The 117,531-nt window shown below is 45.2% G+C and overlaps 1 protein-coding gene across 6 annotated transcripts; it reads left to right on the forward strand.

Annotated features, from left to right (window-relative positions):
- Positions 1-32,671: 32,671 nt before the first annotated feature.
- ZBTB38 (zinc finger and BTB domain containing 38) lies at positions 32,672-99,087 on the forward strand. 6 transcript variants are annotated; one of them, XM_016209861.2, is made up of 6 exons: positions 32,672-32,717; positions 33,230-33,392; positions 34,471-34,545; positions 50,725-50,790; positions 64,672-64,776; positions 95,138-99,087. In XM_016209861.2, exon 6 carries the CDS (start codon positions 95,138-95,140, stop codon positions 98,723-98,725), a length of 3,588 nt encoding a protein of 1,195 aa, XP_016065347.2. In that variant the 5' UTR covers positions 32,672-32,717; positions 33,230-33,392; positions 34,471-34,545; positions 50,725-50,790; positions 64,672-64,776; the 3' UTR covers positions 98,726-99,087. The 6 variants fall into 6 exon arrangements, with proteins under 6 accessions (XP_016065347.2, XP_016065346.2, XP_087681092.1 ...); XM_016209860.2 differs by lacking the exon at positions 32,672-32,717 and having other exon boundaries at positions 33,194-33,392; XM_087824966.1 differs by lacking the exons at positions 32,672-32,717; positions 33,230-33,392; positions 34,471-34,545; positions 50,725-50,790 and adding an exon at positions 63,139-63,209.
- The last annotated feature ends 18,444 nt before the right edge of the window (positions 99,088-117,531 follow it).

A 117,531-nucleotide genomic window follows, 5' to 3' on the forward strand; every position in this document is an offset into this window, starting at 1 on the left:
TTTAGCTAGCCAGTATTCCATTATATTCGTTTAAGAGCGTTTTAAGGAATATTCAGCCTGTCAGCCCAGTTAGTTAGAAGACAAGGGACATCAAGGAGAAAATATTCATGAGATACATAAACAATAAGTCTAATCCAAATATATAAATCAATTTTTTAAAAAGGCAACCCAATTGAAAAATGGACAAAAAAATATGAACAGGCAATTCACAGAATTAGAAATACAGTTGACCAAACAACACATGACAAAATTTTCAACATTACTAGTAATCAAGAGAAATACAAGATAAAACAGCAGTAAGATGTTTACGTTCACAAAATACTATCAGCTAGTTAAAAAGAGTAATAGTGTCGGGAAGGTGTTTCTGAGATCCAGCTCTTTCATATAATTCAATGTTGATGTGAGTGAGATTGGTACAGTGTTTTTGACGGGCATCTGGGCTGTTCTCGCCATTAAAATGCCCGTGTCCCTCTGAGGCAGTGGGAGAGTAGGACTAGCGGGAAGGGCCAGGGGAAAGGACCCAGTGGGAGAGGCTAGAGCACTGAGTGTAAGGGGGGATCTGTGGGACTGGGAGTGATTTAGGACTCGGACTGACAAAGAAGGGGAAAGTGACAGGGGCTTGGAGGAACCAAGAGGTACTTGAAAGGATTGGGGAGAAGTGAAAATAAATGGCACTGGAAGGATTAAGAGGGATTAGAAACAATGCAGAAACTTGTTGAGGACAAGAAGGGAAGGGGGGGACTGGCCCAGACTACACAGGTAAAATGGGGACAACTGGCTTTCAGTGACCTGAGCCGGAGCCTCCGGTTAAAGGCCCTGTTGAGCCGGGGAGGCCGTGGAAGGGTTGCTGGCAAACAGGAAACGGCAGCTTGCGTGGAGCTGCTAACTGTGCCTCGGGAGCGCTGTCACTTCCTCCCCGCTCGCTCTGCTTTCACACTGCGCTTTGCTTATAAAAGCAACCTGAGATCTGTGAGGCCTCCTTCGTCTGAAGCTTCTGATGGCCATTGTTTGCATCTTTCCCATGCGATCCTAAGGCGTAAAACACAGAGACATGTCAGCCACCTCCAGTAGGAACTCCAGGGAGATGCCTCAGATCCTGGAAGGCCATGAAAGGGGGTTCTCCCTGCAAAAGAGTGCAGGTGTGCTTGAGGGGGTGCAGACCCCAAGACTCTTCCGCTTCTCTCTTGGTTGGAGGTAGGCATTCTTTTAGGAAGCTGGCTCTCTCTGTGGTTCGGGCTGCTTTCCAAGCAGCAGGTCACAGGGCAACCAGACAGCAAGAATCTACAGAGGGGCCTGTTATGGGCTGAATGCGTCTTCCCAAATCCACACGTTGAAACCCTAGCACCCAGTACTTTAGAATGTGACTGTATTTGGAGATTGGGCCCTTGAAGAGGTGATTAAGTTAAAATGAGACCATTGGAGTGAGCCCCAATTCAATCTTACCAGTCTCTTTATAAGAAGAGTAAGTTTGGGCACACACAAGATAAACTAGGAATATGTTCACACAGAGAAAAGGCCCTGTTAGGACACGGTAAGAGGGCAGCTATCTGCAAGCTAAAAGAGGACACCAACCCTGCTGACACCTTGATCTTGGACTTCCAGCCTCCAGAACGTGAGAAAATTAATTTCTGTTGTTTAAACCACCCAGTCTGTGGTATTTTGTTATGCCAGCCCCAGCAAACTAATACAGGGCCTTCTGGTATGAAGTCTCAGGGACCTGGGAAAATAAAAACTGATTCGAGTCCTCCTGCTATTACTGAGAACTATTTGGAAGTGTGGAAGAAGCTGTTGCTGCACTCCAATACACATTTTACGTTTTGTTCAGGAAATGTGGAGCTTGCTCTTACACTGACCTGAAAGTTCCCAGGTTGAGCCAGTGACCAGTCATAAATCGGTAAAGAGAAATAAGGCTTCCAGCCAGTCAGACCGGGTCTCTCAGTTTCTATGTCTTCTAACACTGCTTAAGGATTTAGTCCTTGACTCTGTAGATTCAAAAACCTTTTTTCAGTTCCGGCCCAAGTGAGTGATTTCCATACTGGTTCTAAAAATGAATTGGAATTTTAGTTTAACAATGAGAGCTATATTTGCCAAGAAAAATGTACTATTTGTGGTAGACTAGTTCTAAACAATCTTTTCCTATTAAGAAGAGCTAAGTGGAGACAAAAGAAATTTCATCATGGAAAAACCCTTGTTCTTTTGAACTCTACAGAAAGGTCTCTTCCTTAGGAATGCTTTCCTTGACCTTTCTGGAAAGTATGGGATTGCCTACCTTCTGAGGTCCCAAGAAACCTGTATAAGAAACCCTAATATGTCGTATTTTAATTAGTTGTTTATAAGCCTTCATTTCCCATTAGATTGTGGGCTCCAAGAGGGAAGAGATTATCTTGTCTATTGAGTTATCTTCAGTGGTACCTGGACCACAGTATATGCTCAAAAACAAAACAAAACAAAAACTAGGAGAATGAATAAAGGAATTAAATTATGATATCACATGTCTCTTGTATGGGATCTGCCTTCCAAGTGGCCCAGAAGACCAGTCCTCTCCCCACCTGCATGGTATTGACGATGCAATGATAAAACCCTCCTGCTCAGCTTCTTCTCAAGTCTCTTCGGTGCTGGTCACCCTTCCACAGGTAGTTGTCCATCCTATATCCTTTGTTTTATTTGAATTTACAAGTGGTTTCTTTCCTAATTTTATTTACAAAGAGATCCCTTACTCTTACCACTAAACTATCTCCAAACCACAACACAGGATTAATTATTTCTGGGAATGTCTTCTAGAAGCAACATGTCCCTACAAACTATGATTCCTATGGACTGTACCTTCTGGCCTGGTCTCCAGACGTTCAACCCATCTTATGTTTGGGTTTGCAGTCCCCAGGCACCCTGCCCAGGTGATCACACCCCACACTCCAGTTCTTCAGGGCTAGCTTAAGGATCTGAGTGGGATCATGTAGATTGATGGGTATCAGTTAAACAGAGGTTGTTGGATAAATATTGAGTCTGGGATGTCCAGGAATTTGAACTCAATTCATAGAAGCCAAAAAGAGTGAAGAAATTAGAAATTCAAGAAGCTGATTCTCAGCCAAGTCCAGAACAGCCAAGGGCCTCATGTTCACTGCCAGGGCAGGATTGGAGGTCTGATTATAGATGAACCTGAGCCTATAGATGTGACAGGGTCTTGCTAAGCTGAAAGAATAAAAAAGGGACGCAACCTCAGACTACAGAAAGGATGCGGGGATAAGTGACAGCTTGTTCCACTGGAAGGTTTTTTGGGCTCTGGTATTAAAAAAAAAAAAAAAAACTAGCCAAACTCAACAGACTCAAGTGTGAACATTGCCATTTTCCTTGTAGAATCCCTCCCTAAATTCCAGTTGAGTATTCAGTGTTCCTTCTACATATTACTTAATTTTAAGGCCCAAGAGGGAATTCTCACTGCTGAATCCTCAACACGATCATCTAAAACAGTGGAACTCAACAAGTATTTGCTGAAACGATCAATAGATGTATACATGAGTATGCAGAGAGGGATGGCTATCCAGATCAATATTGGTCTACTATACAGTGCCTGCTCCTACTTCTCACAGTAATTTGTGATTCTCTCTGTAATGGGGTCATTTCTCCATCCACCTGCCCCTTGATAGCTCTGAAAGCCCTTAGTCATTTGGTTCAGATGCCCTAGCTTTGAAGACTAGCTATATATTAACTAAACCGTTGCACCACTCACTCTCATAGCCTTAAATGAATTTGGGTTAATTCTTAACTGTTTCCTTTCTGTACATGTGTCATTTAATGGTTTGCCTTTATCTGATTTTCTCCAATTTCCTGTGCATTTGTGGTTTTCTGCGGGAGCTCCCTATCAGAAGCCTCAGGCAGCCACACCAAACCAGTGTGGGCACCTATGTCTTCTAGGAAGGCTCTCCTGCTGCTCTGGGTTTCATCACACTGGTGTCCATCCGAACATGCCCACCCAAGGTTATTCATGCTAGAGGGGGAAGAATGCCCTCCCCAGGGCCAGTATGTGGAGAAATGAAGAAGTGTTGATATAGCCAGAGCCCCAACAGAAGAAAGATTACTCTGCAACAGCTAAAGGTTGGTGACTTATTTTCTCTCCAGCTCAGTGAATGCTGCCCATGTTTGCTTTCTTTCCCCTGAATTTCATTAGTGTATTTTCTCCAAATGACCTTTGGAATAAACAGGAAGGAAAGATTTTAGATCAATAGAATAGCTTCATGGGAGGGGGCGGAGAGTTTATCCACCATTGATTCCCTACATCTATCATAGTGCCAGACATGTAGATTCTCAATAAATGTTTGATGAAGGAAGGAAAGCAAGGAAGGAAGGAAAGAGAGAGAGAGGAAGAGATTAGAGGATGGGCCTGAGTGGAAAGGTGTGAATGTATTATTTCAGGAATAATATGATGATAACAGTTGTGTTTTCAAAGTTAATTAGGTACATTATCACTGACGCCTAGAATCAATAAAACAAATTAGGTCACTTCGTAAAATGAAGGATGTATTTATAAAGATAACAGAATAGTAGACAACCAGAATAGCAACAGATGTACTCTTTGGAACTTAAGCCTAAAGATAAACAGCAGTGGTTATATTTTAAGATAAATTCAAAACTCTGGGATGTGATAGTCATTTGTTCTGTCTATGCCCAATTCTCAAAAGCAAATTAAAACAACCAAGAACTTCATTTATGGATAAATGCAAGGCGATCAGGGAGGTGATAGAATTAATGGCAACCGGTCAGTTTGGTATTTAGAAAAGATTAACTAATCAGAAATGGTGCACTGAGGAAATTTACAAATATCTAGGCTTCCTGCGGTTGAGATGGATTAACCATACAGTAATTCAGCAAACGCTCAAAAGGATGTAATTATGTTTCAAGAAAAACATCTCTGTGCAGAAAAAAAAATTAAGGAAATCAGCATTTTCTTCCTATTAGTCTTTCAGTTATTTCATATCATACAGGCTACCCAATTCAGGTCCAGCAGGCCAACTCTAAATGACACATGCATCACAAAAGAGCACACCACCAAGACGGAGGCAGAGAGGAATAAATAAGACAGATCATTTTTATAAAACCAAGATCTCAAAACTAAGGGATGATTTCTTCAGCAACTCAGCAGCATAACTAATGTTAGGAAGAGTCACTATAATTTTATATTACTTTAATTTGGGGCAAATAAAATGTAGCCCAGGAGAAAATCTAAAAACATATCCAGAGCAAATTCAGAGAAATCTCCCTTTTTGATACCAGTCTTACAAAGATTTTGTTAATGAAACATGTGATTTGTTTTCAAGGGTTTGCCCGAGTGATTTAGACTCTAGTGACCAGGGCAATGGTATTATAAAGGAAAACTGTTGCTCATGTTCGTAGATGATAGCTGATGGCTAGCAAAAATAAATAAACAAATGTCCCATCTTAGCTGATGTTCCCAAAGTTATAATAAGATGATTCAGGCTTTACATGTGCAGTAAATTGCGCCTGTGAAACATTAATGCAAGAGTTCAGTGGGTTCCAAACTTCAGCCAGCGATTATTTCTGCCCTACCTTTGACCATCTGTACTGCTATTTAACATGTTTTTTGCTTTAAATCAAAGTACTTTTTTTTACCTTAAATATATTTAAAAAGCAACTTAGTAGATGTTTCCACCTGAAATCATCTCTGATAGACATTCTTTGAAAACATTTCAGTAACAATAACAATAATAATAGTGATGGTAAGTCAAGACTGTTTTCAGACTAATTCTGTGAGAGAGAGACATACTGGTCGAGAGAATTAGAATCCTTAGCTTTTATGGGAAAGTATTTGGATAAATCATATGCTCAGGTCACTGTTTGCTCTTTGTGGCTTTATTGAAGAGGCTGGTTAATGTTTACATGACATTGAACTTCAAAGTCCAGGCCATACGGAGGAAAACAGAGGGAAAGAGAAAAAGAGCTTATGTTTGTTTCTTCCTTGTTATTTCTTACCCTGTGGAGAGGTCCCAGAGGGCAGCAGGAGACAGGCCTGGGGGGAACCCAAGTAGGGGGGTAGGGCCTTATCTTACCAGAGTACAGTAACTTTTTATTAGGTTATACAAATTTATTGTGCTAAGTTTCCTTACTCACGTGGCAATCATTCTTGTTGGAGTTTCATTATGTTTTTAAATAATAGCCTTCCTACAATCTTGGTGTGAAATTATTCTTTTTTTTTTTTTAAATTCTTACCCAAGGATGTATTTATTGATGTTTAGAGAGAGAGGAAGGAGGGAGAGAAACATTGACGTGAGAGAGAAACATCGATCGGCTGCCTCCCTTATACACCCTGACCGGGGATCAAACCCAAAACCTAGGCATGCGCCCTGACTGGGAATCGAACCCTCAACCTTTTGCTGTAGGAATGACGCTCCAACCAGCTGAGCAGCCAGGCAGGGGCAAAATTCTTTCCCTTACTTTTGTTTTTTTGTAGCGATGAAACCTCTGATCACATCATGTGCCTCTATTGTGATGCGCTTGGATGATAGAAGTGAGTTAATGTAACAAAGCGGGACATTATTTATCTGCACAATACAATGAAACGTCATTATTCTTCCCAAGGACTTCCTTTCTTTTTCCTGACTTTTAAGCTAGGCTGGCCTCATGGGTGACACCAGCAGGGCGGGCGGGGACAGGGCTTGCCAGACGAGCCCTGGACGCGTCCTCCTTCCAGGCCGGCCTCCCAGGGAAGCTCCGAGCCTGAGGCGGCGGCCAGCCAGTGCCTCCTGGAGGGACGTCACCACCTGCATTTCAAAGTCCCCAAGCGGGGCCTGGGGTGCACTCAGCAACGTCAGGCCTCAAAAGGTGCTCAAAAGTCTGGTCCCATAGTTGACAGGCCTGCGTGTTCTTAAAACAGTGTCTGAAAGACAGGAAAGGAAGCTGGAGAGACGGACCCTTCAAATGAGAAGCAGGATGACATTTAACCGCCTGTCCCTGAAGAGGGGAACAAAGCTCTTCTCCCCTCCACAGAGCACGGTGGGGGGCGGGGAGAACCCCAGCAAAGGGGCTCCTCCAGGGGAACAGTGTCAACATCAACGGTGACGGCTCCTGTTCCAGCCTGTTCCTTGACACGATGTGATGAAAACGCCGCCTTTCCTCTGTGGGCTTCCTCTCGAAAACCTACAACCCCCGTCTAGCGATGAGGAAGACATCAGGAAAACCCACACTGAATGAATCCTGTAAAACTCCACCAGGACTCCTTGAAACCGGAAAGATCATCCGAAGCAAAGGAAGTGTGAGAAACTGTCACAGCCCAGAGGCCCTAAGGAGACACAGAGCTAAATGCGGCGTGGAGTCCTGGGTGCTTTCCTAGGGCACCGCCACCCAAAGGCCGCTGCTTAAAACCTGCAGAAATCTGAGCGGGGGTGGCCATTAGTCAGTAACGCACCAAAGTGAGTGCGTGGTTATGACAGGCGCCGCACGAGGGAGGGGTCCACGCTAGGGGAAACTTGGGTGTCGGGTGTGTGGGAATTCTCTGTACTATCTTCTCAACTTGTCTCTATACCTGAAACTATTCTAAAATTTAAAAATGTGGGTTTTCAAAAAAACAGAACAGAACAAAACTAAGTACCAGAGAAACCCCTGGTTGGAGAACTACCGAGACGCCTCATGACGTCTAATATTTCCTGAAAATCCTACAGAAACTGTATAATCACATCCAGATCTAGGTTGTGCCTCTGGTGGCTATTAATCCAGGATGAATGGGGACAGATTCTAGTTTACAGTCTAGTGCTGGAAGCTACTTCAAGGGGAGAAATCCACAAGGAAAGGCAGAGAAATCACTTAATGTACAGGGTGGGGCTGAAGTAGGTTTACAGTTGTTTGTATGGAAAATAATACAATAATTAATAAATAATAATTTGAGAATAAGCTTTGTGGTTTGCGTACTCATAGCCGTGAACCTGCCCTTGCCCCACCCTGTACTCATTCCTTCACCCCACCCCTGCACCCTAACAGTGACACCTTCTCCCAATTCAACTCCCCCGGCCACTTCAACGGATTTTCTGAGTCTGTCCATCCTTAAAGGCAGTGTTTCTCACCCACTTTTACTACTCTACCTACAACTTTCTGCCTGGGGCTTTATCTACCGCTTACTTGCCAATAATTCTCTGATCTGTAAATAGATCCACCTGTCTAAAGACGTCCCGCATACGTAACATACAGGGGTACTTGGTGCTCCTCAAAACGCTGAGCCCACTGCTCTTCTTTCAGTCCCTCTCTTTGTGAATGATGCCACCACCCCATCAGGTCAGGAGCTCCCCCGTCCCCTCCCCGAGTTCTTCTCCCAGCTCCGCTGATTTTATTTCCCTTTGAGCAGTACAACTTTAGTGACTTGTCTGCATGTTTTTCTCTGAGGGTCTCCACTTGCCTCTGGAGAGAGCAACCGACCCAATCAAAATATTATAAATACTGGTTGGTTGTTTTTAATTTTAAGAATCAAGCTCTAGATGAAGCACAAACAACTCTATTTGGAGCACAGAACGTACAAGTTATAAACCTTGGTGCCATGGAGCAGTGATGGTAGAGGGGCCAGCGGTTAGGGCCAGGCCAGGGTGGAGGAGAGCAGATGTGGAAGGACGCGCACGTGCACCAAGACCTAGAAAAGTACACTTAAACTCTTCTCTTTCTATTGGGCTGCCTTTGGTACCGTTTGAATTTTTAAAAATCAGGTACACAATATCGTTTTTATAAATTTTGGAAAACTGGTGGGCACAGGGAACCAGTGAAGGGAGATGGCACGGTCATCATGGAAGAGGTGCTCGGTCAGCACGAAGCTGGTCTGAGAGCTCTCTCCTGGGTGCGCAGACCGGCTCCGGGGGAGTCTGGTGCTGACGGCAACTGGTGACATCAGGGAGCTTCTTCACTTCCCAGCAGCGCTGAGTCACTGGCTGAACAGCAGCTGACACACTCTCCTGACTGTAAGGCCACCACGGGGCTCCCTGCCCTCGGCCGCCCGCAGCCTCAGGAACAGGCTCCTGTGAATTCAGAGGGAGGTGCTGGGAAGTCCAGGGCCACCTCCTGGAAAGCCTCCTGCTGACAGAGGATGCTCGGGTGTCCTTCTGTTGGGTCCCTGTTTCCAATGACGTCATTCCCATCAGGCCTGCGGAACTGTCAGCCGGCACATAGCCTCTGGAGCCGGAGGGCCGGGATGAGAGTGTGGCCCTGCGCCGCCTCGTCCACGAGCCTTGTGTGGGGCATTCAGACTCTGGATGCCTTATTCCCCCCACCACCCACATGTGCCCCCTTGATGTTTCTGGGTCCTTGCTTATGTAGGGGGACGGAGGGAGAGAAAGACAGACAGAAACACACAGAGAGAGACAGAGAGCTGGCCAGCCGAAATGTGTCACCGTCAAGTTGTGTCGGGTGAGGGAACATCTTACACCATGTCCACGGAAGCTCGTAGCCTCAGGCCCTGCCTGTGTGCTCCCCTGTGACGGTGTGGGACAGCTTTCAACATAAGGCCGTTCTTCTTTGAATTCTTTGGCGCTAAGTGTGTCGTCGTCGGCTCAGACTGAGGCTGGGAGAGAGTCTGGGTGTCTCCCTCTCCTGGATCTGAACAGAAGGAGAAAGGCCTGAGAAGCGCGGATCTGGCCGCAGGCTGCCTGCTGACTCGTGGCTGGTGACCAGGTGTTCGTGCTGGGGACGATCCTTCTGGGAAGGCTTGTGAGTCAGGATCCCCGGAGTCCTCTGACGGGCGACTTCCAATGAGTCACAGCGCTCGGCGGTGCCCGATGAGTGAGTGGAAGCTGATGCAGGTCCCTTCACCAGCCCCGGAGGCTTGTGACCCTTCTGGGGAGAGGGTCAGCAGTGGGAAATGTGTCATCGCCGTCGCCTCTGCTTAGCCTTTCAAACACCGCATCTGAGCAGGTCGACGTCTGGTTTTCGCTCTTATCTTGTTTTTCTTTTTCCTAATGGTTTTTCCTCCTAAGTTGAATCATTTGGGGATCTTGCTGGTCCCCCGGATGAGCTGAATTTTCCTAGCCTGTCATTAAAATACGCCGCCTTCTATTTTCCCATCTGGAACGAATGCCCTGTTATCTGGCCAGATTCACTCGCTAACCTTTCCCTGGGCACAGCAACCTTCCCACCCTGACTCTTGCTTCTCTTTCCGTCTGGATGCACCCGCCACCCTCAGCCCTCGGTTTATTTTCTCTTCTTATGTAATCTGTTCAGAGCCTACGGAAGCCCCACTCGCTCTGTGGAGCTGCCTCCTGCTCTAGCCCTGGCCTCTTCTCCCATCTCTGGGAAAGGTGAGCTCTGGCCCACGGGGGACGCAGGGGGGTGAGCTTTAGAGTGACGGAGTCCCGCTCGGGCTGCAGCTCACTGTGTCCTAAGCATCTAAAGTCAAGCAGACCTCGTGCTCAGGAGAGACTTTTCTTTCCCACCCCCTTCTGTCTGCGTTGGAGATTCATGGTGCTTCTGTTAATTCCACTTCGACCTATTTCGTGTGAATCGCTATCCTGGCCTCATTATGCAAGGAGCACATGCTCTCCTCTCCTCCCGGGGTTGCATCTCCGAGCCTCCCTGTGCTGGGACATTGCTTTTGCCTGAACTCAGAAGAGCCCCATAAGGGTGAGGTTGTGGGTGAGAGTGTTGGGGGTGAGGTGGGAGGGCGGGACTCACACCTCTCCCAAGAGCCCATCTTAGTGCCTGACAAACAATAGGTTTCCAATGTTGGTTTCCTTCCCAGGCCCTCCCTCACCCATTCTGACAGCTTAGCGTCTCCCCAGCCCTGGCCCACTAATCATGGTGGCAACTAAAGAACAGCCCCATGAGGAGTGGCCAAGGCCTCCCCGGGGACAGGAGCATTCCTACCAAGCACTTCTGCCGGGGACAGGAGCATCCCTACTAAGCACTTCTGCCGGGGACAGGAGCATTCCTACTAAGCACTTCTGCCAAGAGCGCGAGTGGAAGGCAATGCCAGTCCTCAGAGGGCTGGAGGGCACTTTCTGGCTTCCTGGGGGCGCTGGGTGGGAAGAAATTTCCAAACAACCTGCCATTGCTCTAAGTAGCAACTGTGATTTCTCACCAATTAGTACAGTCACCTCCAAAACTCCGGCTACTGATCTTTGGCCACGTTACGCCCAAGGTGGGGCTCAACCTCAGAGGATCTCTTAAAAAATACTGACACCTGGGCCTCCCCCCAGAGAACCCGATTGAAGTGCCTGGAGCAGCGACTTTTCTGTTCCTTCTGTTCCGGGTGACCAGCTCCCGGGAGGCCTCCTTTGTGAGGAGCCCTGAGGCTGGGGTGAGAGCGAGGGTAGCAGCCCTGAGACAAACGCTTCCCTTTGACTGGCGAAGTTTTCCATCAGCTCCTCCCTTTAATTTATTCCACTCTTTCTCCTGTCTTCCCTTCTACCCATTTTTATTATAATTATTTAGAATTAATTGTACAGGTCCCTTTTGTTCGTCCAAGCTATTATTTCACTGCAACAAAAGGTGAATGAAAAGGCAGGACAATCTACAGCCTCTTTAATGTCTTTGTTTCCTCTTGGCTTAAAGTCTGGCGGAGGGAGCAGAGGGAGAGTTGGGGTGAGACGCCCGGACGCGGGGTAAATAGGAAATGAGTCAGTGGCCAGCCGGGTTCGCCTGGGCCACCCCACGTCGCCAGCCAGCCGACTTTCTAAAAAGCACAGGTTGGAGGCATTTCCCAAACTCTCCGGGTTCCCTTTACGACTTCACGCTCAAATCTGAAGGGGACCAAGACTCAGGCCGCCTCCTGTCCCCTGCGTACCTCCGAGGCTCTGAAAGGAGGCACCGTCCACTGCGAATGAATGGTCTGTTCTGGTCGGCCGGGAGGAACCGAGTGTGGGAAGCAGCCGGCCCAGCACTTCCACTGTAGCGTTTACAAGGAAGGAATCAAAGACTCTACTTATTCGTGACAAGTTTGCAGAACATTGTTCTTTTACAGTCTCGTGGCACTTACCAAAGAATCTTACACTTAAGTGTTGTTGCCTTAAAAAGCCATACAGTCTGCGAGTTCTGTACGGGTGGGCATTTGTGGGAGTCGTACGTAGTTTTGCATCTTAGACTATATGTTCCCAGTGTAGGATTAGAGATAAAATGAAAGGAGGAAAACGGTTTCCACGCCCAAAGGTGGCTGGTTGATGTGTTTCTTGAGTTAAAAAAAAAATAAATTCACATTTAATTGATAGATACATTAGCAATAGTCTATGTGTGGTAGTCAGTTAGATAGATATGAGCAGAGCTAGGACGATGGGCCAGGTAAAGAAAGTCACCAGAGTGGAAAACCCTGGGTGCCTAGCAACAGGCAAACCTGGGAAAACAAGGTCCTCACCCCCAGGGTTACCTTTCTTCCCCTCATGTATCGCTGCTCATGCGATTTAGACTCCCTGACCTTTCAGATCTCTGGTCATGCGGTTCAGACCCTCCCCTAACCTTCCCTCCTTTGGCATGTCATTAGTCATGCGGGTTAGACCCCTCAGAGGGGAACAAATGAGGAAAATAGCCCTTAAGCATTAAGCCCCTAGGACAATGAGGTTCTGACCCCCATCAAATACATCTAGGCCTCAGTTGCGTTTGAGCTCCAGGCCCAGAAGCTCAGCAAAGCCAGACAAGCGATGCCATGGCTGACCTCAGGACCAGCTGCATTGACTAATGACCCCCTGCCCTGGCACTGACCAATCAGGGGAGACCAGGACCCTGAAAGGACACACCTGGAAAGCTAATGAATATTCTATTGGGGTCCTCCCCTGAGACCTCCAGATAAATACCTTAAACCAGAGGACTCAGTGCAGCTCTCCTCCTGGGAGCATGCCTGCACCTTTCCCTACCTCTCTCCTTTCCCCAAGGCACGTTACCTTTACCTTCCTCTCTCCTAAGCTCCAAGGGCCCCTTCATTTGCCTCTGTAACTTGCTTCCTGAGCCCATTTCTTCTACAGCTCACTTCTACCTCTGTGCCATTCTAAATAAACTTTCTCTTCTAGTTTGAGTCTTGGCTCTGAATTCTTTCTTAGCCAGAAGTCAAATACCAAGGTTGCTGAACCGAGGTGTGGGCTGACTCCACTGGTCTAACACCTGGTGCCATTTTCGTTTCGCCAAAATATGGCTCATTTGAACCTGACCTTAATCCATTAAGGTTGTTCTGGCTCAAATGGCCAAGACTATGGCTCCAATTTAATGTGAGTACATACAGAACTGCAAAGGTATATGTACATATATTTATATTATATATAGACACTTGTCATATATTTCATTTACTAGATATTCATACTGTGTAGAATACTACATATATATTGGGCAGGTCATGGACCCATTTGCTTTCAGATCCATTCCTCACCTTCATTTGCTCTGCTCTGTGTCTTCTGGGAGCTGACCACTGCAGACAGTCACTTGAGTTCCACTGAGGCTCAAGCAATGAGAAGCAGTGGAGGAAGGGAAAGGCCAGGGTGTTTCTCAGTCAGCTTCCTGCCCTTGGATGACATCTCTCACAGCAGCTGTAGCAAGGCTCCAGCCCCAGCCAGAAAGACCTGCTATGGCTCCAGCTGCCATCAGTGATGCCAACTCCTAGACTCCTGTAACACCATCTCCTCTGATTGTCCCTCCAGCCCAGGGTTGAGAGTGGCTTCCCCATGTCGCTAAGCTCCTCAGATCATTGTCAACTGTGTAACCAATTCCCTGCATTGGATTCCCTCTTTTATGTTAGTGGTTTCTCTTGTTCTGGTTAGACCCTGACTGTTAACATATGTCAGGCTTAAAACACATTTCCCTTTAACATAGATTAGCTATTAGCAAATTGCTTAATTAGGGTTGTGGTTACCAATCTATTATTGCCTGTAATTATTTGTTTGAAGGGTAGTTTGTAATCGGTTGAAGTTATTACTTGCCAGTAAGATTTTAAAATGCTTAAATTTCGTAAATGCGTGTGAATCCCACTATCTAGAGCTTCAAAGCAGTGGCCTAATTTTACTCAATATGTTCATATGATAAATGTAATGGAAATAGTGAATCATAAGCCATTATTATGTTATTCATAATAGAACTACTATTGTATTTTGCAGAAATAGCCTCCATCCATTCTTGTGCTAATATACATATCTGCTGCCAGCAACAGCATCATGGAGGAATGATTGGGTAGTAGTTACAGTAAAATGCTCATAACTTGCAACTCAGAAGTAATGTGTATCTCCCTCTTTAAGTGATTTATTTTGATCATTACTTGCAAGATCTTTCCTGAACCTTTGCCTAAACCCCTCTCTCCTGCTGACTGCAAATCCAGATTGACTATCATTTCGGGAGGGGAATGCATTAGTAGACTGTCTTCTAAGAGCCCTCAACTAAGGCAAGTCATTTCAGCTACCACTTCCTCTCTCCCCTCCCTTCCTCATCTTGCCCCAGCTTAAAGGACCTTGCAAGGAAATCTTTTGCACAGCAAAACTTGGGACACCAGGCAATTCATAAACATCAGCTGAGTGAGTGATGGGGCTGAAATTATGGTGACTGACAAAATAGCACGAAGGAGCAGTTGGCCTCTCACCCCACTGGGCAGCCAGATGGACTCTGCCCCTGTATCCCCCCTACTCCCAATAAAACACAACCACCTTGTTCTCTTGTCTATAAAATGCAGTGGTCCCAAGGATAAGCCCCCTGATATATATTGGCACTTAGGAGGTCTGCCAAATAATCATAGTAAAAGTAATAGAAGCAGCAAAAAGTTACATAGCACTATAGTAAATATATTGTACCTGTATATTCATTCATTTCATGCTCACAACTGTAGGAAGAAATCGAAGCTCAGAGTGGCTCGATAACTTGCCTAACATCACACAGCAAGGAACTGGCTGAGCTCAAGCACCACAGTTAAAGGCCCAACTAGTAAGCCCACCAAGGTACATGAAACACAAAGTACCAGTTAGCATTTTACAGCCTAATCCTGAAGTAAAGACGACTGAGGATGACCAGATATCTGAAGAAAGATCACGGCATGAAAGAGAGGTGACAGTCAACACAAGAATGACCCAGAGGGAAGAGGAAAGGTAAGAAACAGAAGAGAAGAGGTCAACCTCCAATTAATATTCTCAGAGATATTGGAGACGATATTGCATCATGAGAGAACAGGGTGCAATGAAAAAGGAATCGGTGAACAGCCTCTAGAAATTAAAACACGTTTGTAAAAAAATAAAAAATTCAACAGAAGCATTGCAATATAAATTCAAAGAAATCTCCCGGGGAAAAGACAAAGAGATAGAAATCGTAAGAGAAAAAAGGGAATTGCACAGAGCCAACCCAGGATGTTTCACATCTGACTGATAGAAGTTACAGAAAGAAAAAATGAATAATAGTAAATAGAAGACATTTCCCAGAGGTGAAGGGCATGAGTCTCCTAGACATAGAATTATTAAATTTATACATTGTGGATATAGAAAAGCTTCTCTATGACATGTGTGACCTGTTCTGTGACCAAAACTAAGTCTTTTGTGCTCTCTCAATAGGCTTGATCTCAGAGTTGAAAATAAGTGACAGGGTCTCCATCACTGTGACCAGGAAAATATTGTTTGCTGTAGGGTTAGCAATCGCTCTGATTACGTCTCTTCTCTTGTTGCAAGTGGTAAGATTTCATTCTTTTTTGTGGCCAAGTAATATTCCATTGCATATATGTATCTCACTTTTTCATCCACTTGTGTACTGAGGGGCACTTGGCTTGCTTCCAAATCTTGGCTATTGTAAATAATGCTGCAATCAACACAGGGGTGCATATATTTTTTAGAATGAGTGTTTGGGGTTTCTTTGGATATATCCCCAGAAGTGGAATCGCTGGGTCATCAGGCAGTTCCATTTTTAATTTTTTGAGGAACTTCCATACTGTTTTGCACAGTGGCTGCACCAATCTGCATTCCCACCAGCCGTGCACGAGGATTCCCTTTCCTCCACATCCTCACCAACACTTATTGTTTGTTGATTTATTGATGGTGGCCATTCTGACAGGTGGGAGGTGATATCTCATTGTGGTTTTAATTTGCATCTCTCTGATGATTAGTGATGTTGAGCATCTTTTCGTATGTCTTTTTGGCCTCACTACTATTTGACTTGGGATACAATGAACCAGTTGCTTGCTTTTTATTTACCCTTTATAAATATAAAGTCAGTGCTTTATACTTATATTACATGTTTCATTAATTTTTCTGATTCGCAATTTTTTTAAAAAGGTTTATGACATGCATTCATTCCAAAAACCAATTTAAATATGTAGTTCAAGTCCACATTGCAAAACAAAAATTGTCTTACAAAGAAAAAATTATAAATACTTCTCACTGGGAGTACAAAAATGTCTACCATAGGTTTTTCCTTTTTGCTCCTTTCAGATTCAGTATTATAAATTATTAAAATATTAAGTTGAAGTGTAATCTTCATCTAACAATTAATTATGTATATATGAATTAAGCTTATATTTTTTTAGGGTTTTTTAAATCCCCACGGAAGAGAAAGAGAAGATAGTATTTGAACCTCAGGTTGGTCAAGATTTCAATATAAACAAAGTTAAAGCCTTGTTTTAAGAGGTTATGTTCCTAGAAGTGCACCTCTGATTCCTTAATTCAGTTCAAGTTGACTGAGTACCTGATACCTATCAGGAACCCATTTACTCAATAACAATTTATGCCAGGCAGGGTCTAGGCCTGAGCTACAGACAAGGTCCATAACCTTTTAGAGCTTACATTCTAGGAGAGGGGGGAAGACAGTTATTCATATATAGATCTAGATTAGATATCTCAGGTGATAAAGAAAAATAAAGCAGAAAAATGGAGCTAGGGAGTGGGGAGGAGGGTTGCTGTTTCAGACAAGACCTGAATGAAGCGAGGGGAGGAGCCATGTGGTTATCTTGCAAAAGTACAATCGAGAACCTTGCCTCCTTCTGGGGATGCAAACAAATATGTCCCTGTCCTCCAGGTGTGTATAGACTATGAAAGAACCAGGTGATAATTTAAACTCTCAGAGTCAACATTTTGTAGAATTCTAGGATTTAGAGTATGTTTAGAGTGAAGACATATAGATGAAGAGAAGGTCAATGGAAAAGCTTCAAGTTAAAAGAAAGATGTGGAAGAAGGTAAAAGTGGAAGAAATATTTCATCAAGGGAGGGCTAACCAGACTAAGGGGAACAGCTAAGAAAGTGGCAGAAATGACAGTACACATGGGTGAGGGGGACTGGGGCAGAACTTAAAGCCACAGTGAATTCTGGGCATGACACTGAGGGGCTAGGGACATGAAAAACGGGGTAGGTTAGAGGGTGGAAAGAAAGATGATCTTTATTGCAAACCGGGTCTCTGAGCAGAAGAGAGGGTGTAGCCTGTACTTTCCCAGGTGGAAGGGTGGCCACGCTGAGCTGGGACACGCCATGCTGCAGCCAGAAAAGTCCTATCATCGGCTCTCTGGAAAGTCTGAGGAAATGTGATTGCGAAATTGGAGGCAACACCAACGGCCCCACATAAGAGACGAAGCTGTCTTCAGTCTCAGTACTCTTTTATACTAAAAAAAATATATATGATCATCCACCCCACCCCCCTCCACCCACTCACACCCAAAAAGCCTTGAAAAGCAGCATAGTGCAGGCCATGGTCAGGGGGTTCCTAGTGGAGCTTCCTCCAAGTAGACAACACTCTGTTTCTCCCAAACCCCTCTGCTTACCAGGACTGCTCAGACTCTCCGCCTCTCCTCGCCAACCTCTGTCTCCATCACCTTTACTGTTTCTCTTCCTCCTTCCCCCTCTTTCATAACAAATATTTCAGTTTTCCGGGTTGAGGGGGGTAAGAAGGAAAGAGAACAATGGCTCTGAACTGCCATCATTTGTGTGCATGTCTGTTTGTGCCACTGGATTGTAGAGACCTTGTCCCTGATGGTTGAAGTCTGCACCTTTCCTGGTGCCTTAGCAGATACACACACTTGAATGAACGAGTGAACATGGCAAAATCAGACCCTCAGTGCAGTGAGGTTGCTCCTAGGTGTTGTGTTATTTGCCTCTATCTTACACAGTTTCTTGGGAGCTATCCTGGACTCCAGCAGTTGTCTCTAGGGACACTCCAGTTGTTCCACCTGCAAATGTGGTCTTGCAGAACAACACGGTCGTCAGCCAACTTCGGCAGTTTTTCATAACCTCCCTATGAATCAATACTTGGGCACCTGGTCTTATGCTAGCTTCCAAATTTCTTTAACTCAGCTCCTCCTGATTATACCTGTTGATTTCATAACTCAATAATCCCTTCATTCTCTCTTACTAATAGTGTGGATTAAGTCATATCAAGGTATAAATCTCTGTAGAAGTTCTAAGCATAAATACATATAAAGCTTGCATCTCAAAATCAACTTTTTAAAAATACCACAGGCATTATTACAAAGAAATCACTACCAGCCCAGAGAACCTCTAACACTTGGTATCTTCCACAGAAGCTACCTGCTAATCCGCCTTAAATCCTGCTCTCATGTAATTCCCATGCCGTAAACCCAGCTGCCTTGTGTCTGAACTTCTCTGATCAGTGTTGAAAGCCATCTTAAAACTGGTTTCATTTTCCAGGTCTAATTCCATGTATTCCCCATCACTTCCAACATGCACTGTCTACCTCATAACCGTGACCATTCTCACATCTGTCCCTATGTTCACATCCTTGAAATCTTCTCCTCTCTCCCTTCCACCTCTCTCTTCCAGCCAACTGAAATCAGGAAATTGGATGGGCAAGGGTTTTTCCCCAGTACCCTTCCTCTAGGAAGACTTTCCTGACTCATCCAGTCCTTTTGGCTCTCTGAGCTCCCCATGTCTTACCTGCCAGCTCAGTCCCATTGAGGAATTCATGGTTCACAGTCTTGTATCTCCAGTGAGCTGGTACCTTCCTCCTGGGAAGGCCCACATCTTTTGCTTCTCTATATCTCCAGAGTGCCTAGCACTTTGCCTTCTTTTGCAGTGGTGTTATTTTAAAACTCAGAGTCAAAGTAAATCCATTTGCCTAGGGACTTGCAGTCCACTTAGTTGTTTCCCAATTGATTCCTACTGGGCACTGGGAGAATTGCTAGTGTAACCAAGATCTAGGTGTAGGTCGGTAGCCCCAATTTCAGACCTCATTTTCATGATTCTTCTTGAAGATCTGTTTCTATCTCTTTTTAAATGGGGATTTGAGCTCTTGGGAAGATCCTAAGAACTCATGTTTCTGATAAATGAATATGCATATCGTAAACTAAACTATATATGTTGTTTAGACAAGAGGGAATTTCTAAGAGGTGAAGATTATGAGAGGAAGGAGTGAAGGAAGCTCTGCTCCAAATGCAGGCACCTTTTCCAAGGAGAAATCCCATAGATTACATTATAGAGAGAAATGTGGGTAACAGGTAAGAATTGCTGCACAATACCCAGGTGTGGAGCTGCCACACTGCTATATTTATCTAACATCAAATTAAACTTGACTTCAAGTTGGAGAAGAGTTTAATATCAGGATTAGAGGGTCTTCCTGTCCCTGTCCCCCAGGCTTTCATGGGCCCAGGAAAGCCGGGGTGTCCCGATGTGTAAGTAGACCACAGTGGGTGCCATGGTTACCACTGCTGCTTCGGCTATCTCATGTGCTAGCCTTTCCCGCCAGCCAGGGAAGCCTCTGGGAGGAATGCGCTGCGCTCCTGTCTCCAAAGGTTATCCACCCAGGCTCTCAAGGAGTGTGCAGTATCCAGGGAGCCTCAGGCTTTCAGGGAGCCTCGCACCTGAGTTCCTGCGGGGGTGGGAGTACACAGATCCCTGCCACCCCGGACACCTGCACTCACTACCCCTAAACACCCCCCTCCACACACACACACACACACAGGGACTTCTCCATCTCAGGGAAGCACCATGGGGCTGGGGCACACTTCTTTAACTGCAGCAACTGTCTCCTGCATCCTGAGTAATTCTTAATAAATCTAGCTTCCAAACAAAGATCTGAGTGGAGGAGCTTTGTCCTGAGTGGCGGGGCCTAGAAACTTCTCTGTTTAAGACTCTGAAGCACAAAGGGCCATTTGTTTTCCAGAGGAAAGGAAGCCTAGAACTTAAAACTCAAGGCCGAGAAGCAAATTACCTTATCACTCCTTTTTGCTGATAAGGGGTCAGCAGTAAAAGGATCTGATACAGTTAACTTCTCCTTCGCCTTCTGTGGGTGAACGCTGAGCCTGGGAGGGTGTGTTTGTGTGTGTGTGGCAGGGGGGCAGGGAGTAAAATCATTAACAAAGGACCCCTGATGAAACCTCAAAGGGCAGCTTAGAGAGAGAAGCCAGGGAAAGAAACCTGAACCACGTGTCTGCAGCCTTAACTGTAGCAGGTGCCACCGTGTCCTGTGACCATTTGAAATGAGGAAATGGCAATTGGCAAAGATTTCCTGTGAGCAGTTGGACTAGGGCTGGTGTGGGGAACAGAATGCTGGTACAGAGGCCTGAGGGCAAGAGGGCCTGGGCTCCCTCCCCTCCCAGGCCCTGCAGCCTGGCTGGGCTGCTCCTGAGGGGACACTTTTTCCTAACTCACACAAAGAAAGGTGTTAGAAGGGCCTTGTTTAGAAAGGATAGTGGGATAAGGGAATATGCCAGGCTCAGGAAAAGTCTGAGTTTTTGGTTGACCAAAAAGATTATTAAAACTCTGTTCTAAGACCCAATCTTATATTAAAGCACAATCAAACAGCAGGGGAACAAAAAGCACTTATACAACTGAATGTTGATAGAGGGAAGCCAGGGAGAGAGAAATCGGTACACAGCAGCTCTTCCCATCTTTCCCTCCCCTTCCCCCAGCCCTCACCCTGCACCCTCCTTCCCTCTCCCCAACCCTCTTTCAGGACAGTCAGTCAGTGGATCATGCACCGTGTTAAGAAGTAGCCAGGTAACTTGGCTAATATTGCTCCAGGCAAATATGGGGAATGTTTAAAATAAATTCTCACTTAGATAGAGCAGGGCTTTTAAAGATGATTATCACTGCCAGACTTCCTTACTCAGTATTGTAAGCAACCTGAAAATTATCTCTAAAAGAGTGTTCTAAAATGAGAGAGCCGGGAAAGAAAGGATTTGAGATTTCCTTCATTAATCACTAAGCCTGGCTTTTTAAAACTTCACTTGGGAATTATGAATGTACTACCTGCTCACTGTAGAAAATAATTAGATCCTACCAAATTGCTCTCGAAAATATTATATATATTATAATACATATGCAACACTACTATGTGTGTAAGATCTCTTCCCCATGCACTTGACAACTATGGATAGTCTCAGTCTTTTCCACGTTTGCCAGTCTGTAGGCACATGGCCCTCCTTCTATTGTCCTCCATTTCCTCGGTGCTGCTGATGTTGAACATCTGTTACATGATATTCTGTCATTTCTATTTTTTTCTACAAGTTACTTGTTCATATTCTTTAAAAAATGTGTTATTTGTTCAGTCAGTGCTGATATGCATCTTACCTAAACTTAAATCAGCCTTACAACATTTTTATTTGAGTGGGTTCTAGGGTTCTCCCGAGAAACAGCTAATCGATTATATAGAAATGCAGGGAGGGAGGGAGAGAATGTGTTATGAGGAACTGGCTGTCACTGTCGTGGAGGCTGAGCTGTCCCGCGCTCCGCTGTGGGCAAGCTGTAGGCCCGGGAGACAGGTGTGCAGTCCTGAGACCCAGGCGAGCCCACGGGGTAAGTCAGCGTGAGGCAGGAGGGTGCCCACGGCTTCGCTCGAGCAGCCAGGCGGAGCGAGGCCCGATCCTCCCTGCCTTTGGGTTCCGTTCAGGCCCCCGACGAGTCGTAGGAGGCCGCCCACGCCCGGGAGGGCCATCTGCTTTTGCTCAGTCCGCCCATTCAGATGCTCACCTCACCCAGAAACACCCTCACAGACACTCTGAAATAATATTTAGCCAAATATCTGCGCACCTTGTGCTCCGGTCAAGCTGACACATAAAATTAACCAGTACACGTAAATGTGTTGTAAAATGCAGTTTTATAGTGCCATGGTCAATAGGAAACCAACGTTACTTGAAGCAACTAAAAAGCTTCTGTAATAATAAATACAGAGGCAACAGAAGGGCCCTATTCATTATTAGTGAGAGAGCATGGCCCACAGAAGATTCTAACCCTGAGCTGAGCTCTATAAAAGTGTGACATCTCAAGTGTCAGAGAGATGGATATTAAAGACACACGCCACGTGGCTCAGTGTCATCGAATGCTCTGCATAAACCATCTCAGCTCTTTGCAGCCCACAGTACTGAGCATTCCAAACTTCTGGAAACATACAGGAGATCCTTATTTTTTATCTGAAAAGGTATTTACAATTTATTAAATAGAAAAAGCAAGTTGTAAAGTAATGTCTGTTATTAATCCAACTTTTGTACAAGCGAAATGTAAAGAATCCTCCTGTTCAGTGTGCACATGGAGAAGTGGATGAACATCTTAAACATGACCAGAGGAAATTGCCATTTTTGTAAGTCAAATATTATCTAAAGTCGGCATTTCAATATAGTCCCACCTAATAAATCACCAAGGACGTTGACACTGATTATGAGAAGGGGTGATAGAAAGTCTTTTATTATATTGCTTTACATTATAAGCATGTATTACTTTGGAATTTTTCACAATTCTAACAAAAGCATTTTAAAACAAATTTTTTAAAATTTAAATTTTTTTTTTACTTTAAATATGTTTGGTTTTTTTTATTGATTTCAGAGAGAGGAAGGGAGAGGGAGAGAGAGATAGAAACATCAATGATGAGAGAGTCATTGATCCGTTGCCTCCTGCATGCCCCCTACTGGAGCCCGCAACCCGGGCATGTGCCCTGACGGAATCGAACCGCAACCTCCTGGTTCATAGGTTGATGCTCAACTACTGAGCCAAGCCGGCTGGGCTTAAAAGAAATTTTTTAAAAAAGAGAGCACTTAGCCTGAGCTACCAAAATCTATGAATAACCTGCAAGTCTTTGGTTATATGTGAATTATATCTTAATAAAGATAGTGGGGAAAGCTGCAAGTCCTAGAGTAGATCACACCATTTCTTTTTTTTTTAAATTTTTTTATCTATCTATTTTTTATTGTGGACTCTATTACAGATGTTTCACATTCCCCTCCCCTCCTCCTGCCTTTGCCTCCCTCTACCCTGTCCCCGTCCCCTTAGGCCTTCAATACACTTCAGAACTATTGACATTTTGGGCCAGATAATCTTTGTTGTAGGGCATTGTCCTGTGTATTGTAGGACGTTTAGCAGCATGCCTGGCCTCTACTTGTTGATGACCACAGCATCCCCACCCCCTGGCCAAATGATAGCCAAAAATGTCTGTAGAAGTTACCAAGTGTTCCCTGGAGGCAGGATCACCCCTGGTTGAGAACCACTGCTTTAGTCTTCAATTTCTCATCAATGACGGGAGACCTTCAACCAAGTACTCTCTGTACTCCCTTGAAGCACTAACATCCTCTGATTGCATCAGTATCGAATCTATAAATGTGTTTTCCAGAAGCTGTTTTCCTCCAGAGCCACCAGAGGGGACACTGCAACACAAAGGACAGAATAGAGCACTCAGGGAACTTTCTTTTCCTCTCCTTGAGGACGTAGTTGTCTCTGTTTCCGGTGGCCCGGCCTTTAATAAATAGCTTTCGATGTTAAGGGTGATAACCTTTAACCACAAGGCATAAGGAGTTATTTGTCTTTGTGCTTTGTGCCATAAAAATCTGTGTTTTGGTGGAAGGGAGCAAGATGTTCTTTGCTTTTTAAACATTCTTCATAAGGAAGTCAGATGAGTCACATATCTGAAAAGTTATGTATTATAAATACAGGAAAAGGCTTCAGTGTCCCCAAATCCTTCACTGCTGCTGGAACTTCATTCTTGGAACGTAAGGGTTTGATCCACATCAAAATGGACAGACCACTTGGTAGAGTGTTATTTTATGCTCTTGTGAATTATTTAAATATTGTAATGAAAGCGAAAGATCTCCTCCAATACTTTTTTTTAAAACATGTTTTAAAATTCTGAACCACAGTAAGAAATATGTTTCACAGAGAGACCCAGCTGACACATGCATTACAAAACTGAAACAAAAGTCTTACTTATAATGCTCTTGGATGGACACTTTCTATTCTGTTTTCTTTTATTTTGTCACTTGAACCAATGCTGGTTCTGACTCAATAAGGAATGAGTCCTGACCTGCAGTTTTTTAAAATCATCTTTTATTTTTCAATTACAGTTGACATACAATATTATTTAGTTTTAGGTGTACATCCCATGATCAGACATAAAACTTACTAAGTGATCATCCCGAATAATCTCATAGCCATTTGAGGCCATACATAGTTATTAGAATATTATTGACTCTCTTTCCTATGCTTTACAACCCCATGACTATTCTGTAACTACTAATTTTTACTTTTAAATCCCTTCACCTTTTTCATCCATCCCCCCAACTCCCCTCCCATCTGGCAACCGTCAAAATGCTCTGTTTCCATGAGTCTGTTTCTGTTTTGCTGGCATATTTATTTTTATTTTTAGATTCAGTTGTTGATAGATATGTATTTATTGCCATATTGTTGTTCATTTTTTTAATCTTTTTCTTCAAAAAGAACCTTTAACATTTCGTGTAATGTTGGTGGTGATGAACTCTTTTAGCTTTTTCTTGTCTGGGAAGCTCTTTATCTGACCTTTGATTCTAAATAACAGCTTTGGTGGGTAGAATAATCTTGGTTGTAGGTCCTTGCTTTTCATAACTTTGAATATTTCTTGCCACTCCCTTCTGGCCTGCAGTTTCTGTTGAGAAATCAGCTGACAGTCTTATGGGAGCTCCCTTGTAGGGAACCAACTGCTTTTCTCTTGCTGCTTTTAAGATTCTCTCTTTGTCTTTAACCTTTGGCATTTTAATTATGATGTGTCTTGCTGTGGGCCTCTTTGGGTTCCTCTTGTTTGAAACTGTCTGTCCAGATAAGAGAAGTTTTCTGTCATTATTTTTTCACATAGATATTCAATTCCTTGCTCTTTTTCTTTTGGCACCTCCATGATTCAAATGTTGGGCCTCTTGAAGTTGTTCCAGAGGCTCCTTCCACTATCTTCGTATTTTGCAATTCTTTTTATTTTTTGCTGTTCTGATTGGGTGTTTCTTGCTTCCTCATATTTCAAATCACTGATTAGATTCTCGGCATCCTCCACTCTACTGTTGATTCCTTGTAAATTATTCTTTATTTCAGTTAGTGTATTGTTCATTTCTGACTCTTTTTTTTTATGGTTCCTATGTCCTTTTTCATGCTGTTGAAGTTCTCACTAAATTTCTTGAAGTTCTCAGTAAGCTTCTTGAACATCCTTATAATCATTGTTTTGAATCCTGTAACTGGTACTTTGCTTGCTTCCATTTCATTTGGTTCTTTTTCTGGAGATTTCTCCTGTTCTTTCATGTGGGACATGTTCTTTCTTTGTCTCCATGTTTTGGCTGATTTCCTGTGTTTATTTCTATGTATTAGGTAGAGCTGCTACATCTCCCAGACTTGGTAGAGTGGCTTTGTATAGTAGCTGTCTTGTAGGACCCAGTAACACAACCTCCCAAGTCACCTGAGCTGGGCACTCCAAGTGTGCCTCTATGTGGGCTGTGTGCACTGTCCTGTTATAGTTGAGCATTGATTGCTGTTATTGTCACTGGAAGGAATTAACCCTCAGGCCGATGTTCTGTGAGGACCAGCTGAGAGTACAGAGAAGGAGCTGCTGTGCAGGAGTTGACCCTATGAAGCAAGACTTGCTTCAGTGGGGCTTTGGTGTTCACCGAGTGTGTTGCCCCTTGAGTGTGTTGCTCCTGGAGATGGTAGGGTTGTAATCTGGCATGGTCTAAAGCTGTCCACCAGGTGCCCTGGCTCTGGGGCCTCCTGGGAGGTGGAAAGTCACCCACTGCCTGTGCCCTATCTGGGGCCACTCGGCAGGAGCTACAGAGTGATCTGCAGATGACTGCTACTTGTGTTGGGCTTGGAGGTCCTCAGGAGAGGCCAAGCTGTGAACCAAGGCCAGCTGCTGCTAGTGTTGGGCCTGGGGCCACTTAGCAAGAGGTATGGTGTATATAGAGGCCAGATGCTGCTTGTTTGAGAGATTTTAGGAATGTCTGAAGCATGAGCCAAGACAGGCCATTTGTATGGAAAAGCCACTGGAAACAGTTTGGATGAGCCTGCAAGTTGGGCGGGGTGAAAAGTGCGAGCTGGCTGATGGAGACTCAGATATGGCGCCCACCTGTGCCTGCACCTGCCGTGGGAGCGCTCCGCAAAGAAACAATGGTCTCTGCCAGCACTTTTGTCTGGCAGAAAGCTGCTCCCTAGCTTTTACCCTGATGCCAGACAATTTAGTTCCTCCCAGTAAGTCTTGGTTCCTTTCAAGCTGCTGCCCCAACACTGGAGTTCAAGTCAGTCCTTGTGTGGGCCCTTTAAGAGGAACTGCCTGGGCCTCCAGCAGCCTCCAAACCACTCAGCCACAATCCCTGCTGTTTTTTTACAGCCTGAAGTTATGGGGACTTCTCTTCCCGGCAGTAGAGCGCTGGGCTGTGGGGGGTCTGGTGTGGGGCTGGGCCCCCTTGCTGCGCAGGGCGATCTCCACAGCCGAGATATCCGTCCCAATTATAAGCTGTCATACATGAGTGTGGGACCAGCCTGTGCAGCATCTCTGCCCCTCCTACCAGTCTCCATGTGGCCTCTCCTTAAAATTTTTTTTTTAATCCTCACACAAAGATATTTTTCCATTGCTTTTCAGAGGAAGTGGAAGGAAGGGAGGGGGAGAGAGAAACATTGACGTGAGAGTCACATCCATTGGTTGCCTCCTGCACACACCCAACCACACCCAACCAGGAAGGGGGATCGAACCTGCAGCTCGGGTACATGCCCTTGACTGGGAACCAAACCCGCAACCCTTTGGTCCGTGGGCCAACACTCTAACCACATAGCCACACCGGCCGGGGCTGGCTTCTCCTTTAATTCCCTAGTTGTAGGACTCCCATTCATCTAGATTTCAGGCAGTTCTGAATGATGGTTGCTCTGAAGTTTAGTTTTATTTTTGATGTGGTGTGGGTGGATTCCAGGACTGCACTTACCTATCCCACCATCTTTTTTTATGTTTTAAATATATTTTAATGGATTTTAGAGAGAGAGGAAGGGAGAGAGATAAAGAGATAGAAACATCGATGAGAGAGTAACATCGATTGGCTGTCCCCTGGAGGTCCCCTGCTGGGATCGAGCCCAAAACCCAGGCATGTGCCCTGACCAGGAATCCAACCTGTGACCTCTTGGTTTATGTGTTGACGCTCAACCACTGAGCCACAGTGGCCGGGCCTATGCCACCATCCTGGACTGAAGCCCCTGACCTACAGTTTTAAAAGCCATGCACTAGAAGGTTTGTGAGAGGGGAGGGGAGGGGAGGGGAGGGGAGGGGAGGGGAGGGGAGGGGAGGGGAGGGGAGGGGAGGGGAGGGGAGGGGAGGGGAGGGGAGGGGAGAGGGGAAGCATAGGGCTCTGGTGCTGGGTAGGGGGAAGGAAATAGGAGCTAGGTCCCCAAACATTACTCAGGAAGCATCAAGAGAAACTTTTTACAATTTTCTAGGGGTAATTCTCTGAGGAATGATGTAAGAGGGAAAAAGATGAGCCACAACCCCAAATTCATCTGAATGAGTAAGGATGGATTCTCAGAAGCCATGATCTAAAGCCCACACCATTAACGTAAAGTATAGGTGGGCATAATGCAGCAATTTTCAACCTTTTTCATCTCATAAACTAATTACTAAAATTCTGTAGCACATTGATCTGACAGAAAAAATAGGTATCATTTGTATTCATTCACATGAGATGCCTATTTTTGTGTTGGCTGTTGTCATTTTTTTTTTTTTTTAAATTTTTAAGGGAAAAGAGGTCAGTGCCCCTGACTAAATAGTCGTGTATTGCATTTTAAAAATTCCTGCAGCACATCATTTGAAAGTCACTGCCATAATGTGACAACCACCACAACAAAAATAAAATCCCAACATTTATTGAGCCCTTACGATATATCGGACATTGCACTAAGCGCTTTATGTGAGTGATGGGGCATAAATTACGTTCAAGTGCTTCTTATTTTATTTTCCTCCTGCGCACTAAAAAGAGTCTTGGCTTTGTCCAGTTTCTTCCCCTGCCCCGCCAGGAGAGTACTGGGCAGAGACAACTGGTTAGGGCTGGAGCAGAAGCTTGTAGGGAGCTTGGGAGAAAGAAGGGGAGGCCGAAAGCATGGAGTGCAAGAGGCTTAGAAGGGGAAAAGCATGTTAGGGCGGATTCCAGGGGTCTCTATGTGGTGTTTGAGAAATGCAGGTATTGAATATGAGTTCATTTAAAATTACTTTGTGGTGACTGCACTGGGTTTCTCAGGTTTGCAACACTGCTCTGAGACTAGCCCACGCGGGTCATGGTTTCAATAGGGTTGCATAAGCATTATCCTATTTAATCTGCATCACAGACCCATGAGGTGATATATTATTTTCTTTTTTTAGATTGAAAAAAAGGAGGCTGATACAAGCTAAGCGATCTTAAAGTTATACAGCTAATAAATGGTGGAGCCAGGACTAAAATTTAGGTTTTTCAATCTCCGAAGTATAAGCTCTTAACATGATCATAAGCGAAGATTATAATATCAATTAAGAATAAAATACTTAGGATGAGATTTAACAAAAGGGCTGTTAAGACTTGTATGCTGAAAATGACAAAATATTGAAAGAAATTAAAGATCTAAATAAATGGAAAGGCTTCCCAGGTTCATGGATCAGAAGATTTAATATCGTTAAGATGAAAATACTTCCCAAATTGATCTACAGGTAGAACATGATCTCTATCAAAAATCCCAGCTATGTTGTTTTTCATAAATTGAAAAGATAATCCTAAAAATCATATGTAAATGTAAGGGATCCAGAATAGCCAAAACAGTCTTGAAAAAGAGCAAAGTTGGTGGACTCAGACTTCTCAATTTCCAAACTTATTATGAAACTACAGTAATCAAAACAGTGTGGTACTGGCATAACAATAGATATCTAGATCAATGGACTAGAATTAAGAGTCCAAACATAAGCATTAATATTCACGGTTGGTTGATTTTTGACAAAGGGGCCAAGGCATTCAATGGGGGAGATAATATATTATTTTAAAAATAAACTTTTTATTTTAGAACAGTTTTAGATGTACAGAATTATTGAGAGACTAGGTTTTTCAACAAATGTTTTGGGGACAATTGGATATCCACATGATAAGAATAGTTTGGATCCCTACCATACACCATAAAAATGAACTTAAAGCGGATCACACACCTAAATGTAAGAACTAAAACTATAAAACTCTTAGAAGAAAACTCAGGTGTAATTCTTTATGACCTTGAGTTAGATGATGGTTTCTCAGATATGACACCAAAAGCACATGTGATAAAAGAGAAGATTGATAAGTTGGACTTCATCAAAATTAAAAATGTTTCTCCTTCAAAGAATACCATAAAAAAAGTGAAATGACAACCCACAGGCAGGGAGATATTTGTAAAGCATATATTTATATCCAGAATATATAAAGAATCCCTACAACTTAAAAAATAAAAAGACAAATAGGCCAATTTAAAAATGGACAAAGGATTGGAATAGACAATTTAACAAAGAAGATATACAAATGGCCAATAAGTGGATGAAAAGATGCTCAACTTCATTAGTCATTAGGGAAATGCAAATCAAAGTAAAAGTGAGATACCACGTCATACCCACTAGGATGGCTAGAATCAAAAAGAGAGATAAGAAGGGAGGGGGCGGAGGGATGGGTGAAAACCTGTAAAGAGAAATGACAGGTACAAAATTCCAGTTACAAAATAAATAAGTCATGGGAAGGCAGTGTATAGCATGGGGACAATAGCCGTAGCATCGTAATAACTTTGTAAGGTACAGATGGTTACTAGACTTATTGTGGTGATCACATCACAAGGTATATAAATATCAAATCACTATGTTGTGCACCTGAAACTAATATAATATTGTTTGTCAACTATAATGAAAAATAATTTTTAAAGAAAGAGTGTTGATGAAGATGTGGAGAAATCAGAACTCTCACACATCACTAATGGGGATGTAAAATGGTACGGCACTTTGGGAAACAGTAAATACTTGTACTCAAACATTTAGGCATATCATTCATAACAGCCAAAAATGAAAAGAACTTAAATGTTTGTCAATCAATGTATGGATAAACAAAAGGAGGTATATCCACACAATGGAATATTATTTGGGCGTAAAGAGGAATGACATACTAGTATCTTCTACAACCTGAATGAACTTGGAAAACATTATGCTAAGTCAAAATAGCCAGACATAAAAGACCATATTGTATGACTCCATTTATATGAAATGTCCAGAAGAGGCAAATTTATAGAGACAGAAAGAAGATTAATGTTTGCTTAGGGCTGGGGGGCGGCAGGGGAGGAGGCATGACTGACAGCGGGTACAAGGCTTATTTTTGGGGGGTGATAAAAATGTTCTAAAATTAGACTACGGGTCACACAATTCTGTAAATACGTATACTAAAATCCAGTGAATGGCACACTTCAAGTGGGTTAATTTTATGGTATGTAAATTATATCTTCGCAAATTGTGTGTTTTTTAAGTGAATGAGCTGAGAGAAATTGGAGGCAGCAAGTATAAACAAGTCTGCCAAGGAATTCCTTGAACCTGTAAACATTTCATTTTTCGTAATTATCAGTCTAACTGCGTTTGTTGTAACAAAGGAGGTGAGTTCTCCAGGTGGAATAGAGGTTAAGGGTTTCACATACTTCTCTGTGTCCCCAAGTAGAGGGCTGGCCCAGTGCTCTGATTTTTGTTCCCTGTTAAAGCCAAGCCCAGAGCGCATAAGGCAAGGATGTGGGGCTCGCGTGGGCAGCTAGTCGTCACTTCTCCTCGCCTTTCTTCTCTCCGCATTATCCTGGCCCGGCGAGGGAGGCTGGAAAAATAATCAGCCTCTGTTCATCTTGTTAGCGGAATAAATACCTGTGTATGCAAACCAAGCTAGGCCTCTGAGCCTTTGGGGAAACAGAGCGGGAGGTGCCCAGAGGCATTTTCTGCCGAGAGAGAAGAAAAGAATAAACAAGGCTCCTGCCAAAAATGCCTGGAACTTAAAGTGCTTCCCTCGGCCCAAGGTCAGGCTCTGCGCGGGCTTTTCGCTGACAGTGACCCTGATCAGTTGCTGCTGCTCCCTTGATGAAATAAATGGTCCTTATTTCCTCCCTTCTGAAATTCACCTCTGCTGATTCCACTTGCTAGGGAGTCAGGCCCCACAGCACGGTTTACCTCCTCCAAGTGGCGACTTGTAGAGCTCCCAGCACAAGGTCGCTGCGTCGATTTCCCGAGCCAAGGGGGAGGGGTTCAGTGACCAGACATCCACCCACGGTGGGAAGGAAAGCTCTAGAGTGGCATGACTGAGGCCACGGACACCTCCCTACCGCCTTCCATAAGGGGCTGGAACTTCCTGGCTTTTCCTTCTCTTGGAATGAGGCATTCGCCCCAGGACAATTGTGGAAAAGTACAAACCACAGACTCATAAACCACGGACAGAGAAGGTACCTCCGAAGTCACCCTCATCCTGGACCCATAAGCAAACGTTCCTCTTCCGGCCACCCCTCCTCGCCTTGGCTTGAGCAGAGCCATGGACGGCACTCTCACTCAGTCCCAGAGAGGCGGCAGATTCCTGGCGGGACAGCGTTAGGGACAGTAACTGCCATCGTTAGGTTCCAGCTTTGTTCCCTGTCACGCCCAGCCCCACCCCGCACTTTGCAACCACGTCACAGTTCCAGCTCCTTCTCTAGCTCTCAGTCTTTGAGAGAGCTGCGGTGCGGTCTTGTTGCCTGCCCCAGGCCGGTGCCTTCAGCTGCACAGACCCTCCCACCCACACTCCTGAGGCGCTCTGTCCACGGTGCTCTCGGCCTCCGCACCCACCACACGCCACCAGGCCTCCCCGGCTTCGCCTTCCTGTTCTAGCTTCTCACGCCGACTTGTCCTGGAGACAGATTTGCCCTCCTGGTCACTGTGACCAGTGTTGACCCATCAAGAGGGCATGAGGCCTGCTACCCTAGAGAGATCATCCCTAATTGCTCCACTATTTTTCAAAGAATTTGGTTTTAAACCCCATTATTACCCTTAGCCCCCTTCACCTGGACGGGCCGCCCTTGGTCAATACTCATTCACTCTCTGCAGCCACTCAGCACAGTGGTCAAGAACACAGGGTTTGAGATCAGACGGTCCAGACTCTGCCACTAACCAGCTGTGCGACTTCAGAGAAGTGTCTGAATCTCTCTGAGCATTCATTTTTCTCACCTGGAGAACAGGGAATAATAATAGTACCGACCTCATAGATTTGTTGTGATAATAAATGAAATAATCTTTATGAAGCACTTGGCACAGAAGCTCCGACAGTCACTGTAAGTATTCATTATATGTTCTCTACTATTTCGTTTTAAAATAATCATTCATTCACTCATCATGTACTTGCTGAGCCCCGTGCCAGGCCCTGGGATATAAATACCCCTCCTAAAGAGCGGTTCCTTCTTAAATCCAGGAAATGCAAGCTCACACTGGCCCCCAGAGATCAGAGAACTGAAGCCCGGGACCATCGCTCACAAGCAGGCGGAAACAGACACTGACCACTGGGTACTGCCCAGGGAGGGTGACGAGACCTTCGTCTACATTCCCGCGTCTCTTTTAATACCACTGCAACTCCCTGGGTAAGCGAGCGCCGCAAGAAAGCGGGGGAGGTGAGAAATCCCCAGAGAAACACTCCCTCTGCTTCTCGCTGACAGAGCAGCCATGCCTCTGCCGGGCAGGAGGGTGCCATCCCTTGGGGAGGCCTTGCTGAGCCTGCCTGGGACTGTTCCGGAAGTCGGAAGGGTGACGGGGGTGGGGAAGCGGCTGGAATGTTCTCCTGGCCTGCTGCTCAGTGCAGGCGAGTGTGCCTGTGCCGAGAGGAGGGCCCCGGACATCAAAGGTTCCTTTTGTCCCCTTCCGAGTGGCAGGGCAGCCCGGCCTCTGGTGATGACTCAGGCCTGGCCCTGACGTCACCCACGCCCGGCCACTGGCCTCCCTCTGCAGCCAGGAAACTGATTGGGGAGTGGCACCCGCAGCTGCAGCAAATCTCAAAATAAGGAGGCGACAGCCTCTCTCCTCTACAGCACACCTTTCTTTTCTCTGCTGCTTTTTTTTTTTTTTTTTAATGCCTCATGGAAGGTTTTATTTGTAGATCAACTTTCAAAATGCAAGGAGTCAGAATGGGTGACATCATGAGAAAAATACGTGGAGCTGATTTCGACGAGAAGTGAAGAACCCAGAGCGAGAGAGCGGTTCTAACTCCTGAGCCCAGGGAGTGGGCAGCGTCTGGGTTTCAGAGGAGCCAGCGCCTCCGAGTAAGTGAAGGCCCACCCCTGGGCCCCCTCACTCAGTGCCCTTCACCGTAGGGTGCCATCTTGGTCCCTGACACCTAAGGCCGGGCCTGCCCAGCCCGTAGCGGGGAGTCGGGACTGCAGTGGGGAGACCCCCACATCCAGCACTGAAGGGACCGGTCTGATCTCTCTCTTCTCCACAGGCCAGGACAAGAACACATTTCCTCCCAAACATGTATCTGGACACTAAGACCCCTGGGGGAAATGGCCCGAGCCAAGCCCCCCGCCCCCGACGACCCTCTGGTTTTGTCTCCCCTCCCCCCTCCGCGCCCTGCTCTTTTTGGGCTGCCAGAATGTTTGTTCAGACCTCTGAACTGTTTGCTTCCTGGATCTTATACTGAGTAATCGGATACAAAAATAAACCCCGTTCTAGGCAAATACGTGTCCTGTGTCGTCAAATGGTGTTTTCGCACTTAACCTGGTAAAAGATGGCAGCTCTGGTTAGAAAGCATCCCCAGCCTGCCGCCTTTACAGAGCGTGGCTCTGGTTGTCCCGGTGCAGGCACCTCGCTGTCACGTTGCCGTTTACACAGAGCTTATTTTCATTCCTTCTTGTGCCATCTGGGATGATTTAAACACAAAGACGTTATAATGTGTCTCTGGAGCCTGTTTTAACTTCACCTATAAAAATCTGAAGTTTTTGCATAGCCTATAATTTTATAAGCTCTGGAAATTCCTACCCAAGAAAGGTAAGTCCCCGAGAGAGGAGTGTTAACGTGTACGTAAGAACGGCGGGGCACATAGGCATGGAAACCAGATCCAGTTTTCCTGGCTTCCAGCGTCATTCCCTCAGTCAGCATCTACTCTTTATATAGCTAACTTAGCTCAGTAGAATTGTTCTTTATAAATTATGTTTTATAATGATTGGTGGGGGGGTGGAAGGGCATAATAAAAATGAATCTTATTTTAAAGACAGTGGGGAAGCTTGTCATTTACTGCAAAACAGTGGTGAATACCCTTTAGAAATTAAACATCACACTCTAATATATCTGTTTTGTAGCTCTTACGTTTGTTTTACCTTCCGTTTTATTTTAATATATCAGGTTGTCTTGAAGCGAGGCCCTGCTAAGCCACTGTTCGTCTGGCTGCAAGATCTGAATGCTGTGCCCACTGATTTGGTGAGTGTCATTTGTCCCAATTGGCTACTTAAATTTCAGTTTACTAATTCTGTTCTTTTGGTTTGCAGTAAGATTTAAGAAAAAGAGAGAAGGCATGGGGACTTCTGCACACAATGATAACAGCTGAGTATCGAAAGGCCCATGTAATAGTTAGGATAAACTAATTGCTATAATAGACCGAAAAGCGTTTAATGGCTCAAATAGAAGTTTATTTCTTGCTCATGTGACAGTGCAGGTTAGTGGGGCAACTCTCTCCCACACATTCAGAGACACAGATGGAGGGAGTCCACCTTCTGCAGCATGAGGTTTTCAAGGTCACCTGGGGTTGTGTCCACTTCCCAGGAGGAGAGGAAAAGAGAGGAAAAAGCACACTGGGGAGGGTTGCACGGGCCATGCCTAGAAGTGGGGCGCACCACTTCTACTTACATTCAGTGGACTAAAACTATCACGTGAACGCATCTGACTGCAAAGGGGCCTGGGGAACGCAGCCCCGGGGTGGGGGGCACTTCCCAGGGATGCTCTGGAGAGTTTCTGGAGAGGAGGTAGCCCTCTCTGGCCCAGCATGATACGGAACTTAGAGATTCTCAAGGATAAGATAGCAGAACGAAGCAGTGGGAGAAGTAAAAAATTATCAGATATTTACATTTCCTTAACTGGCACTCAGGTAACATCTGGCTACGTGGGCAGTGAGCAGTGGGTAACATTTTTCAAGGTGCCTCTGCCCATTCTAACCCTGAGCCTTTCCATGAGCACCACCACGCCACCGCCAGTGGCCAGTGAGCCAGGAAGGACATTCCTCCCCTTATTTTCCCTACAGGGTCTTCTTGGGGTAGGGCCATTCTGGTTTTGTCTTCTGGTCCTGGGTCTGGTGGGCTAGTTGGAAATGTCCAACAGTGCCCGGCCAGCGTGGCTCAGTGGTTGAGCGTGGCTCTATGAACCAGGAGGTCATAGTTAGATTCCCAGGCAGGGCACTTGCCCGGGTTGCGGGCTCAGTTCCCAGGAGGCAGCCGATCAATGACTCTCTCTCATCATTGATATTTCTATCTCTCTCTCTCCCTCTCCCTTCTTCTCTCTGAAATCAATAAAAACATATTTCTTTTTTTTAAAACAAGGAATTGTCCAACAGAATTCTGTTCCCCCAACTTTGAGCCCCAGGGGCTATAGGAAGCTTGTGGTTTCTTTAGCTTATGGTCTAACTGCTCCTGGGGGCTCTGTGAAGCTGCCCTAACTGACTGGCTCCAGATCTTGGCACACTTTTTAATGTTAGCAATGGGGGGGGGTGGCAAAGACAGGGAGGGAAGGGAACCCCTGACTAAGATAGGATCTTCAAACCCAGGTATTAGAGAAACATTTAAAAGTAGACCAAAAAGGCTCAGGCTGGGGAAATTACTGCTACCCTAAGGATTTGATATATAATTTTAGCTTTTTCTTTTCAGGAAAAGTTTTGAAACATTTACTGAAACAATGAGTGGTGCAGTTATAAACCCTGTTTGGAGAACCCTGAAACTAATTTTACATTTTATTTAGCCTTTTCACCATTGTTGGTCTTAGTGCAGTATTTCCCTCACTGATAAATATCAGACACCACATGGCAGGTACCTTACAATGTCCCTAAGGCATCATAAAGACCTCCAATAAAAATGGACTATATGTGCTGGCTTCTGCAGCACATATACTAAAAGTGGACAGCGGCCTTTGCCTGAGCCGTCTGGTACCCAGTTCTCTAGTTGTGTCGTCAGTATCTGGCTGAACACTCTGGTTTCTGATTGAATTTCGCCCTACACTGGACAACGCTGCACCCACACCCCTACCCTGAAGAATACACACTGTCTATTGTGCGGGAAGGCCAGCTACTGGCTGATTCGACACAGCCTCTCAGGCTCTCATGGAGCCTGGTCTCCTGTTGCTGCTGCCTGGCCTTGGCCCGGTTCCCTCTCATCCGGAGTGGCCTAAGGAGGAGTGGAACAGAATAACAAGCTGTTGTGTTACAAAAATGCTGCAACCTCTGAAAGTCCATTTTCTTGGGTTAGTGGGCCCTGAAAGTGTCTACTGAGCTGGCTAGGCTTGTGGAGTAAGCTCAAGATAAGACCAAGTTGATGGGGGAAAGCAATGCCTGTTAGATAGGTTCAGCCAAAGGAGTAAGTTGAGAACAAGTACTAGGTTTCAAAAGCTGGAGCCAAGTGGGGATGATCTGTTGTTGAAAGTCCCAGCCTTATGGAGTCCACCAGGAAAGGCAGGGCCAAAGGCCGCAGGCAAGGAGAAAAAGTGGCAGGGTCCATTTAGCTGTTAATTTCAACTGCCATGTGAGAATGACTGCTCCAAGCACTTAGTATGCAGGATTTGACCTCTGAGTGTGTGTCCAGAGCAGGTGAGGTGGGGTCAACCTCCTGATTTCTAATGTTTAGCTGAATAGCATGGCAGGAGAGGTGCGTGACAGCCAAATCAGGCTTCTTTTGCTGTTAACACGACCTTTCCAGTGCTGGTACAGCAAGCTGGGTGACTTCACAGACACACCAATAAGGCAGGAGTAACAAATATACGCTTTGCACATATTTGGAACTTTGACATTTTCAAAAAAGCATCAAAGTAGACCTCATGGGAGAAGTTATTTTCTTGAACTTCCGTATCTTTAATTTTATTATTTTTAAACTTTTAATTCCACATGAAGGGTATAGTTCAAATTTGAGACACCGTTGTCTTTCCAGAGCCTTGGTCATCCAGGGAGCGTAGCCTGGACCTTGTTGATTCCCAGTGAGCAGATGTGAACCGAGCCTAGCAGGCTGACAGGCAGTGCCTACAGACCAGTCGGTTCTTCTTTACCCCCAGAGGTTTTATAGTGTTTATAGCACAGAAGCACAAGCCCCTTCCTACCATGGGCCAGCATTATACATGTTCTATTACTCCCTTTAGAGGATTTTGCAATAATGCCACGTCATAGTCACCAAAGCTAAGAATTTGTGGTAATAGGGCTTCGTAATTTCTAGTGCTGAAATTCCCTGATTTCTTGTCAAGAATGCAGTTGGAAAACACCACACTGAGACTCCAGGGTTTTGTTTTTAACTCAAAAAGCCGCTGGTTTTCGTCAGAACTTTAAAGCTTCCTCCCGCCTCCGAAATGGTACTTCTTTAAAAAATGTAAAACTGAGGTTCTGTCAGAGTAAGTAAGGGAATAGATGTGAAATGATTTGGGCAATGTAGAAAAATGCATGGCAAGTCAAGGTGTTAATGAAAATAATTACCATAATTATGGCCAGCATTGGTGTTTTGGCTTTTGATATTGCAATTAATATTGTAAGTCTCATTATTTTCATTTTTTTTGTTTTGGTTTTCCTCAATTGACTTTCATCTGAGATCTTTGGCACCACTCCCTAACTAGCCAAAGCATGTGGTGTGAAAATTTCAAGGATGTTTGGAAAGGTTTGACTCTAGGCCAGAGACCTGACTGCAAGGCTTCCAGTCTTGTCAGAGGGAGGCCTGACCAGGATTCCCTGAAATCTGTGAGGAAGGATGGACTTGAGCCATCTCTCTGCCAAAAAAATTTGCTTCCTGGTCTTCTCTGGAGCCCCCAGTGCATTGGCCAAAGGAGGCTTCGAAGCCACTCCACGGTGGTGTCTCTCACGCCAGAATGGAGCCACCACCTGTCCAAAGCCCCTAGTCGTGGCTGCAGTCTGTCTGCTTGGTGTTATGGGGAGGGGGTGGGAAGCAGGGATTGTACACAGAGGCAACAAACATAAGCTCAACCCAAGAGCAGTAAAGACGTCATCTCAACCGTGAACTGTCCCTCCATGTCCCAGATCCTATATACTCTGTTATCTCTGAATGTAGCAAGAAAGTAGTATCTAGTGAAAAGGGCTTTCTCCTTGACCCAAATTCCTTGGCATCTACTACACCAAGGTACTTTGCAAAAGGGAATGGAACTCAAAATTCACCCCAGACACCGGACTCGGTCTGTCTCTCCTGTGAGTCCCCCTCCTGCAGCAGCCAGGCCGGTGCTGGGTTGGACTCCTAAGAGACCTCTCTTCCCTCTGTTTTCATTCTACATGAGGCAAATTCCCTGTCTTTTCTTTTAAAAAATTTATCACTGCTTTTCACATAAAAAGAGCCGTAGCTAGTCACTACACAAAGTCTGGAAAATACAGAAAAATATCAAGAAGAAAACAACAAATAAACAACAATTCATTATTGACATTTCAATGTATTTCTTTCCAAATTTTCATATATATCTATTTTTTCTTCTTTGAAAAATTATTGAAATGGTATTTTATATGTTTTTTCTCACCCCACTTAACTGGTGTGTTGTAAACATTTTCCAAGTGACTAAATGGCCTTTGGAAATTTGGTTTTTAATGACTGTGCTTCCGCTGGACTGATATGTCTTAACTTATCCATTCTTTTCATTGGTGGCCATTTGGATTGCCTCTAGCATTCTGCTATTATAAATATGTAAACATTCTTAAAGATAAATCTTTGTGGCCATCATGGGGAAAATTTCCAAAACTGAATCAGTAGGTCAAATGACTTATTTTTAAAGTTCCTAATGCATATTGGTAAATTAGCCTCTAAAAGTTACCAGTGTCTATTTCAAAACCTAAGTCCTCATCAGTTTCTCATGTTAAAATGCCTGCCCCTAGGCTCCAGTGGCACCAGAAGATCCGAGGCGGGGCCTAGGAACATGCATTTCAAGATAGCCTCCCATTCCTTATGCACCTTAAAACTTGAGAACTATTAATATGCTGTGTACAAGTCAACATTCACTTCAACAGATATGTATTAGGCAGAAAAAAGTTAGAGAACCCTGAGCTAGTATATCTAAGCCAGAATTTAACTTAAAGACTCTTTTTTGGCTTCTGAATTTTAGATTTTCCCTTATTCGTAGTATGGTATCATTGAAAGAGTACCAGCTAGGGAGTCAGAAAACCTTATTATAAATATGAGCTAATTGAGACCCAGAATAGTTCACTTACTTCCTTGTAGTTACCTAGAGATTTAGTGGCAGAGGTAGAACTGGAACTTGAGTAGACAAAGGACGCAGATCCACCCAGCCTCCGAGGAACAGGGACAAGGGACCAGGAAGACCAACTCCTAAAGTGAGCTCCTGCCTCAGCTAGAGGACTTCTTATCTGCCTTCTGATGGGCAGGGCCCTATCTCAGGACATGCGTGGGCAGCCCTCTGGGGTCATCCACTTCAGTCACCTAATAAGGCCAGACCACGGTGCGCCCTAAGCCAGAGGTGGTGACACTGAAGCTAGACTGAGGAGGGCATAGGGCAGCCATGCAGATCCACAGCATGAGAGCAGAGTAAGAGGTGGGGTCCAGAGTCAGAAGCCAAGAGAGCAGGGCCAGGGCCAGGGCAAGCCCCACATTGTGGGCAAATTTTAGGTCAAGGCAGGCATGAGTTGAAAAGAAGACAAAGCGAGAGCTAGAGGGGAGCTGCCACAGATTCAGCCTCAACAATGGAGCCCTCATTACATAATTTCATGGTCGGGGAGGCACCTGCCCCGAGCCGTGCCTGCCTCTTTAAATCTGAAAGGTGCTGTGCGCTGGGCTGCCTTCAGCTCATCTGGCCGAAGGAGGGGCGATGGGTCAGAGAAGAGGCACCTGAAAATGGAAATTTGGAACATTCTGTTACAGCAGAGAACACGGTAAACAAACAACCACCAAACTGAAAAATTCTCACATCATGTAAAGGAGGTGTGACGATCCATCCTGTCTGCATAACTCTGCTCAAACCCATCGGAGCACATCCCCGGGTCACCTGATAACATCTGGCTTCCCTTCCTCCCACTCTCCTGCCTCATCGTCTGGGGGCCAAATGGTCATATCATTTGACTTTCAAGTTCAACCTCCACAGATTGTTTAGCTGTTGGCAGAACACTTATTCGGGGTCTATAAATCGCCATGCCCAGTGCACATCCATCTCCTGTGACTGCACCCGGTGAGGCACAGAAGCCAGACCCAAAGGAGTACCTCTGCTGCACCCATTATTCTACGTGCTTGGGCACCAAAGAATTTGCCTGTGATCACCAAGCCTCGCTGCTTCCCTGCTTGGCCTCCATTACCGTTTGGCCGTCTCCATGCAGGATCACTGCTCTCCTGAATCTTGGCCTCCTGGTCCAAACTTGTGGACTCAGGGTCACAATGAATATAGATTCTGGGAAGGTCTGCAACTTCCCTTGAATCAGGCACAACAGACAGAGAGTGGCTTTCCCGACACCGCTGGGGCAGTCTGAGTCACCACTATGATGCTGGCCCCATGCAAAACCCAGCTCCTTGGCATCCTAAACAGCTTCCTTGGCTGAGGCACCTCCTGATACTTAGATGAAGTTCTAATTGCTGACAGGACCTGGATCCCTCAACCAGGAAGGTCCACCTGGTGGTGAGAGCAGTGCCTCCAGTTCTGACTCCCAAGAGGTAGAAATCAGAGTTGCATGACATCCAGGCACAGCATCTACATGCTGCTAAAGAGTCCTGGGTGGTCAACAGAGTAGGAAGTCTAAGGGCAAATAGTGTTCAGTGGGACCTGTGATCTGACAAGTGCCACTTGTGGTTCCATTTTTACCTGTCTGTGCTGACTCCATGTCCACCTCCCTCTCTTATCTGCTAATAAGTAACTTTAAGAATAAACAGCTCTCACACAGTCTCCGGCCAAAGCTACAAGAATACCCTGGCCCAGGCAAAGTCTGTCCCTGCCCCTGGTTCTCATATCATGGCTTTCATATCACCTCATGGGAACAAGGGTCACTGGTATCAAGTCTGCCTTCTGGGCCAAGAGGTACTGCCTCAAAGAACCCAGCATCACCAGATGGCAGTGTCCCGTTACTGCTGTCAGGAGCAACCATATCAAGAGTCCCATTTTCCATCAGTGAAATGCCAGACAGCCCAAGCTACTGTGTAGACAACTATTAGGAAAGTGGAACAGTGACAGATATCTGGAGCCCCCCCTCTCAAGCTCTAAAGGCCCCCACTCTTTCCTGCCATCTTGACTGGGATATCAAAGGAAGCTCCCTGCACATCTATCAGTGTGGCTGAAATTAAAAAACATTGATGTTACCCAATGCTGGCAAGGACGTGGAGAGATTGGACCTCTCAGACATTGGTGGTGGGACTGTAAATGGTGCCGCCGCTCTGGAAAACAGTGTGACAATTTCTTAAACATACACTTACCGTACAATCCCACTCCTGGGTGTTTACACAAGAGAAATGAAAACTTAGGTTCACACAAAAACCCGTACATGAATATTCAAGCAGTTTTATTTGTAATCGCTTCAAACCAGAAGCCAGCCAGATGTCCTTCAGTGAGTGAATGGGTAACAAACTGGTACAACCGTACCGTGGAATATTACTCAGCAATAAAAAGGAAGGCACATACTCTTTAGATACAACTTGAATGGACCATAAGGCATTATATGGGGTGAAAGAAAGCCAGTCTCCAAGGGTTGCGTACTGATAACATTTTCAAGGCAAGAAAATTACAGTGATAGAGAACAGATCGGTGCCACGGGGTAGGGCTGTGGGAAGGTGTGACTATTGAGGGAGTTTCTTCGTGGTGATGGAATAGCTCTCTATCTTGATCGTGATGATGGCTACTCTAGTCTACACGTGTGATAGAACTCTACACACACGCAGTGCATGTAGAAGCTGGTGAAATTCAAATAAGGTCTGTACCTGAGTTAGTAGTATTGTACTAATGTCGATTTCTTTTTTTCTTTGGCCTCACTTGGGGATATTTTTTCCGTTGCTTTTCAGAGAGAGTGGAAGGGAGGGAGGTAAAGAGAGAGAGAGAGAGAGAAACATCAATGTGAGAGAGACATATCAATTGGTTGCCTCCCACACGCACCCCGACTGGGCCTGGGGATTGAACCTGCAACCCAGATACAAGCCCTTGACCGGGAATTGAACCTGTGACCCTTCGGTGCACCGGCTGACGCACTAGCCACTGAGCAACACCGGCCAGGGCTAATGTCGATTTCTTGGTTTAGACAATGCACCACGATAGAAGATATTATCACTGGGGGAAGCTGGACGAAATTCTACAACTACCATACTATTTTTACAACTTCACTTGTATCGTAAACTATTTCCAAAAATGTTATTAAAAGCAATTTTTTGAAGTTTTTTGTTGTTTTTTTAAAAAAAGGGTGTTCCCCACCCCAGGAAATGGGGATCGGCCACTGGTTTCTCTTTCACAAGCAACTCCTATTGTTTCTTTTGCCGCTTTCTGATTTATGGTTAGGCTTCTATGGCAGCGTCCCTGATGGCTTTGGCCTCACCCTCTGCTTCCCAGAGACGCCCATGTCACATGGAATCCAAGCCCCAGTATTCAGCACTGCGCGTGAATATGCCTCCTTCCCCCTCCCTGAGACTGTAACTTCAAAGCGAGGTAAAGACTCAGATCTAAGAACCGCCTCTCGGTGGAAATCTAGGACAAATCACCCTCCTCGCCCTGCACGATCATGTCTTTTCTGGAATGGCTCTTTGTTTTCTCTGCACTTCATACAGATTATTCTTTTCACCTTCACCAAACGGCCCCTCCTCTAATGGGAGCAGATTAACCCTTCTTTGCTCCCTCTCTCTCTCCTTTAGCTGAGGGCTTTCTGTTAACCGCCGGCTCGCTCTCTCCGGGCCTCGTGCCCAGCTGAATGCCAGTGCGAGATGGCAGCCTTCCCTCTGAAGCACTTCTGCCTCTGTCAAACACCTTTTTGCCAGACTTGGCCCTAGAAAGATAGTTTTGAAATTAAACTTAACACGCGCCGCCTGGGTTTGCAGTATGGAATTGCACAAGGCCGAGAGCCCATAGGACAAGGGGTACTCTCTATGTTCGTTACCTTAGCCCCCCATTTGAATGAAATTCTAGCTTTATTTACTCCCTTGTTCTGCAAAGAGGTCCCCTGCATCACCGAAGATTGAGGCTGAGCAAATGGGGCTGATGTCTATGTGGCATCCTGTCCGGATATAAGACACACGCAAGCCGCTGTCCCCCAGGACTGGCCTCAGCCCCCAATTTCCTGCCATGCCTTATTTATTAGGGAGACTCATCTCAAGAGAGCATGCTGAGATGGATAGCAGGATAGCAGTGTACATTTCTTGGGCCTAGCTGTGAGTTGCAAATGAGGACCGTGTGCTAGAAAGGAAACAATTTGAATTGTCGATCTTTAGTAGGCGTGGATGAATCTCCTAATTATGTACCTTTTGGTTTCAAAACCATACTGAACAACGGAAAATGAAACCTGCAACTTATTTTTAGCTGCTCATGCTAATTCATGAGATTTTTCTTTGCAAACCAATTAGAATAGAGGCTACTTCTGCTGGCTAAATTAATCTGGTTGACTTAATATAGCAATCAAGCGTACTTCTCTGACACTCTTAAGGGACACTGGGTCCCAGGTGATACTTTGGCCAATATTTACTATTTTACTTAAAATTATATTTAGTTGAGCTTTTTTATTAAACAAAATTAAACAAGTGTACTATAACATTTTCTTCTGAGAGGAACTGGGAAACAAGTTATAAACCCTCTGTATTGGCATCTATTTATTAATTCACATATTCTATTACCATTTATTAAGTAACTATTTGAGTGAAAGCTTGGAATTAAAAAAAATTGAGCCAGTATGTTGAATTATGAAGAGCAGGGTACTAGAAATAAAGTAACATGGCTTTTATCCTCAGCTTTTGCTGAGGCCTTTAGTTACAACAGTCTCTTTGAACCTGACTTTCTCCTCTCACACAGAAAGAGTTGAGATGACATTATAATTCTGTGAGCCACGCTCTGCCACCAAGGGCCTGGGGAAAGGGTGAGGCACCTTTTGGAGGCAGTGGTATTGCTGTCACATCACTTTGACTTCTGTCTCCTCTTTCCCTGTTCTGGAAGGGACAGGTTTAAACAAAGCCTGTAGTCTGCTTTCCAGACAACTGTGGCTCCCCTGGGTCACCAAGTGATTAAGCGTTTGAAAGACTTCCATTGGCATGGTCAGTCCCAGGTCTATTCCTTAGCTCATGGAGTGAGTTCTTTAATTCTAGGAAGTGGCTTCATGGTACAAAGCTGAAGACTCTACTGGTAGTGGTGGGAGCAGAGGAAGGCCCCCCAAGCTTGGTGTTGGTCAGTCAAGAACACACTCACATGAGCCCCTTTGCTGCACCAGGCAATGCTCTAGGTACCATGGGAGATGCATAGGTCTTGCTGGAGACAACCCTGAGATATGAGTAAAGACAGAGAATTCAATACAACACAGACTTCTTGTGCTTTTATCTTCAGTCCAAAGGAAGTGAAAATTCACTGAAGCTTGTTAAGCTGTTCTGGGGAGAAGAGGTGCATGGCTATGGCCCTTCTGAGCTACAAAATCGTTTATCTGCAAAAAAGAAAGCTAATGCGTTTGTTGCCAGGTGGAGTCTTGGAATATTTGTTGCCCAGGATGAAAAAAGATGCAAGGAGAGGATTATGTACTCACGTGGGATGGATCTTACTGATCTGTAAGAATTCTGCCTTCTCCACCTTCAATCTAGTTGCCAATATCTCTAGAAAGAAGAAACTCAGCCTTCTTGCTGAATATGTGGGGTTTTTTTGCCAATTCAAGATCTAGAAGCCCTGTCCTACTCGCTCTCCATCTGGGGAGTGGCAAGCAGTCACGACTGCAAGTGAAAGGGCGGTTAGGGGTGCAGGAACGCTCTAGATCTCCGAGTGTGTGAGAGTCTTTGTCGGTGCCATGTTTCAAGTGCACTGATAAATGAAAGCAGGAACTATTCTGGTGCTAAAGCTGAGGTAGTGATATCGAAAATGGCAGTGAGACACGCTGAGGATATTCCCACAGGAGAGCCTGAGCTGAGTTAGGGTGGGGTGGGACGGTATCCACCACAGTCTCCCTTGTAGCACTAATCACTTACCACTCTTTCTCTGTTGAAAACCACATGGTTAAGCCTGGCCAGCATGGCTCAGCGGTTGAGCATCGACCTGGGATCCAGGAGATCGCAGTTCGATTCCCGATCAGGGCACATCCCCAGCGGGGAGCGTGCAGGAGGCAGCCGACCAATGACTCTCTCATCATTGATGTTTCTATCTCTCCTTCTCCCTCTCCCTTCCTCTCTCTGAAATCAATAAAGATCTATTTAAACAAAAACAGACGAGCCGCAGGAGGCCCCCTGGAATTCAGACTTCTCAGGCATGTCTGCTCACCCAGCCCTTCCTTCTCTTGCCTCACGAGCGGGAGGAAGATAATCCTCCTCTCATATTCCCAGGCGGGGTGGAGCTGATAGAGTTGATTAGAAAGCCCCCTTTGAGAGCCATCTGGTTGGCATATAAAATTACTTCCAATGAGGGCGCTAGTCAGCTGGCCATATAACCAGGCGGCAGGGGACTCGGAGTCCAGCTCTTGGCCTAACTGACCTAGAAAGCAAGCTGGGCTGGATTTTTTAGAATCACAAACTTTCAGAGGTGGCTGGGATCTTAGACACAGGGGCAGAATGCATAGATGTTAACAGAGTCGATCACTGAAATGATACATTTGAGACACTGACCTTGCTGGAGGAAAATCCTTTACTCAAAATTTAGGCTTTTTACAAGTCCATTTTTGAAATATGTTGGGGAGGGAACTCATAAAGCCAACTTAGGTTATCTGTTCTGACCTAAAACACTGTTTGTGGAAACCAGGTCAGTCCTGATTTTTCTTTAATTGATCTTATACTTTTTAATACAACAAATGGGTCAATTCACTTATTAAGTGTGTGATCTTGGGCAAGTGACCAGATCGCTCTCAGCCTCAGTTTCCACATCTGTAACACGAAAAGATGGCGCTTCACTAGGGGAGGTAGTTTTGCTCAGATGGAAATACAAGCTCTTCCATTTATTTTGCTTCATCAAACATTTCCAAATTATGACAAACCTCTTACCCAAATTGTCACTGCTTGTTTGTTACGGCTTCCCAAGCTAACACGGTCTGATTCATCCCTCCTCTTTTATTCTGTCTTTTCCACCTGCGGGTCCAGCATCCTAGGTACCCCAAATTCCCAGGACCTGGGGAGTTGAGGCTGGTTCTTATAAACAAGGGTAGCCGTGACTCCAGGGAGGGGGGGGTCCCCACTACCAGGAGTCTGCACAGTAAAAAGATTCCTCCATCAGGGCAGAATGTGGAAGGAGGAGGTTTCATCCTGTTGGAATCGATGGAAAGGCCCAGACTTTGGAATCGGTCAGACTTAGGTTTGAGTCCTCACTCCGCTATTTACTGTGTGACTGGGAATCTTGATGTGTTTGTCACCCAAAGTTGATGGTAACTGATATCCACCTTGCAGGATTATCGGTTTAGAATTAAATAATATGGCTGAAATATTGAATATATATGTAGTAGGTTCTCAATAAACGGTAGCTATTATAGGCTTAGCTCTGGTCAAGATAGAAAGAAAAGCTCCTGCCCAGATCTCTAGGCAAAATATAGATGCTCAAAGTAGCCCTGGACTTTCCGGAGCATTCAGGTGAAAATATCATCCAAGTGCATTTTCAGCCACTGAGAGATTGTAACCATGTTGTCTCCAGGGCTAAATACACTATAGATAGATATAATAACCAACCTCATGAACATTTTTAAACCTTTTAAATTCTAAGAATTTAAACAAAAATGTTATATTTGGTAATTTTTTTTTCTTTAAATTTAGATCAACAGAGCCTAACCTGATAACAGTCTTACCCACAAATGTTGAATATCTATATTAGGGGTCAACAGAAACGAGCTGTAATTTTTAATGCAGTGGATGGAGTAAAGAAATGTGCAAACCGATCCAAATGTTTATCAACCAAGGATTCCTCTGGGACTCAGTGCCCTGACTACATTTTTTTAAAACACAGAGACTCAAGCTTGGCTCCTACTTGAATTATGTTCTTTGCGTAAGCCATGCAATTTAATTTTAACCCACAGGACTGAAAATAAAATGAGCTCAGACTGCTGAACAATGAGACTGTGAGCAAGTAAGAGCCTTAATCAAAGTGAAAGACGCTCCCCTCACTGCCGGCTCTGTCTTCCTCCAGCCTGCTCCTGCCAGATTATTCGGGGTTCCTGGTATTCGACTGGTCAAAGTGGCAAAAGCAGGTTAACATTTACATCGTGGAAAAGGGATTTGTCTTCCATGTTAATGTTTGTGCATGTGCCCTGAGGATGTTGGTGAGGAGCACGAATTTTTAAAAACCATAAGCGAGTCCATACCCTTGCCCCTTGTAATCATGACAAAGCTTGCGTAATTCAGGCACGAGCGTGGTTTTTTAAAAGCACAAAACAGGATTTACTAGTCAGGGAATGTCTGCCTAAACAAGCTCATCCATCTGAGTGCTCTCAGCTACAGTTCAAAAATTTGTTTCACACAATCAGGTTTGGTAAACGGGCCACGTTAGCTTGTGGAGTGTTTTGGAACATGGCAAAATAACCGACACGTGGCTTTCAGGCTCATTTTGACAGAAGGTGGACAGAGAGCCCCACCAGGAGGCCTGGAAACCACTGGCCCCGGCATCTGGCTTAGGAATACCAGTAGGGACCTGACCACATTTGCCACCCTGCTCCTGTAAGGGGGGACATAACTCTATTCACTCACCTCACGGGAGCCTGATCTGGATTACTGTCCTTGTCACTGTCATTTATTATCCCAGGAAGAGGAGGCATTGACTCAGTTCTACGTGGTTAGAGTTGATTCCATATCGTGACTAGTTAGCCTGCAGGATAATAATTTGTGAGTATTTTAATGTGAATGTCTAGGTTTCGCATGTGATTAATGGGGACCATCTGAACAGGCACTAATGGCACCAAATGCCTAGGTGTTTGCTTCGGCCTCCCCTGACCCCGCTCTCGGGACCCTGCCTTACAGATGCCCTTCTATTAAACCGGCACCTTGTAACTCAGAGTGATCGTCTCATTCTCGGCCCCCATGGTAGAGGAGGAATTAGCCTAAGGACACTCCATTCTAATTTTCTGTCGCTGTCAACGCTAACCAGAGCTCATAGAGCAAAGCTGTGGGGGCGGGGAAGATGGTTCCACCATTGGTGTTAGACCAGGAGCTCCTGTTTCCGTTAGAGATACGTTGATTTCTGGGCTAGTTGTGGGGGAGACAGAGATGTGCTCCAAGGAGAAGACGGCTCGGTGTGACTCAGGTATGACCGACCATCTGGACAGCCCAACTTGGGTGCTTTAAAATGTATGGGATGGAGCTGGGCCGGGTGCTTTCCACACATTGAGCTAAAAATCACTTGGGTTCTGGGGGAGGAGATAGAATGAATTCCAGGAGCGAAAGCTCTGGTTGTGAAACCTAGTACCTAAGTTAAGATGTTCGCATGCATTTTCTCCTCTAAAACAATCCTGGGGAACTTGAATGTTTTGCTAACCCGATTATTTTTAGCCAGTCCTTATAGAAAACAGAGGCGCTGGAAAACCAGCCACCCCAGAAAATATTAATTTATTTTTGCACGACTTACAGTGAACTCACATTAGCATATTCAGTGATGCAATAGGGAAAGAAAGACTCTTGGAGAGATATGAAGAAGAAAAACGTAAATATTATGCATTCAAAACCAGCCTCATAGCATTTTATAAAAATGTTGGCTTATGTCCAGAATCTAAGGGTGGGGGTGGGTATGGTTTCTTTGTAGCTCAAGAAGGAATGGAAAAGAATCTGTTCTATTTCCTTAAAAATAAAAGACTTCTTGTTTTATACAGCGTGGTAAGTGAAATGCTTTTCTGTTTTTTACCTGCCGGCAGGAAATGGAGGAAATTTTTCTAGCAAACTATGCTGTTTTCCTCCCTTTGGGGACATGGTGACACTGGTTTTGTAGCAAAACAGTATTTGCTTATTAGGCATTTCTTCAAAATCCTGAATAAGCAGCTCTTTCCCCATTTTTTTGTTCCACATGTTAAACATTTCATTGCAATTTGAGCTTCAATTGCGTGCGTGTGGCGTGTGTGTGTGAGAGAGTGTGGGTGTGCGTGCGTGTGTTGATAGGAAGGATTGAAAGGGGATGCATAAGAATTCTTAAAGGTTTTTTTGTCTTAAAAAATTAATTCCTACAATTATGTACTGGAATTTCTATAGAAGGCGATTCCAATTTATTACATACAGCCAAACTAGATCCCATCAATCTTGAGCAGCGGGGGTAGAGAGGTGGTATTGAAGAAGACATGAAATTTGGTGTTCGAGTAGATGAGATTTAATTTTCAGAAAACATTTCACTCATAAAACGGATAGCACCCCAGTGTCAGCCCTGACCTCCATGATGTCAATGTCACCGTGCAAGCGTAGCTAAGATAAGCCTCAAAGTAAAACAAAGAAACATTGCATCTCAGCACAGCACCATTGCTTCTCTTACAGTATGTACTCTGCCTCTCTCTAAATATAGCCTTTTGGATTTCTGTTAATGGCTTGTTACTTCACAATTTAGCTTTTGGAGGGGGAGGGAGGAGGAAAATCATTTTGCACGTCCTATGTTCGAGCAAGTACAGTAGGCTGCTGCAAGTCAACATTATTTAGGTCAATATCCTAAGGACAGCTTTGATCGTTCGTGCCGGTCAGCTATACATCCGGAGGAACTCAGCATCAATTTATTTTTTTCTGTCCTGATTGTATTCTGCTTCTAAGTTTAAGCAAATGTATTCTCGTTAGAATGCCATCCCAGCCGAGGAGGTATCTGCCCGCTCTGTCCTGCAGATACATTTAGCAGGATACACTTACACGCTTGTGGTTAGAGGTTATAGCCCTGATACAGACAGCTGATCATGCATTCTCCTACGAGCCTGCCGGCACCATTTAGGATTTTTAAAAATAATCTAGAAATGCTACAACTTTTATAATATTAATTATTTTTTACTTTGCCATCGCTTAACAGTTTAGGGTTTTTCTGCTGTTGTTATTAGCAATTCTATGAAATTAACAGCCTACCAAATGCATCCCAAACCAGATACATACTGTATTGAAAGCTTCCTTCAAGAAGATGGCATGACAGTGTTCGTTCCAGCTGATTTTTCTTCCTTAGCAAAAGGACTGTCTGATTCTCAGAAGCAGAACAGGGCACAGTCATTGTGCAGCAGCTCCGCTTAAGTGTATGAAATGCCGTCTACTGTCTGGTTGCAGAATTTGGAGTTGGCTAAACAGTGTTTAGTGATTGGGCTCATCTTGCATCACCAGTTGATGACATTTTTCTTTGTTCCCTCCTACCCAGTTGAACCAGGACTCTGAGGCTGATATGCAATGTCACTTCCAACATTAATCAGATACCGCATTTAAGGTGAGCCGTCCCCTGCCTCCTCCCCCGGCGCTCTGTGCTGCATGCAGCGGGTGTGTTGCTCCTGCGAGCCTAAGATGGCAGGCAGGATTAGCCGTGCCGGTGCTGTGTGCATGCTGTGTGTAGAATTCATTACACGTTGCCTAGTATTTCAGATGTGAGTATGTAAATGCTCTGTATGCCATATCATCTGGTAGTGAAGACTTGTTTTTGCCTCATTACAGCCTTAGCTATTTCAACATCACCTTGCAGTTCCGATTCATTTGCTTCTGGATGTTTGCTTTTCATCACATTCAAAATAGGATTTTACCTTTTTTTTTTTTAAACAAAGCCAAAAAGAAAAACAACCCTTAAAAACAAAACAACAACAAAACTCTGCTACCAGATGGTGTCTCCCCTTTCTTCTTGCATTTGCTGTCTTTTAAATAATGTATGTTGTATTGTTAATTAATGTGAATATCAAATTAAACACTTGAAACTTACATGTTTATTATGCAGGTAGAAGGCAAGGTGGGAGCTATTTTTAACTCGTATGCACTCCGTGCTGTGCAAACAACTTGGTTCTCAAATGTGTATTTTCAGTGCTGGTATCAGTGGTTTGATTTTCAGCAAATGTGACAGTGGCCTTTGCAGTGGTCAGCTCCGAGCTTTGAACTCTCAGAGGAGGAAGGGAAAAAAATTCAACACACCACCTCCTTGGTTGCAGCCTCAGAGAAACCTTGGATGAGAAACTTCCTTTTTTCAATCCTGTTTTCCTGTTGATAAATTCAGTTCTCGTGATCACAGTACATCCAAGCTGTTCTGCGTATGATTTTTTGTGTGTGACAATTGCATCTAAAACTTGTGAGCAAGAAGACGGAGAAATCGGTCTCCATCGCTTCACATAAAAATGGCTGAGTGTCTTGTCATGCTAGCATTGCACTAAGTGATACATACAGGTAGGTTGAAATTTGCATGTTTTATAGAATTTGAGCCATGCAGCAAGAATATTAGGTGGATTAAAATATGACTTTTAAAACAAAAATTAGATAAGACAGTTGTAATTTTTTGGGGGGGGGTGGTGGTTATTAAATTGGATAGCCTTTCCTATTCAGATAGTATAGAAATGTATAGCTTTTATAAACTTATAAAATTATTCTACAATAAAAATTAGATGATTCCTTTTTTTAAAATCATATATGTGATAGGTGTGGCGCCATTAGACAACAAAAGAAATTTTTTGAAAAGTCTGTTGATTCAGTTCCATTTTAGCTTGAAACTAAAAATAAATAGGTTTCTGGAGATAATTTCGAAGAGCGCAAACAAGCTTAATATGAAACATTTAAAATATTTAAATTTTAAGAAGCGGTCTTTAAACGTGCTACATGAAAGATGAAAATAACATATGCTTAAAAATAATTTTAGGTAATATGCAAGAATAAATATATTTTTATATATCTATGACCTAGGGAGAGGAAGAGTTACAATTTTTAAAGGGGGAAATATTAAATGTAGGTGGCCCTGTTAGTAGAAAAAGAGCTGCATTGAATGAAACACAGTCTCTAGGATGGTTCATTGCAGATCATACAGCTGTGGTTCTGCAAGCTCCGAATTCCGGCACTATTCACAGTAATTTCATGGGCTCTTTCCTTCGAGGTTAACTTCTCAAATATATTTTAGTTTCAAATTAACACTGGGCCAGAACCTGTTTCCTTGGTAACCAAATCTTATTTTAAAATGCAGTAACAGATATGCAAAAGATTGTCTTTTAAAAAAAAAGACAAATGTTTAATGAAAAATGTACAGTTCTTTGCCCTCTCATATAGAGTCTGAACTGGTTTTAGACATTTTTTAAAATGCGGTCTTCAAGCTTAAAAACTAAGCCATATTTCTACACAGATAGAGAAAGCTTGCACAGTGAGCTTCCCCCCCCCCTCCTTTGTGCTCAGTACTTTCAGAATTAAGGTTTTCTTTGTAATGTGCTCTAGAATGCTGGTCAAGGTTTGTGTACAAAGGTGCAGTTTCATTATCACGAGTTCACCGGCGCCACCGACACAAAAGGCATCTCAGAAATTCTGAGAATCGGGAAATGCTTATGCTCTTGTTTCCCTTGATCCCTCCATGGGTAACCTCAGAGCTCTTGGTAGAGAAAGACCCAAAGCCAAGCCCACCCCGATGATAAGTGCACATCGAGCCTTTGTGGAAACGTCCTTGTAGGTGTGTTAGGAGAAAGATGCTGTCAGACCCCACACCTCCCTGAGGTTTGCTCCAATGTGAAGAACCTTGAGATTCAGAACCATTTGTGTAAATAACTGCTGAATTCTAGCAGCTTGTCATGTTCCAAGGCACTGTTTGCAAAAGCCAACCTCTTACGGGCTAAAGGTTTGTTGTTGCTGTTGTTGTGTTGTTTTGAGGCCAACTTAAATATTTTGCTTAGAGTCTTTGTCTGGCTCAGTTATATTAGATCATGATTCATCTCGTAGTGATTTCGTTCTTTGGGCTGCCATGAAATATTCTTCCTGCAACATCCCTTTTTTTTTTTTTTGGTTGTTCGGGGGCCATTTTCCTTCTTGCCTGTGACTTAAATGACTAAGTACATTTTGAATCTAGCATCAATCAGGAGATCATAAACTGAAGGGAAATGTCAGAAACCTGATTCAGTATTTCCTATTTATTTTAGTACCAGTAACATTAACAGTTGCAATAGGATCAGACCAACTGTCATTGGCTCTTGAGCAAACAATGAGCCAGACATTTGTAATTAATACACTATTGCTATTCAGAAAGATACACCTACAGTGCCCTCTATTTTCATAGGCTGGCACAAATTAATCATTCTGAATCTTAATCACGAGATTAGATGGAGGCAGTGGAATTGTTTTACCGTAAAAACGAATGCCGATAGATTCAACAGATTGCTTCTTTATAAAATGTCAATCCTTCTGTTTTCAACTCCAGCATGGCTGCGTCATCTCGGAGATTTTCATCCCTAATAACTTTTGTGTGGCATTTTTCATTTATGTTGCTCTTGGGCTCGCCTAAAAGAATTTTAAACACAATTCAAGGAACTTGAAAGCCAAATAAGACTGTTGGGAAGCATATTGTATTATTGTCATTCTAATAAATAGACCAGTGAATGGAAGACTAATTATTATTTATTACTTTGTTGTGTTTCGCCTTAATGTCTTGCCTCCATATTTCACAGAAATGTTTACAAGGCACAATACTTTTCTAAACTTACCCATTTACAATTATTATTGAATTTGCGAGATTAGCCGAAAACACTTCCTGCCCATTGTTAAGGATGGCACTTAGTCCTTCCCATTGTTCAGAAGGCTGTGCTTAACCAGTTTACACTTTTTGGCAAGGTGTTTACCCTGGGCAGGCCGAAGCAGGTGCGACATAAAGGATGGGCAGACGACTGCTTTGTTCTCACCAGAATGAAATGGGCAAATCTGTGGTTTTCTGCCTGAATGATTTACAGTATAAAATTCTCAATTCTTTTTTTCTTTGGAAAATAGGAAATGTTTTCCCAAGCTTTAACGCAGTCTTTTGTGTTGTTTTGTTTTAACCTGTCTATGGTAATGATCTGTTTAGTCAGGTAAATGGGAAATATTACATTCAGTCATCCAAAATATATTCATCCAGGTTGATACTTATTGTGTCAATATCTTCTAATTAAAAGAGATTCCATCTCTTCCTACCAGAGTGCTGTTGACCCGCCACAACCATTGCCATGGCTCCTTATGACGGGCTGGTAACCAGGCCACGTGTCAGAGCTGGTTGGTATAGGGAGAAAAATCCAGACAAAGACCTAGCACCTTTCTCTTTAGTACTAAATCATGCTAAGCTTTTGAGTTCCTGGATGACACATTTATTGAGCACCTACTGTATTCCAGGCATATTTCAGAGGCGAGAAATACAGTAATGAATAAGAGAGACCAGGGCCTCCTTCTCATGGACCTGGCGCTAGTGTGGTGGGTAGTGGTAGGAGGAAAAATAAATATGTAAACAATTAATTAAAGAAAAGTGCAAAGACAAAAAATAAAATTTAATTTAAAAGAGCAATGTGACATGTTGGGAGGAAGAGAGACGCTTTAGAATGGTGGGCCAGGGAAAGCCTTCCTAGAGAGGTGGCATTTGAGTGGAGCCCTCCGTGGTAAGAGAGAGATCCAGCCAGGGGAGAGCATTTCCAGCCAGGAGAGCGCTCATGCTCCGACTGCAGACTTTCCATTCTTCGTATAACTGCCGCAGTATCAGAGCCAGGTTTGATGACAACTTGGTGGGTTGAGCCTCATTCAGGTAAGCTTCCCCTGCAGCAAGAAAGTGGATCAGGCCCCCTTGGCTAGTTTTAGTCAAATTCCCAGGACTTGGTGCCTGTGGGGTCCTTGCCTTTGACCCAGTCCCACCTGGAAACTGCCTGTGAAGGTGTAGTGAAACTCTGGACATTGCAGTCCCAGGTGGTGATGACATTTTTGTGCAGGTTCAATGCTAACCCAAGAAATCCATAAAGGAAAGGCTTTTCAGGGCAAAAATAAAAAATAAATAAATTCTGTGAAGCATTTTACTTTATTTTTCATAAGAATTCCAGAGTTTAAACTCAGGGCCAAACATTGAGCTAGACATTTCCTTTAATTTTTTTTTTTTTTCCAAAGACAAATGGTAGAAAGGTTTATCCCATCTTGCCAATAAATTGTCACTGTCCTCCAAAGCCTGGAACTCTTAGTTCTGCAGACCTCTTTTACTGTTGGTGGCTTTCTAAAGACCTTACTACTTGGAGTGATATTTCTCTATTTGAGCAAATAATACTAAGAAAATTCTTCTGACAAACCAGAACTCTTTCATGCCTTATAGACTAGTCTGCTGATTTATGAAGGTCCAAGAACAAAGGGATGAGGCCCTTGGAATGTTTCAGAAGCATCTTCTGAAATTGATTCATAATTTAATGGACTTTGCTTATCAGGAGTTAGATGTGGCCCGGCTGACTCTTTATACTTTGGTTTTGACTAGTCGTGAAACATTCCGCTGCATGAAGACTGTTCTAGTCCTTTGTAGTAGAGTTTCACCCATTAGTGGGAGAGGGGACTCCAACAATTCACTTCACTTCTTCAAGCATTTGTTGAGCATCTACTGTGTGACAGACCCTGCTCTAACCCAGGCAGAATGGAATATGACACGAAACTCCCCATGAAACTCTGGTCTGGGTTCCTACCCAAGGCTAGAACATTGTATGGACGGGCACGATCGTGTGTCCTCTCTGTTCCAGAAAGAATGAATGGTGTGTGCTCTTCTCTTAGTGGCCTTTTATACTATTCCCTGGAGGCCAGCCTTCCACTTAGGGCATCTCAGCCAATAGCAAGGACATGGCTCTTCCTGGGACACTGTGTCTCGTCCCCATTACCTTTCCAAGATGTCTTGGCTCCTAATAAGCCACCGTATGTCTGGCTGCCCTGCTCCAAGCTGGTCTGCTTGCATTGCCAGGTGACCTGGATAACGGCTGCCACTCTTTCGCATTCATGAGCAGATGTTAAGTTGAGAAGCCCTTGAATGCAAAAATTTGAATTAGTGATGCAGGCAAGATGCTTCCGGTTTGTTTGTTTTTTACCTTCCCTGGCTGACAGTGGGGGGTCTCCCTGCTGGCTGTCCTGCTGTAGGCTTCGTGGGCAGCAGGTAAATCAAAGACCAGTCACCAAAGCACTTGTCTTTGTTAGGTGATCCCAGCATGGCTCTCCCTGGCCTGAATGTCTCAATGACCAGAAAATTGCTCTTTTGATCTTGTGATTCATTCTACATTTTTCCCCTTGATGGCTTCCTTGCTTCTGCAGCTATTCCTGCTCGGGGTTCGAGACCGGCACTTGCGTCGATCCTCACTGTATTTGGCCCGTGGAGGGGGTTTGTTTCCTGGTTCTGTTTTGTTTTAAAAATGCCAGTGTAAATATTCCTGTGTTCATGAAAAGAGTGAGAGCTTTCATGATTTTCTTTACATAATAAAATAAACCTCTCTCTTCCTTACCCTGGTCACCGCTGCCGAATGGATATTTTGAAATTTCTTTTCCTTTTGCCTGCTGAAACCTTCTACCCCATCTGAGGCCTTGCTCTCATTAAGGCCGAACAGTGTGCCTGCTTCCCCAGCGCCGAGTCCCTGCCCCGAGGGCTTTACAAGCCAGTGAGACGGGAAAACAAAAGCCACCGGCTGAGACTGCGGTTAAATCCCAGAAGGGCAGTGCCCTTGTAATTTTTCCCCCCTTCTTCTTGTTTCTTGAGCTGTGGCAAAGAAGAGGGGAACCTTGAGTAGGTAAAGAAAGCGGCCACACCACAGCATTGAAAGTTTCTCTAGAAACTGCAGGGTATGGGGAAATGACGTGGGATAGAAACCGGTGGCCATCTGGGAGGCAGAGAGGGAGCACGGAGGAGCCCGCAGGCTGAGAGGACAGCGAGGGGGACAGAAAATAAGAAAGAGGGGACAAAGGGAGCCGTCAGGAGGCAGGCGTGCAGGTGGGCGAGCACATGGGGATGCTGCTGTGCTGCACCTGAAGCTGGGGGGCAGCGACCCAGGGAGAAAGACTGGGGAGGAGTGTCAGCTGGGAAATGAAGACTTGGAGAGGCCCTACAAGGCAAGCTGCGGGCCTGCTGCGTAGGGACGAGGCGCTCTGCTGTTCTCTCTGCCTTTGGTCATCATGTTGGCCTTGCTGCTTAATTGTCCCACGTGGGCTATTATGAAGAACCTACAGACTGACGGCCTTGGAGGTGATTTGTGCCAGAGTCTTATGAAGTCCCCATCCCAAGGCCCCCATTCTACATGCCGAGGATGCCAGGGAGCCCCGCCTCAGGTCGCTCGACTAGATCTGGATTAACCTTTAAATTAAATGAGCTGAGTTTTCGCCTGGGCTGTGGCCTAGTGCTTTTGGTCTTCTGCAAAGTTCAGGCTGGGCACAGACCCAAAATACCTGCATTAAGCTGCAGAGTTTAGAAACTTTTCCCCAAAGCCGTGTTGCCCGCGGCAGGCATGCTGCTCTGCTTGCGCAGCCCCCGGTCCGCCCTGCTCTGCACAGCCTGTTCAGGCCCTGGTCTGAGTGCCTGGTGAGCCATCTCTCTCGTCTGACCTATTTGGTGTCCAGGGGACCCACATCTGGCTGGCACACCAGCACTTAGTGTGTCGTCATCCCTGTGCTTCTTGCTTAGCTCCTACAGGAATGCAAACCACAGACTCCAGTGTCTGTGTGGACCTCAGGCCCACTGGATTCTATCACTGAGAGAACTGTGGCTCAGAGAAGTTGTGATTCCCCAGGTCACTCGGATAGTTAAGTGGCCATGCTTGACTCCTAGTCCAGTGCTCTTTCCACTAATGCTTTTAGGTCCCAGAGGAAGTCCAGATCTAAGCTAGGGGGTTGGAAACTTTTTCTATAAAGGGTAAATGTTTTGGGCTTTGTGGATTGAGGCAAAATTGAAGATATTATGTAGGTATTTATGTAGCAACAGAGAAAATTTTCCACAACAGTTTTATTTGTGAAATTAAAAATGTAAAAATATATAATATTAAGTATAACAATAATAATATATGTACTGCCATAGATACAAAAATGACCGTGGCTGTGTCCCAATAAAACTTTATTTATGGAAGCTGAAATTTGAGTTTCATGTAATTTCATGTCATGAATTATTATTCTCCTTTTCATCCTCTCCCGTGCATTTAAAAATGTAAGAACCATCCTCAGCCTGTAGGTTACACAAAAACAGGCAGCAGGCCAAATTTGGCCGATAGACCATAGTTTGTGGACCCATTTTCTAAGTCAAAATCTGCAAACTGGGGGCCCACTGGCCAGTCTAGTCCACGTATCTATTTTGTTTGACTTTTAACAAGTCTTAATTGAATCAGTTACCAATGTCTTTGTTTTCTAATTTATTAATCGTATTAACTATTTTCTTCTCATTATAAAAGTAAAATATAACCACTATGAAATAATTTGGAATGTTAACCTTTTGGCATGTATTCTTTCAGCCTTTTATCTATGCCTTGTGGGTTTTTTTAATAGTCGAGATAATATTTTATAGATAATTTTGTATCTTCTTTTTATTCACTTAATATTATATCAATAGCATTTTAAATCATTTTAAAGTCTTTAATTAACATAATCTTTTAAAACTTTATGATGAAAATTTTAAACAGATGGAAAGACTAGTTTAATGAACCCCTGTGTGGCCCGGCCATCATGCAGCTTCAACAACTCTCAGCTGCTGGCCAGTCTTGGTTCATCTTCTCCTGTAGTATTTTAAAGCAGATCCCAAATCATGTAAGCTCATCTCTAAATATTTTATATTGTTCTTTAAAAGATAAGGGTACTAAGAGAAAGCCCTTTTTCTTAGGAAGTAAATTCTGAAGTATTTAGGAGTAAATGAATGAAGTCTGCAACCTACAGATGGGTTAGGAAAAAAATAATAAATAGATATCGGTTGAGTATATGTTTTTTGGTACTGTTTTTGCAACTTTTCTATAAGTTTGAAATATTTATAAATAAAAAAATTTTTTTAATGTGGATACTAAAAAAATACATTTTAAAAGTGTGGATTACTAAGGAACAAAAATAAGCACAGTATCACTATCACACCAACAAAAACAATAATTCTTCAATAACATCAAATATCATAGCATTCAAATTTGTCCAATTAGGCGATTTTTTTAAAAAGCAATTTGTTCAAAATACAATTTCAAATAAGGTCCATACAGTGCAATTAATATTTCCTTAAATTTCACTTAATCTATAGATTCCCCTCCCTCTCTTTCATTTTTTTTACATTATTAGCATATATACTATTTTTATTTTTTATTTTTATTTTTTTGTGGTTGTTATTTAAAATATTACAGATGTCCCTTTTTCTCCCCAATGACCCATTCCACTCAGTCCCACCCCCCCTCCCCACACCATTGTCCTCGTCCTTGGGTTGTGCATATATGCGTATAAATTCCTTGGTTAATCTCATTCTTGCTATTGTTATAAAATATCTGTTGAAGAAATAGTTTGTTTGACCAATATTTTCCCACAATCTGAAATTCGATGATTGCATTCCTTGGTGCTGTTTTACATGATCCTTTGTCGCAGAGATTTCTTGTAAATGGCTGGTTACAACTAGAGACTTGACCAGGTTCAGATTCCTTTTTTTAAAGTAGCTGACATTTCATATATTTTATATAAAATTCCTGGTTTGGGCTTCATTGGAAAATTTTGCAGATCTGGCCTTCCCACCTGGCAGCAATTGGTCTGGGGCTGGGTGGTGACCAACCCCACTCCTCATTTAGGTGGGACACCCATTATCCTGTTGGCCCCAGTTCACATTACTTCCCGCCTGGCTCCCTGGGCATTGGAAGTTGACACCCCTATTCTAAACACCGCCTCTTCCTGGGCTTTGGTAGACTTCTCAACACAACATCACAAGAGGCCTTTCAGGAATGTGGTGGTGATTAGAGAAAATGATTTAGATAGGTACTTTCTTAAAATGCTTGGAGGGAAAGAGATAAGCAGCCACATCAGGGGAGGCCAAGTGATAGAATCCGTGCCCAGGATGAGGGAAAGAGAGGAAAAGTAAAACAATAAATTGAGTTCACAGAGTGCTGCAAATATGGGAGGCAGAATGAGCTATAGGTTCCTAGCCCCTGGTGGGAAACAGAGGAAGCAAGTGGATTTAAGGGTGACAAGACTTACATTTGTTTATATATTATGATCATATTAAAACCTTAAAAAAGAAAGAGAAGGGAGCAATAAATGTTAAATTCGCCAATAATCCTTAGTCAAAATGTGCAAGCAGACAGTTGTTGCATAACGGAAATCACCGGGATTAAAAGAAATGAGGTGGAAATCAAGGAAAGCTTCCTAAAAAGGCCCCTGGAAAAGGATTGGGAGCCATGCTGTGGAAGTGTTGAAGAATTGGTAGAAATTTAAGGGGAGAGGAGAGTATCCTGAACGTCTTAGATTTTTTTTATGTGATTAGCAAATGTATTAAAATGAAAAGTGTTATAAAGCTATAGGAAAATAAATAACATTTAGTTGTTTTGAAAAGAATAAACCTTTCCAGAAAAGAATAAAATTATGACAAGTTGGGACATTCCTGGAAATTTCCAGATAGTTCCCCATAGTCCGAAGAATGAGTAAGAGAGAGAATCTGCGACTGGTTATGAGGAAGGGTGGAAAATTTTGAAGGACAGGCTGATTATGTAAGTTTCAGGTTGTGGTGTTTAGAACTGTTGCCACGATATTTTAGTTATTAATAACAATTTGGGGAAATCTGCTCACTTCTGGAGAAACATTTAGCTCTAATGAGAAAGAAATGCCACTGTTTGTGAATTCCCAAGTGGATGTAAGGAGCCATTCATTTGCTAAGCCTCTTAGGAAAGCCAGAGCCGATTTTACCCTTAACAAGCTGTTGACAGCTTCTGATCAAGGTGCCACCTTGGAACATGTTAGCAGCACAGAAAGTGGACTGTGAAGTCAGACCTGTGTTTAAATCCCTTTATGTCAGTCACCATGTGACCCTGGCAGCTTACCCATGGAAAATTTCTAGGGTATAAAGGTTGCTTTACACACTGAAGCTATGATTCTTACCACTTAGACTGCAGGAACTTAGAGCTCTGAACACTTGACTTCAGCACAAAGAGCCACAACTGCTCACACTTACAGAGCACTTACTATGTGCCAGGCACTACTGTAGACGCTTCTTGTGTATTATCCCATTTAATCATCAAAAAGCCCTATGAGGTAAGTGTAATGTTAAAATCAGCCCCATTTTACAGATAAGGAAGCCAAGGCTCAGGGAAGTTGAGTAATTTGCTTAAAGTTACATAGTGAGTGGCCTTATAAGTGACAAAGCTGGGCTTTAAACCCAGGCAGACTGAATCCAAAGGTCAAATTACTTTGTTCTACCACTTCCCACCTTCCAGTCTCAGGGAAGCCCAGAGAGCAATGCTGGTGGCTCCTAATTCGGGTGCCTCAGTTTTGTTGGAGGTTCGAATGATTTTCAGTGTCCAAAAGCCTCAGTGAAAACATCGTAAACTTGCAATCAGAACAAGTTTCTTTAGGTTGGAATCCACAATTAACAGTGAGTTAGCTTAAGTTTTGGAGAAGCTCTGATTGGCAGTTACATATACAAAAACATTGCAGGGTCATTTTTCTAAGTGGGAAGATGAATCATTAGTTAATAAATGCAAGTTAGTGGAATATATCTTTCTAAACATGTAACCGAGGGAGAGAGAATAACGGGTGCCTGGCTTTGAGGAGGTTGCCCATCCTGCCAGCCTTCAAAACCCTGCCTATTTATTTATTTATTTGTTTCATTTTCAAGGTCTGGTGATAAGAATTATTTGTGGTGCCTTTATTTTTAAATTGCATGATTCTTTAATTTGACTTTAAGGCAATCTATTTTCCCTCGATTACTTAAAATAAAAAAAGTTTTACTGGTTTTGTATTTAATATTGGAATCTGTGTTCATCAAAACGATCATGTTCTTAAAACATGGCCAGGAACTGGGATGCAGGGTTGCAAACACGAACTCCTTGAAGCTAGAGACAAGATGCAAGGGCGGCAAAGAACAGACCTTCTATCCTACGTTGTCACCTGGGAGTGAATCTTTTCTAAAGGAAAAATTAAAATAAGACTCATGCTACCAAGACATGGGATAGGTTTTTACAAACAAGCGAAAGAAACCTGGGCATTAGTGCGCTAGGCTGTCCGCTCCACGAGTCGGTGGAAGGCCTCTCAGCAAATACTTTTTCGACGAGCCCCCGGGTCTGGGAAGAAAGATCCTAGCAGGCAGGCGGCAGCCTTTATGTCAGGAGGAGAGCTGGGTCTTTTGCGTGCGACTGTCTTTTATACCATGTGCGGAAAATGAATCTAGGCCCTGTCGGCCTTGGGAAAGCGCAGGTGACACCCCTGGTCCTGAGAATTTGATTAAATTAAAACTGCGCTTGCCTTTCCCCGAATCCTGCTCTCAAACGCGCAGGGTTCGCGCACCGTCCGGGCTGTGGGGCGGGGCCCGGGAAGCCCGCTGCGGGCCCAGGCCTCGTCCGGGCGCTGCCGGCGCGCTGGCGGGAGACCCCGAGCCGGGTGTCCTTCCGCGGGATCGGAACTGTTTTCCCCGGGGAAGGCGGAGGCGGAGGCCGCCGTCCGCTCGGCGAGGTCTGGGGCGCCCCGGGGCCCGCCGCCGCCCTCCCGGGGCCTCGTGCGGGGCGCGGCGAGCCCCCTGCAGCGCCCGCCGCGGGGCGGAGGGTCGGGCCGACCTCCCGGCGGACGGGCCGCGGCCAGTGCCCGCGCCGGGGGCGGGCCGGCTGGCAGAGCCCAGCCGCCGGCGTCCATTTTCTGGGCGGTGCTGTGCGGCGCGGCGCGGCGGGCCTGGCGGGTGCGGAAGCGCCATGGACCCCCCGGGGGAACGCGCTCGCCGCGGCGGAGCCGGACCCCGTAAGTGCGGGGCGCGGGGTCTGTGTGCGCGGCCGGAGGGCGAGCGCGGCCTGCGGACGCGGGGCTCCGGGCGGCCGGCCAGCCCCCTCCTCGCCGGGGGGCGCGTGGAAGCGCGGCCGGGAAGCCCGGGCGCAGGGCGCTGAGCCCCGCGGCGCTGCCGAGCCGAGCTGCGGCGGGCACCGGGCGCCCGCAGGTGCCCGGGCCCGGGGCCTGCGCCGGCCGCCGCGGGGGCTCCGCCGCAGCGCCGGGCAGGTTGCGCCGCATCCGGCGGCCCCACTGCGCAGCTGTGCCGGGGGCGGGGGGCGGGGAGAAACGCGCACCCAAGGGACGTTCTGGGCTCGGGTCCAGCAGGCTCGGGCGCTGCGCTGACAGTCGCACCTCCCCACCCCCAGGCTGCGACTCGGACCCCAGTCCCGACCCTGCGGGAACCTGATGATTTCCCAGGTTCAGCCCTTAGCCCTCGGGATTGAATGGGAAGTGCTGAGGCCGGGCCCTGCCCCGGGGGCCGCAGCCCAGCCTCGCGCTTCTGCAGCCCGCTCGGGGCCGCCCGGTGGGTGCAGCGCAGCCGCGCGCTGTTAGCCACTCCTTTGCAGGGAGTGTAATAATCGCCTTAGGTTTTGGTCCATCTGCGATTCCACTTTATAACTCCAGCGCTGCTATAGGTAAGTGATTAATTCCATTCCGGACTTCGGCGCTGATTGACTATCGCTTTGAAGGATTCGTTGTAGATCGGCGTTATGGTGCCTTATACCTGGTATAACGGTTAAAGACTTTTCTCCTCGTTGGAAAGCTCAACCACTTCGTCAGGTTCTCCTGGTTGGAAAGAACAGAAGGATCTAGTGCGTGGTTTCAGAGAAACTTCCAGTGAGGTGCTGTATCTGAGGGTAGGGTTTTCCCAATGGAGTAGGGACCCATTAGAGAAGATTGTGAAATCAGTTTAGTGGGTTACTACTGGAATTTGTAAAAAGATATAGAATGTACAATACAGTATAGAAAAGAATCGAATAAAATAGGAGATAGTAGAGTGCGTTGCACACGGTAAGAGTAAGCATTGTTTTGAGACTTGGGGATTTGTTTATATAATTTTTTTAAATTGTGGTCACTGCCAAAAAGTTTTTAAAACCCTGACTTACAGGTTAATAACGCAGGCTTTGGGATCAGTTGAACCTGGGTTTACCTCCCAGATCCAACATAACCTAGTTGTGTGACCTTGAGCATATTCCGTGACCTCTCAGAATCTCTTTTAGTATAGCTGTAAAGTGGGAGGATGTCTCCTATATTTGAGGAGTATTATGAAGACTATATGAGGTCATATATGTCAATCACTTTGCTCAGTGCTTGACGTATATAGTAGGTGTTCAGTGTACATGCTAATTGTAATTACTGTTATTGCTGAAACCTCAAATCCTGGCAGCTAGTCTTGAGGCACTGTGCTTTTCTTTCCTTTTTTTTTCTTTTTTAGATCTTGATGTGGAAGAGATGGAGGACTCAGAACCAAGGATTTCCAAGTGATTTCTTCCAAAGCAGGAGAAACTAACTTTGCTAAGGCTGGTCTGTTCTACCTGAGGTAACTAAATTTGCATGTCTCCTTAGCCTAAAGAGGAAATTTTTTTCTAAGGGACTGAAGGGCTCCCAAGGGGCATATGGTCTGGGCTAGCGATCCACCAGGTTTGGGTGTTACAAAGTGACAATGATATTTAAGCTAACTGTTATTAAGGAGATATGTGTGAGACGCCTTGGTGATGAAGGGTGAACTAAGCAAACAGGGCTCCAGGAAGCTGGTTTCTCGTTTCAGTTCTGCCAGTGACTGTCACGGGAGCTTCTAGAAGTCTCTTTATAGATCGCTAGCTTCTCCAGGCTGGAAAGACCGACAGACATCGCTGTGGCCCAGAGAGTTTAAATGCCTCTTCAGGGTGACCAAGTGGGCTGGGATAGAGGCAGGCCTGGAACCTGGATCTGGATTGCTTAGTCATCAACTAACCTCAGGGTCTGGTGTGGGGTGAGCACCGTGCTAGGCACCGAGAATAGAAGCGGGAAGAGCCCACCCCCAGAACACTTGCAATTTGTACTGACAGGTCCTGACAGCCCAGCCCATTAAATGCTACCTTCGAGGCATATATGAAGCCCCACTACCATTTATCAAGCATGTGCGTGCGTGCGTGCGTGTAGTAAGGCAGTGTGTTATGGGATTAAGTGTTGTATTTTTATTTATTCCTGTGGGGTAGGGAAGACTAGATGTGAAGGACTGACATGCAGAAATGCATAGGCAGCTCGTGAAGGCCTTTGCCTCGTACTGCATTTATGGTGCACGTTCCAGATGCAGAGCACGGTGGTAGGGCCACAGAGTGCAAGGTAAAGCGCTTGCTTGCCCTGGAGGAGCTTGCAGCCTAAACTCCAAAGATGTGTAGTCAGTGCTTGACAGTCACCCCTCCTTCACCTGCTCCTCCAGCAGCCAGAGTGGGGTCTGTCACAGGAAGAGTTGACATATCAGAGTTCTTGCCCCTCAATGCACTTTCCCCCCTTTTATCACATGTAACATATCCTTCCATTCATCTATGAAAACATACTTTCAATTCACAAACAATAGGAAGACCTCCTCTGAATTCATTCATATATTTGTTCGTTCATCAAATGTTTATCGAGCTCCTCCAAGGCGCTTGGGTAGTCAAGACCAAACAGGGCACCAAGTTTTTACCGTCATGATCTTAGTCACGTTCAGTATCTTAGCAAGGACCCATCGTTCAACAGTTAAGAGATTTTTATTGTTAACATGCTGGAATACCAGCTCCAAGGATGTTTATTGGAGGCTGACCCATAAATAGGATTCCAACTGGATATACAGGAAAATCTTTTTTTTTTTTAATCTTAAAATCTTCAGAAAGGAATTTCTTCTCTTTTAAATTTTGCTTTTGCCGTTACTGTCATCTGCTTATAGAGGCCTTTCATTTGTACCCTTAACCTGTAGGCAGAGAGAAAAACCAGTTTGGCAAGTGGGCTTTCTTTGACTCAGAATGCTCTTTTTTAAGCTTTGGAGGCCACACAGCACTGTGGGTGTTTAAAGTAAAGCAATTTAAGAGAGATTTCATTTAAAGGTACAAAGTTAGAGATAGAGCCAATAATTGCATTAAGCAACAGAAATCAGATTGTATGTCTTGAATGCTACTTGTAATATACTTAAGCTCCAAATAGAACAAATGAGATGTTGAATGGAAATGTGCTTTGCAAACTTTTAGGAGTCCTATACATGTTAGGCAGCAAATCTTTATTGGGTAACTACTATGAGTGTGACACTGTGCTAGAGAGAACTGAGGATTCAGCAGCAGAAAGATCTGGTTCCTTCCTTCTCAGACCCTGTTTTGTAGGCAAGGAAATAAAATACACAAAAATAATTGTGTGGTAAATGCCCAGAAAAAAAGATATTTTGGTAATTTGAAAAGAAAGAGGTCCCCTTTTGCTCTAGGAGTCAGGGGACTCTTTTTTGAGAAAAAGCATTTAAGCAAGTCCTTGAAGGATGTGGAGTTTCCATCATAGAGATGAGGAGGAGGCATGTGAGATAGGAGAAGTAGCAGGAAAACAGGAAAGCATGGAGCACATTCAGGGAAAGGTAGCAAGCCCAGCTGAATTAGAACTGATCTACACAGGCATCTAGTGGGAAATAAAACTGGACTGCGTTTGGTGCCGAATGTTACTGGTCTTGAATGCCAAGCTGGGAAATACAACTGTATTAAGCAGTTGGAGACATTGAAGACATTTGGGCAGCGGAGTCTCATGGCTGCACATTAGGAGTGTGCTCCTGTGGTAGCGGGGGAGATCGGGAGGAAAGGCAGGGCAGAAATCAGAGACAGGGAGGTTGGTTAGAGGGCTCCCATAGTCCACCAAGGAAAAGGATGGGGGAAGGCCTGAGATGGGTGATAGCCGTGAAACGGGAAAGGAACAGATGCAAAGGACACAATCTGGCATCTCAGTGGACAAGGAGCCCCTAGCGCCGATGCAGATTTCCAGGGCAGTGGTGTCCATGAAAGGAGCTTGGAAGGAGGTGAGGGGCTGTGTTTTAGAGGTGCTGAACTTGAAGTGTTGAAGTATGGTGTCCTCCTAGCAGATGGGGGCTTTGTGCTCCAGAGGAAGGCCAGGGCTAGTTTGGGAGTCCTTGGGATATAAATAAGAGGTGGGGGAAGAGATTTTTTAGAAAGAGAATATATGGAGGCAGAGGTTGAGGGTGGAGCCCTATGAGGAAAGAGGGATGTAGGGAGGATCTAGAGAGAATTTTGGCAATAGAGGAAGGAAGAGCCACAAGAGAACAGGACTCCAGAAGCCAGCAGAAGGGGGTTTCCCAGTGGAGGGGACCTGGAGTGTCAGATGCTGGAGGGAGAGGCCCAGCATGGTCATTGGATTGACAAGTGCTAGATCACACGTTTGCTGGTGCTTTCCTTTATAAGACAATACAACTTACAGAATGAATATCAAGACGTTTCATTTGCAAAAATTTGTAGCTTGTGCAAATCAAGAATCACTATTAAATTTGACCCTAGCAAGCCTCAAAATACACTTCTCATTACTAAAATTCGGGCTGTTAAATGTGGTTTTGAGGGTAGTCATATCCTTTATTCCATTGTCAGCAGATGGACCAAAGGATATTCGTTGATATTGTAAATTCTTTAAAAACTACATGTCTGTTGATGCAAAAGGTTGCTAAAAATAATTTAATTGCTTTGCCTTTTTACCATATGTCTATCTTATGACGTGAGTGCGTGTGCGCGCGCGCGTGTGCGTTTTCATAGGCACATGAGCTTAATACATTGGAATGAGGAGACTGGGGTCAGATAAATCTAGTTTCACAACCACGCTGGGCCATATTCCAGGCTTGTGACTCTAGAAAAGTTACTCTCTGTCTCAGCCTAACTTTTTCCGTCCATAACTCAAATAGGATTATTTTGAAGATCGATTAATATACTGTAATTTAGTCAATATCTATACTATAGTAGGCAATTAGTAAGTGTTGCTTCCCTTCCCCTGCCAACCTTGTGTGGGTGTGTAAATTTCCACATGATGTGCATCTATACACAAAGCCTTGTCCTTAGGACTCATTTTAATGTGTTTTGTCACACACACAGCATACCTCACACTATAGTTAACCTATCCTGTGATAGGTCAAGTGCCTCGCAGTTTAATAAGGATAAGAATCAGCCCGGGAAACTTACTAAAATGTGGGTTCCCAGACCCCCGGCACAGAGACTCTAATTCAGTAGACTTGAGGTGGGGCCCCTGGGAATCTTCATTGTAAACGGTCACTGCTGTGATGAAGATGAACAGGTGCCAGTTGCTAGGAAAGGATAAACTTGAGACTCGATATGCTGATTTCAAATCCAATTTCTATTAGAGGCATATCTAAAAAGTTTCATATTTGTTTCATTAATGTTTATGGATTATATCTGTAATAAGATAAAACACACATCCCAGATAACCAAGGAATGGGGGCATTACTGCACCCACCTTCACCGCGTATCCACAGGAGCACGGGGTGACATGCAGCCCCAAATCAGCTTTTCCTAGGGAATGAGTGCTGAGGCCCTCTCCCTATGCTCAGAGTTTGCAAAACCAATGTAACTATAAATGTTGTTACCAGTAATATGTTTAATGGCAGCAGCATTGTACAGTGGTACCTCCGTTTTCTAATGTCTCCGTTGACGAACATTTCGGCTTACGAACGCCATAAACTTGGAAGTAAATGCCTCAGTTTTCGAACACGCCTCGGAAGTCAAACATGCCACGTGGCTTCTGCTGAGGGCAAGATCCTGAGGCCCAGCTGTCGGTTGTTGATGCCTCAGTTTTCGAACGTTTCATTCGAAACCGAGGAGCCACTGTACAGTCATGCCATTAAAACATTTGAGTGCATTTATCCGTCTGACTCTGTGTCTTCTGGTCAGTAAACATCTGTCATTCTATTTCCCGCATTCTGTGCTTCTTGGAATCGGGTAGTTTTGAGGCCAGCTCTCATTGTTCACCTATCCCCACCTGATTTTATAGATGATTTTATAGATGAGAAAATAATTGTCCTTTTTTCCTCCTAATTCTATCTCTCTGCTTATTTGAAAGAAAGGATGGAGACGTGCGTACATGTTTGGTGGTCAAGCTATTTATGAAGGATATGAAACCCATTTACTTGTATATATTGAATTGTGTTTTATGTTCCTTGGACATAATTGAAAACTTAGATGACCTAACAGGAATATATTTATTAAAACGATACTGAGTCATTTTATAACATCGTTGACGTTCCGTTGATGGTTTGCTTCTCTTGGGAGAGGATGCCAATGGCCTGGAGCTTTGCCTAGAAACAGGGTTTCTCTGTCTATACCCATAACTCCCGAGAGGATAAGACAGACTGGCTTTCATGGAGTCAGTTCTACACCTTATGTGCGTTATCTCAGCCATCTCATGAGAAGCTCCAAATAACCTGGTATGGTGAACTTGAGGCAAAGGGAGGCTCAGTAATGGGGCCAATGTTGTAGAGATGAGATTTTCACACCCTGGGCCTTACCTGACTCTGAAGTCCTGCCTCTTCTCTCCACGCCCAGGTTGTTCTCCTAGCCACATACTGAGAGTATGCAGTAGATCATTGTTTCTGATTTTAGCTTAGAGACTTAGAGACCCTTGTCTCCGGTATTATTGTAACCTCCGAATTTTTGACACGAACAAGTGGAGCAGAGGTAATGTGCAGTCTTGAATCTGTTCAATAAATATCAACTCTTCATGTGGAGCCTCCCTATCGCTCTCATCAGCCCTTATCTACCCAGCCAGGTGCTGCCGTAAGCTTTTCTTTTAGAGTCAAAACACCAATGGATTTCTGCACTGATAAGATCAGTTGGTTTGTGTCTTGCTAGAGCGGTCACTGTCCCTATGCCTGGCTAAATGGCCCCAGAGTGGCCATGCCAGTTGAGAGTTTAAAAGTGTTTCTTGGGGAATTGCCCGGAGGTGCTCGGTGTTTGTTGATTACCTCTGGAGCCCTGAGCAAGCCTATAGGGGGCGATGGAAAGAGTGCAGAGCCCTGCAGAGGGAGGTAAAAGACCTCTGTGTGAGAGAGCAGACAGGAGACCTGGGACTTGCTTCCTGGCCCCACTGTGCAACCTTGGGAAAGAAAGTCGAGGAAGTTTGCTGGCTTGGTTTCCTTGCCTGTAACCAGAGGTTTGGCTCAATGATGACTAAGGTTTCTCCCAGCAGTAATTTCTTTCCTCTCTAGCAGAAAAGCAGAGGTGCTGAGACAAAGCGAATAAACTCCATGTCTGAGGTCTTCCAGAGTCCTGATTTCAAGACTCCCCCCGACTGTCCTCACGGGTGCACCAGTACTAACCAGATGTTGCGTTCAGCCTTTACCCCCCTACACTTTTGGGGAGAGTGCCTGAATTTAAGGATGGGAAAGATTTTCCACTTTGGAAGAAATGAACATTCTTACAGAAAGATCGAGACTAGCTGGGAGTCAATCAAAAGATGGCAGAATGGACGGTAGGCTTGTCACATTTTATAGCTAGAAAGAACCCGAGGCATAAGCTAGCCCAACCTCTTCACATTCCAGATAGGGAAATGGGAGTCCCAGGAAGTCATAGGACTTGCTCAAGGTCACACAGTTAGTGGCAAACTGGGAACAGAACCCAGTGTCCTGTGCCCAGTCCAGTGTGCCCTCTGCAGAAACAGGTAGATCCTGTCCTAAGGCAGGTTATCAGGAGAGCAGGAAATGGCAGTCTGCAAGCAGAGCTTACGAGGGGCCGAACTGTTCCGTTGGAGAAGGCGAACCATATGCCTGCTGGGCTTCTAGCAGACACACAGTGGGACACCAATGGTGCAGACTTCTGTCTCGTTGTACCGTTGAAGCACTTGGATTCTTGCCATTTAAAGTAGTCAAGAAAATGACTTTTTAGCCTGGCTGGTGTGGCTCAGTGGTTGAGCATCAACCCGTGAACCTGGAGGTCACGATTCCATTCCTAGTCCAGGGTTCTGGCTCGATCCCCAGCAGGGAGCGTGGAGGAGGCAGCCAATAAATGATTCTCATCATTGATGTTTCTCTCTCTCTCTCCCTCTCCTTTCCCCTCTCTGAAATCAATAAAAACATATTTTTTTTTAAAAAAGAGAAAGAAAATGTCTGTTTAGACTGGGAGAGGCAGAAGGCTGTTTCCTATTTTGTTTAAAGCATTTTCCTCTCTTATTTAAATGAAAATTACTAAGCTTTAGAATAATTTAATTTTGAAAGGAATGAAACATTCTCAGGGAGTATGAGGAAGAAGATGGAGCTTGGCACAGCCCGTTTTACTGGCTACGACTTTGAGCGTGTTCATCCCCGGGTGCGTTTTTGTGAGCAATCCAGGGCCTGCAAGTCCTAGAGGGGCGTCCCGGGGTGCTTTCGGGGCCGTGAAGGCCGGCTTTGTGCAGGGCCAGGTGGAGATGAGCTGTCACTTCCTGCTTTGTGAGCTGACTGCTGTCTCTAGGCCCTGTTTTGTTTGTGTTCCCCTTCCTGTTCCTGTGTTAGAACAACTCCTGGTTGTTTGTAGAGTTGATTACAGTTAGGTCATAAGAGAGCTGAATGTGTTACCCTGCCAGGCGTGAGAGACTCGAGTTCGAATCTCAGGCTTCCCCACCGTACGTGCATCTTCACGTTCAGCTTGGAGGTTTCCGATTAGCTCGAACAGAACGTTGCTTCGCTCCTAGACCAAAGTGAGATTTCCTTTTTAAAAACCTACTCAGCATTCTGGCCTGTCCCTGCTTACACCGGTTTATTCTGGTCTCGTCTTCCCTGACGTGAGCTCAAAGAGCAAGGTTTCTCGGGGCCGGCTGCTGCCTCTGATGCTCATCGGGGGAAGCAGCCTCACAGTAGCCAAAGCCAGGCCTGCTGCCTGCGCGCCTGTGTGCGTCCTGCCCGTGGCCTGGACTAAGGCGACGTCCAGCTTTGCTGTAACGGGAGAGGAAGGCAGGACCCCTTAGGAGCAAGCAGAAGGCACCGGGATAGACGGAAAAAGCGATGACGTGGCAGTGAACCGAAGCCCCAGCTGGGGTTTTACTCACGCGCTAGAGAGTTGGCCTACCTCAAGGGCTGTGCTAAATAGAGTTAAAATATTTTTTTCCAGTCAAGGTCGAGCAGTTCTGGAGTTTCTTGAGCCACTACACGTTGTAGGCTGACTCTTTGCACAGAAGCACCGTAAATTCCCCTTTATTTCTAAATGAATGTATACTACAAAGTGAGTTCCTCACTTTGTGTGTTGAATATGTATATATTGTTAATCTCCACCCATGGATATGTTTTTGTTTTGTTTTCTATTGATTTGAAAGGGGGGGGAGGGAGAGAGAAACATCGATCAGTTGCCTCCTTATGCACCCTGACCAGGGATGGAACCCGCAACCTTTCGGTGTACAGGACCGTGCTCCAACCAACTGCGCCACCCAGCCGCAGGTTGTTTGTTGTATATTTCATATTCCTAATATTTGTTTTTTGTTTTGACATTTAAAAAAAAAAAATCAAGAGTTTTATGCCACATCTGAATGATCTAGTTTAATACTTTCTTCTCTGTTTAAATGATAAGAGTTTCTCATAAGATGATTTGCACTTCTATTTTAGGAAATAGTTTTTGAGGCCTTTTTTTCTTTTATGAAGTTTAAATGGGAGTCTTACCTCCAAACCTAGCAGTTACCTTACTTGAAAAAATGACCTGTTTGCCCCCACAAGGCTCCCTGAGCAGGGATGATAGTAAAAGTCAGGTGATTAGTCACTGTGGCCTTCAGCAAACACTTGGAGGCCATGATTTATGTTTCTGGCCGGAAAAAAATTCTCTCTGTCTTTAGATAATTACTCTCATGAAAGGTAAGTGGCCTGTATTCCCGGAGGGTCCCTTGAGTGGCCTGTTTGTTGTGTGCAGGTTTCTAGAACTGGTGGCCATTTTCTGCGAGTTTGAATCCCCATGTGAAACTCCTCCCACCGTGGCGTCTGAGCATTTGTTTTCTGAAATGAAAGCACAAGCAGAAACTCGAGCTGTTCTGCAGAACAGCCTGTTCTTTAGATGTTTTTAGATCAGTATATTTAAAGCATAATTTTCCTAAACAGCCTATTGTGTGTTTTAATCTGCAGTAGATTTGGGTTTGTTTTGGGAATTTTACTTTCTTAAATCTAGACAACTTATTGTGCCACTGCTCCCTGGTCCCCTGGTCTTCCTGCCCCCAGATAATTTCACTCTAAAACAGGTGAACAGGTGAACTGTTTGGCTACCTGACTAGGGCCAGGAACCGTCATTCAGTTTTAATTAAATTTGTTTTAGGGGTAAACTTGGCAAAAGCTAACTGGAACTTAGTTCCTTTCGTATTCTTCCCTCTCCCCGCCCAACAGTTTTCTTTTGTCTAAACTACTGTGCATCCATTTGCGTGGCCAGCCAGAGCTTTTGTCGCATTTCCACAGCAGGAAAGCTGTTGGGCTTCTATTTGTCCGTCAGAACTATCTGGGCTGCTTGACTGCTCTGCCAGTCACCTGCATCCCCTGGCCCCTCGGAAGAGGTGGCTGTTTAACATTCCTGTGCCACTCAGAGATCTTGCACCCACGCCTGGCCTCCCTCCAGAGATTGCAGTGTTGCCGCAGTGGCTTCAAACTGGAAAAATGGGAGGTGGAAGAGCAATGATGGAAAACGGGGGAGGAGGAATGGTGGAAAACGGGAGGAGGAAACGTTTGCAGAAGGAAAGTGTGCATGTGGACTCGAATACGGGAGAGCCCAGGCTCATAGAAATGATCTTTGTACATTCTACGTCTGGAACCAGGTGGGAAAGCACTGCAAACATGGGGCTGCCTGTTGACAGTGGGGAGGAGGCCAGGAGGAGCAGGGCCCAGAGCACCAGCAGCCTGACCCCCCAGCACGAGACTGCCCCCCCCCCGACCAAGGGGAGTGGCTGTGCTTCCCTCACCCCCCTCCTACTTCTCTAGAGCAGAATTTACTTCCTTGGGTTGGCCACCATTGTCCCCTTCTCAAAGATTCCCCTGAGGACACTGGTAATCTTGGTGGATGTGCTTTATTGTGTTGACCCCGTTGTTTGAAGCCCTGACTACCAGGTAGTTCACGTTCCACTTCCATGATCTAGTTTTTGGAATTGTTGTTGCTCGTCGCAGTGATGGAGTGTGATGTCAACTCGGAATACTCTGACCCAGGAAGCAGCTGCCGATAAAAGTCTGTGTTCTCGGCAGTTACTGCTTTTCTCATGACTTCACCTGCTAAGGATGCAGATGGGACCATCTTTTGCAAAGGAGAGCTGGCTGCCTCTGAGAGGACGAATCCATCATTGGGGGTGCTGATTAGCCGAGTATCGCTTCCTTCTCGAAGCTTGGGCTGACCCTATCGTTGACGTGACTTTCGAAGCAAAGTGAAGAGATTGATATTTGCCCCTCTGCCCCTTAGAACTCATATATTAAGGATATTCCACAAGGGAATGAACAGCTGGGGGGATTCTGAAGAAGTATATGACCCAGACACATTCCATGTTAAGGTGTCTCACCACCCATCCCTGCGTTAAGATGGAATACTTTTCTAGTCTTGGAAGCTTGAATACATCGACCTCATCATTTACATTTTAGGGGGACAATAAGTCGTTGTATAGATATTGAAATGCTACAGGCAGAACAAAACTTATAAGTGATTGATATTTTTATTACAGATTAGGCTCTAAAATTCAGATACAGAGGCAGGAAGGTGATATAAATGTTCAGTGTGTGCTGGATATAAGAACAAAGAGTGGTTTGTGACAGACTGGAGGGCATGAAATTTTTAAAAAATAATGTGGGGCTGGATGGAACAGATCAGCAGGTTGACAATTATAGAGCTGTACCATCTGACTCAACCCACCAGTCTGGACTTCCTCCGTGGCAGCCTGCCTGGTCTTTTCCTACAGAATGTTGGGCTTGAAGCTCTCCAAGACCCAGCCCAAGGAAAAGCCATGGCCGTTGAGCCTTCTCCATGTCACAGCAAATAAAGAAGCCGCTTTAGATATAAGCTGTGTCCATCTCATCCAGGCAAAGTGATTTGTCAGTGGAGTCAGTGGCAGAGCACAGCATCTTTGTCCAAGGACATCTGGAGAGGCATCAGACATAGCCTTAATTATGGTGCCCAGTGCTCAGTGTACCCATCTCGGGATGGAACAGAAGAACCGACCAAAGGGAGCCCTCCTTATCCAGGCATGTCTCTCTCGGCAGCTGAATGGAGCCAAGCCTGCAGAGGCTAACCTGGATGGCACCAGGCCAAGAGACGACACCAACGGACAGCAGGCATATCTTGATATACCTGGTCTGTGGTATTGACCTTTTTGGCCCAAGGATACTTTCTGAAATATTAAGCACTTAGCCACTTCCTAACTAGCCCTGGACTGGGACAGTGTGAGAATTGTCCTCTCTCTGTTGACAGTTGACTGACCTTCTGCACATCGTGGAATTTATAACGTGTTTCCATTCTTCTAATTATCTCTTAACCACTCCCATTTTTCTCAGCTTTCTTGGTGCTAAGGGAGTCATATGTCTTCTGTAAAGCACTTAACACAGGGCCTGGCATGTGGAAAGTGCTCAGTAAATATTAGCTTTTGTTGTCATTGGCATCATCGTCACTGTAACTCTTATCTTTCACCAGCAGGTAAGGAACCTTGGTTTCCTTAAACCTGAGACTTGGTTGTGTACCTCAGCCATCTCCACACTGACATAAGTGAAGATGGGCCGCACCTGCATGACCCACTGTGTCAGAAAATGCACTTACACAATCCCCAGCTGACTCGTGGGTGTTAATGTTAGGGAGCACCGCTCTAGACACCGTGGTGAAGCACAGAGATAGACTGGCATAGAGATCGGTCCTTGCGGATTGTTAGCTATGCGGTGCTTTGGGACAGCCTTAGGGGACGGGGGCTGGGGCTGTGCTTTTATGTTATGCTGTAGGGACCTGTGATGAAATCTCTAGGAATCTGATTCTGAGAGCTATTGTCCACTGCCCGAGACTTTAACTTCAACATAGAACCTGGTTCCTTCCCACCCTTTCCACCCACTGACCTTCTGGCCCTGCAAACTTTGCTGCCAAGAAGGGAAATTCCTTTGTGAGAAGACAGAAGATCTTTGTGTGTCTGGGAACTGACACAAATAATTATAACAGCAGGACTTTAATGGTGGTACATGTATCAATGTAAAAATGAGGGGCAGTCCGCTCTCAGTGAAGATTTGGGGCCTCTAGTAGGTGGTGAGAAGGGAGGTGTAATGGGACCTCCTTTAGCATTGGTCACCAAGAATATTGCCTGCTCCTAAGGAAACGTTTTGAAAGACAAAGATAACCAATCCCATGCCGCCACAGTGACTTGCTGTCTGGACTGGAAGCTGCGGGGGTGGTGAGAAGGAAATGTCCACAGTATCTTAGGGATGAAATCCTAGCTTCATATAAAATTAATTTAGTTCAGAAAGTGCATTAACTAAAAGCCTTTCCAGCCCTTCAAAGCTCTCGCCTATATTTTGAGGGTAACGCGGTCTAGCATATTGGTAATCTATGATTGTGGTGATTTTTTCCATTCTGTTTATAGTACATTCAGGTAGCCTCATGCCCTGGACACTTAGTGGCCTGGGGTCCCTCAGGCAGCACAGGGCTTGGAAGTGCAGCTGTGGGTCTGAGCAGCCTTGAAATGGCTCTCTCGCCCCCTTTCTCCCTCCTCTCGGGCCACTGCCAGGGAACTTAGCTTGGAGCTTCTCACCCCCATCCCCTCTAGCACTCATCCAGGTGAGTTGTGGCCGTGGTGTCTGTAGTGGTTGAATGGTGCCCCTCCCCTCCCCCAAGACATGTCTATATCCCCAAAGCTGTGACTGTGATCTTATTTGGCAAAAGGGGTTTTGCAGATTTAAGTTAAGGATCTTAAGATGAGCCCATTCTGGATGATGGGATGGGCCCTAAATTCAGAGCCAAGTGTCCTGAGAGATGCACAGAGGAAAGATGCGTCAAGGGGAGAAGGCCATGTGAAAGTGGAGGCAGAGGTAGGTGCTATGCAGCCACAAGCCAAGGAACTCCTGGGTCCACCAGAAGCTGGAAGAGGCAAGGAAGGATTGTCCCCTAGAGCCTTCAAGCAGAGCAGGCCCTGCCAGCACCTTGATTGTGGACTTCTGGCCTCCAGAACGGTGAGAGAATAAATTTCTGTTGTTTTGAGTCACCAAGTTTGTGGCAATGTGTTATGGCAGCCACAGGAAACTGATACGGTATCCAAACCTGGCCTTCATTCAGAAGCTCCTGGGAACTTGCTAAAAATCTGTTTCTGGGGCCTTGCTCCTAGCTACAGTGATTCAGTCAGTCTGGGGTGGCACCAAGAAACTAAACTTTTTTTCAATTACAGTTTACAGTCAATATTATTCTGTATTAGTTTCAGGCGTATAACATATTGGTTAGACAGTCATATACTTTACAGAGTGTTCCCCCCAATATTTCAAGTACCCACCTGGCACCATACAAATTATTACAATATTGTTGACTGTATTCCCTGTGCTGTACTTTACAGCCCCCTGACTATTTTTTAACTACCAATTTGTGCCTCTTAATCCCCTCACCTTTTTCACCTAGCCCCCCAGTTCCCCTCCCCTCTGGCAGCCATCAGTCTGTTCTATGTGTCCATGAGTCTGTTTCTATTTTTTTTTTTTCATTTATTTTCTTCTTCAGATTCCACATATAAGTGAAATCATAGGGTATTTGCCTTTCTCTGTCTGACTTATTTCTCTTATGCTCCCTCTTTTTCAGTACTCAGCCCCACCTCTCTTTTGCTGACTCCCTTTCCCCAAACTCAGTTTAAGTGCCTTCTCCAGAGCCCTGGGCTCTCTCCCTAGAGCTGTTCAGTCATCGTGGAGGAGCCGTTCAGTCTGCTTGCCTGTCTCCTCCATTGGACTGTGGCCTCCAGAGGTTGCTGAATGAGGGAAAAAATAAAGACTTAAACAAGGCCAAGGGGATGAAATGGTGGTTCTGCTTTTCCGAGTTACTGAACCCATGCTGCCTTACGTCTCTTCAGTCGTTAAGAAAATAAAAGTACTTGGTTTTAATGAATGTAATCAAGACATAGTAGCAGTAGTATAGTGGTAATATGTACGTATGTAAGTAATACCATTAATCGAACATTTGCTAGCTAAGGTCTCTGTAGTCATTACGTCATTTAACTATGACATTAATCATCTCAGGAGTCAGTCCCGTTTTACAGAATGAATTCAACACAATGCTGTGCGGTCAGGCGATGTGCAGACGATCACTTAGCCAGCAGTGTGTTAATGGTACATAAGCTGATCAGGAAAAATTGGTTTTATTGGTAAAAAATAGCTAATGATATACAGTTGTGGTTTTTTGAATTCCAAAAACAAATACATTTATGGCATGGAATTTGGCATAAAACAAGTACAGCCATAAAACATATCAGTCAAGAGATGAGATTGGTGATTTAGATCTACTAACATTTGAAATCACATAAGCATAGTCTTCCTGTTAAGTGTGCTAGAAAAAGGCTGTGACTCAGAGTCACAAGATCGGGGTTGAAAATCCAACCCTGACAATGACAAGCTATGTGATGTTGGGGTTTTGGCTTCGTTTTTCTGAGCCTCAGTGTCATCCTTTTTGAAATGGAAATATTTCACAGCCCATGTGGGTGTTGTGAGAAAGAAAATGAGGTATTGTGTAGGAGTGATTTATCGATGGCAGCGGGTTGACCAGGAAATAAGGACAGGTGGCCTTGCCTTTGTTCCATGCTTGGGTCCAGAAGATTGGCCTTTGGGAAGAGTCAGGACGGGGAAGGTGATGTTCTGCTGGGGACACGGACATAGGCACTGGACCAGTGCAGGCTGTCTGAGTTCCCTGGTGGGGCAGGGGCAAGGATGCCAGGATGTGAGCCCCAGAAAAACAAATGGCATGAGCCAGTTAGGGAGCATGCAGGAGTGGTTAGAAAATTAGAGGCTTGCTGTGCTTACGTAAACAACGGAGCTGAGAGAATGTAACTAGTCAGGAGTTAGATCGAGTCACCTCTAACCAGGGACCAGCTCAGGGACCACACAGACCAGCTCCCGGGAACACGACATCCTGTTCTTTTACTCCTTGACTATTCCCAATAATTTTGTTTTCAGAGGCCCTGAAGTTCTCTGGATCTCAGCACAAGAGCTCCCTTACCTTGCGGTCTCAGCGTCTCGATTCCAAACGTACTGATGTATTAACGTGGCCCAGTGTCAGTGTATTAACATGTTCCTCACAGGGTCACTTCCTGCTGGTGTGGTTTCAACCTCCTTCCCCTTTAAAGATGAAACCAAGGCTTTATTTTTTGTATTCTAATAGGTTGAAAAATATCTTCCAAGTTGTCATTAGTACAACAGTCTTGAGGATCGGTCACTTTCTGCCCCTCCCTGGAGGTAAGCGTAGGAAACAGCCATGCCTTTTTGCCACAGATGTCACCCTCCTGAACTTACCCAAAAGTTTCTGGGGCAGGTATCAACATCTCATGCTTAAGGAATCAGTAGATATATTTTAAGATAGAATTGACACTGTAAACTATTCCAACAGACTGGAGATAGTGGACCAGATGAGCATGATTAAATTTAACCAGAATAAAGAAGGGAATGTTTGAGTTTCGGTTAAAAAAGTTTAGCCTTGGAAGTTTGGAAGCCAAGGAGGAGACAGAAAACAAGGGGAGACAGGAGAACTCCATGCCAAAAAAAGAAAAAAAAATGTCTGTATGTTATAAATAAAATCAATAATTGAGCACTTACTACTCGCTGCGTACTTGTTGAGTGCTCAGCTACTCTCATTTAACCTTCCAGCGCCCCGTAAGGTGTGTGCTATTTGCTCCATTTTATAGATGAGGAGACTGAGGCTCAGGGAGGTCAGTACTTCCTAAGGTCACGCTCTTAGTAAGCACGTCCCTGCACAATAGGAACCGGACATCTAGAAACATGTTTGGGTCACCCTGGGGAATCCTAGGCAAGTCATTTGGTTTCTCCAATGCTTTAATGTTCTCATCTCTGAAATGAAAGGGTTGGAATAAATAACCTGTAAAGCCCTCTTTTATCTACAGAATTCTTTTTCCCAGGGAATAGTTGAAGGAATTTTTGCTGTTTAACCCAGGAAATGAATAAGCAGAGGGCTGGCACGTGGCAGGGGTTGCTGTTCGGGGCCCCTCGATTGCTCCCGGTGAAAACTGCTCCTCTCAGGAGGAAATTCCCGCACTGGGTGGAGTGGCCCCCACCCCCGATCTGAAGAATCTCTCGAATCCATTTATGGCAAATCGAGACGGAGTTGGAGTGCACGCTCCACTAACAAACACGCTCTTTGCTTTTGTTATCGAAAACACCCGGTGCCTGTTTATTGGGAACCGATGCTTACTCATCTGCCCATTCTGAGAATGACTGGGGACTGGATGACGGGCTCCTTGGACCGCAGGAGCGTTTCTTTGTGTGGACTCGGCACCATCTTGTGGGCAGGGCACTGCTGACTGGGAGTGGACTGTGGCCACCCAGCGTAGAAGAACCAGAAAACACAGCCCGCCAGGGGAAGGCTCTGTCTGAGGGATCAGGTTTTTAAGGGGGGGCTGCCTGCTCTCAGAGCTAGGAACTGCCCTGTGGAATTTCCTTTTGTCACTAACCCTATCAATCATAGGCCTAGGACACCTGGAAGAGCAGAGTGGGCAGGCTAGGTGACAGACTAAACCAGACCTTCCCGTGAGTTGCACACACCTGGGGTTCTGTCTTTAGGGATCAATACAGAGGCCTCCTGGGGAGGGAGCCCAAGGCCTCTCTCCCCCAGTATCCTGCCTCCGGCCCACCTCTCCTGGTCCAGAGCACCCCTCTATCCTGCCTCCTCTCCTTCCTGCTGGCATAGATTGCCACTCAGAGCATAACTTGTCCTACTGTGCTTAAAGGCCCCCTTCCCAGCCAGGTGAGGATGGAACAGAAGGGTGTGACAGGAGCCGAGCACTCGGGTTATAAAATGCTTTGCCTTCCCCAGCTTTGTCTCGTAACACTGGTGGGCTGGCCACTTCTGTGTTTGTGTTGTTTCTGTGTGTGAAGAAACTCAGTAATAATGTGATCTGGGGCTACGATGATGGTCTGAGGGCAATCTCAGTGCTTTTACCCAGACTGGAAGGGGCAGTCGGTGGACCTAGAGAAACCACTCAAGGGCAGGAGCTCTCTGGCTGCTCCGAGTTCTCACTCTCCACTTATCCCTCACAGTAGGGCTACGGGGGGGGGGGGGGGGGGGGGGGCGGCATATATATAATGGACATGCAGGGTTCCCCAGAACAATAGCATTACTGATTTTGTATGTTAATACACAGTTATTGGCTTTATTATATTACATCATGATGCATGTACCTATTCTTTAAAAGTAAATGTTCTTTCAGTTACATTACCGTTATCTATAATTAACCTACACTCCTTTATTTTGCTAAACATTTATTTTTGCACATACCTTCCACCAGCGTGTTTATCTAGCTTCCCTTCTTTTGGGGTCAGCCTGGCCAGAGCCCAGTAGCTCCTGACCATCCAGCCCGCAGAGCTAATCTTGCCCAGGCTCCCTGGAAGCCCTCGAAGCCTGAGACTCTCCAGGCCACTCATTCCCCACTTCAGCTTCAGGGAAATCCCCACTTACACAATGACCCCTGCTTCCAACACCCTTTCAACCAACAGGCATTAAATTGGTTGCTATTATCATAATGAGATGGGCTAGAGAAAAGAGTTGTAGGTATTGTTTGGTTTTCTGGAATTTTTGTGGGAAGTCATCAGGGTGAAAAGAGCAATAGAATAAAATACTACGTTGTATCTCATCTAATCCTATTAAGAACTAAGTTGCACTATTATGTCCATTTAGTAGATTAGGAAAAAAACAACACAGGTCTTGAGATGGTAATTAACTTGTCGAGTTCATACAGCTACTAAGTGGCAGGACTGGAATTTGAACTCAGGGGTGTGTGAGCAGAGGCCCTGCTCTACCCTCTGAGGCTAGAGATAACTAGGAAGAGTGGGGCAGGGAAAGGAAAGCTTGCAGCTATTGACGACTTCTGACAGTGTTGAAAATTTTCATCAGGACTTTAGTGGAAACCTGAACCAAAATTCAAAATAAGCACATTACTGTGCTAAACTCCAAACAACCCAAATTTTTTCATATTTTTTTCCTGAACAAACGACAACCTAATGAATCCATTAAACTGAGGCTTAAACTAAAGAAAGATAATACCCAAATTGACATCTTATTAGGTCCCAGTTTAAAGTCAGAGAGAGGAGGTCCCAAGGCTTGGCCCTCCAAAAATCCCCTTAGTGTTAGGGGACAGGAGCAAATGGTCCGCTAGGAATCTGTAAACAGGAGAGAGGATGCAGCAGAACCCAGAGAGTCTTTTTTATGAAGGTAAAAATGACGCTATATAACCAGGCACATGATCCAATAAACAGTAACCTAGCCTTGGTTTATCTAGCCAAATTGGAGTGACCTTCTGGCTCAGGTGGACAAGTAAGTACACATGATGGAACTTTATCAGTGATTTAAGTGTTTGTCTTAAATTATGTTGGTCTCCTTCCTATCAAGCTTTTGACCAGAATTGCTAATAAGTAGCCAACTTGAATAATTTTTATTTAAATTCTTTTTTTAATTCTCACCCAAGAATATGTTGAGAGAGAGAGAGAGAGAAACATCGATGTGAGAGAAACATCGCCTCTTGTATGTGCCCCAATTGGGGATTGAACTCGCAACCTGGGTATGTGCCCTGACCAGAACTTGAACCCACAACCTTTGGTATACAGGGAGACAGACTCTCCAACCAACTGAGCCACCTGGCAGGGCTATTTAAATTCTTAATGCCTTTTTCTGCACGATTAGAAGAAATACTAGCAAACAGTGCAACTAAAGAAAGAAAAGAAAGTCATTTAGATGATGCTTGTAACTAAATGCCGAATATGAGCTGAGGCTCAGATGTCACTGCCCTCTGTATCAGGGAAGAGCAGTCAGTAGCCCCTCTGGGGCATGAAGCACTGTGAGGGGAGACGGGGAGCCTGGGCACATAGTGAAATAAAGCATTTGTCCCTGCCATTGAGGATTTCAGTTTCCCTAGATGTGGGGCCCGGGACAAGGTGACTAATAATAATTAACTGGTAATAGTAATACCAGTAATAGCTAATATTTATTAAAGCTTGATTTTATACCAGACACTACGCCAAACACTTTATAGGTATTACCATTTAATCCTCATGTACCCTGGTAGATTCTATTACTAGCTCCATTTTGCAGATGAAGAAGCTGAAGTGCAAAGAGTTTAAGAAACTTGTCCAAGGTCACAGCCAGAGGTGACAGCTAGTCCCACCTGATACCAAAGTTCAGGCTCTTAGCCACTGTGCCAGATTGGGCGCGGTCCGTCTTATCCTAAATTAACCTAAATTATCCTTAGGTAGAGGCTGTTTCATGAATGGACTAATCCAATGTTTTGGGTCTCAGTTGTCCTAGTTCAGTAGCTTAATTTCCCCACTATGCCCTTTCTGTGTCTCCATCCTGTAGTAGCCCCTGTGTTATACTCAATAACTGGTGGGTGGTAGGCATTCGATAAATATTATTTTGAGATGGAAGTGGGTCAAAATCAATATAATATTTTTGAAGGCCATACATTTCTTTGAAGTTTACATTTTTTAAGAAAATATATTAAAAATAGAATGTTATGGAAAATTTCAAATTTCCCTTTTTAAGTGTTCACCCCAGGACCACCTGGTGGTCCATATGGCATCTTTGTGCGTATTATGGAAGTGGCTCCCTTCTGGCAGGGAGATGTAGCCCTCACCAGGGTACTTTACCTGGCCAACCATGGACTGGCTTGGCCTCCCCTTACCCCCACAGCACACCACAGGGCATAGCCTGTCCCCCTCTGCATGGCAGCCCTGCTCAAGTCCAGGCTGCAGATTTGCTAAACACGCACACACTGGTGAGTAAGCTGAGGTCAAGAGCGATGGCTTTTGATATTAAGAAAGACGTGGGAGAGCTATGTTCTTGATTCCTTGCTGCTCATGACGTGAAATGGAGAGAGTGGTTTTTGAATCACCCTGCCGGCGTTTGAATCCCAGCTCTGCTGCTCTGTCACTAAATGACCTTGGTCGAGTTACACCACTTCTCTGAGTCTCAGTGTCCTTGTTTGTGAAATAAAGATTGCTGTGAGGCTTAAACGGGATGGCGTGTGTAAAACGGTACTGGGCACACGTACGTGCTTGTTAGGTGTCAGAGGCACAGCGCGTGGCTGGCATATTTAGGTGAACTTCCTCCTGCCAAATGAGTAAGTCACGTTGGGGACATTGACGCAAGTGTGGTGGGATGTCAGTGTCACTCTAAAGCAACCCTCAGGAAGCCTGCCTAGAGGGGCTCTGTCACAAGCTGGAGACATAATGACCTGTTTCTTCATAGTGTAGTTGGAAGTCACAGGCCAGCTCATCTGCGCAACATAATTTGGTAATTTTCAGCAGGATGCAAAAGCACTCCTGCCCGGACCCTACCTCCCAGAACTCTGATTCAGTGTCAGGGGTGCCACCGAGTTCCTGCTCTTTTTGCGGTTCCACAGGTGAGTCTGATACGCAGCTGTGCTGAGAACGACCATGATAAGCCCACATTATAATGCCCTTTTCAGCGGACTGTTGGTTGCCTGATGGGGGAAGGGGTTGTGTCTGGGTTTGGAGTGGGTCGCGTATTGGTGCACTGGGAAGCACAGCATCCAAGATCTGTGACCCAGGAGCAGGCCACAGGCCCAGGGCTGCTTCGCTCAGCCCAGCACCTGCTCCCAATGAGCTTCTTGTGAAAGGAGGCTGAGTGAGGGAGACGTAGGAAGGAACTGAAAAGTGGATACAGGTAGGGAGACCTATTGAGGACATCATGTGAAAACAAACTTCTTTACAAATGCCCCACACCAAGGCCTTACACACACATGTTGCCAACTTTAAATTTTTTGTAGTAAAAAAAGTTTTGATTTTTTTTTTTAAGTTTGTTGCCAATACATTCAAGCACTCAGGAGACGAAGGCCTGGAGTTTAAAAGTTAAAGAATAAAATGCAACAGAGTAAAATTTAAAGATCTTACTGGATTTAGTCAGTGACTCGTGAATCGGGCAGCATCTGATCTAATAGAAAGGCACTCCAAAGATATAAGGCAAGAGGTTTTATAGGCAGAGGGGAGCAAAACAAGGAAATTATACTGAGCAAAAATGCGGATTGGTTATTGCAAGGTTTCTTTCCATATAGGTGCCGGCAGGGGTGTGTCAGGAAGATGACCTAACTAATGCTGGTCAGTCCATTTCTGATTGACTTGTCTAGGATTCTATTTCTGGGAGAGCCAAAACTAAGTTAAGTTTCGTTTTGGTGATGTGGGCTTAGCATGAGCAACTCCATTTTGGGCCTGTTGTCTTTAACAGAACAAAGCGTATCAGTAGAGCCTGAAGGATTGCTCTTTTCTTTCCTTTGAGCCAAAGCAGCAATAGTAAGCAATTTTTGGTGTTTCACAGCTGTGTTTCGATGTTTTAACTTGTTTGAACAGTAACGACTTTGTGGGCAGTGGACGGCCCTGGCTTGTCTTATCAAGCTCAGCGTTAGACTAGCAGTGTTGATTTGTTTTGTGTGTGTGTATGTGTGCGCGTTCTTCCTTTTACCATGTCAGAACAGCGTTCTCGACTTTTTTATGTTCATCAAATATATTTCCCCCCTTTAGCATAGTTCACAAATAACAGGGCAGTTCGCATTGATCTGACAGTGAATCCAGAAAGCTTGGGGACAGTGCCAAGTATGGTGGGCCAAGCCTAGTGTTTGGGTGCTTTTTATTTTTGCGTTTATCTAATAAAGGCTTGTTAGTGCCTGGTACATGTCAGGTGTGGTGCTGGGAGCTAGGGAGGCCGTGGTAAATGGCCTCAGCCCTCACAGAATTTATACTCTTATGGTAAAAGCGCACATTTGTCAGAGGATCTTACAAGCCTTGGTAGAGGTACTGGCATTTGTACTTAGGGTTTTAACAAGTCTCACTGACTATATTTCAGCTTCATGTTGGCAGGGAGACCCTTCTCTCTGTCATGGAGGAGGCTGGCACCCAAGGTTCATACCCAGGACCCTCATTCTGTGCCTGACTGACCTGACTGACAGGTCCCCAGCATGAGCCTCTGAGACCGCGTCATTCCCAGGGCTGTAGTGAGACGATAAAGCTGAATGCTCATGGTGGGAGAGGGAGAGGGGCTGCGGATGGATTCACTTCTGATTGGCGAATCCTGGCTGTGCGAATCCTTACTTATCCTTTGTCTCCTGAGTTCTCGGACTGAATTGGCAACAAACTGTTAAATAATCAATTTTTTAAATGCTAGAAATTTTAATTTGGCCACATGTGAGTATAGTGCAAAGGCCTTGGTGTTGGGTGTTAAGCAGACTCTGGGCTGTAGGCGACGCGATGATTGACGGCATGTTCTGGTGGCACCTCGAAAATGCCCCTCGTGGCAGCTGGCCGTGAAGGGTACCAAGGCTTGTCACCTAGCAATGCTCAGGTTGCCCAGGTACCCGCCGCCCATGGTCAGGGGTCTGCTTGCCTTACGTCCGACCCTCAGCTGCCCTTCTTGGGGACCTCTCTGGAACACTCTGCCCCATGACAGGCTGCATTTCTCAGTGACTTCCTGGCATGTGACCCAGGCAGGCCCAGCTCTTGAATCTCAGCCTGGGTCTGTTCCTGCTGCGGGCTCTGCAGCGGCGACCCTGTCCAAGGAGCCCGCAGTTGGACGCAGCGGGAGGCCGGCGTGTGCTGGACGGGGCAGGTCAGCTGCTCTGACTTCACTCCTGCTGCATGCGCACGTGCACGTGAGGTGGGTGCGGGGGACGGACAGACGGACGGAGCAGGAGGCCCGGCTCTGCTGTCAGCGGGCACTTCCCGTGGGCGTGATAAGGTCAGCTTCCGTGGGTGCGGCCGGACTGTTAATGCATTTAACCCTGTGAATACACAGTGGTTTCTCCATTTCGTATGCCTGCGGGATCGTGAAGGGGATTAAACGAATTAACATGTGAACTGCTTCACATGTTAATGGGTCACATGCAAGCAATTTTATTCCAAACTGATTGGGGAAATTCTGACAGATTAAAATGGCAATGGCGGCATTTATGGTGCCTATCCAGGTGGAATGCTGATTTACAAAAACGTATCTACTTGCAATATAGACTGTTCGTTTAGGAAATGAGCATGTGTTGGGGGCCTGCTACATGTCAGGCCTGCTCTAGAGCATTTAGATACATCAGTGAAAAGTCAGAGATGACTGCCCTGCAGGGTTTACATCCTAGCCGGCGGGTGGACAATAAACAAGGCACTATAAATACCACCACTGCTGTTTTAATTTGTCAGAATTTCCCCAGTCATTTTGGAATAAAATTGCTTGCGTGCTCTGTGGAAATGTTATGAGTCCATGGAAAAGACAAAAGCAGGACAGAGTAGGGGAGCAGGGTAGGGGATCGGGAGTGCAAGGGAGGGAGCGGGTTGCTCCCCCCCCCCATGGGGTGAGCCTTGTTTGTTTTTTATGTGCATAGCCACCCCACTTATTCATTCAACAACTATTTTTTGAGTGCCTGCCACGTGCTGCGGCCTGGAGGTGTAGTGGTAAACAGGCCGGGTGAGGTGCTGTTCCTCCTGGAGTTTACTTTCTGGTGGGCAGAGTAGACGGTGAGCATGCAGACAGATCTGCGTGGTAATTGCAGGTTGAAGTTAAGTAGCACGGAGGAAATAAGTCAGATGATGTGAGGGCAAGTAAAGGCCGGAGCAGACAGAGAAGGGGTGGTCCGTCTGAGGTGACATTGGAGCTGGGCCTGAAGCAGGAGGGTGAGGCAGCCACGGGCAGTGCTGGAACCAGTGTGTTTGAAGGTCCCAGGGCCGGCAGAGCCTTGGCAAGTGGAATAAGGGAAGGGAGGCCTGTGAGGTGAGCACAGAGAGTGGACGGGAGCCGTGGATAGTGCAGGGCCTTGCAGTCCACAGTGCAGGGCTTGGATTTTGTCCTGACAAGGGGAATTTGATCTCCTTTGTGTTTTTAAAAGATCGCCCTGCATATTGCGCGAAGCGTAGGCTGTGTAAGTGGTTCTCTCCGTAGCCACCAGTTGAGCTGGACACAGGCTGATTCCAGCCAACATTCACTGAGCCGCTACTATGTGTCCAGCACTGCACTTTGTGCTTTTGGGGAGCTTTATCTCTTTCACTCCTTTCTGCCCAGTTTCTGGTTCATCCAGAAAGAATCAATCTAAAGTGGGTTCGTGGCCTTACGGGAGCCCCCAGAGAGCCAGGGTGCAGCGCAGGTTGCGGGTGGAGAAGGAGGGTGCAGTGGGAGGTGGATATAGATAGTTTAACACCAAAGAAGCAGTTGGTGCTCTGTCCATTTTAGGATAACCCGTCCTTGCAACTAGCCGGAGGTTCATTCTTGTGCAGAAGCCAAAGTGTACAACAGCTCTTCCCCCTGCCCTCCCTGCGAGGTAGCAGTCAGCTGAGAAGAGCAGAGCCCTTTAGGTTCACGAGAGCGGGGTTTGGCTTTTGAAACCAACTCTTGATGGTTTAGGGCTCACCCCTAAAATGCAAAATCCCAGGGGGCAGGAATCCTGTCCTGGTCATTTTGGTAACTCAGGCCCCACCGCATTCAGATTAAAAATGCCTCCTGCGTTAGGGACTTGGAGTGTCAGTGGAATTTGGTCGAGACAAGAAACGGTTACATCACTCCAGGGCTTCAGAGAAAAACTCTAAGCCTGTTTGCCAGGTTTCTTAAGCAAGCAGGAGCCTGGGCAAGCTCGATCCTGAGGTGAACCCAAGGTACATGGGCTACCCTGAAATACTGCTGTGTTTTCAAAAGGAAAAAGGAAACCAGGGACCTTTCCCCCCTTTCATCTTTCCAGCGAGCAACCTGAAATATTTAACTGGACACATTGCATCATTCATGAATCTGGAAATACTCGTTCTCACAATCTATGTGCACGCAACTACAAGTCTAGAGAGTGTTTACCTTTTCAAAATAATGTTTTCAGGTAAGGTGGTTCAAGCCAACTTCCCTCTCTGTTGAACGCACTCCAGCAGCCTCCTGATGTTAGCCTTTTGAAGGCCCCAAATATCATCTGAAAAACAAATTTCCCCTGTCATTCTACGCCTTCTTGAATCTGATAGCTTAAATGCATTAAAGCCTGATAAATGCAGCTCTTCTCTGTGCCTTTTGGGCAAATCAAGAGGATTTGCCTTTTCCTAGACACAGCTGAACTCTATAAAGGGCTTCTGTTTTGTAATCTGTTTTCGAGATCTGATGCATGTGTTTCTAACACCCCATCACGTGGGGCGGTCTGACGCAGGCACCCAACATGACTATGAGAAAATGTCCTGCAGAGATGTGTGGGAAGGCAGAGCAGTGTCACTGAAGCAGTGTCCGTTGTCAGAAAACTTTCCACAGGGGACAGCAGGCCCATGCAGCAGATTTCATTGTGATATGGGCCTCACACTGGCCCAAAATGGACTGTGGGTTTGACTTTTGCAGGATTCCAGGTCAGTATCCTAATACAGTGCTTTCTTTTTTTAGTTGGGTTTTATTTCTAAGTTTCTTTTTATAGAAAAGGACTTGCAGTAGAGAGAGGAGAAAGCTGCTCTGTCTGTGCGGTTTTGTTATTACGTATGTGCGTTAGGAATGGAACGGCCAGGGTGCTGCAGGAGGACTCTAGGCCTTTCCCTCTGATCGGAAAAATGGGGTTCAGCCTGGCCTAGGAGAGTGGCCTTGAGCGAGTGGCTTCTGGTGCTCACTAAGAATGTATACGGGGTAGGGTTACTTCACTCTCCGTGTGCCATGCCTTAAAAATTGACTAATGAAAGTACACCAAATTTTATTAACAAACTCTATGAAGTTCTACATAGTAGATATGTTGGTTAACTTAAAGAGATTTTTCAAGGTTGTTTTTTGGGGTTTTTTTGCATTGTAAGAATTAGAATGTATATGGAAACTATCGTTTTAATTTTTTTGACATCTGTGTATTTAATAAAGTTGCCTTGACTAATTAGGGGAGGGAAGATTTAATTAAGCTGGAAATACTGGGAATTAGTTAGATCATTGCCAAAAATTTGTTTCCTCTTTTTTTTAATCTTCACCCGAGGATATGTTTTTTTAAAAATTGATTCTGGGGTGAGAGGACAGGAGAGAGACAGAGAAAAGCATCGATGCAAGAGAAGCATCGATCAGTTGCCTCCCGTACGCGCCCCAACCACGGATCAAACCTGCAACCTAGGTATGTGCCCTGACCAGGAATCGAACCCACAACCTTTGTTTCTTTTGTTTCCAAGTTCAACCCCAGAATACTAAAAGCAGTATCCAGGATATTGTGGGGAGGAGGCTAATTTAGTTGATGAATGGATAAAATCATATAAGCCAACAAAGCTGTGATCAAGCTAACCTTTGAGACTCGGAAGGCGAGGGTGCAAGCAGTGACAGAAAAGGGGCAGCGGCCTGCAAACCAAGGGACAGTCTTCCCCCAAGTGCAGTGTGGAAAGGACTGTCGGCCCACCTGGCTTCTCAGCCATGCTCAAATTCAAGTGCAGCAAGTCCTCGAATAAGGTTTCATTATAACAGTGACGAGAAAACAATCCGATTCCCAGCCGGGGCCACTCTCTGCAGCTTACACACTGTCCCCATGTCAGCATGGGCTTTCTCTGGGCACTCTGGTTTCCTCCCTCATTCCAAAGATGTGCACGTGAGGTGAAGTGGTGTGTCTGCATTGTCCCCGTCTGGATGTGGGTGGGTGTGGGTGTGAGAGCGCCCTGCCGTGGAAGGACATCCTGTCCAGTGTTGGGTCCCACCTTGTGCCCTGAGCTGCCAGGAAAGGCTCTGGCCACCCACCACCCTGGACTGAAATGAGTGGGTTGGACAAGAATGATCTTAGTTGTTTTTCTAAACCTTTTTAAAATGTATGTATAGCTCACATTTATTTTAATGATTAATACTAAAAATGTTTTGGGTTTTTATTTAGAAATTTGGTAATGTTTTTGTGACCAGAAATATGCCGTAGGAACTTAGCTCTTGTTTATATCAGTTAGCCTAGGGTAAAGTTGGTTTCCTTATACATCATTTTGCTTAAAGTTGCAGTCTTCAAGAACCTATCGACAACTGGGGAGTAAGTGCTGGGGTGAGGAGTTGCAATTTAAAATAAGGTCGTCATGGTGGGCCTCACCATGAAGGTGATGCTTGATAATGCAGAGCAGGTGAGGGAGCCCTGTAGGTATCTAGTAAGAACATGCATTCGAGACAAAGGAACAGCATGTGCAAAGGTCCTGAGGTGGGGCATGCCCAGCTTCTTCAAGAAACAGCAAGGAGGCCAGGAGGGGAGGCAGAGAGAAGTAGCAGGTGGGAAGGTCAGAGTGGTCAGGGCCAGACTTGTGCTTTTACGGGGAGTGAGATGGTGGGGGTCAGGAGAGCAGCATGAAGGGGCAGGAGATTCTAGTTTGGTTGGTGGCCCTTGTGTTCCCTCCTATTCTGAAAAGGCCTCCAGTGTTTGCTGGAGAGAGCTCTGGAGAGTCTGGGGAGTAAGTTTGCTGGAGAGAGCTCTGGGGAGTAAGTGAGGACTTAACCTGGAAAATTGGAGTGTGTGTGTATCTGTGTGACTGGGTGTGTCTATCTGTGTTTCTCTGTCCCTTGGTCTCTCCTGTCTGCTGGAGATCTCTGCCTTATATTTTGCCACACTTTCATTTACTTTGTCTTTAGTTCTTTTAGGCTTATATATAATTTCTTTTATTGAGTAAAATAATTTTTAAATAATTTCTTTAAAATTATTTTGAACATTTTTGTGTAGGCTACAGTAGCAATTCTCAAACTTTTTGGTGCCAGAAACCCCTGACAGGCTTATAAATCATTGAGGACCCCAAAAGCTTTTGTTTATCCAAGTTATAGCTGTCAGTATTTATCATATTCAAAATTTAAAATGAGAATTAAAAACCTATTAACTTATGAAAAATTACTATGATAAAACCCAGTTGCATGATAAAATAACATTTTATTTTTAAAAATAACTTTCTAAAGCAGAAAATACACGGGGGAAATGTGGTATTGTACATTTTTGCAAATATCCTTCATGTCTGGCTTACTAGAAAGACAGCTGGATTTTCATATCTGCTGCTGAATTCATTCATAATATGTTATTTTAATTGAAGTATGTAAAGAAAATCCAGCCATACACAAATAGGTAGTTGGAAAAGGAAGGAGTTTTTTAATAGCCTTTTCAGTTACTTGTGGATATTCGTTGATACCACACTAAAACTTGGTAAGTGGAAGTTCCTTAAAGGTTATTTGTAACCTGGAATCTAAAACTGTATCAGTGAACTCTCAGTACTTAGTTACTATATGTTATTCTAACTATAAATGAGACTAAGATCTTACTCAGTGTTAACAGTTTGCCTTTTGCTAACCATTCTAACTGGGCAATCTAAGGAAAGAATCAGAGAACCCCACAGAAGTGAGTGGGGCTTATAATCTGACACCCTGGAGTATTTATATTAGCTCGATGTGAAATACTGTAGTCCCCAAATGGAGGTAGAGCCTCGTGGGAGGTTCAGAGTGCTGTGAAGTGGGGTATTTTGGAACAAGCAGTGATTTTGAGGTAAAAGGACAAAGTAGATGCCATCAGCCTAGAACTAAGCCAAGAGGGAAGCCAGCTTTTTTAATCACGTGGCATGTGTTTTGCCAGATCTGAGACTATCAGTCAGGCTGGGCAGAGAATTGAAATGTATATAACATACGGGCCTTACAGAAACCAAACTGGATAAGAACATGAGTCGGGAGAGAAGGTAGATCCTCCGGGGGTCAGAACAGAGAGACCTCAAGGAAGGCAAAAGAAACCCTGGCGGAGTTTGTCATTGATTTACAACCTAGTGAAGGACACACTCCTCTGATCTGTTCAGGGGTGACCCCCCTCCCTTCAGGGGCATAGAGGAAGCCATTAAGATTTTACTTCATTTTATTTCATTTTTATTTATAGATTAACCCCCCCTCCCCCCAGAGTTCTCGAAAAGATTCGTGGAAGATTACAGGTAAAGGCAGGGTAAACAGCTGTCTTAAAGGCAGCTGTCTTTCTAGAAGAACTAACGTGCCCAGCCGGGCGTGGCTCAGCGGTTGAGCGTCGACCTAGGATCCAGGAGATCAGGGTTCAATTCCCGGTCAGGGCACATGCCCGGTTTGCGGGCTGCAGCCGATCAGTGCCTCTCTCATCATTGAGGTTTCCCTCTCTCTCTCTCCCCTCTCCCTTCCTCTCTCTGAATATATATTTTTATATATAAATATATCTCTCAAGATATATTTTTTTAAAAATAGAACTAACGTTAAATACAGACAGTGAGACAGTAGCCACACCAGAAACCCAGGCTCACGATGGCCTCCGTGGTGATGGTAAAAGTTAGCTCTAACTTGTCTCAAGAATTAAGAGAAACAGGGCGAGTCGAAGTGTTCTCATTGTCTGAACTGAAGAATTCGTTAGTTAGAAGTGTACTTTTTCTTATGGCTGAATGAGGTCAAAGAATTTATCACATGGACCCTCACATGAAAGATGCTAAGTAACATAATGGGCATAGCTTATAATAGCTCTGCAGAAAGGTAAAAAGAGGTTCTTTATGTGGCCATCTGGCCTTTCCAACTGAACCAGTGCTGGGAGCTAAATGTTCTGCTCCAGTGCTGGGAAGACAGTGCCACCAAGAGTTAAAGAAATAGCATCCAGCTATAGGGCTGGCTGGATGTCACTCAGCGGGGGATAGAGGGACTGAATGAATACCGGGTTAGTGTGCCCTGTAGACCAGAGGGAGTTTTTGTTTTGTTTTAACCACAGGGGTGATGTATTGAAATGCAGTGAAATTAATTTAGCGAGTTGCTGTTAGCATTTTTTAAATGAAAGCTGATAGAACAGATTGCGTCACACACGGTAGGGTCAAATTTTAATTTCATTTGTGTCTTAGGTCCCTAATGCACCACGTGTTTATTGTAGGTAAGTGCGAAAGCCGCTGCTTTAGACTGCCCCTCACAAGGGCAGTGGAGGGCGGGCTCTGGCCATTCCAGGACGATTCTAGAACATACGCAGAAAACAACGAGAAATAGCCCCTGGGAGAAACAGAGGGAGAGTCCTCAGACGCAGAGCCACTGTGCCTTTAAATTGTGCTCATTTAGAAACCTGTGATTAGACTCAGTATTGTGGACTCAGCAACATACTTTCCTGGTTTCCTTTTTTTGTTTGTCTTCGGTACCTCACAGAGTTGTTTTTAAAACCCCGGTCTGCTTTGGCTGTAACGAAAGGAGAGTCAGAGAGGGACTGGGATGGGTCCCGCAGAGGGGCAGGGTGCCCCTGGTGGTCAGACCTGGTCGTGCAGACTGTGACTTCCCCGGGGAGACCCTTGGAAGCCCCAAATCAGGAACAGCTCCTCCAGATCTTGTTTCTTCTCTGAGTGAGCAACACCTTTACATACAGGTCCTGCTTACTTAGGGAAAACTTTTGAAAAACCACCTTCCTGCTTCATGAATTGCGTTTGGATCAGATCATCAGGGCTATCTTTGAAAATAGGTAAGAGGCTTATGGCAGGACCGTGGCGTTGCCCATCTCTCGGAGTTCAGTGCAGCAGCCTGCAGTGATGATGAGGCCCTTACCATTTGGGGTGGGGAACCCTCCTCAAATTTGAACATGTGTATATAGCTATCACTTTGGAGAAAGAGTTCTGAGAGGATTTCCAGCTATAATAACTTGTAGCAACAGTGTGAGAAACAGGCTGGGGCAAGATAAAGATTGAGCGTCTCATGTTGACTCCAAGCCTTGGAAGCAACAGCAGAATGATATCAAAGCCTGTATTTTCACGCAAAGAGGCTGAAAATAATCTAGAGATAGAGAAGCTCCTTGTGGAGGGGTCTCTGACCACTTCTCTCCTCTTATTTCAGATGACAGTCATGTCCCTTTCCAGGGACCTCAAGGACGACTTTCACAGTGACACAGTGCTCTCCATTTTAAATGAGCAGCGCATCCGGGGCATTTTATGTGATGTCACCATCATTGTGGAAGACACCAAATTTAAAGCCCACAGCAATGTCCTGGCTGCCTCAAGCCTTTATTTCAAAAACATCTTCTGGAGCCACACAATCTGTATTTCCAGCCACGTCCTGGAGCTGGATGATCTCAAAGCAGAAGTGTTTACAGAAATCCTGAATTATATCTATAGCTCCACGGTCGTCGTCAAGAGACAGGAAACAGTCACCGATCTTGCAGCTGCAGGGAAAAAGCTGGGAATATCCTTCTTGGAAGACCTGACCGATCGCAACTTCTCGAACTCCCCAGGCCCCTATGTGTACTGCATTACTGAAAAAGGCATGGTTAAAGAAGAAAAGAATGAAAAACGGCATGAAGAACCAGCCATCACTAACGGGCCAAGGATCACAAACGCCTTTTCCATCATCGAAACGGAAAATAGTAATAACATGTTTTCTCCGCTGGACTTGAGGGCGAGTTTCAAAAAGGTCTCCGACTCCATGAGAACCGCCAGCCTTTGCCTGGAGAGGACGGACGTCTGCCACGAGGCGGAGCCCGTGCGGACCCTGGCCGAGCACTCCTATGCCGTCTCCTCGGTGGCCGAGGCGTACCGAAGCCAGCCTGCATGTGACCGTCCCAGCAGCTCGCCTGCTAAAACAGGCAAAGAAAACGGTGAGGCTCTTGCCGCAAAACCGAAAACATGCCGGAAGCCAAAGACACTCTCCATACCCCAGGATTCTGAACCAGCCACAGAAAAGACACCCCCCCCTCCAGTCACCAACGCGGAGGTCAACCAAGAAAGGAGTCCGCAGCCAGCTGCGGTCCTCTCCGGTTCAAAATCTCCCAACAATGAGGGGGATGTCCGTCTTCCTGGGGAAGATGGAAATGAATCCTCTGACGTCCCCGGGCCGCCCGCAGCTGAGGTTCCACCTCTCGTTTACAACTGCAGCTCTTGCTCCAAGTCCTTTGACAGTAGCACTTTGCTCAGTGCCCACATGCAGCTGCACAAGCCAACCCAGGAGCCGTTGGTGTGCAAGTACTGCAACAAGGAATTCAGCACCCTGAACAGACTGGATCGGCACGAGCAGATCTGTATGAGGTCCAGCCACATGCCCGGCCCAGGGGGAAGTCAACGCTTTTTAGAGCACTATCCTACCATTGGGCAGAACGGAGCTTCCTTCACAGGTCCGGGATCTTTATTATCCGGAAATAGGATTGGTGAGTTTTCCAGTGCCGCAAGCACCTTGCCAGAAATGGACCACCTGGTTAAATTTGTTAATGGGCAAATGCTCTACAGCTGCGCTGTCTGCAAGCGTAGTTATGTGACTTTATCCAGCCTCCGCAGGCATGCAAATGTCCACTCGTGGAGGAGAACATATCCCTGCCATTACTGCAACAAAGTGTTTGCATTGGCCGAGTACAGGACGAGACATGAGATCTGGCACACAGGAGAAAGGCGGTATCAGTGCATTTTCTGCCTTGAAACTTTCATGACCTACTATATACTCAAAAACCATCAGAAGTCTTTCCATGCCATCGATCATAGACTTTCCATCAGTAAGAAAACAGCAAATGGAGGCCTGAAACCTAGCGTCTATCCGTATAAACTCTATAGGTTACTGCCTATGAAATGCAAGAGGGCTCCTTATAAGAGTTACCGAAATTCTTCCTATGAGAATGCTCGAGAAAACAACCCGATGAGCGATCCTGCGGCTGGTCCCTATGTTATTCAGAATCCACGCAGCTCTGAATTGCCTACTCTGAATTTCCAGGACAGTGTGCACACTATGACCCACAATCCAGCTGTCCCACTGGAAACAGCCACAGGTCAGAACAGACCCACTTCTGCCAGCGTCCAAAAGGCAGAGGGGACCAAGTGGGGAGAAGAGGCCCTGAAAGTTGATCTTGACAATAACTTCTATTCAGCAGAGGTGTCGGTTTCTTCCACTGAAAACGCTGTCAGTTCTGAGCCCCCGGCCGGGACTGTGCCTGCTGTGTCTTTGAGTAACGGCGGCGAGAACTCAGCGTCTGTGATCAGCTACAGTGGCCCGGCGCCCTCGGTCATTGTGCACAGCAGCCAGTTTTCGTCGGTGATCATGCACAGCACCGCTGTGGCTGCCATGTCCAGCAACAACCACAGAGCCCCTTCAGACCCGGCTGCCAGTCAGACCAGGAAAGATGACAGCAAGCCTGAGCCAGACAAGGTGGGGAGAGTTGTCAGCAGACCCAAAAGTATTAAGGAGAAAAAGAAAAGCATCCCCTGTAACAAGGGAGAGACATCAGAGGAATCAAAATATGCTGCTGATCCTGGAGGGTCACTGAGCAAAACGACAAATGTCATTAAAGAAACCAGTAAAATCGAGACCTACATTGCGAAGCCTGCTCTCCCCGGCACCTCCACAAACAGCAACGTCGCGCCCCTTTGCCAAATAACAGTCAAAATCGGGAATGAAGCCATTGTGAAAAGGCATATCCTCGGATCTAAACTGTTCTATAAAAGAGGGAGAAAACCCAAGTATGAAACGCAGGAGGAGACTCTGCCACCGCAGAGCAACCTGGACACCAGGGGGGACAGCCCGCTCGGGCTTTGCCCATCCGAGTGTGTGGAGATGAGTGAAATGTTCGACGACGCAAGTGACCAGGATTCCACCGACAAACCATGGCGCCCTTACTACAACTACAAACCCAAAAAGAAATCCAGACAGTTGAGAAAAATGAGGAAAGCCACCTGGAAGAAGGAGCGTGAAAGCAGGAGCCCAAGCAATAGGTGTAAATATCCGGCCGAACTGGACTGCGCCGTGGGGAAGTCTCCTCAGGAGAAGGCCCTTGAAGAAGAGGAAAATAAAGAGATGCCCAAGCTGCAGTGTGAACTCTGCGGCGGGGACAAGGCGTCGGGGGCCGGCAGCCTAGGAAGGCCCCACCGGCATCTGACCGCCAGGCCCTACGCCTGCGAGCTGTGCGCCAAGCAGTTCCAGAGCCCCTCCACCCTCAAGATGCACATGAGGTGTCACACCGGGGAGAAGCCCTACCAGTGCAAGACCTGCGGGCGGTGCTTCTCGGTGCAAGGAAACCTGCAGAAACACGAGCGCATCCACCTGGGCGTCAAGGAGTTCATCTGCCAGTATTGCAACAAGGCGTTCACGCTGAACGAGACCCTGAAAATCCACGAAAGGATCCACACTGGCGAAAAGCGTTACCACTGCCAGTTCTGCTTCCAGAGCTTTCTGTACCTCTCCACAAAAAGGAATCACGAGCAGAGGCACATTCGGGAGCACAACGGGAAGGGCTTTGCCTGCTTCCAGTGCCCCAAAATCTGCAAAACGGCTGCCGCCCTCGGAATGCACCAGAAGAAACACTTATTCAAAAGCCCAAGTCAGCAGGAAAAAATTGAAGGCGATGTGTACCACGAAAACTCAGACCCACTGGAGAACCCACATTTCATGGATTCAGAAGACAGTGACCAAAAGGATAACATACAGACCATTGTTGGAAATGTCCTCTGAGTGCTGATACTTAGGGCAAAGCTTCAAAAATATAAGTTGGTGGGTTGGTTTGTTTTTTTAGTTAGCTCTTTTCTTTTTGTTTTTGTTTTTTAGTTTAGTTTTGTTCACATAACTGTCATGAAGGAGTGAATTGTAAAAAAGAAAATCTCATTTGTGAAAAGTCCAGAAAAAGGATCCCAACATCTACTTTGGGTTTTAGCATTAACGTCTTGCAAAGTGCGCAAAAATGAAATAGCTGACTCCGCCAATATCCCAAGTATCTTGTGAAAGTTTATGAAGTTCTTAGCTGTGGTATTTCTGCCAGTGGAAAAAAAAAAAAAAAAAGTTTAATTTTAGCCTAATTTAAAACTTTCCGGTAAGTGCTAATAGGAACTGGCTGCTAAACTGTCTTTAGTCACTGGAGAAAATAGGGTCAGACATCATGAAAATGTCATCTTCATAAGTAAGTTCAAAGGTAAATGAGCTATGACAGTCATTCCCATTCAGCTTCTGCACTATTGAAAATTGTTTAAATTTAATGGGTACATATTAAATACTTACTAATATAGCTAAAAATATGTGTGAAATGAGTAACCTAAGTAGGACATTCATATATTAGAACTACTTCTCTGCAACACAAACCTTGTAAAATACATATATAAATCACTGTAACTTTTAACTGTCCATGTCCCCAGTAGAGAATTATAATGGTGAGCAATAGATCTGCAAATAATGAGGACTGGTGTAAAAATCAGTAGGAAGCATTTTGAATTTGACTTATGAGCATGTGTATGCTTCTGGATGGAATGCTGTTCTCTCGAAGTTACGGCTGAGCTGTTACTAGAACTGGTCTATTCAAGTCACAGAAAACATGGGTCATGCCTTATCTATGGGGGAAAGCCTTCCCAGAATTTACCTGTGATTACCTGTGCTGTGTATTATTTTGCAATGGCCTCACCTCAGAAAATGAAGAAGGGTCAGATTCTTCTCAAACTCCCTGCAGTCTTCCATCCATCACAAGGCCATAATTGTGGAGGTCTGCTCCAGGCTGACTTAACCAGTCTCCAGGGTTCAAGTAAAACCTGACACCTCCCAGTCCACTGAAGGAGTGTCTAGGAAATTTAGTGCAAGGCACACATACTGTAGTGAGTGCCCAGCCACTTGAAAGGGACAGAAAGTCTAATCCCTACAATGATTAGCTTTCTCGGAGATGGTGCAGCCCACAACTATATACTAGTATAAAAAGGCAACAGAAACACACACCCTGCCTCAACCATGAAGGACTTGAGTGGGCAACAGGAAGGGAGGACCTTCCTTGCCTCAAGCAGTAGCTTTGTTTGGGGGTGAGGAGGGAGATAGAATGATAAGGTTCCATCACTTATATGACTCGGAAACAGATCCACAGAGTCAGATGCCTTGTCTTCATGTTTGCAGACATCTAGCCCCCTTGCTAAAAAACCCACTTCCCTTTTTTAATGTTCTTTTATGTTGACCCACACCATCAACATTGCCCTCAAAGTCTAATTGCCCTATAGGTAGTCCATCATCTGGACTAGGCCCTGGGAAACTGGAACTCACAATTCTTACTTTTTAAACTGCCACAGTAGGAGGCAGAGAGAAAACATTCCTATTCTTTGATCACCAATATGAGCAGAATCCAGAAATCGGTTCAAGGGTGACCTGCAGCTGTTCCTGTTCATGGGATTTGATAGATGGAAACCCAAGGTTATCCAAGGTTGCAAGGTTACCATTAAGAAGAAGTAGCTCAGAGGACTCCAGTTTCTCTCTCCAAATGTGATGTCTCCATGAAGAAGACTTAATATGGATTTGGGTGGGCAAGAAAGCATCTACACACCCAGGAAAGGACATGATCAAAGCTGACCTTTTAATACCATAGTACTTTGCTGTTAAGTAACCCCAATATTGTATCTGCATTTATATTTTGTTCATCTACATTCACTTACATACAGTATTATGTAATAGGGGAAAATGCAAGCAAATTCAACTTTATTTTACACATTGTATATATGTATACCTGCACTATTCATTCGGGTTTTGTTAAAGAGATAGTCACAAAGGGCTTATGAAAATCACTTTTGAATTGATAATTAGAATACTGAATAAGCAATCTGGTGATCTACTAATTTGTTTTATCTCAATTAGGATTATGAATCGAGAAAAATAATTGTGTATTTTAGTCATTTTGATTTGAGGTAACTCCAAATATGAGATTATTCCATGTAGTGATGTCTCCCAGCCCTTCCATGTGGATATTTTTTAAGTGGACTTGTATGCTGATAATTCTAGACCAAAGTAAATATGGCAGAATATTTATACATGAAAAAATAATTTTGCAAATATTTTCTATAATTGTATTATTCGTTTAAAATGTTGACAGCTTGTGTTAGTTTCAGGGAGGGGTGTATATTTTGATAAAAAATACTTGACTTTGTAATTCTGTATATTCTACACAATTTATAGCAGAGCCGTTTTAAGACAGCCTTGTCACGTTTTTTGTTAATTGTGAAAACTTTATTATGAGTGATGTTTAAGTATGCATTGAGTACATAACGACCAACTAGAATTCAAGTAAGTGTAAACAGTGAACATACTGTATGCTGTACAAGATATATTGTACTTTGCTGTTGTAGCATCTGTATTTTGGTTAGAAGATATTATTAAATACAGATGTTAAGGGTTGGAAAAAGTCTAATTTTATTTTTAGAAATAATGAATATAAATTTGTTTTTGCTTGATTAAAATAGCTTGTTCCTATGTTAAGCCTCTTTTCCAATGTGTTCATGTGAATTCTTTTGTGCAGCCAGGCAGCTAGTTCATCCGTGTGAGTCACAGCGTTGTCTCACATGTTATTCACAATACATTTCTGTCTCCTCACTTGTTTACATTCCATGGTACCTACTTGCATGCTTAGCACTCAAATAGAATATGACATTAAAAGAGAAAAAGGCAGAGTAAGAGAAGTCGAAGTCTTCTGGTAACAGTGCTTCGGACAGGCCCGATGGTGTCATGATAAGTCACAGAGTATTGGAAGTATTCTGCTGCACCCGTCCACAGGAAGCGAGTCACACTGTGGAGTACCAGGCACCTGACAGTGGTCTCTGCATCGCTGTTTCATCCAGTCCTTCCCCGGCGACCCTGGGAAGTAGATGTCGTTATCCACCTTTTCCTGTGACTTTGAGAAGATCCCAGATCCAGGCAGAAGCAGGTATCCCGAACCAGGGCTGCCCAACACCACGGCCCATGTTTTGTTCATTCTCAACACCTTAAAGAAAAATGCTTAATGTAAACTGAACAGAGAGTGACGAGAAAAGATATGACAAAGTCATTCAGCTGTAGATGGTAGTCATCAAATAACAGCTTCAAGGAGGCCGGTAGGCTCAGCTTCCCCAGTCTCATCGCTTAGCTGCTTCCTGAGGCCTCAATACTTTGGGCATTTATTTGGCTTTTCTTGTATCTTGGGATATTGCCTGATAAATTCAGTTTTTAAGAGTTAGTACACATTTTTAAAGAATGTGGACCGAAATTATAATTTAAAGCTATTATACACTTGTAATTTTTCACATAAAAAAAAAAAATCTGTTCCATCATCGCAGACTATACGCTTACTCTTAGCTGATTATCTTCAGGAGCGCGAGGCAGCGTCAGTGGGGGACATGAAAGGGAGCGTCGGGGGCTCGAGCCCCGCAGTTCGTCACCGGTCACTCAAACTTCCCGGCCCGATGGCTGGCCCGTGGCATCAGTTTCGTATCTGAAGGGCAACTCAGAACTAATTCCCCGAGGACCTGATAACTGCCGTCTGCTAAAATAACTTTGTCTAGCAAAACAGCTTTAATATGGAAAGAACCCGTGACCCCGAGAAGGTGGCTGGATTGAAGGAGTAGCGAGCCCGCCCGTGGGTGCCCGTCATTACTTTGGGCCGCGTTCCCGCCGCTCCTCTGCTCGCCTGCTGGTGGCTCGGTCCTGCTCCCTGCTCCCTGCTCCCTGCTCCCCACCGGTCCCTCTCTGCAGAACTGGAGTGATTTTTGTCCACTTCAAGTTCCTCCGCATCTGAGAACTCTTCTTTCCCCTTCCCGAGTCCTGGGCCATCTGTTAGTCTCTCTTCTGGAGAGAACAGGCCCCCCCCCCCCAGTTTGCACCCCTCAATCCTGATTCTTCAGTTAGGATAGTCAGGGAGCGGGTGAGTTGGCTCGGGGTGCAGTTTTTAAAATGAAACACTCCAAATTTAGGCAACCAATGGTTATAACGGAAATGTGACTACGTTCTTATCATTATTGATGTCTAAGACATCAAATAATTCTATTTTGTTAGAATGAGAATTCAACGGCTTTTTAGTAATTTTGGAAATTGTGACTTCTGTGTAATTCATGTCATCGATTTCAACCTTTCTCATCTCATGGCGCACAAGCTAATTACTAAAATTCTGCGGCACACCGAAAAATATCTTTTTGGCCAACCTGACAATAAATGGGCATGATTTTGATTCATTTGCATCAGACGGCTATTGTGTTGGCTGTTGCCTCTTTTTATTTGACAGTTTAAGGGGAAAGAGGTCAGTGCCCTGACTAAATAGGTGCTGCATGTTTTAAAAAATTCTTGTGGCACACCGCTTGAAAATGGCTGTTCTCTCTAATCTTTCAATAGGAAAAATTTCAAACATATGGTGAACCCCAGTGTATCTATTATCCAATTTCCACAATCAACAATCCATAGCTAATTTTTTAAATCTATATTCTCACCCATTTTCCCTCTCTCTCTTTTATTTTTGAGGCAAATCCCAGGCATCCTACCATTTCATCTGTACATATTTCAGTATGCATCTCAAAAAAAAAAAAAAAAAAAAGCATTTTTTAATATAACCATACCATTATCACACCTTAAAAATTAATAGTTTCTTAACATCAAATCTATGAGTTAACATTTCTGATTGTCCTGATAATTTTTTTTTTACAATTTGAATAAGTATCCAAATGAGGTCCCCACTACAATTGGTTAGTATAGATAGCTATGTCTTTTAATCCATAGGTTCTCCCCCCACCCCATCTCTTTTTATCCCTCTTTGCAATTTATTTTTGAAAAAAGGTGGTTTGTCCTGGAGAATTTCTCACAGTCTGGGAATTAGCAAGGAAGCTTGCTAGGTTGGGTTATGTTTTTCCTTTAGGTGGCACTTACTGTCTGGCCGAGAAACTGGATGTACTCTGAAGATGGAGCTGAAAGGATTTGCAGGTGCTTCAGGTCCCAGGTGAAAAGGAAAACAGAAGTCAAAGATGATCCCAAGGTTTGAACCTGAGCAGTTGGAAGGATGGAGTCACCAGCAGACAACTAGATATGTGGATCAGAAGTTCAGAAGAGACTTCAGGGAATGGATCTGAATGTCATGGTTTTGGTTTTGGCTTTGTTTCTTAAAATACGTTTTTATTGAATTTAGAGAGGAAAGGAGAGGGAGAGAGAGAAAAACAACGTGAGAAACATTGATCAGCTGCTTCTTGCATGCCACCTACAGGGGATCGAGCCTGCAACCCAGGCATGTGCCCTGACAGGGAATAGAACTGGGGACCTTTTGGAGAATGGGATAGTGCTCAGCCAACTGAGCCACACAGGCCAGGGCTGAATGTCATGTTTCATTTATTCAAAACTTTTGAGCTAGGTACTGGGAATACAAGAGTAGGCAAAGCAAAAATCCCTGGAGCTTAGGATCTAGTGGGGATCACAAAAGCTAAATAATTACAACTGCAATGAGTGCTGTGAGAAAGAGCCACATGAGGTCTAGGAGGATGTCTGATGGGGAGACCTAACCTAGTCTGAAATTTCAAGGGAAGTCATCCTTGAGGTAGTAACTTGAGCTGAGGTCTGAAAGATGAGTTAAGAGTGAAAGGGGAGAGGGTGTCCAGGTAGAGGGAATCGCACGGACAGGAGTCTGCTTCTAGAAGGAGCACAGTGCTTTGGAAGCCAATGGTGGCCAGAGTGCAAGAGAGATGGATCTGACATGAGATGGGAGGACAGAAGCCATACTACCATTCAGGGCCTCTCAGGTCATGCTAAATATGTGAATCTCCTATTAAGTGTAATAAAAAGCCATTGAATTATTTAAAGCATATTAGGACACACAAAAAGGTATTTTAATCAGGTTTGTATTGTGAAAAAGTCACTGTGGCTCAAATGTGGAGAATGACTTGGAGGATGGTAGTAGCCAGAAGTAGAGCTGTTGCAGTGGTCCAGGCTGGAGAGGAGAGTGGCTTGGACTACATGTTGGCAGTGAAAATGGAGAAGGGGGAGGATTTGAGAGCTATTTAGGAGATAAAATCAGCAGGACTTAATGTTGTATTGATATGGGAAACAAGAGTTAGGGAAGGGTCGAGGATAACCTTTTGGTTTCAGAATTGTTGAAACTGGGAATGGAAGATGTCCCCTATGAAGCTTGTGTGGAAAATAAGACAAAATCCTAGAAAACACCAATATTTGAAAGATGAATTAAATAAGCACCTATATTAGAGGCTAAGGCAGAGAGGGGCCAGAGAACTGGGAGGAAAATTGGGCTAGTGGCAGCGAGGAAGCCAGAAACCGAGAACCTCTCGGGAGAGAATGACAGTTGTGTCAAGTGACAATAAAGCCAAGTAAAGAATATCTGAGAAGTGCCCTTTTGTACTCAACAACTAGAAGGTCACTGGTAGTGGTGTGGTAAAGGTTAATAACCAGCTCTTTGGGGAGGGGAAAGCCTGATGCTTGTTTGCCAATTTCTGTGGTGTAAATACTCCCATCATGGAAGATTATAAGCTACCAAGATAATGTCACTGAATGTGGAACTGAGAAGAGAGGTATCCAATTGGTCAAGAGAGCTGGCATGAGCCTGTTTTAGCGGCTCAACCCATGATCTTGGCAAGAGTAGTTTCGATGTGGTGGTGCAGGTGGAAGCTGAGGGGCAGATGCAGGGGTGGGGGTGGAGACAGTGAGTGAGGACTCTTATTTCAAGAAGCTTAGCTATGAAAGGGAAATGAAAAAGAAAGGTAGCCATAAGTGGAAACTAAGGTTCAGAGACCAGGATTCACCATTTGGGGGGAGGGCAGGACAAAGGCTGAGGAGTCAAGGGAGTTGGGGGTATTGGCAAGAGGCTGGTTGTAGCCGAGAACCGTGGGGCCTGGGTTTAAGGAAGTCCAGACCTCAATGTCTGAAAGACTGACCCAGGTGGAGGGGTCAGAAATGAGGCGTCTCAGGAAAGGCTAAAGAATCTGTGTTCTTCAAAGCCCGCTCACGACTGTGTTTCTGGTTCTCCCTCAGGGCAGTCTTGCGGTGGCAGAGGCCTAAGGAAGGCAAGGGGCAGGCCCAGGCTCAGAGGCAGGACCGGTACCTTTGGCTTTCAGGACGCTGTTTTCACCACCACCAACTGACTCCATGTTGACTAAGGTATTTTTTGGAAAACCAGGGACTGGGACAGTGACAGCTACTGTGCTTTCCTCCAAATGAGTATTTATTAGCTTGAGACTAATGCCTTCAGAGTACTAGGTCATCCATTTTTGTCGTCATTGTTCAAAATGCTCTTACATGGCAGTTAGAACCACGAGGCCTGTCCTGAGCATCTAATGACCATTCACTCATTTAATCCTCACATCAGCCCTTCGAGGTGGACATTATTATTGTCATCCCCATCGATGTTTTGTGTGCTTATCTCTTGCTGCACAGTGCCACTAAACTTGGTGGCTTAAAAGAACCGTTTATTATTATTTCGCAGGGTTCGTGGGATCAGCTGAGTGGGCCTCTCGTGTAGCTGCAGACAGAGAGCAGGGAGGCCGGAGTCGTCGGAGGCTTGACCACTCTGGGCATCATGCAGCCCAGCCCAGCCCAGATGCAGGAGGTGGAGGAATGGACTATACTTCTCAGTGGCATGGGGGTGGCAGGGGCACACACGGAGGGGAGGGATGGATGCCAAGCTGCTACAAAGGATGATTCCCAATGAGAAAGCCAAGGCACAGAGAAGTTAAATAACTTACTCAAGGCCACACCGCTGGTAGGTGGGGAAACAGAGTTAATCCCAGACAGTTGAGTTCCAGAGCCCAGAAGCACAACACAACCTCTCGTAGCAAAGCCATGGTGGTTAAGATCACAGAGTCGTTCACAGTAGAACCAGAGAGTTCCTGGGGTTATCTATCAGGGTTTGGGAGAGAGGAAGAAATTCTAAAAATTCTATGAATGGAAAGAAATGATACGGGTACAAATTGGGTCAAATTTCAAGGACTATCTAAACAAGGCTCTTTTGTCTCTATCCAAATAGGAAGGAATGGAAATATAAGTGTGTGTATGTGTTGTTCTTTTTCCTTAACAAGTAATTAAAATCTGAAACTTTTAGTCAGCTACTAAAAGGGTCAAATTTGAAGGAGTTTATGGGACCAGGGAGTTAGGATCCGAGGTGTCCAGCAGCCTCAGAAAGGATCAAGCTCCTTTAGTGCCCCCTGCTGTATAATGTCATAGCCTGAAAGTCTGGGTCATCGCTTGCTTTATACACATCCTGGCCCCCCTAATGGGAGGACAAGGAAATGACATCTCTGTGTCAGAAAGGTTACTGACTTCACACGAGCCAAGGGGTATTGCCCGAGAGACCCTGACTCACAGGCGGCCGGTTTCTCTCCCAAACTCTGACAGCCCGAGAGAGTGTGTAGCTTCTCAGTTTTTGAGGCACTGTTCATTTCTAGCTTCTCAGTTTAACCGGACCAAAAGGCCAGGTTTCACTCATGGACTTGGGCATGTCCAGCTTTTGCGTAAATGTAATGAGTGAAAAGAGTGGCAGGCCATTTCCCAGGTTCATTTCTGATGTTTCTCTTCCTAAAAAAACAAAATGCAGGACCACTGTTTTTGCCATCTCTCATAGCAATGGGAACCAGCCCCCTCCACTACAGCTTATGCAAATACTCCAGTTGCTGGGAACTCCTTACCACTCGGTATCATTCTTACACCCAGGCAAGAAAGCCCCTCCCTGGCCTCATCCAGAGGTCCCCCAGTCCGCAGGGCAAAGAGTCTGCGGGGCCCACAGGGACATGCCCACCCAGAGTGTGCACCCACCCCAGACCACACGCTGAGTACTCAGGACTTGAGAATTCCCCACCCACTTTCAGGGCGGCTCAGGCCTCTTCCCCACCAGTGTCACTTCCGTAGGTCCCAGGGACCCGCAAGCCGTTTGCAGGGGACATGGGCAGAGTTTGTGATGTAGTGTCAGGGCCCATGTGCATGTGCAAGAGGCTCCCAGCAGCATGGCAAGGAGCAGGGCTGGGGGTAGGCAGAAGGTATGGGAGTAAGGCCTGGGCTCAACCCTTTTGGGGTGGTCTCCTCCAGCCGGAACACCAGAGAGCCTGGGAATTCCAAATCTAACCTGGCCTCCCAGGTTGTTATGAAGATACGTTTGTCAAGGGAAGAGAAAAGGGCGTATCTATTTAAGAGCTTGTTAGCCTGACTTATTACTTGTAAATATTTAGACATATGATATATAGGCTTCTATCTATGCACTTGCCCTTGACCTTGCAAATGTTTGGCGGGATTTAGGGGGACTGTCACTCCAACCCCAAGTGGCTGGTTTTCATCATACTATGTCTGTGTATCCAAGCTCCTGGCCATACTGAAATGTCCCTTCCCATTCCCACCCACCCCCATCCACAGACATAATCATTTATCTTTTTTTTTTTTAAAATATATCTTTATTGATTTCAGAGAAAGGAAAGGAGAGGGAGAGCGAGAGATAGAAACATCAATGATGAGAGAGTCATCGATCGAGCCTGCAACCCGGGCATGTGCCCTGGCCGGGAATCAAACCCCGATCGCCTGGATCCCAGGTCGACACTCAACCGCTGAGCCACGCCCGGCTGGGCCATAATCATTTATCAATGTCTAGTTCAAAAGCCCCCTCAACGGCTTCTTCCTTGCAGTGCTGTATGAGTCAGCCCCAGACCCCCGGCTGCCGTGGCCTCAGTCGCACAGCTCTCAGCGACAGTCCATTTCAGTCCCGCCACTGCTGGCACAGCGAGCTCCAGGCCCAGTCCAGAGCTGACTTCCGCAGCTCTATGCTTCCAGTGTCGGCACGGTGCCCTCAGACGTGAGCCCTCTACTAAGAGTGATTCTCCACGCTACGGTGACCAAGCAGCAGGTTTCTCTGGGACAGAGGGTTTTCCCAAGAGATGGGACTTTCAGTGCTAAACAGAGATAATCTTGGGAAAAGTGGGATAACTGGTCACCCTAATGGGGAAGAGGCTCCTTGAAAAGGGAAAGGGCCTCAGCAGCCAGGACAGAAGGAGAGCTAATTGGCCGATTGAAGTTTGAAGCAACTAATGTGGCTGTCGACTTTCCACCAACCGCTCCTGACCAGTAAGGGAACATCGAGGCCACATAGAAGTCTGGCCAGGCTGTGCAAGTCCGGGCTGGGAGAATGGAGGGACAACCATGGAGACACCTACTAAAATCCTTTAAGTTTTTCGCAAAGATTCCCTCTATTCTCATTTCTCTGATGACCTCCTGGGGATCTCAGCTCATCATTCAACTTCCAGCTGCCCACACAAAGCATTTCATAGAGTCCCTAAGTGATGGCCTGTTCGACTCTTTCCAGCCCTCTCCCCGCCCCCCTCCACCCCCAACCCTAGCCTGTCCTGCTAAGTGTGGTGGGCAGCTATGGGCTTTCCTGCTGAGCCCTTTCCTGTTTTTATGGTAAAAGCACCTGAATTTCCTTTAGAAACCACCCCTCACTCCCTTGTTCCTCAGCCCTACTTTCGGACCATGTAGCTCAGGTGGGGCGCGGCTGGGTGGGTGGGAAGCACATGACCAGTTCCTAGTGCACTGTATCTCAGGGAAACTGAGCCAGGGTCTTCTCAACTGCCATAGACAGAGGAGTTGGCTTTTAGCAAAGCTGGATCCAAAGTCCAAGAAAAATGATATATTCTCCCCCCACCCTTCTCTCTTTGTTCTACTTTCCTCCATGTTGCCTTCAGTCTCAGGCTGTTCTCTCCAGCTGATGGCAAAGATGTCCATGCTGAAGGGAATAAATGTCTCCCCACCCCCCAAAAAATAATAGTCTCCAAAGAGAGTGAAGACACTCTGGTAATAACCTCCTCTAAAGGTCGGAGTCTGGATTTAAACCCAGGACATCCAACATCATCATGACACTTGCAGAGAGATTGTGCACCTCCTTCTGGCACACGTAGAAGAAAAGTCCATCAAAATCACCACAAAACACACTGCATTCAGCTGAAACTAACAGCCGGGCACTGCGCCAGATGCTTGCATCTTTATTACTCAGAAGAACCCAGAAAGAAGGTATTGCTGTCGTCATTTAATAGATGCGGAAAGGCCCAAGTTCGAGGACTTCACCACTCTGAGTGATGAGAATCCTCGGAGGAAACGAGAACCCCCGGAGGAAATGAGAAACCAGTTACTGGCAGTTCCTCGCCCTCAGGTATCAACTTGCTGGCGCTCCAACCACACCCTTTCCCGCTTCACTTGTCCCCTCACTCATACTGCTCAAGGAACACCCGGCCTTCACCTCTCACCGCCTTTATTTGATCATTCACTGACTTTTACAGGTGAAAGAAAACACATTAGAACAGGTGACCCCAGCAATGTGGACATTTATGAAGATCTTTCTACTCCAATTTCCAGGAACTCTCATAGTTAAGGGAAATAGCTGCTCTGTACTTAATAGGAGTGGAAAGCAGGCTAATGCATTATATGTGCTTATGTATTATGTATTAGTAAAGAGCTGATACATGTATACAGTAAAAACAATTTTTTTTTCCAAATAGTATGAAAGGATACACAGAGAAAAATAAGTTTTCCTCTCATTCTGTCCTCAGGTTTCTCCCTAAAGGCATGACTGTTGCAGACAGGCCTTGGGTAACCCTCCACAGATATCCTATGTATATATGTATCTATGAACTTATATATTTCCTGTTTCTTTTTTTTACACACACAAAAAAGCACACTACGCATAGCATTCAATATTTTATTGTTTATTTAACAATATATCATGAAGAACCTTCCATGGTGTGTCACTGGAATCTGTTATTCTTTTAACACCTGCATAGAACTCCACTGTACGAATTTCTAATCGGCGTCCTGCTGATAGACATTTCAGTTGTTTCCAATCCGTTTTTCATTCATGCATCTTAGATAGATTTTTATAACAAAGACGGAAACAAGCAGAGAGAGATTTCTGCTTAGCTCTCTTTTATCCAGAAAATCCAACGAGCAGAGGCCCACTCTATTCTGAGGGTTCCTGGCAGCCTGGATCAAATAATTTGAATTCTGAGCTCTCTAGCAAAGTTTCCAGAATGATTTTGCTCTGCACGAAATGCAAACTGAACAGAAGAACATGTGTCTTCGGGGTTGTTGTTTAAACAAGATGGGATGTGGGGAAACAAAAGTGTAAGACAGGGCCTAAGGGAGGATGCATGAAAAGTGGGGCCCAAAAGCAGAAACCTCTCTCCGCATCACCCCCTCCCTGTGTCCCCATGTGCCACCGTTACTCAGTTCTCTCTGTGCTGACCAGCCTTCTCTGCCTCTCCCCGACTGCAGGGGAAGATGCTGGCCAGCCCCACAGCACCTTGCTGGCAAAGTGTCCATCAGAGATTGACTGTCCCTGGGTCCTAATTGCCAGTTTCTGAAAAAGGGTATCTGATTCCCACCCTCCCCACCCCCCATTAAAGGATTGGGTCCCCTTGGTCAGTTTACTCCTGGTCCAGTTAGCTCTGGTTAAAGGGACAGAGCCTATTAGAACATGGCTGCAGAGGCCCAACCCTGAGGGCAAACTGCGAAATCAAAGAAAGGAGAGCGGGCTGGGAGAGGCCCCCGAGTGCCCCCTATGTGGTCCCCCAGGGAGAAGAGCTGCTTAGTCAGTAACTGCATCCGTGGGACCCTTGAGACCTGTCATGAGGGCTTCGACTTTGCCATCAGCTTTCTAGCCCAGAGTCCTCCATTGCACATGCACCCAAGAGTTACAGAAAGGGCTGCCCAGCTGAGAGGTGGGCTCAGGCCCTGTCCAACAGCAGCGTTTCACATGTGTTCTTGAGAGATGACACAGGGCAATGCGGGTGAGGAGACACGCAGCAATGTGAAGTGTGTGATTAGGGCAGGTATTTGTAAAGGATGCCTCCTCCCCTGATCCATGGACATAAAAAAGTGAGCTTATTTTGACAGCGTTTTCACCTCACTTTGTCAAACATGTTATTCTTAAGAGATTCTATCAACTTGAATATGGGGGATTTTATTTTTGAATATGTTCTTTTGGGGAAAAGCATTTCTTAAAAACGAAAACGTGTTTATGTCTGGAAAATGAGTAATGTAAATAAGCCACCCACATTTGAGAGAAAGCTGGTAGAGGTAGGATAGGATCTGTGCTTAATTCCCAACTGCTGCAACCTCCACACCCCTAGTTAACTGCCAGTGTGAAAGCCCAGCTGGCCCCACCCTCGCTGAGTATTAATATTGCAGCATCTCTGACAACCCATGAGTCAGACAAACAGACCTGGAGGGGACTCCAACCTTTGTGTGGATCAGAGAGGAAAATCTTGCCAGCAGAGGTCACTGACGCTCCAGCTGGGACTCTGCGGAGCTGAGCACATCACAGTAATGTGCCTTCCCGGCCTCCGGCCCCCCTTCATTAACTTGCTCCCTGCCTAGCTTTCAGAAGGAAATAAATATCAGTGTTGCCCTAACCAAGCGTGTGCATACTATGCGCAGTTTTCCTCAGTAGTGCTTTACCCTTTGATATCCCAAACCGGAGGTTTTTAGTTTAACAGTAGGTTAATTCTCAGAATAAGACAGGCAATAACTTGAGACACAGAGCAGGTTCTGCTTCAACCTTGGATTGTGCCTGACCAGGTGCAGTCCGTTTTGTAAACTAGTTACACTTGCTTTTTGCCTGGATTACTGGCAGTTTACCCCATCCCACATACACACACACACACACACACACACAAACACACAGGCCTGAGGTAATAGGCAAAGACCCCAGTAGAGCAAGGATGGTGCTGTGGTATATCATGGAGTAGCACAACCGAGTGAGAGGAGGGAAAAGAGAGGGTGCCTGTGGACTGCCTGCGAAGAATGAGAGGCGTCCATGAACCACCTGGGGTCAAGATCCAGCCATGGACAATCGCCTCACACAATGGACCAACTTGCCAGCTTTCTCAAGTGGCCAACGAAAGAGCAGAGATGCCACCAAGGGCCATCTACCCACTAGGGGTAGAGGGGAAGAAACTGCATTTTTAGGATGAGGGGGGAAGTACTAAGGCACCTAAAAACCACTGGATTGCCACGTGAGAGCACCCATCTCATAGTGGCCAGGGCTAGGAGGCTGCCGTGCTCAGAGGCCAGAAGAGAATATGGGCCATTAGGATATGTAGCCTGTCCCCCAGCCAGGCAGCCAGGTAACTGCACCCCACAGACACTGGTCCACAGATGTGTGATGGTCCTGTGAAACCAGAAAGGGGTACAGAGGCACAGTGGCAGCAGGAAGCCCCATGGGAAGAGAAGGAAGCTGTCCACTCATCTGGGAAGAGCCCTGGGGAAGAAGCAACGCCTAAGGCAATCAAAACACTGCACGCCCATGGTCAGCAATGCGCATGGAACCCACTCAGGCGGGTACGACTTGATGGCTCCTGGAAATGCTGCGAGAGAGAAGGTGTTTGTCTCCTGACTGAGTTGGAGCTGAGGGGATACAGAGTTTGGAGACGCTGCCTCCTGCTTGTCAGCATGAGGAACACCTAGAGCTGAGTGGGGCCACCTGGGAGTTCCCGAGATTATGACGCTGGAAGAACCTCAGATCGGGGAAACTGAGTCCTGATAGCATTGTTTGGGCCCTGAGTCCAGCCATACCGGAAGTTAATGCTACTCCTGGGTTTTCAGGGAGCCTATGAGCTCCCCTTGTGCCAGTTAGAACCTCACTCCTGGGTCTCGTGGGGTGGAAGAGATAGGGTAGGTGTTCTCCAAGCCAGTTCCAACATCTGACTCCTTGTATTGAAGTTGATCGGAGAGAAACCCCATTGGCCAAGGCAAACCGCTCAGGCTCAGAGATAAACCCCAGCGGCCAAGGCAAACTGCTCAGGCTCAAAAGGTCATCTGAAGCTTGTTCTCTTACAAGCATCCAGACCATTCTGAACCTTTGTGACCATTCTTAACCCCCAAGGGGGAGCCAGCCACTTCAAGGCATGACTCTGAACTTGAAGATTAACACAGAGATTGCAGCACTCCTATTACATATCATCACACATTTAAGATAACATTGAAATTTCAAATTAAGATTTAGAAAAGCTTCTAGTAAAAGGGGTGATAAATTAATTGGACCATTCCTGTGATTACTCATTTAAAATGTATAAAGTATCATTGATTTTCTCTTCATTCAAAGTTCTGCCTTTATCTCTTTCTTTTAATGATAGTAAAAAATAGCTAAGGTCATTTTTTTTCTTTTGTTCCTTTCTGCTTTTTTATTGAAGCAAAATATGACCACAGTAAAGTACACAAACCTTAAGCATACGCTTGTTGGCTCTAATTTATATAAAACAAGTGACTTGTCCTCTCTGGGTCTGTGTCCCCATCTGTCAAGTGACTGTTAGTGAGGCACCATTTCTTGGGTCTCTTCTCAGAGACTTTCTTGTAAGCCAGTGACACCAATTCTGCATGTTTTGATACAATAGCACCAATCTTATGATTGCAGTATGTCTTTTACCCCACACCTGACACAGTGGCTCTGCATGATTGGCACTAGATAAATCTTTGTTAGGCTGACACTGCCTCCAGAAAAGCCCAGGACTCTGTTGACCAAGGATCCCACAGCCCATGGCCCACAGACTGCCACAGTCATCACAATGCACACAGCACCTGGCTAAGGGGAACTTGGGGCCCAATCACTGCCACACTAGTAAATGCTCATATGGAGTGGTTCTAATATATATTTGCTAGATGAATGGATGGATGGATCTAAATTTTTCCACAACGAAGGAGCCAATTCTGAGGTAAGCAGGCTGTCATCCTGACAGGAAAGGAGATTCCCTGGCCATTCAACCTGATGCTTATTTTTCAAATCAATTTCCAGTTCTCCTGTGGTATAACCGCACAATCAAACTCCTTGGAAATCCATTGGAGTCCAGCATCTTGCTTTAAGCCATAATGAAACCAGATTGTTTACAAATTGTTTGCTGAAGGGTTCGCTTTAGGCTGATGATGTTAGGTCAGCTGGGGAAAATGTGTGTGTATCAGTTAAGATACTTTGGACTTCAACCCACAGAAAAACCAATGTAAGGTGTCCCAAAGTAGGCAATTCTGAAGCTCAGTAGTATCAACAGGACTGAGGCCTTTATTCACATCTGTAAACTCTGTAATGTCTCTACCCTCACAATCAGAAGATAGCCAAAGCCAGTCCAAGCATCAAGGCCTCGCACAAGTTCAAGAGCAAGAAGAGCAGCGTGACATGCTCATCTCCTTCCTCAAAGGCCTTCAGCAGTCCACAGTTTAGACCAATCCTTGGCAGAGAGGAAAGAAATGGCCATAATATGGGTTATCACCTGGGACTGGGTTCATAGTCACCAAATAACTATACGTAAGTGGGGACCTTTAAGCATGAAAAGAGAAGACATGAATCATGAGTGAGCAACCAACATGTTGGCCATGGGATGGCCAAATTTGCAGTCATTGGTGATCATCCAGGCCAATCCCAACTCAACTAAATAAATTATTTTTTAACTTTAAATAATCCATTGCCATAATAAAGTTGGATGACAGCCATTGACCAGGCAACCAGGGGCTCTGTGCAAATAGCTCTGGTGGCTTTGGGAAGCCCTTGATGACAATGAGGGCCTTCTTGCTCTGTTTACCACAGATTCTCTCCAGCAAATGCAGAGACTTGATAAGTGTGCTTGGCCTCTTCCTGGGTAAAGGTCACGGTTCTGGGAGAAAGCAGCTCATTGTGTGGCCTTGCAGAACAGTCATCATTTGTTTCTTCTCAGTGAAACTCAGCAGTCTGGGAACAGAACTGAAAACCCTTTAACTCTCCTTGCTAGCTCCACCTCAAGAGCACACCCACGTGAGCCTGAATAAATGGCCCTGTGAGGGAGGCATGTGGGGGTTGGCAATGACCCTGGGAGGGCAAGAGGTTGAGGGCAAGGGGTGATTTCCCAGGAAGTACCAAAAATGTCACCTAAGAGGATCATGTACTAACAATCGGCCTTTTATTTCCACCCTTTCTCCACAATTATAGAGGCAGAACGAAGACTATCTTAGCTGCAGGTAGAGTGTATGTGTGTATGTGTGTGTGTGTGTGTGTGTGTGTGTGTGTGTGTGTGTGAGAGAGAGAGAGAGAGAGAGAGAGAGAGAGAGAGAGAATAGGGCCTGTGTACATGTATGAATGGGAAGGAAGTGGACAGGACCAGAGGACCAGAGAGTAAGTTGTACCTGTTGCAATTAACCCGCCCCAAGGGATCACCCTGGTTCCACAGGGTACTACTCTTTTCCCTCCCTCCCAGGGCTGGGAGGAGCCCATGGGACCTACTGGGTGAAAGAACAGGTGTATGCAGGATCATTATCATTACCATGTGCTCTCTTAGCCTCTTTTCTACCTTCATCCATGTCCTGCTCCCATCCTTTCTCCTTGTCTCTGCATATGGCTACAGTTAGGAACCCACTTCCCCCTCCCCCCAAAACAGGGTATGTGTACCACTAGGAACACCTGAGATAATTTCACGGGGATACATCAAACATTTTACAGTTTAATAGATTATGCATTAATTTTACTTTTTGTTATCCCCCAAAAAAATTGTAGCGAGAATTACAATTTGTAAGGTGGCCATGGGATCTGATTCTTGAGCTCTTCCTCCAGAAGAATGTTGAACGCCCCCTAGAGGCTGGAGGAAAACAAGACTCCGATGGAGAAAATCTCAATGGCACTTTGAAGCATAAAAGCAGTGGTTTTGGTATTAAAAAAATCACATCTTTGGGCTCCTAATTCAATGCTTCTCCCTCTACACCATACTTGTGTTAAATATATCTGTCTCATCTCAATCACTTTCTATTTTTACACCAACAGGAATCTTGTAAAAAATTCAATGAAAATGGCTGCTGTGTAGAGGACAATATAGGGAGCTGTAAATTTCTGGATTCTACCCTGATTTCTAATTCCACTTTCACTTAAGTGTTTTAACAAATCTCCAAATATTTTTTTTTATTCCCTCATCTAGAAAATTATAGGACATTACTGACATTTCAATGAGTTTTTAGTTAAGTATTTAAAAGGTAATAACTATCTAGAGCCTAGTTTCAAAGAAAGTTTAATTGAAATTAAGTTTCAGTGCTCCACATAACAAGCTACATCATATAGAAGATTAAATAGCTCACATTTTGTGCCAATCTTTTGTGTAAATTCCTTTTTTCTTATTGCAGACTCAATGTAACTGAGACATCTAGTGTCCAGTCCTAAGAAAAATAAATTTCCATTGATTCTGGGTTTAAAGAATTCACCAAATCTCTTTCTATGATACTTGAAAGTAAAACTGTGAATTTCCCCCTACCCCAATCTTGGTGTTTCCCAGGTGAAAAATATTTTCTAATTACAAAAGCTCAAGAAATATTTCCCACATCTGGTATTCTTGTTATAACAGTGCTGCCATTCACATGGATAAATCCATCCCTCAGTCCCATCTCCTCCTCCTCCAACTTTTTAAAGCAATTGTCCCGGATAGAAAATGTGTCTCTTCTTCAGTGGCATTTGAGCCTAGGTTACACCCAACAGAGTGGCTATAATCAAAAAGACGGATAATCACAAGTGTTCATGAGATATAGAGAAAATGGAA

Source organism: Miniopterus natalensis, chromosome 15 (genome assembly GCF_054644295.1).
Source record: "Miniopterus natalensis isolate mMinNat1 chromosome 15, mMinNat1.hap1, whole genome shotgun sequence".
NCBI lineage: Eukaryota > Metazoa > Chordata > Mammalia > Chiroptera > Miniopteridae > Miniopterus > Miniopterus natalensis.

Coding starts and splice junctions, on each gene's coding strand:
- ZBTB38 (XM_016209861.2), top strand. CDS start 95,138: ATGACAGTCATGTCCCTTTCCAGGGACCTCAAGGACGACTTTCACAGT.